General features: G+C 38.0%; 11 protein-coding genes across 11 annotated transcripts; 10 read left to right on the top strand and 1 right to left on the bottom strand.

The window, feature by feature from the left end:
- Positions 1-5555: 5555 nt before the first annotated feature.
- LOC121504479 (complement C1q-like protein 4) lies at positions 5556-9029 on the top strand. Its single transcript, XM_041779280.1, has 3 exons — positions 5556-5799; positions 7059-7190; positions 8290-9029. Exons 1-3 carry the CDS (start codon positions 5628-5630, stop codon positions 8568-8570), a joined length of 585 nt encoding a protein of 194 aa, XP_041635214.1. The 5' UTR covers positions 5556-5627; the 3' UTR covers positions 8571-9029.
- A 3725-nt stretch (positions 9030-12754) lies between these two features.
- On the top strand, positions 12755-15169 carry LOC121504307 (complement C1q-like protein 4). Its single transcript, XM_041779020.1, has 3 exons — positions 12755-12944; positions 14671-14802; positions 14889-15169. Exons 1-3 carry the CDS (start codon positions 12755-12757, stop codon positions 15167-15169), a joined length of 603 nt encoding a protein of 200 aa, XP_041634954.1.
- A 3260-nt stretch (positions 15170-18429) lies between these two features.
- Positions 18430-23902, top strand: LOC121504306 (complement C1q-like protein 2). The gene is made up of 5 exons (XM_041779019.1): positions 18430-18532; positions 21985-22134; positions 22540-22626; positions 22851-22982; positions 23567-23902. Exons 1-5 carry the CDS (start codon positions 18430-18432, stop codon positions 23845-23847), a joined length of 753 nt encoding a protein of 250 aa, XP_041634953.1. The 3' UTR covers positions 23848-23902.
- Positions 23903-37965: 14063 nt separating this feature from the next.
- On the bottom strand, positions 37966-52942 carry LOC121504305 (beta-1,4 N-acetylgalactosaminyltransferase 2-like). The gene is made up of 12 exons (XM_041779018.1): positions 52803-52942; positions 52202-52696; positions 51394-51528; positions 49119-49225; positions 47292-47329; positions 43645-43711; positions 43103-43216; positions 41137-41223; positions 40837-41018; positions 40121-40264; positions 38236-38464; positions 37966-38153 (listed from the first exon to the last, which is right to left on the bottom strand). Exons 1-12 carry the CDS (start codon positions 52940-52942, stop codon positions 37966-37968), a joined length of 1926 nt encoding a protein of 641 aa, XP_041634952.1.
- Positions 52943-74503: 21561 nt separating this feature from the next.
- Positions 74504-77586, top strand: LOC121504480 (complement C1q tumor necrosis factor-related protein 6-like). The gene is made up of 3 exons (XM_041779281.1): positions 74504-74683; positions 76835-76966; positions 77053-77586. Exons 1-3 carry the CDS (start codon positions 74521-74523, stop codon positions 77331-77333), a joined length of 576 nt encoding a protein of 191 aa, XP_041635215.1. The 5' UTR covers positions 74504-74520; the 3' UTR covers positions 77334-77586.
- Positions 77587-79237: 1651 nt separating this feature from the next.
- LOC121504304 (complement C1q-like protein 3) lies at positions 79238-80604 on the top strand. The gene is made up of 4 exons (XM_041779017.1): positions 79238-79356; positions 79420-79463; positions 80106-80237; positions 80324-80604. The coding sequence occupies exons 1-4, from the start codon at positions 79238-79240 to the stop codon at positions 80602-80604; spliced, it is 576 nt and encodes a 191-aa protein (XP_041634951.1).
- A 3446-nt stretch (positions 80605-84050) lies between these two features.
- On the top strand, positions 84051-86266 carry LOC121504303 (complement C1q-like protein 3). The gene is made up of 4 exons (XM_041779016.1): positions 84051-84084; positions 84506-84679; positions 84758-84889; positions 85986-86266. Exons 1-4 carry the CDS (start codon positions 84051-84053, stop codon positions 86264-86266), a joined length of 621 nt encoding a protein of 206 aa, XP_041634950.1.
- Positions 86267-92176: 5910 nt separating this feature from the next.
- LOC121504302 (neural cell adhesion molecule 1-like) lies at positions 92177-106261 on the top strand. The gene is made up of 12 exons (XM_041779015.1): positions 92177-92183; positions 93192-93461; positions 94038-94214; positions 96974-97234; positions 97318-97590; positions 97684-97986; positions 100153-100413; positions 101974-102213; positions 102366-102458; positions 102581-102599; positions 102684-102781; positions 106227-106261. Exons 1-12 carry the CDS (start codon positions 92177-92179, stop codon positions 106259-106261), a joined length of 2037 nt encoding a protein of 678 aa, XP_041634949.1.
- A 2724-nt stretch (positions 106262-108985) lies between these two features.
- On the top strand, positions 108986-113016 carry LOC121504477 (complement C1q-like protein 3). Its single transcript, XM_041779278.1, has 3 exons — positions 108986-109275; positions 109429-109560; positions 112028-113016. Exons 1-3 carry the CDS (start codon positions 109065-109067, stop codon positions 112306-112308), a joined length of 624 nt encoding a protein of 207 aa, XP_041635212.1. The 5' UTR covers positions 108986-109064; the 3' UTR covers positions 112309-113016.
- Positions 113017-114020: 1004 nt separating this feature from the next.
- LOC121504478 (complement C1q-like protein 4) lies at positions 114021-119341 on the top strand. Its single transcript, XM_041779279.1, has 3 exons — positions 114021-114299; positions 114447-114581; positions 116716-119341. The coding sequence occupies exons 1-3, from the start codon at positions 114092-114094 to the stop codon at positions 116994-116996; spliced, it is 624 nt and encodes a 207-aa protein (XP_041635213.1). The 5' UTR covers positions 114021-114091; the 3' UTR covers positions 116997-119341.
- An 8-nt stretch (positions 119342-119349) lies between these two features.
- On the top strand, positions 119350-121819 carry LOC121504475 (cerebellin-1-like). The gene is made up of 3 exons (XM_041779276.1): positions 119350-119685; positions 121172-121312; positions 121438-121819. Exons 1-3 carry the CDS (start codon positions 119367-119369, stop codon positions 121713-121715), a joined length of 738 nt encoding a protein of 245 aa, XP_041635210.1. The 5' UTR covers positions 119350-119366; the 3' UTR covers positions 121716-121819.
- Positions 121820-142416: the final 20597 nt, after the last annotated feature.

Genomic DNA, 142416 nt, shown 5'->3' with positions numbered 1-142416 from the left:
GTGGTCATTGATTTGAGTCCTTTTTGAGCTGGATGTGGTGTGGGTAAAAATGCTTTATTTGGGCTTGTAGCTGAGCTTCTTCTGTTTAATTTAATGTGTAACATGACTATTTTTGTGTGAAAACAGAGTGCACAAAGCAAGTTTGTTTGGATCAAGGCGAACAGGACCAAATTTGGCCCTGCTAGGGCTTAAGAGGTTAAAACAAATCACAAGCTTGGCTCAAAGATCAATTAAATAAATAATAACAGCCTGTAGCAAATTCATTGATTTTTAAATAAATAACTTTATTAAATTACGTTTTTGTACAAGATGCAAAAGTATAGATGAGGAAAAAAAAGTATTTTTTTAGTAGGAAAGACAGGTTTTGCCTGATGAAGATGTAATTTTGGCCCGCCATTGAGTTGGTCAGAAAAAATTTGGCCCGAGGCCAAAATTAGTTGCTGACCCCTGGTCTAAAGTTACATGATATAAACACAATAGAACTCGCAGACTTTGATTTTCACATGAGAAAAGGTTGAAAGTGGTTGGAAACTGCTGCGTGTGCTCTCAACAGCAAGCGCAGTACATGGTTACACCACTAGGTGTCCCCAAATGACACAGAGAATGTGGGGAAAAACAGAATGCCTTCATACATCAACAACAAAACTCCACATGCTGTCATTTTATCAGATGACTTTAGATTTTTTTAATTACTTATTTACTAATCAATACTATTGTTTTTTTTTCAACAGAAGCAACCAAGGTGATTTTCAGTGCAGCAATCGGAGAAGGAAGCATAAGCATTGGACCTTTCAACACAAATACAACACTAATCTACAAAAGGGTGATTATGAACATTGGTAACGCCTACAATGAAGCCACAGGTATAATTTCACAGTCTGTGCTCATGAATCTGATCTCTGTGTGAAACTCTGAAACCTTGAAAGTCTCTCATCTGTTGTTTCCACAGGTATCTTCACTGCACCTGTTTCAGGTGTCTACTACTTCATCATTTTCTATCATGCTGGAGGGCTACATGGAGCATATCTGTCACTCTACAAGAACTCCCAGCTGATGGTCGTGACAAGTGAACATGGATCAAGCCCTGATCGTAATGATAATGGAGGAAACTCTGTGTTTCTGCAGCTGCAACCAGGAGACCATGTGTACGTGCGTTTGGCTGCAAGTACGTGGGTTTGGGGATCAGACTACAGTACCACTTTTAGTGGATTTTTGGTCACTCAAATGTGAGAATCAGTACTCTGTTGTTCTCCCCTACATAAATGTATGTATTGCCTCTATATTTCAAAATTTCTTGAAAAAAATAACATGAATATTTGAATGGTAAGGCAAAAAATGTTTTAAAGCATGTATTGATATTTGTGTGCGTTATTCTATATTGTGTTAAAGCTACATGATCTAGCAAAGCCCATCACTGTTTGTCATTTATTTGTTTTTCTTTTTCATTTGGTGTGTTTGTGATAAAAAATACACAGTTATGTGACAGAACAGTGTTAAATAGCATGCTAAAATGCTGACTTGTTATTGTGAGATAACTGTATGAATGACGTCGTGTTACTGTCACTGATTTTCTGCTGCTTTCTGGGGAAGCCTTTAACAACCATGCCTTCTCCTTTGTGGCTGAATGAATTTCTTCTTATTTCACTTGTCTATTTACCCAGGCCCCCCTTAGCCAGCACCATTTTACCAAGATCTATGTTTCTTTTTGACAAAATTTCCCTATATCAATAAACCCATTTTTTTTTTACTATGGATGAAATAAATGTACTTTTAATGTGTTCATTAGCCTTTGTTTTGCTCTCTGTCCCCACTCTTTTCTTCTCCATCATCCTCATCTTGCTGTTTATCTACACCTTCTTCTCCACCATTCTTTTCTTGAAATTTGTGTCCCTGCTTTCTTTTCCTTGATCGTTTTCATTTTGCTCTCTATTCCCGCCTTCTTCTCCATCAGCCTCATCTTGCTCTATATCCCTGCTTTCTTCTCCTCCATCATTCTTTTCTTTAACTTTCTGTCCCGCTTTCTACTCCTTCATCATCCTCATCTTGTCTTCGTCTCCAACTGAAAGCCTTAAAGCCATTTACTAACCCATTGTGCACACTCACCACTCTTTGAAGAGATCTATGTAAGGACTTGTTTCTCCTTTATTGCTTCCTTTTTGTTACTTTTGGGTGTCTGATTTCAAGTGTTTAGGTGGGATTATTCCTCCAGCTACAGTCACAGTCTACCCTTCTCCCCTCTCTGCTTTCCCGTTGCCATGCCAGTGTTGCAGGGCCTCCATAATCTTGAAATAGAAGAAGTTTGGCACAACCAGGACTCTTCCAAGAACTGGTCACCCATCCAAACTGAGCAATCGGGGAGAAGGGCCTTAGTAAGAGAGTTGACAAAGAACCTGATGGTCACTCTGACTGAGCACCAGAGATCCTGTGGAGAGATCGGAAAAATTTCTAGGACAGCCATCACTACAGCCTTCCACCGATCAGGGCTTTACGGCAGAGCGGCTAGACAGAAGTCTCTCAGTGCGAAACACATGAAAGCCTGCTTGACTTTTTATTGGCCTTTGTTGAAAACTCCATTAACACCATTATTTGAGCTGTTTTGGGCTGGAATCCAAACTTTCTTGATAAAAACTTCCAGTAAATGTGTAAGTATTTTTTTTATTGTCCTTCCTTGAGCTTTATCTTAAAAGCTTGGTAACACTTGAGGACTTCCAGTCTGACGATCAGCATGTGAGTCCGTGTTGTCCCGAGCTCTGCAGGCATTTCTCATATTTGAAATGATGTTCTTGTGAGAGCTCATTTAATATGGGCCGAGGTAAAATGGAAAAACTGTTCTGTGGTCAGATGAATCAAAATTTTGAATTTTAGAAAACCTTTGACACCATGTCCTGAGGACTTAAAAGGAAAGGACCATCCAGTGTGCTATCAATGCTCAAAAGCCTGCATTTCTGATGGTTTGGGGTTGTATTAGTGCCTATGGTATGGGAGGGACCCTCTCTATGTATGAAAAAAGGCTGATTATCAGTACTTTTATATATTCAGGTGATTAAACACTTATTTTGATAGGCCTACATATAACTTACATGTCATTTTGACCAGCTTTATTCTGCTCAGTGCTACAAGTATAAATATTACACACTGTAGCTTTAAGCTACAGGAGGATACTCAATGACAAAGTAAAACATGAAATACTAATGCATCTTGCAAAATACTAAGTAAAACAGGAATAGCATATCCAGTTAAATTGGAAAGTAAGCATTGTATGAGCATTGAACAAAGCAACCTGTTACTGTAGCTATATCACATTTATCTGTTATGCACTATAGCTTCATAAGCTATCTGCGTAACAGCGACAGAGGAAAAAACTGATCACTGTTATTTACCTTCCTCCAGGATATCAAAGGTTAGCTGTATTTATTTTTTGTTGTATAATCATTCACAGGGGATGTTAAAAAGTTACTAGACACAAAAAAATCCCTTCAGCAGATTATTTCTTTTCCCACATCCTGGGCTTTTAATTTTATTATTTTATCATTTAACTTTTTCAAGTTTTAACAAGGATATTTCAAATCATCAAGGTTAAGTTTACATTTATATAGTGGAAGAAATCTGCAGACCTCATACCAGTGGGTCAGTTATAATAAAAATATGATCTTGCTGGCTGGCTATAATGGTACCACAGGCTTGATGTGGAGTTTGACACCCCTGATGTAGAGTCTCCAAATACAAATCTGCCTGGATATTTCTATCCATCGTTGTTAAACAGTCATTTTTGGTTGGTGTTGCATCAGATTTTAACTTGAATATGATTTGGCCATGGCTCCATTAAGTTTGTAAGTTAAAATATCACAGACAGTATTAAATAGCATTTAATGGCATTAAAGACAAATATTGAAAGCAACATCCTATATATATATATATATATATTTTTTTTTTTTTTGTTTTTTACAAATTAGCCATTTTGACTTTTTCCTCTTGAAGCTGCCAATTTTCTAGACATTTTCCACTCTGTTGACACATTTTTTTTCTCTTTAACCACTTTTTAGCCAATTTTGATCCTTATTTTGTCTTTTTGAGCCACCCACCCCTTCACTGCTTCCTCTGCCCATATCTGCCATAAACACTCTCTTTTTGATCCACTTTCACATTTTTACCTGCTTTTTTTAAACCCCTTTAATCCTATTGAAACCTTTTAACATACATTAGCAACTTTATCCTGCCATCTTGCCTCTTTTTGCCCTTTTAAACCAGTTTTTAACACCTTTCACTCCTTTTTGGTCAATCTTCATCTTTTTTTTTTATCTTTTAACTCATTTTGTGCATTTATGCATCTTTTTTTTTTTTAAACCAATTTTCCCTGCTCTTCCTGCCTGTTTTTACCTCTTTTTGGCCCATGTTCCATCTCCTTTCCCTAATTCTGTTTTGTTTATGTTTTGAAGAGGGCTTCACAGTATGAATGACAAAATCCATGTTTGTTGCTTTGATAAGAGTGGTTATTACTCAGGTAAAAGATAAAATATATGTATATCAAAGATGAACTTTACAGTCGACCATGATTTCACTGATCAGTCTGACCGAGCTCCAGAAAGCTCTTTTCTTTATCCCTCCTTGTGGGCGTCCTTGCCTCCTTGATAAATCATGAATGACCTGTCATTAACCACAGTTTTTGGAAAGCAGCATTCAGTTTAAAAAAGATCTTAGAATCATGGTGCCATCTAAATAATCAAGAACAGATGAGAAAAAGTCATTGACATCTATCAGTCTGAAAAGGTTAAACAGCCATTTTAAAGGCTTTTCTAAGGTGAGAGCCATTATCCATAAAGGGGGAACACTTGGAATAGCAGTAAACCTTCCTAAGGTTGGCCATAAAGAGCCAAGAACAACATCTAAAGACCTGCCGGCCTCACTTGGCTCAATGAAGGGCAGAGTTCATGATTCAACAATAAGTAAGAGACAGGGCAAAAATTGCCCAGGGTGGCATGGCCAGTTATTAGATTTAGGAGGCAATGACTTTTTCACATAAGGCCAGGTAGGTTTGGATGTTTTTCTCTATAATAAATGAAATCATCTCCATACTTGTACCTTTAAAGATGACGCCCATGACCCAACATGAACCACCGTGTGATGTAACACCACATTTTCTCTAAGTAAGAATATGAAAGCACATGAGGGCCAAACAGGTTGCTGATGGGATCACTTGAGGACATGACTGTTGAATTGACTGTTATGTCATTGCTGGGAACTGGATCCTGGTTTGCTCAGAGACTGGATGTTTCTATATGTTGTTGATGTTTCTTTGGTTCATTTCTGTGTAGACAAGGTCATTAGTAGCAGCTCTTATATTATTATAAGCTGTAGTGTCTTTAAGAATTATTTCATTCATGACAGGATTTACAACAAGATTTCTAGGAAGAAGATTAATGAAGCACACATGAATATTTCTCTGCTCTATCAAAGGTTAACTCAGAGCCTGTAAACAGATCTAGCATTGATTTTATCTTACATAATCTTCCTTGATTCAAAGAGGATGTTAAAAATTTACAGGTAACAAATAAATATAAGTCCAGCAGCCGAAAGAATCAAATCATCATCATCAGCAACAGCAGATAACCGAGACTCTTCATTTCATCATGATGTGGCTCGTTTTGCTCTTCTGCGGCGCCGCTTTAGCCCAGGATGTCACCATCGAGACTGTAGTGGAGGGATGTAGTCCTGACATGTGTGATCTCCTGAAACAGTTTGGTGCCATGTCAGAGAAACTCAGCACTGTGGAGGCCCAGATCCTGGAGCTCAAGAACAAAGGTAAACTCAAGTTTTATCAGTGTCTTCATCCAAAACTGTGACTTCAAATGTTTCTATAGCATGTTCCTTCAGCTGACTGGTGGACTCATGCTGTTTTAGGAGTAGGGGTGAAAATAATAAAAATGCACCAGTGCACAAACAGCTGTTAAACATTTCAAGTTAAAAACTCAGAGACTCTGGCTAAGAAAAACTTTTATTCCATTATATGAGGATGCACGCTACATACTATTTAGTTATTATGTATTTAAGATACAAAAAGAAGTCAGTGAAAAAAGTTTGATGGTATCTTTGCAAGTATTTGATACATGTCCTTGATGTAGTGGTGGGGGTATCGATACTAAACTATCAATATATCGCTACTTACAATGTACATTTTGGATATCGACCACTCTAATAAAATATCAATACCAAACAAATACTTTAAATTATGTCTTGCCACCTCTTCTCCCCCAGTCAGATGTTGGAGTCACATGGTACAGTAGGGCAGACATGTCTAATTGGTCTCCAGTCACAAGACCCAGACAAGCAGTGAAGGCAACACAGTCTGGAGGAGAGAGGCGGAAGCACTTGAGGAGAAGAGGTGGCAAGACGTATTTTAAAGCACTCATTTGGTAATGATACTTTGTTGGAGTAATCGATACCAAAAGAGTACTTTGTTAATATCGATATATCGATACTTTAGTATTGAAACTCCCACCACTAGATTCAGTAAGATCTATCTTGAAATTGTCTTTCAAATCAGCCCTTGGTCAGCACCACAGAGCGACACATTAGGCTATAAAGCCCAAGGCTATATTTGTACTACAGCATATACATATATATATATATATTTTTTTTTTTTTTTGCTTTGATAAGATTGATTATTATCTAGGTAAAAAAATATGGCTATCACAGTTCATCTTTACAGTGGACCGTGATTTTGGGGACCTCCATAGCACCCCTAATTTGGCTCGGTCCTAGAAAGCTCTCCCCTTTATCCCCCCTTATGGGCAACCTTGCACTTAACATAGCATCAATATTTATTCCTCATAAATATTAACTAAGTGTAATGGCAGCTCATTAAGAATAAGTTATTTGAACTCACAAATGTCAGGTTTTATTCCATTGTTACGTTTAAGGCAATGAGTTTTCACATTTTTCAATGAGTTCAACTGATTTTTCAGTGCAGGCTTTTTAAATTAAAAACAAACAACACTGAAATGTATTCAGGAATAGAGAAATATCTCACATTTGTTGCTGTTATGTCTTCTTTCAAACAGAACAAACCAAGGTGATTTTCAGCGCAGCAGTCGGAGGACCGAACTCTGCAGTCGGACCTGTCAACACAGCCACAACTTTAATCTACAAAACAGTGTTTACAAACATCGGCAACGCCTACAGTTCAGCCACAGGTAGAGCCTAGTAACCTACACTCTTGCTTTTGCACCACATGCAACTTAGTTTTTAAGCTATTTCAGAATGTAAATTAAACTAATTCTCCAGAGCCAGAAACATTTATGATGAAACTTTGCTGTTATCCAGTTCATGGCTCTAAAATTAAAAGAGTCACTGACTGAATGCCACGGCCTGATTGGGCCTAAAAACCACATGAACACTCTTGTCTTAAAGGTGTGACAGAAAGTAGGTCCTCGAAGCAAAAACAAATCCAGTTTTCTTCCATGTTATAGACAGAGAGTTGTTGAAAGTTATGGACTATGGTGATGTAATTCACTGGCAGTGGCTCACTCAAAACGTTTGAGGAGTGTGGGAAAATGATAAGAATGACATCTGGTGTAAGCTGTGAGGCAACAGTCCACATAGAACTGCCACACATTTATAGTGAGATAGAAACCTGGGCTTAGATTAAAGCTTTATTAGTATTTGTTTATATCTACTGCAACTCTGTAATAAAACAGGAGAAATACTTGAACTATGTAGCCATTTATGTAACAAAAAACACACAACTGACTGAAAAAAACTTTATAATCAGGAAGTAAGTGAGGTTGGTCGGGGTCCTGGAATGGGCTCTCCCTAGTTGTGATTTATTGATATTAATCAATGAATGTGTTTTGGATCAGTAGAATTTGCCGCGAGCATATTGAATACAAGTTACTACATTTTAGAGTGGAAACGTGTGTTAACTATTGTTGGTTTCTGATGTGAAAATAACTTATTTTTGCAACTTTTAAACCCCTTTTAACAACTTTTTGCCACTATGATTAGCCATTTTTCATCAGTTGTGTGCTTTTATCGCCTTTTTTAGCCTCTTTTAAGTTTTTTTTTTACTGTTTTTAATCCTATTTTACTACCTTTACTGCCCTTTTGGCCACTTTTAGGCCATTTTGCAGCTTTTTAAACCCTTTCCACCGCTTTTAGTCTCTGTTAACCTATTTTTTGCCACCACAAACCCTGCTGTAACACTTTTTCTGAGCATTTTTGCATATATATGTATAATGTGTGTATGTTATTGAGCTGAATCTCCAACCAAGGCTCTTATCTTTTATTTTACAGGTATCTTCACTGCTCCTGTAGCAGGTGTATATTACTTCACTTTCTTTTATCATGCTGGAGGGGAACATCGATCATTTCTTGCACTCTACAAGAACTCTCAAAAGATTGTCGACAGCAGCGATCATCCATCAAGTGCTGATGGGGCTGATAATGGAGGAAACGCCGTGATCTTGCAACTGCAACAAGGAGATCAGGTGTTTATGCAAATGGAACAAAATACACATGTTTGGGGAAATAGTTATGTTACAACTTTCAGTGGTTATTTAATCACTGCAATGTAAGGATCCATAAAAAGTTCTCCCCTTCACAAATGTACCTATAATTTTATTTGAAAAGTCCATTAAAAAGGACGCTGTTGATGGTTGAATACAAACTCCAATACTGGTTTGCCTCTTTTATCACCTCTTTATTCTGTTCTTAATATCACAATGTTGTTTATAGTGAAACTAAAAAGGCAGAATTTTCTGCCCCTGTACACTGATTGATTTCAGAGTTTACTCATGTTGCCAAAATAAAAGCACAATCTTAGATGGTGATCCAACATTTCATAAACTTTGTCATCATTTTTTACTGAATGCCTCTAATGCAAAACCTTGAATGAGTACAACTAATCCTCAAACATATCAGCCAGATTTTTCTGAAACGTGATAAAAGCAATCATGGTCCTATGAGATGATACCTAAATGGTTTTTTAGGGTAATTATCTTTGCCTTTCACATGACTTTTCAAATAAACTTGAAATTGAAAACACTGTTTTGGTGTCTTTATTGTTATATGGCATTGCCAATTACATCGTAGGCTTTTCCAGTAACAAGCTTCTAGTTTTAGTGGGATTTTCTGATAATGAACACACACACACACACACCCCCACCCACCCACACACACACACACACACACACACACAAATACTGATAAAAAATATGCACTATACATCATGGTGCAAATATATAGTGTTGTAGTGCTCAAGAATGGTCTTGGTCTTGAGACTGGTCTCAAGACCACATTTTGAATGTCTTGTTCTTGTCTCATGCTTTAACTGAAAACTAGCCAGATAACTCTCAAGTATCAGCCATGCCTATGTAGGGTCCCGCATGCGAGTGTTGGTTACGCCAACGTCTCATGATCAGTGGGAGAAAGATGACTGACAAACGAGTGCATGTTTCCTTGATTCTCTTCGATTTATTGCAGGATGACAAAAGCTTATAAACAGTGTGACAAACAAAAGAAAGTTCTACACGTGGCAGTGTACTCTGTCTGAGAGTTACATAAACTAGGCAATAAAAGATATTATATGATACCCGATATCATAAGTTTGAGTTACCCTTTCTGCATTACACAAGAACTTCCTGAATTATACAACTACAAATTGCAGAGTAATCATCTCAGACTCAAGAGCATTTTTACTCGGTCTTGTCTCGGGCTGGCCGGACTCTGAATTTTCCATCAAGACCGGTGAAGACCAGCACTGATCTGTTATTCTTTGACTTCATTAATGTGATAATAAGGAGCAGCATTTGCTAAAACAACAAATAGCTACACCTGCAAAAACTCAGACATCAGTCCATCAGATTTCTAGTCAGAAATACCTCTGAACACGTATTTTAGGCCTCATTCACCAGACAAATCTAAATGAACATCTCATTTTCAGATATCTAAAAAAAAAAAAAGAGAAAAAAAAAAAAACACTTTTTTTCAAGTTAGTTGAACAAATTTGTTAAGATTTGAGATTTTGGCATGTTGTGCTTTGAAAGAGTTGCAGAGACCTTGTTTTTATCTGTCAGATTTATTTAAAAGAAAACTTAAACTAAAGAGAGAATGCTCATGAACTGTTTAACTTCGTCATGGTTTTTAAAAAAAATGATTTTTTTGGTCATTTTCAGATATTAAAAAAAAACATATTTACAAGGAGTTGAACAAATTTGTTTTTTTTTTTTTTATCTGTCACATTAATAAAAAGAAAACTAAAATTTAAGAGAGAATGCTCTAAAAGCAATCATGGTCACATGACTTTTTATGGTCTTGTCTTGAGTCTAACACTACAAATGTGTCTCACACCAAAAACAACAATCCACCGGGAACAAAAGAACCTTAGCAGTGATCACTGAACAACTGGGAACACAACTAAACACTCTGCCCAAGGGCATGGTGGGAAAACCTACCCACACGTCACTTCAGATTTGAAATCACAGTGGGCAGAACTTCTGTAAATGTTAAAATCTGAACACTAATAATTCAACACTTCAGCTTTTTCTGTGTACATCAGCTGTTTTGGGATGTGATATGGAAACATTCTCTTGCTCTGTCCTACTGTGTAGTCAACAGAGGTGGAAATAGTACACGAGTATAACAGTCAAGTAAAAACACGATTACTCTGGTTAAGAAATACATTGAAGTAAAAGTACTGGTTTCAAAATGATTTTCAGTCCTGATGAATATGTCAATATCTTATTCTACTCTCTAAATTCTGATGCCTCGCTATCCTCTTCTTATTTTAATTCTTTTAATTCATTAGTGTTGTGCTATTAAAGAGGTCAATAAAGATATGGAAACATGGCGTGCCTTTTCAGATCATCCTCTCAGCCTCACACTAACTTCTGACTAATTTTTTAATTAATTTAATTAAAATATTTAATTTAATTTGATTTTGTTTCCACTGAATGTTTGATTATTTTCTTATTGCTCGTTGCTTTATCTAAAGGCTCTAGAAGCGCTTTTATCCCACAGAATGCTGATGTCCTTACAGTCCCGTCACGTTTTCCGTCGAACCGGATGTTTTCTAACCTTTATCAACGAGTGGTCGGCTGTAAAAGTAACAAGTAATGTGGGATTTAAATTCTCAGTTATTGTAACTGCGTTAGTGATTTTAAAAAGAAATGCGTTACACTACTAGTTACCATAAAAAGTAACTGAGTTACTGTAATGCTTTACTCCCAACACTGGCTATCACAGCTGGTCACTGCACCTACAAATGTATGTTAAGATTCTACCATGAAAAGTGAAAGCCAAATATCAACATCCAGACATGCTGCATCTTCTCAGGGCCCAAGACTGGTGGAAAAGAGTGCTGTAGTCTGATGAGTCACATTTCAGATTGGTTTTAGAAATAATGGCCATTGATATCTGAAGAGGAAAAGAAACATCTATATTATCAATGCAGAGGTCAAAAGGCAGCATCTGTGACAGCGTGGGGGTGTATCGTTGCCCATGGCATGAGTAACTTGAAGCACTTTTAGCACATGGAGGTTTTGGAGCAACATTTGCTTCCATCCAAGTGTCTTTTTCAGGGATATCCCTGTTTATTTGAGCACGAAAATACCAAGCCACATTCTGCACAAGTAACAACATCATGGCTTTACAATAAAAGAGTACACCAGACTGACCAACATGCAGTCCAGAACTGTTGAAAATGTATGACACATTATTAAGGCTGTACTTGCAAATTACAGCACTTCCTGCTGTGTTGATTATGCAATATAAAATCAAGAGAACTTGTGAACTAATGCTATGCTTTCACATAGGAAATTCACAGTGTTAAGTGTTGTAGCTCATGCAAATAAATGAATACATGATGAATACGTGTTTATAGTGTGTTATAAAGGATAATCCTGTGGCTAGGATGGAAAAATGTTTTTTCTAACTCTTTGTACAGTTGCAAGAAAAAGTATGTGAACCCTTTGGGATTCTTTGGATTTCTGCATAAATTGGTCATAAATTGTGTTCTGATCTTCATCTAAGTCACAACAATAGACAAAAACTGTCTGCTTAAACTAATACTGCACAAAAAATGATATGTTTTCATGTTTTTATTGAACAAAACATGTAAACATTCACAGTGCAGGGTGGAAAAAGTATGTAAACCCCTAGGCTAATGACTTCTCCATGAGAGAAGGCATGACCTCAAGAGAGCGATTCACACCAGACATCCCAAGAATACTGCTGAACTGAAACAGTTTTGTAAAGAGGAATGGTCCAAAATTCCTCCTGACCATTGTGCAGGTCTGATCTGCCTCTCTATAGAAGGCCTCACAGCTGACAGTGCACATCAGAGCAAAAACCTCAGCTCAGAGACGGGATTGTTGAAAGGCCCATATCTGGAGAAGGCCACAAAAAGTGTCTGCTGCATTTGAGGTTTTATACTGCAGGTTTTAAAGTTTCATAAAGACTTCCAGTAAATGTCCCAGTATTTTCTTACTGTGTTCCTTGAGCGTTATCTTAAAAGCTTGATAACACTCTGACCTATTAAATCATGTTACAGATGGCCTGTTTAATATTAACAGGTTGTCATAAAGTCATGAATATAACCAAGAAGAAGGGATCATTTCCATTATTGTTCAGGTGAGCTGTTCTTGAATCAACTTCAGTGATGACTTCTGTCGTTTTGTGGGGTTTCTTTTTGCTGTTTAGTGGAATGACTTCAGCCCAGGATGATACCAACGCTATTGAAACAAGATCATGCTTTCCAGATATGTGTGATCTCCTGAGAGACTTTGGTGCCATGACAGAAAAAGTAAAAGCCATGGAAAGGAGGCTGGAGGACAGTGAGGCCAGGCTACGGGACAGTGAGACCAGGCTACGGGACAGTGAGGCCAGGCTACGGGACAGTGAAAAAAGACTGACCATCAGTGAAAACCAGATTCTTGACCTAAAGAACAAAGGTACAAAGTTGCATTATATTCTGATCAATTTTGCATCAGCAAATGGGCTTACCGCTAATGTAGCAGATGATAAAGTTGCAGCTAATACATTTCACCAAAACACTCACATCTGGTCCTATGTTAAGTTATTTTCTTTTCTCCTGCCTGTGTTTTGGAGCCTCAGTGCGTGTTTGTATGCTTAGAGACGCCGATACGTGCACGCGTTACATGCACGTGCGGCGCACGCTCTGATCAAAGATGTTGCCGGCATGATCGGAGGTAGGTAAACATTCAGCAACGCTGTTATTTGTGGTTTACATGCCTTAAAACTGCTGCGTTAAGTTTTGTATAAAGTTTGGTTTATTCTGTGCCAGTTTTGAAACTTTGTGAGGTTGCTAACTGAGGTTATAACGAGTTCAGTTCTGAAAGTAAGGGCTAATGCTAGTGGGATGCAGCAGCTTTCATGCTAGGTGGGAAACTCCCGTTTATCAGGGAGATGTGTGCTGCAGACGAGAAACACTGAGGATTTTAGTATTTTTTGTCTATGAATACAGGTATAGAGACATTTTTTCTGTGTTTTAATAATGATATTAAGCTGTTAAAATGAGATAATATTTTGTGTTGAAGCAGCTGCACTTGTATAATGTTTGTATTCAGAGATGCTAAAGTAGGCTTAAATGCATATAAATGCATGTGTTATTTAAGTGTTATTTCAATGTTTAAATAGTTTTAAAAAAATATATAGGGTTTTGGCTTCAAATTATAAATAATTTGGTATCATTATTATTTATTTCATAGGTATTTTTTCCTTAAAATATCTTAAAAACTGTGATTGATGGTTCTTGTGTCAATGTTAATTTAAAAGCCTAAAATATGTACATTTTATTTCAGTTATATATTTTTGTCAAATAAGAAATACTGATAAAAAGCTGTTGCCAGCATGATCGGAGCGAGATGTTTGCTGCAGACGAGAAACACACTGAGGATTTTTCTATTTTTTTGTCTATGAATACAATAAAGAACCAGAACCATCGTGCTGTTTCCTGAGTGGTCTGTACAAGTCAGAACACAATGCAGAGGACACGCACACACACGCACGGGTTACACTAACAAAACAATTCTTTTAAAATGAATGTATTCTGCTCTTGCTTAACAGCAAACATCTGTAGAAAAAAGACCCAACAAACTGGAGCTGTGTTAAGGGCTGGATTCTTTGTATATTTTGTAATACTAAAAAAATGGGAAATAGTTTCTTCACAAAGTGCTCATGTAACATATACATTGTAAAATAACTCAATATCGTCCGTAGCTGTCACATAACAAAGTAAACAACCTTAAATAAGAGCCATCCAGGCCTAGCTAGCATCTAAGCTAATGTTTACATTGTTTTTAAATGGCAAATGCTAATCATGGTTAGCATCTTTAACAATTCTGCACAAAAGAACATAAAACGAAAAAAAGCCTTTACAAAATCGACACAGCAGTGGAAAGGTACATGACATAAACACAATAGTACTCACAGAGAAAAGGTTGAAAAGTGGTTGGAAACTGCTGCATGTGCTTTCAACAGCAAGCACAGTACATGTTTACACCACTAGGTGTCTCTAAACGACACAAAGAATGTGAGGAAAAACAGAATGCCTTCATAAGTAACAAAACTCCACATGCTGTCATTTTATCAGATGAGTTAAAATTTTTTAATTACTTATTTACAAATCAGTCCTATTGTTTTTTTTTCCTCTAACAGAAGGAACCAAGGTGATTTTCAGTGCAGGAATTGGAGAAGGAGACTTTAGCATTGGACCTTTCAACACAGATAGAACACTAATCTACAGAAGGGTGATTGTGAACATCGGTAACGCCTACAATGAAGCCACAGGTATAACTTCACAGTCTGTGCTCATGAATCTGATCTCTGTGTGAAACTCTGAAACCTTGAAAGTCTCTCATCTGTTGTTTCCACAGGTATCTTCACTGCACCTGTTTCAGGTGTCTACTACTTCAACATTTTCTATCATACTGGACCGACACATGGAGTACATCTGTCGATCTACAAGAACTCCCAGCTGATGGTTGTGACAAGTGAACATGGATCAAGCCCTGATCGTAATGATACTGGAGGAAACTCTGTGTTTCTGCAGCTGCAACCAGGAGACCATGTGTACGTGCGTTTGGCTGCAAATAAGTATGTTTGGGGATCAGACCACCATACAACTTTCAGTGGATTTTTGGTCACTCAAATGTGAGATTCAAAACTCTGTCATTCTGCCTTACATAAATGTATCTATCGCTACTATCTTTCAAAATTTCTTGAAAAAAATAACATGAATATTTGAGTGGTAAAGCAAAAGGAAAACGTTTTAAAGCATGTTGGATATTTGTGTGTGTTATTCCATGTCGTGTTAAAGCAATGTGACAGTAATGTGTTAAATAACACACTAAAATGCTAATATGTTAATGTGAGATAGTTTTGTTCTCAAGACCACACTATCCAAGACTAAAACTTGCCTGAGACCAGACTGCACAAGACCAAGACAAGGCCAAGACTTTTGGAGGTCGAGACTGAGTCAAGACCGAGACTAAGACCTAGACCATAAAAATCTATAATAAAAACATGACAAGGTGGAACAGTTAAAGAGCAGTCTCTCTTTAACTGTAGTTTTCTTTTGAATAAACTTGACAGATAAAAACAGTGTCTGCAACCCTTTCAAAGTACAACATGTAAAAATCTCAAATCTTAACTATTTGTTCAACTTCTTGTAAAAAATAAATCCTCATATGTATTTTAAAGCCACTGAAGAGTCTAGCTATTTGTTGTTTTAGCAAGTTCTTCTCCTTATTATCACATTAATGAAGTTAAAGAACAGCAGATCAGTGCTGGTCTTGACCAGTCTTGATGGATAATCAAGAGTCCGGCCAGTCTGAGATCGAGACAAGACCAAGACATTCAAAATGTGGTTTTGAGACCCGTCTGCTGTTTTCTGGGGCAGCCTTTAATGACCATGACTTCTCTCTGTGTGGCTGAATTAATTTCTTCTTATTCACTTATGTCTCCTCTCTGGCTCCTCTCTGAGCCCTGCTTACACTGGTTACAGGTCATGTACAGGTACTGCTGTAAATGCTGTAAATTCTAACGTGGACAAACATTTATCTCACACACACGCCTGCCTACAGAATTGGCCAGGCCCTAAAAAACAGTGATTGAGCCCTTCTGGCTTATTATCAATGCATGTGTGCTGGACCAGTAGCATAAGTGCTAGTGTCGGCCTAATATTTACCTCGTGTTGGGCCTTAAACGTGTGTCAAGCTATGGTTCTGGTGTTCAAATGACTTATTCGTGCCACTTTTAAAGCCCTCTTCACCACTGTCTCCACCCATTTTGCCCAATTTTTCCACATCTGAGCAAAATGAATATTTTTTTGTATGACTTTTAACCCCATTTCACATCTTTAGTCTCCTGTATTTCCCACTATTTTGCCATTTTTGCCTGTTAATTCCTCTCTAACCCATTATAGCAACTCTTCATTTTGCAACCCATTTCGCCCCTTTTTGACACCTTGAGCCCTTAAAGCCTGTTGTATCATATTTGATACATACTTTTATAATACCTCTATCTAATCGATATGATCAAAAATTGCAAACCCCCCCCCCCCAAAAAACCTTCTAAATACAATCTGATAAAAGATAAAAATACCCTCAAGTGGATTATCAGTTACCAAAAACACCTAGTGTACCAAATGAAATACAAAAATGTAAATGTTAAATTTTATGGAAATTTACATTTTTTGGATTTCAGTAGAAAGTGAAATAAACATTTCAGTTCTAAAAAGTTAAAATTTTCTAGCTATAATTTGTGTTTTCAGGCTTTAATGGGTTGAACCTGTTTGCTACATTTTAACTGCTTTTCACCCATTTTTACCCTCCTTTGCCCTTTTCGACACTGTTATCCCAATTTTTGCTTATTTGAACCAGCTTTTGACAGCATTGACAGACCCGATTTTTGCATCTTTTAGCCAATTTTAAACCTATTTTTATTACTTTTAACCCTATTTTCCAAAACTTTAATCTCCTGTGTTTGCCAAGATTTTCCACCTTTTGCCCATTATAGCCTCTGTAAACCACTGCAACTTTTTTCTATCAATTATTGCCACTTTTTGACCCTTGTAAACACCAAAAACCTGTTTGCTACTTTTCAACCGCTTTTCACCCATTTTGACCCTTACTTGCCCTCTTCAAATCCTTTTTTTCACCACTTTAATCCCACTTTTGCTTCCTTGAACCCATTTTTGACACTCTGTAACTACTTTCCACCACTTTTTTTCTGCCAGTTTTTTAATTTACAATTTACGCCTTTATTTTCCCCTTAAAATTATTTCAATCCCTTCTTCTTTATTCCATGACATCCTTACATTTCTCCACATCATGTCTAAAGTCTGGCATTACTTTCCAAATGATTTGGTTAATGTGTCCATTCACACTGTATATACTGTGTATATATATATACATATATATACACACACAGTACTTTATTATTACAAATTAAAATTAAACATTTTATAATCAAATCACATCCAACAAGCTGTTGTTTTCTTGTTACGATCTATGCTTTCTTTTTTTTTAATATGGGAGTTTTTATAGAACAATTATGGATTGCTGTATATGATTACAAACAATATGACAATGTCTAAATAATCTAGTTAAAATGACATTTTTGTGTCAATTCAGTTTTTTAAGGAGATACCCTATTGTAACAATGCATTTCTATTTCTACTGGACATCTATCATGGAACAGTTTGTAATCCAGCTGTCAGAATAGTCTGTCTTTCTAGTAGGTTTAGATTTCTGATCTTTCCAGTGTTAGAATAACTTTATAGTATGATTATATGTATACATCTGACTAATTAAACATTTAATGCGGAGAATTAAACTACACATTTTTACAGCTTTGTCTTTTCTTCTTGTTTTTTTGTTGGATATTGCTCCTCCTTGTAGAACACTTTGCCATCTGAATGCTCTCTCCTCTTTAGGTTGACTTCACTCAGTCCATTCTCCTTCAGCCTGTCTTGCAGCTGTGAAATAAAATGAAAACTAGTCATGTGCGGATCGATACTGAAATATCATTCCCCCTGATACCAGAGATTCACGTTCTAGAATCCATTCTCATATAAAAATATAGATATTTTAATAAATGTGGGAAAATGTTTAGTTTACCATCAACAGGAAAACGGTGGAAAGTAAAAATACTACGAATGAACTTGCTGTAATGATTCCCAGTTGGGAGGAACTACTTCTTCCGCCTGCCAGTCACATGTATAATATGGCTCTGTAAAACAGGTTCATAGTGCGCTACTGCTCACTCAGTCTAGTTGGCAGCTATGGCAAAACATAAACGCAGTCGTACACAGCAAGGATGCGGCACTTGATGTGTGTGGGAAGACAGTTAAGTATTGTGGCAACACCACAAACCCCACTGAACATCTGAGAATGAACCATAAAACAGAATATGATGAGGCGATCCAGAGAGCAGGAGAGGACAGAGACAGGTGCTGCTAGAGCGAGACAGACGTCACTCTCGGAGTCCTTTGGTGCTGCAGACAGACACTATCCAGGTACAGATAGAGAAAATGAGCTGTTGGCGATGTTTCAAAGTTGCAAAAACAAGTGGAAAAAAAAAAAAACAGGCATAAATGGACACACTTTAACTTTTATGTCAATGGATGTATGAGAGGAACTTTTGCTACTAGAACTTTTGGACTATGAGACATGCTTTTTGTTCCATTCATTCAATAATGGTAACTATTTTACTGTCATTTTAATGGATGTATGAGAAGCTGTCTTCCACCAATATTTTCCAGGTGTACAACATGCTTCTACCATCAGAATTTGGCGTAAGAAACTTGCTTTTACTACCGTAAGTTTCAGAGTAGTACCCATGCTTTTCCAACCATAATGCTTGGTTTATGACACATTGTTTCACAACCCTGTAATTTTCAGTTTCTACGTTTTTCTACCACAACTTTATGTTTAGTAGACATGCTTTTACTACCAAGACTTTTGGTGTATTAGACCCAAATTTAATACTAGAAGTTTCAGAGTTGTAGAAACGCTTTTATTACCATATCTTGTGGTTTGTGACACACGGTTTTACTACCCTAGGGTTTTCATTGCCAGAGACAGGTTTATTACTATAACTTTATGTTTAGTTCACATGCTTTTACAACCAGAACATTTGGTGTATGAGACATGATTTTAATACCAGACCTTTCATTGGAGTAGAAACGCTTTTACTACCATAACTCTTGGTATATGATGCACGGTTTTACTACCCTAACGTTTCAATTTCCAGAGACGGATTAACTACCAGAACTTTATGTTTAGTTCACATGCTTTTACTACCAGAATATTTGGTGAATGAGACATGCTTTTACTACCCTAACATTTCTTTTTTTTTTTTTTTTTTTACTGTCATTCTAATGGATATATGAAATGCATGTCTACTACCATAACTTTCAGTGTATGAGACCAGCTTTTTTCTACCAGAACTTTTGTACTAAGACATGCTTTTACTACCATTACATTCAGAGTAATTGTAGATATTTTACTATCATTTTAATGGATGTTTGAGAAGCTGTCTAGCACCTTAACCATTAGAGCTCACAGCTGTTTTTTTTTTTTTTTTTTTACCATCATGTCTCGTCTGGACTTTTTATCTTTAAAAGCTTATAAAACATCAACTCTGTGTGGCACAGTCAAGCTGTACATCTTTTTTTTCAGGAAAACCTGGACTTTAACAATATATCTAATGTCACTTGAATTATAAAAACTTATAGGACTCTAAAGAAAAGGGAAAGAAAAAATTGGAATTTGAAACTCAAAGATTTTTTACTGATAACACAGTTATCAGGGGACAAAACAGGGAAAAAAATAAATATTCTGTGACTAAAGGTTTTCAAAATATCTACATATATTTAAAAAAGTACATAGACTTTGTTGCAGTCACATTCATTTGTGCCATTCCTTTAAGTAGTAGAGATGGAACATCCTGCTATTGGTGGACAGCCCCTCCCACAATGCACTGCATGTAAACATTGCCCTCAACAACCGAAAAAGCCAACGTACATGATCGAAAATGGACTAGAAATGGTCAAAAAGATGCTTATTATTGGATGTGATGCAGTGGATTTAATCTTTAAAGACCCTGAAAGTCAGAATTGGCATCCTTAAGAGCTACGGAGACATCAAGAGTAGCCAACGAACGACAAAACGGTCAGCTTTCAGAGGAGAAAAAGAGTGTCTATGACGTATGGTTCAAAAGTTATCAACGTTTTTATACTGTGTCACTTCTTCTTATTTATGACAACTTTGTCTTCAGAGACCCTGGCAAATCAGCCAAGTTCTGGGCTCACTAGAAAATTTTCTGTAGGAGCTACGAATGCATCAATAACATATAGATTAGGGCCATTTTCAAAGGAGAAAATAATTTTGGACAAGTTGAGATTAAAGTCGAAATGAAGAGAATAAAGTTGAAATTTCGAGAATAAAGTCAAACTAAATTTCGAGATTAAAGTCGAAATGACGAGAAAAAAGTTGAAACTTTTTTTTTACTAACAATGGCTCACAGACGCTGTGTGTTTATGTGGCAAAAACTTTATTCTCGAAATTTCTCGAAATTTCAACTTTAATTCTCGTCATTTCGACTTTAATCTTGACTTGTCCAAAATTATTTTCCCCTTTGAGAATGGCCCTAATCCGCTTCCGTAATAACATATTTAAAAAGGCACAGCACAGAGCTTTCACAGGAAAAAACAAGTCAGGGTCTACAACTTACTGTTCAAAGTTAACAAGCAATTTAGAAAGGGATGTGCCTGTGGCACAGATCTGTGCCGCTTGAGCACTAAGGGTTAACTTTCCGTGTATACCACATGCTTTTTTTCACCGTAACTTTTTGATGCACTAGACCCGTTTTACTAGCACAACTTTTGGAGTAGTATGGAGGAGGCTCCAAGGAAGAGAAGTTTTGGAACTTCTGATGAATGATGAATAAGATTGTAATCAAAGTGAGAGTCCATGTTTTTCAGAAAACACACTTCCAGTAACAATGCTGATGAAAATGTTCATTATATAAGTTTGAGGAAAGTGCTGAAAAATTAGCTACTTTATATGTATTTTTTTTGTTGCACCATGCTACTCTTTTTAAGTAGGGCCTACCAAAGGTCCATCCCTCTCTTATAGTCTGAATTAATGTCCTAAACTTCATGCTACTAAGATTCCCTGGTTGTTTAAGTACCATATGGATTGACTGCATAAAAAAGGCTTGGAGAAGTATCCATCTGCTGACTTTGCTTTACTGATTTACCAGTGACTGGACCTTCCAGACACAGGTGTCTTTATACTACAATCACTTGACAGACATTAACTGCACTCAGGTGATCCCCATTTCACTAATTGTGAGACTACCAGCACCAGTTGGCTGGACCTCTGTTGAATGAGGCCAGTCACTTTAAAGGGGGTGAATATTTACACAATCACTTATTTTGTTTCACATTTTTTTGGTTTAATTGGCATTACTCTGCCAACATGTGTTTCACTTCGACATTAAAGAGTTTTGTTGTCCAAAAAAACAAATTATATTGACCATCATTGATTTATTAAATAAGTGGAAGGGTAAAACAACTAAGCGGGATGAAGGCACAGTCAGATTTGATGACTGATAGCTGGTTGCTGTTATCATAAACAGACAGAGCTTCACATGACACCCTGGAGGAGAGGACAAATATCATCTGTTTAATTTTCTTGGGTTAACCCTTAACAAACAAATGATAACATGTGGTTTCCGTTGAATTAATTCCTTATTGCTTAATGTTCTGTTGAAAGAGTTTGACAATGGATTCATTGCATGACATTATAATGGCTGTTAAAAATGAAAAAAAAAAAAAAAACCTCATCCTCATTAAATGATATAAAAGCAGACAGACAGAACTCATCAGAGTGACTGAATCAACTTCCATCATGAACTGCATACGTCTGTGTGCTGTCTTGCTGTTCTGTGGCGTGATTTCAGCCCAGAAAGAAGGCAACGCTCTGGAAAAACACCCATGCTATCCTGACATGTGTGAGCTCCTGAGAGAGCTTGATGCCATGGCAGCGAAACTCAAAGCCCTGAAAACTACAGTGAGGAAGAATCAAAACCAGATCACAGAACGGGACAAAGGTAAAGTGAAGTTTATTTCCTTTATGTGTGATTATTTAAGCAAACCAAAGAATTTCTCTGAAGTAAATGACAGAAATCAGTGTCTGTGTCATAGAAGCAATGATGCTGACATCCTGTTATCACGATTCCAGACTTTATTCTCAAATATGTTGTTATGTAATACAAAGCTAGTGAGAAAGCTGCTGGACTGGACTCCTTACAGGTGTACACCCCCCCCCCCCCCCCACACACACACACACTCACTGCTCTCTACTATGTAGATCAGGAGTGTCAAACTCATTTTTGGGTCTTCCACTATTCTGTTTGGTTTCTTTTTGTTCTGTTGTGGCTTGACTTCAGCCCAGGATGATTCTAACCCTATTAAAACAATATCATCCTTTTTTGACATGTGTGATCACCTGATAGAGTTGGATGCCATGACAGAAAAACTCAGAGATGTGGAAACCAGGCTGCAAGACAGTGAGAACCAGATTCTTGAACTGAAAAACAAAGGTAAAGTCATTGTGGATAATAACTTGTCACCTTTTATGAACACTTATTATAAATAAGTTAGCTGTTACTTGTATAATTGCGTTGTTATTTTCTATGGCAGTGAGTTTCCACAATTCTAATAAGCTCAATTCATGTTATTTTTCAGTGCAGGCTTTTATCAATATATGTATCCAGGAATATCGGAATATCTCACATTTGTTGCTGTCATGTCTTGTTTCAATTAGAACAAACCAAGGTGATTTTCAGCGCAGCAGTCGGAGGACCGGACTCAGCGGTCGGACCTTTCAACACAGCCACAACTTTAATCTACAGAACAGTGATTACAAACATCGGCAATGCCTACAGTTCAGCCACAGGTAGAGCCTAGTAACCTACATTCTTGCTTTTGCACCACATGCGACTTACTTTTAACTTCTTTGACTTGAACTTCTTTAAAATGTGAAACTAATTCTCCAGAGGCAGAAACATTTATAATGAAACTTTGTGTTGCTAGATCAGCTGCATTGCGATAGCATACTGACTACCACTCACCACATTCAAAAGCTGAAAAGTGTGTTCAGCTATTATTGGTTTCTGATTTGGAAATTTTCTATTTGTGCCACTTTTTAACCTCTTTTGACCACTTTTCCTGTACTTTTTGCCACAATTATTTGCCATTGTTCACCAGTTGGGTGCTCTTTTTAGTTGCTGCTTTTCCACCATTTTCTCTGTTTCTGCCACTATTTACCTATTTTTTTTTTTACCACCTTCCACCTATTGCTGTCTCTGTTAACCCATTTTTGCCACTATTAACCCCTTTTCAACCCTTTTTATTAACATTTTTGCCAATTTCCACCTCTCTTATCTCGTTTTTGCCACTTTTAACCTTGTTTTATTGTTTTAAGGGAAGGGGTTTGAGCTGTATCTCCAACCAAGGCTCTAATATTCTCTTCTTTTACAGGTATCTTCACTGCTCCTGTTGCAGGTGTATATTACTTCACCTTCTTTTATCATGCTGACGGGAGACATCGAGCATTTCTTTTACTCTTCAAGAACTCTCAAAAGATTGTTGACAGCAGCGATCATGCATCAAGTTTTGATAAGGCTGATAATGGAGGAAACGCTGTGATCTTGCAACTGCAACAAGGAGATCAGGTGTTTATGCGTATGGAACCAAATACACATGTTTGGGGAAATCCTTGCGTTACAACATTCAGTGGTTATTTAATCACTGCAATGTAAGGATCAATACAAGGCTCTATTATCTTTGCCTTTCACATGACCTTTAAAATAAACTTAAAATTTAAAACGCTACACTGTTTTGGTGATTTATTGTTATATGGCATTGCCAATTCAATTGTAGGGTTTTCCATTAATGAGCTTCTAGTTTAAGTGTGATCCCCCCCACAAAAAAAAAAACAAACAAACAAAAACACACTGCTAAAAAATACACACAATACTTCCTTTGGATTAACCTGCAGTTACAGGTGCAAACTCTAACTCAGTGGGTATTCAAAAAAACCCTTATTTTTACAAGAAGTTATATATTTAAAAGAAAATTAAAATTAAAGAAAGAATACTCATGAACTGATCAACCTTGTCATGGTTTTAAAAAATCGATTTTTATGGTCTTGGTGTTTTTCTCAGCCTCGATCCCCAAAAGTCTTGGTCTTGTCTTGGTCTCAGATTATGTGGTCTCAAGTCCAACACTACAAATGTGTCTCACATCAAAAACAACAACAATCCACCGGGAACAAAAGAACCCCAGCAGTGATCACTGAACAATAGGGAACACAACCAAACACTCTGCCCACGGGCATGGTGGGAAAACCCACCCACACGTCACCTTGGATTTGAAATCACAGTGGGCAGAACTTCGATGAATGTTAAAATCTGAATACTGATAATTTAACACTTCAGCTTTTTTTCTGTGTACATCAGCTGTTTTGGGATGTGATGTGGAAACATTCTCTTGCTCTGTCCTATGGTGTAGTCAACAGAGGTGGAAATAGTACACGAGTATTACACTGAAGTAAAAGCACAGTTACTCTGGTTTAGAAATATGTACGTTGAAGTAAAAAGTACTGGTTTCAAAATGATTTTCAGTCCGGATGAATATGTCAATATCTTATTCTACTCTCTGATTCTGATGCATCGCTATCCTCTTCTTATTTTAATTCTTTTTAATTCATTGGTAAACATGCCATTGTCCAAACTTTTTGGAACGTGTTTCAGGCATCAAAATATTTCCAAATAGAAAAAAGTTTATGAGTTAGAGCGTTACATGTCGCTGGTGTTGAGTACTAGCATCAGTTGGCTGGACCTTTGTTGAGTTAGGTCAGTCACTTTCAGTCATCCAAAGCTGACTGACAGCTGGTTGCTGTTATCATAAACAGACAGAGCTTCACATGGAACCATGGAGGAGAGGACAAACACCCTCTACTTGATTTCCTTGAGTTAACCCTGAACCAACTGACAACATTTGGTTTCCAGTGAATAAATTCCTTATTGCTTATCGTTCTGTTGAAAGAGTTTGAAAATGGATTCTCTAGAATCTAATAGAAACTATTAGGTCACATTTAAAATGGCTGTTAAAAATGAACTCATCCTCATAAAACCAGCTTCAAAGAAGTCAAGACAGTCTTACTGCAGCCCATTCATTTCTGATGGCCACTCTCACCTTTTATCTGAGACGCTGCATTTATCAGAATAGAAATACACGCTAAAACTTTCAGTTGGTTTTAAAAAAGAGTAAGATAAAACACCTGACCTGCAAAACCTAAATAAAAACATTAAATAAAGCCGAGTAAACAGTCTGATTACAGAAGAAAAGTTTGTCCTCCATAAAAACTTTTGAACGCAGCAAGCATAGTTTACATAGCTCTGTTAACTGTAACCTACATACGACGGTAACTGCGCTAAACAGCTAGCAGGCTAAAGCTAAGCTCACAAAGCAGCTACATAAACTACATATCTACATTATCTATGTAGCTAAGTTAGCTTTCAATGTTTGCTTGACACATAGATATTAATACGTGTGAAAGCTTAATTTGCCAAAGCTCACATTGCTAAAGCTAACTTTGCTACATTGGCTTATGTAGAATTGTTAATTAAATAGCTACCCTAGCTATGTTGGCTTTACCTAAAGCTAATGAAAGTAAAGCGAGCTAACTTCTGTGTACATCAGAAATGGGTCTATACAAAATCCCAGATTAAACCGCTGACCTCATTCTATATTTTGTTTTCAAAATTTTACTCAGTCTGTAATGTTTGCAACATGGTTATGTCATGAATATAGATGACAAACTTTGTAAGTGTATTTGAATAAAAAAAATACAGAACTGGAAATAGGCTGTACTTCTTGCTGTGTTGATTATGCAATAAAAACAAAATCAAGTGAACTAGTGAACTAATGCAATGCTTTCACATAGGAAATTCACAGTGTTAAGTGTTAAATTGCATGCAAATGAATGAATACATGATGAAAACATGTTTATGGTGTGTTATAAAGGATAATCCTGTGGCTAGGATGGAAAGATGTTTTTTTTTACTCTTTGTACAATGATCAGTGAATGACAGTGATTTAATTTTAGCTTAGTTTTGAGGACTAATTAGGACTGACAATCATGGAAATGTCACAACTTTTATCTTATATCTCTAAAATGACTTTTTCTTTTTTTTAGAAGAGCCAGCTCTTTATATAGGTTATCCTTGCTCAAGCCTATTAATGTTTCACTCTAAAATGTAAACAGTAGAATTATCAAAATATATCATTTTTCTTGTAAGAGCTTAGACAGACTGTAGAATAAAAATACTTTTATCAATTATTAAATATGAGCATTTCCTGCATTTTCTCAAATAAATCTTTTCTGAAATCACCTATGTTGCCTTTTCAAGTTCTTTTTTAATCAATAATTCCACATCTCACATTTTACACTAAATTCCTGCTGACTATGTACAGTCCATTCAAAAAGTATTCAGACCCCTTTCCCTTTTTTCAGTTTTGTTGTTTCCTGATGCTAAAGTCGACAAAAAGATATTCACATTATTCACACTGTACTCCATGATGACACAGTGGCTTTTAGAATTTTTTTTTTGCAAATTAATTAAGAATAAAAAACTGAAATATCACATTGACATAAATATTCAGACCCTTGAAATTTTGCACAGTTTCCTACCATTTCTCTGGATCTCTGCTGAGATGTTTCTGCACCTTGACTGGAGTCCCCCTGTGGTGAATTAAATTCATTTGGAAAGACATTCACCTCTCTATAGGAGGCCTCACAGCTGACAGTGTACATCAGAGCAAAAACCTCAGCTCAGAGACAGGATTGTTGCAAGGCACAGATCTGGGGAAGGCCACAAAAAGTGTCTGCTTTGCTGAAGGTTCCCAAGAGCACAGCGGCCTCCATAATGCTCAAATGGAAGAAGTTTGGCACAACCAGGACTCTTCCAAGAACTGGTCACCCACCTAAACTGAGCAATCAGGGAGAAGGCCTTAGTAAGAGAGTTGACAAAGAACCCAATGGTCACTCTGACTGAGCTCCAGAGATCCTGTGTGGAGATGAGACAAAGTTTAGAATGCAACCATCACAACAGCCCTCCACTGATTGGTCTAGAGCGGCTAGACAGAAGTCTCTCAGTGCGAAACACATAAACGCCTGCTTGGCTTTTTATTTGGCCTTTGTTGAAAACTCCATTAACACCATTATTTGAGCTGTTTTGGGCTGAAATCCAAAACTGCTGACTGCCAAAGTTTCATAAAGACTTCCAGTAAATGTGCCAGTATTTTCCAACTGTGCGTCCTTGAGCTTTATCTGAAAAACTTGATAACACTCTGACCTATTAAAGTCACGTTTCAGATGGCCTACTTAATATTAACAGGGTGTCATAAAGTCATGAATATAACCAAGAAAAAGAGATCATTTCCAAAAGCCTTTACAAAATCTACTCAGCAGTGTAAAGTTACATGATATAAACACAATAGTACTCACAGACTTTGATCGTCACGTGAGAAAAGGTTGAAAAGTGGTTGGAAACTGCTGCATGTGCTGCAGTACATTGTGTCTCTAAATCAGTGGTTCTCAAATGGTGTGTCGCTGCACACTGGTGTGCCTTGAGACAAGTCTAGGTATGCCTTGAAAATTCATCTGACTTTACATAAGTACTACAACTATGCAACAACTAAAGAGACTATAACCTATGTCCTTACTGCATGCAAGCGTTACATGTTGCATTGCATAATATAGCATTGCATGCTCACTGTCCATCTGTTATCTGTGAAATATGCAAATGTAAATTTATATGTAAAAATATGACATCTCATGCTTTTACTTAGAAAATTGGAGGTATGGTGCCTCTAACAGCAGTGAGCCACATAGTTTTGTCTCCATTTTAGCACAAGTCAGACCATAAAAATTCATAAATGGTATGGAGAATATCTGTGCAACACACTCCTCTTTGTAAAACAAGCTAACAAGTTTCGGGAGTGAGAAAAGTGAAAGAAAATTAAGAATATCCTCCGGTGGGACACTCCAGGTGTCTTGTCATCCTTTGTGCAACCTCTTCCCTTGTTACTTGTCCACCTTAATAGGAGCGACAGAGAGAAAATAGGAACAGGGTGACTGGGAATAAACCTGGGGAGCTGCAGTGCATCACTTGCAGAGTGTCAGGATGCTATAAAAGGAAACTGTGTAATCAAACTGATGTAGCTGGCACTTGCTCACATTGTATGCAGTTGGGACATGATGCTACACATGCTAAAGAGGTTATTTTGCAAGGACATTGATGTGGTGTGCCTTGAGATGTCAGCTTCCTTTTTGGTGTGCCTTGGGCAAAAAAAGTTTGAAAACCATTGCTCTAAATAACACACAGAGAATGTGGGGAAAAAACAGAATGCCTTCACAGATAAACAACAAAACTCCACATGCTTTCATTTTATCAGATGACTTAAGATTTTTTTAATTACTTATTTATAAATCAATACTTTTGGTTTATTTTTTAAACAGAAGGAACCAAGGTGATTTTCAGTGCAGCAATCGGAGAAGGACGCATTCAAGTTGGACCTTTCAACACAGATACAACACTCATCTACAGAAGGGTGATTGTGAACATCGGTAACGCCTACAATGAAGCCACAGATATAACTTCACAGTCTGTGCTCATGAATCTGATCTCTGTGTGAAACTCTGAAACCTTCAAAGTCTCTCATCTGTTATTTCCACAGGTATCTTCACTGCACCTGTTTCAGGTGTCTACTGCTTCAACATTTTCTATCATGCTGGAGGGTTACATGGAGCATTTGTGTCACTCTACAAGAGCTCCCAGCTGATGGTCATGACTCATGATCATGGATCAAGCCATGATCGTAATGATAATGGAGGAGACTCTGTGTTTCTGCAACTGCAACCAGGAGACCATGTGTACGTGCATTTGGCTGCAAGTTCGTGGGTTTGGGGATCAGACTATCATACGACTTTTAGTGGATTTTTGGTCACTCAAATGTGAGAATCAGCACTCTGTCATTCTCCCTTACATAAATGTGTCTATTGCTACTATCTTTTAAAATTTCTTGAAAAGAATAATGAATATTTGAATGGTAAGGCAAAAATAAAAATGTTTTAAAGCATGTGATGATATTTGTGTGTGTTAGTCTATGTAGTGTTAAAGCTACATGATCTAGCAAATCCCATCACTGTTTGTCATTTATTTGTTTTTCTTTTTTCTTTGGTGTGTTTCTGATAAGAAAATTATGTTATTTAAAAATAGACAGTTATGTGACAGAACAGTGTTAAATAGCATGCTAAAATGCTGACTTGTTAATGAGAGATAACTGTATGAATGCCGTCGTATTACTGTCACTGATTTTCTGCTGTTTTCTGGGGAGGCCTTTAACAACCATGCCTCCCCTCTTTGTGGCTGAATTAATTTCTTCTTATTTCACTTATGTCTCTTTACCTAGGGCCCCCTTAGCCAATGCCATTTTACCAAGATCTATGTGTTTTTAAAATAAATACACACTCACCACTCTTTGAAGAGACCTGTGTAAAGACTTGTTCCTCCTTTATTGCTTACTTTTTTTTGCTTTTTGGTGTCTGATTTCAAGTGTGTAGGGGGTGTTATTTCTCCAGTTACAGTCACAGTCTCCCCTTCTCCCCTCTCTGCTTTCCTGTTGCCATGCCAGCGTTGCAGGGCCTCCATAATTCTCAAATGGAGGAAGTTTGGCACAACCGGGACTCTTGTAAGAGCTGGTCACCCATCCAAACTGAGCAATCGAGGTAGAAGGGCCTAAGCCCTCCGCTAATGAGTGGAGCTCATCCGTCATGGCCCTGGAAGATCGTTTGGATCGTGGACATCGTTCACTGGCACCAAAGCCAGGAGAGGGAGAGCCACCCAAACGGTTCATAATACGAGTGAATCACGGAGATTTTAAGGATCGTATCGTCCGCATATCGAGCCAAAAGAAGCAGCTATACTACAATAGAAAACGTGAGTATATCTTCCCTGATTATGCTCTCGATGTGGCCAAGAAACTAGCTGCCTTTTCCCAAGTGAAGAGGACTTTGAAGGACATACCTAATGTAAAGTTTGGCCTCCGCTTTCCAGCTAAACTCTGGATTTGCCCTGACTGTACCCCTGAGTTTCCGTTAGCCGGTAATTGTCGGTCATTGGCCGGTAAAAAGGGCGGAAGTCCGGCAGATAAAAATATAACAATGTCCGGCAGAAAACATGCAAATGACCAGATAAGTAAATACTGAATACTTGCATATTATATTTTGTGTAACCTAGAAGATATGTTGCGAGGATGCGTTAATATAAACTAAGAGCTGCCTAATCTTACTACATCTGCTGTCCTGCGGTGCTGGGGTTGTGTATCTCCTCAGACGGCAAGCACATGGCTAATTATGTATGCACAATGACGTCAAAGCGAATCTATCTCTCTACTGCGCCTGCGCATTACTGCTGGAGACTCTGCAACAGTCTATGCTCTGCAGGGAAAGTTTGACCAGAGCTTTCGCATAAATCTGGTTAACCAAAGGCTTAATATCATCGGCGGTATGGAGGGATTTTGAGTAGTGTCATCGCTGTGAGTAATGAAGAGGCTGAATCAAAGGGAACGGTACAACTGAGCGTCTGAAACACCGATGCAGCAGCAGAGAGAGAGAGAGAGGCCTACGCCGGCTAATTAGCAGAAGTGGTCTTGGATACGCCGTTAATGAGAGGAGGACTGGACCGGATCTGCTGTGGAGCTTTTATCTTCTCGGGACTAGTCCAAATAAACCAGGATGGTTGGATTTACTGCTTTATTGGAGGTTACAGTGATATCATCATGGGGACTGATATTAGCAACTGACGGTAAGACTCATTTTTCATTTGAAATACAGAGTTCTAACGCAGTGTCCAGTTAAGAGAGCACTTTTATTATGTGTTTGGATGCTTCGTTGTCGTCGGTGGAGGATGGTATTTTGCTGATGTATGGTACAAAGAACTTAGCGGCCAAAGTGCTAACAGGCTAACGGTGCTAATGTGACGTTAAAAATACTTTAAACCACTTACACAAAGAAAAAGAAGAGAAAGTCTTTGTGTAGTCGTTTCTAGTGTCTAATCACGTGTCTACTAGTTTTTAATAATGGGGTAATAATTAGTCACGTTTACTGTTGGTTTGGTTTCTACTGTCTCGGTTTTGGGTCAGGTCTGGAAATAAAAACCTGTCCTCTCTCCCGTTTAGCGCAGACTTGTATAAATTAATGTATCACAGGATACTAGATTTATGCGTTTTGCTGCTGTTAATGCAGCAAAATAATGTTAAAGGTGCAGTGTTTAAAACTGAATATCAACATCTAGAAGTGGGTTCTAGATTGCATTTCTCTGCTGGAAACTGTGGCAACCAGTTGAATTTAATGTGTATATGTAATGTCAGTACAATACAATACAATAACTTTATTTATCCTTTTTTTCCTCTATGTTACCATGGAAACAAGTAAAAATCCAAAATGGCGGCATCCATGGAGGGGACCCTCCCTATGTATGAGTTAAAGGTTTATTCTGAGTTGTTTTTTTTCAAAATAGCTATTTTTGAATTTAGATGACTAAACACTTATGTAGATCGACCGTCTTAGAAATGTTTTGCTTTATTTTACCAAGTTTGTTCAGCTAAATGCAACTAGGCTAAATATTACACACTGCACCTTTAAAGCAAATGTCCGGTAGTTGCTCTAAATGGACGGAATTCTTGAGGACTGACGGTTATTTTGACCGGGGACAAAAAAGTCTAGCAGAAACGCTGGTTCAAAGTGAAGCTTCTAGTTTTAACACATTCCTTCAGTCACTTCCTGTCCATGCTCTCCCATACTCGTATTTGATGATGATTTTTGTGATGCGCCTCATCATCAACGATGCAAACATACATGGATCACATTTTCAAATATTGTAAAATTGAGTAAAACTTGTCCAAATGTAGTTTTTTTTATTTGATCTTAAAAATAATAAACATTGTCAAAAGGGTAGAAACAGAAAAATTAAGGCAACAAACTGGCAGAATGATTTGTGAGGGGGAGCTGCAGGTGTGAAGCAGGGACGATTTTAGCCATTTGGCAAATATGGGGACCCTCCCCCTTTAGCTAAAAGCAATAATAATGAGAGGAAAAAAATAGAAAGCATCCCTTTAAGTTAAAAGAGTCATAGAACTATAGTCAATGTTTAAATATGAAATATTAATACTCAAACAGACACCCATAATTCATCAGCTCTTTGAAAAACTTCTCATAGCTCTAAGTCGGCACATTCTGATATTTTAAAAAGACTTTGGTCCACGTGGAACATACATAAATAAAAACACATGCTTATCATCTATGAAATATCCTTTCTTCTGACACTACAGACATTTTTATGTAGCCTGTTTCATCCTATTTAACAACACGATAATCCACCAGTTCACTGTTTCATTTCAGCTATGGATAGATTTATTATCACATCCCTTGAAGGTGGCTCTCGCAGAAGTATTTTTAAGACATGTGGCTCTTGGGTAGAATAAGGTTGAGTACCACTGGTTTATAGTGTTAGAGGATATATTTTTATTTATGCAAGTTCTACCTGTTCTAATGACATGTTAAAATATTAGTTTGAGCTCTGAGATGTTTTTTGAAGAGCTGATGAATGATGGTTGGTTATTTGGGAATTTATATCTCACAGAGGGGCATTTACTGTAGTTCTGTGGCTTTATTAACATAAAAGAGATACATTCTAATTTTTTTTCCCCACTCATTATTCATTTTTTAATTAAAGAGGGAGGGGCCTCATATTGGTCTTTTCCCTGGGCCTCAAAATGACTAAAACCAGCCCTGCCTCACACCTGCAGCTTTAGACACATCACCTCATTCAGCTTTGGTTTCCTGTTTCTGCTCTTTTGACAGTATTTATTATCAGCAGTGCATTAAAGATTAAATAAAACACTCACTGACTAGATATTACGTCATCTTAACGTGATCTGTGTGTGTGAGGGTCACTGATGATGACACGTATCGCAACGATCACCATAAAATATGAGTGTGGGAGAGCATGGACAGGAAGTGACTGAAGAAACTTGTTAAAACGAGGACAGAAGAAGCTTCAGTTTGAACAGCAGACAGCACACCTGAATGGATGATCTTACTAAAGAGACACAACATCAGAGGACTTCCTCTACTCTCTCTTACACACATTCCTCTGTCGCCCAACGATAATACAACACGATTAAAAGGAAATAAAAGTTTTCATGTAGACTTGACACTAAAGAGCTACAGGTGACTAGAGAGCCATAGGCTGAGTATGTCTACTATATAAGCAGAGAGTAACATAATGCTGTGTTCCTTCATTAATTTCTTTTTTTTTTTTTTTTGTCAATTTTATTAATTTTCAGAAACATTAACAGCAGCAGAAGACAACCAAAAAACACAGAACAAATACAAAACATGAATAATATATATATAAAAAAATGGCTAATACACAACCTGACAAATACAAAACCTGACAATCACAAAACATAACAGATACAGACCAGAACAAGTGTAAAACTTAATAACGTTATGACAAGACAGCACTAACGTCAAGACTCAGCCATGGAACATCACATAACGTGTAGTTATCAGAAGGAGTTTAACACACCCATGAAAAAAAAAAGAAATCAGCAGTATTGTAATATACCATATTAATAAATGAAAATGGGAAATAGGAACGAGAAACAGTCATTTCAGGCAGTTTGCCTCATTCTTTCTCTGTTACATGATAACTTTTAGGAGCTGGGATTCCAACCAGAAGTTAATCTGCCACTCCTCAGTAAATCTGTAATTTCAAACAGTAAATGAACTAAAACCGGTTGTCAGATTTTGAAAAAATGTGTCGCCCCCCTTTAATTTAGCAGAGAGGCTTTCCATTGGTATAACTTTGTATAGTTCTCTGTACCACTGTGTTATTGTCGGAGGTTTCTCTTTGATCCACTGAAAAAGAATATGTCTAGCTAGTAGCAACAGTTTCATAAGAAGAGTGTGTTGTGAGGAGTCGATAATAAAGCCTTGTGGTGGGAATCCCAGCAGGAACAATGCCGTTTCAGCTTGATGTTTATATGTAAAATTGTGCTGAGTTCTTTTTAAAAATTTTTTCCAAAGACGTTCAAGCATAGGACATTGCCACATTAAGTGAAAATTTTTTTTTACATAGGGGAGATATGCTGGAGCTGCATTTATTAAGAAACTGAGGTGTACATTGTATCCTATGAAATATTCGATACTGACTTTCCTTAAACTGGTTACATGTAAAGATTTTATTAGATGAAAATAAATTTGACCACTCTTCCTGACTAGGTTGAATTCCAAGCTCTGTCTCCCATGCACTGGTGATTTTATTGATGCTATGTGGTTCAAGGGACTGCAGCTTCTGATAAAATAAAGAAATGAACTTTAGTTTAATATTTGGAATCAACAGGAAGTTGTCAAGGGGACTCCTGGTATATTTATCATCAGGAAACCTGTAAGAGCTGAATACAAAATTTCTAATCTGCAAATCTGTGGAGGATAATCCAAATGTGAGCTGGAGCTGCTGGAAGGACATACAGTGGTGTGTAAAATATTTGCCCCCTTTCTGATTCCTGAGTATTTTTGCATATTTATCACACTTAAATGTTTCAGATCGTCAGACCAATTTTTATATTTCACAAAGACAACCCAAGTAAACCCAAGTAATTGCCCCCCTTGTTAAATCATGAGTTAACTGTGATTAACCACAGTTTCTGGAAAGCCGAGTTCAATTTCACTTGCCACACCCAAGCCTGATTACCGCCAGATTCATTGAAAAGATCACTTAAATAGAAGCTGTCAGACAAAATGAAGTAGGCTACAATATCTCAAAAAGAAACGCATCATGCCACGAGCCAAAGAAATTCAAGAGCAAATGAAAAAACAAAGTGATTGGAATCTTTCAGTCTGGAAAAGGTTACAAAGCCATTTCCAAGGCTTTGGGACTCCAGCAAACCACAGTCAGAGCCATTATCCACAAACGGAGAAAACAAGGAACAGTGGTGAACCTTCCCAGGAGTGGTCGGCCAACCAAAATCACTCTGAGTGCAACCACGACTCATCCAAGAGGTCACAAAAGAACCTAGAACGACATCCAAAGACCTGTAGGCCTCACTGGCTTCAGTTAAGGTCAGAGTTCATGACTCAACCATAAGAAAGACACTGGGCAAAAATGGCACCCATGGGAGAGTTCCAAGGCCAAAACCACTGCTGACCAAAAAGAGCACAAAGGCTCGTCTCACATTTTCCAAGAAACATCTTGATGATCCCCAAGACTTATGGAGAAATAATCTGTGGACTGATGAGACAAAAATTGGACTTTTTGGAAGGTCTGAGTCCCGTTACATCGGGTGTAAAAATAACAGCATTTGATAAAAAGAACATCATGCCAGCAGTCAAATATGGTGGTGGCAGTGTGATGGTCTGGGGCTGCTTTGCTGCTTCAGGACCTGGACCACTTGCTGTGATTGATGGAACAATGAATTCTGCTATCTACCAGAAAATCCTGAAGGCGAACGTCCGGCCATCAGTTCATGACCTCAAGCTCAAGCGCTCTCGGGTTATGCAGCAGGACAACGACCCGAAATACACCTACAAGTCCACCTCTCAATGGCTCAAGAAAAACTAAATTAAGGTTTTGGAGTGGCCCAGTCAGGGTCTGGACTTCAATCCAACTGAGATGCTGTGGTGTGACCTTAAACGGCAGTTCATGCTGGAAAACCCTCCAATATGGCTGAGTTACAGCAATTCTGTGAAGAAGAGTGGGTCCAAATTCCTCCACAGTGATGAGAAACACTCATTGATGGATTGATTGATCTTTATTCATCTCAAACATAAAACGTCAACAGAAATACAACAATTTATTGCTCAATGAAAATCATATCGCTTGTCATACCAAACAAAAGGACAAAAAAAGAGCTCCAGCAATGTTTGAGAAGGGACAGGTGGAAGCACAAATGCTTATCTGAACCTGCACCTACCTACCATATTAGTTTAATATAAAAGATTTTTGCAATGCGAGTGAGTACAAAAATAACTAAACATAGTATATACATATATACATATGCATAAATACCCACCATTTTTTACCTTTCATTAGATTTTAATAATACCTGAGTAAATGTGTATAAACCTCCACACAACAGCGTAGGCCTATACATACCTATCCTATTCATTTTAAGAGATTCTAATCCTTAAGTAGTTATATGTGTATACACAACAATTTCTACACATCTAAACAAACACACCTACATTCCTATGAACATAAACATTTCCATAAAAATTTTCATCCACACAATTCTACCTACCTATGCTATTCTTGAACTCTGTATTGATCTATTAATATCTGCTTATAACAGGACTTGAATTTTTTTGTGTTATTGCACATTTTAAGTTTTATATCAAGGCTGTTTCAAAGCGTTACTCAACAAACCGAAATGCACATGCTTTTTTGAGTTGTCTGGACTGCAGTTTGTTAAAAATTCAATTCCCCCCGCAAATTATACTCCTCTTGTCTGCTTGAGAAAAATCTCAGTGAGTTCTTCGGCAGTACTCTGTTTTTTTGCTTTGTGCATAATCTGAGCAGTTTTAAACTTAACTAAATCCACAAATTTGAGTTCTTTAGATTTTAAGAAAAGAGGGTTAGTATGATCACCTGTTATCGCAAACGCCTGATTTCAGTTATTGCTGCCAAGGGTGGCACAACAAGTTATTACGTTCAGGGGGCAATTACTTTTTCACACAGGGCCAGATAGGTTTGGATTTTTTCCCCCCTTGAAAAATTAGATAATCATTCAAACACTGCATTTTGTATTCGTTTGGGTTGTCTTTGTGAAATATATAAATTGGTTTGATGATCTGAAACATTTAAGTGTGATAAATATGCAAAAAACTCAGGAATCAGAAAGGGGGCAAATACTTTTTCACACCTCTGCAGCAAACAAGTCTCCTATTGTTTTAATGCCTTTGTCAAACCATTTTTCAAACATACATTTGCCCTGTCTTGGTAGAAAGAAATTGTTATTAGTTACTGGTTGGAGGGAAGATGCAGATTTATTGTGTCCAGTTGATTTAGAAATATCACACCAAGTATTAAGTGAATTTAACACGATTAAGTAATTTCTAATTTCTAATGGTAGCTCGGCATTACTCAACAGGAAACTTAATAAAGAATGTGGGTGGCAGCACCAGGCGTCAATATGAGTGGTTTTGGCTTCCAAGAAATTATGTATCCAGTTGTAAATTGTTTGAGCATGACAAGCCCAGTTATAATAAAGAAGATTTGTAAAGCTAACCCTAAGATAAAATAGATTTGTCAATATCATGAATTGTAGTTTTTGTTATGTAAAGAGGTAGCATTTGCTTTGGATAAAGAAGCCTTGGTAGAACATTCATTTTTATCAGGCTTGCTCTACCCATCAAAGATAGAGGTAAATCCATCCATCGATTCAAATCTGTTTAACGATGTTTGTAAAATTTTGTTTATAAAGATGGTTAAGATTGGCAGATATCCTAATGCCAAGGTACGTAAATCCAGATGGAGACCACTTAAATGGGAGATCGGCTGGCTGATTGAATTTTCCTAAGGGAATGCCTTCCGATTCCTCAAAATTCATTGATTTCATCACAGTTTTTACCGTAATTATTGTTAGGGGGGCTGAGGAATATTTTGGGGTGGCTTCAGCCCCCCACAAACGGCCTAACAACGTCCCTGCTTCTGAAGATGTGTACTTATGAGCAAAAACAAACATAACTGGACTGTAATCCTGATTATAATGTGCCATATGGCCTTGGCCTAACCCCTAGATATCCTCTATCCATAGCGGATACACCTCAGGTTGTTTTTAAAGAAGTGAAGTCTTTCTTTCATCATCTCATCCTTTTTTCCAGGATGACGGAAACGACCGTAGCTCGCTGTATTTCCTCCTCTAGGCTGATGACTAATCGTGACATGGGTACAGCTGGCAACCATCAGTGAGCCAAAACCATCGATGAAGAACTCTACAGTCAGAGACAGATATCTGTTTTAGAGCAAAAATCTGCTGGTATCATTTGCAACAGACATGTAGGGATTCAAACATACCTGAATGGGCTACTCTTTGGAGCTTGGGGTCAAATCTCACTTTCTCTACGGCATCAGTACGAGCAAGGAAAAAGTTTAGCACTCCACTGACATGAAAGCATCCTGGGTGACCAGGAAGTGGCTGGAACCTTCCTGCAGATTTTCTGTAAAGGCAACCCCCCTCAATTTCATTTCCCTCTTCATACAAGACAGTGAAGGAGAGCCGACTTCCTTTCATGGCTCCACCCAGCTGTTAAAGACAGATATGAAAGAGCTGATCAGTTACTAATCTGTGACTATCAGCATACACCTCCCAACATCTGTTTCAAACAAGAAACAGTAATCCATGCACCAAAAGGGTAGACAAATGGAAAAAAGAGGTTAGACGTGGCAAAACGTGGCAAAATTGGCTTATAGTGTCAAATATTGGCAAAAAAAAAAAAAATGGCTGAAAGTTGAAAAAAAGTGGCAAACTGGGTTATCGGTGGCGAAAAGTGGTGGAAATAGGATAAAAATTGCAAAGGAAGTGCAAAAAGGTCAAATGTGGCAAAAAGTGACTTAATTTGCTAAAAATGGCAGAAAGTGGCACAAAATGGTTAAAAGTGGGGTAATAGATTCTAAGTTGAGATAAGTGGCAAAAAGAGGTTTTAAAAGACAAAATGTGTCAAAAATGTTGTGAAACTGGGTTATCAGTGGCAAAATGTGGAAGAAATGTGCTAAAGGTTCCACAGAAAAAAGGGCAACAAACTGGCAAAAATTGGTTTAAAGTGGTAGAAAGGTATTACAACTGGCAAAACAGTGGTAAAATGGGATAAATGTGACAAATGTTGGTAAAAAATGACAAAAAAAAAAAAAAAATGCCAAAAATAGAAGTTAAAAGTGGCAAAAAACAAACAAACAGGCAAGACAGTGGGCTAAAAGTGGCTAAAATAATTTTGAAGTGGTAAAAATTGGTGAAAAAAAAATGGCAAAAGTGGGCAGAAAGTGGAAGAAAGGTGTTTAACTTGCAGGACAGTGTTAAAAATAGGTTAAGGGTGGCAAATATTGTTGAAAATTGGATAAAAGTGGCAAAAAAATGTGGTGACAATGGGTTAAGGCAAAAACTGGCTTGGATGGGCCAAAGGCTGCAAAAATAGTAGCTAGAAGTTTAAAGTGGCAAGAAGTTGCAAAATGGGCCAAAACTGGCATTGAAGTGGCTAAATGGATTTCAAATGGCAAAAAGAGCTTAAAGTGGCAATATGGAATTTAAAAAAGGGCAACAAACAGGCTGAAATTGGTTTAAAGTGGTAAAAAGGTGTTAAAACTGGGAAGACAGTGGTAAAAATGTGTCAGAGGTGGCAAATTTTGAAAAAAAAAAAGGTGAAAAATGGCAAAAAAAGAGGTTAAACGTGGCCAAAATTGGCAAAATGAAAGGAGATAAATATCTAAAGGAGATATTTTTATTAAACGTGCCAAAAAAAAAAAAAAGAAGTGTAAATGAGTAAGGGCAGAAACTGGCTTATGGTAGAAAAGTTGCAAAAAAAGTAGCAAGAAGGAGTTAGAAGTGGCAAAATGGGCTAAAACTGGCATCAAAGTGGCTAAATGCATTTTACATTGCAAAAAGTGGCAGTATGTGGCAAATGGAGTTTAAAAAAGGATAACAAAGTGGCAAAATATGGTGAAAATGTGTTAAAAGTGGCACAAAACATGGTGAAATTAGGTTAAAAGTGGCACAGTTAAACAACATCAGACCCAGTGATAACTTGAGGTAACTGTTAGCCAGGACGCCAGCACCAATACCACTGGTCCGACACTCATGCATCTGACATCCTAAATAAATCACATCTGGGAAGCGCCCATTCACTGGGCTTTTCAGGGGCCTTGCCACTTCCATGGGCTGGCCTGACTAAACGTGTTTCATTCTTACCACATCTAAGTCTGGAACTGCCTCCATCACTTCCACCATCTTCTCTATCTTCGTATTCTCTGTGAACTCGAAATCATCATCCACCCACAGGAAGTACTTGGTTGTTACCTGGGAGACTGCAAGGTTCCTGCCTGCGAACCAGCCCTGAAAAATAAAATCAAAGAACACGTTCTGTAGCCTTCATTTGAGTTGATAATTGAAACCTGTGCAAATGGGCCTGATGGTGAAGGGCAGTCATAGCAGGCCTCATTTTAGCTCTATGAGAATGGAGATTAGTTGCGTCTGTTCTGGACTGTCTGGGCTGTGAGCCATCAGCTGTATCATCCTGCCAACCGTCACTGCAAATCTGTAGAAGACAGCCTGTGATTCCTAATTGTTAACAGGGTGAGGAAATGGTCTTCTAGGGGTGTCATCTTCTCAGGACCCTCACTTTGCAGCCTGTCTCTGACATCCCCCATTACATGGAACTTGGCCTTTAGTTTGAAGATGGTATTAGGGCTCACTTCAAACTATGCATTTGCAGAAAAGATTTGGCAGAATTTTCATGGGTGCAACCCACATACTCAGCTTTGCTGCTCATACCCCATGTTCCCTATAAATGTGACACCATTTAAAAGGGAAAAAAACAGGCTTTCCAATGGTAAATGATATAATGCCAAGTAGCTTGTCACAAAAAATAAATAATCTTCATTTGTTCAGCATTCATGTTTGTTTACCTGCGCAGGAGGCATGATGTAGTGTTGGATGTTCTCTCCAGTCACCTTCTGTGGCTCCAAGCTGTCATCTGCAATGATGATGGTGATTTTGCTGTAGAACTTACGGATGCTGCTCAACAACACCCTGAGTTTTGAGTACCGAAGAAACGTCTTGGTGATGATGGTGACTTGAGAATTGATATCTGAGAAAAAGGAGGAAAAAGTGCAAAACAACAGAATGAACAATAAGACAGTCTAAAGATCAAGACTAATGCTAGAAAAAGTAAAAAAAAAAAAAGTATCCCTATAATTGACTATTACCATGCCCCATGTCATACAGCACTGGAACTGGCGGCTCTCTGATGGTAATGGGAAACACGGCTTCATGGTTCTCGAATGTGAATAACACTGGAAAAGAGAAAACAAAAGCTGGGTTTTATTGGCACATAACGACATCAAGGAAAATAATTTTATCCCACACAAAGAAAAAATAATACTTCTTTAGTTAGTAATTTTATTCATTGTAGTTGGACATTGTTACTCCTTCTTACATTTAAACTGAAAAAAAAAAAAAAAACCACAAGAAACATATAGGGCACCAAAACAACTTAGCGGTTAACATGAAAATATCAAGCTTCATTATAAAAAGTGTGAGATCTAAAATGCAGTTAATCATAAATATACCAATATTTATAAATAGAACCAAGACAGCTTTAGGTGCCAGCCCAATTGGACATGAAAAAGGAAGATAAAAAAGGCCAACCCATCTTTACATTTTTTCATCAGTTCATCCAGAGGAATGTGTGCTCTTTTGTTATCATTTCAATAGATGAATGAGATGTAGTGTACCACCATAACTTTCAGTGTATGACACAGGGTTTTACGAACAGACCCTTTGGTGTATGAGACCTGCTTTACTTCTATAACTTTCGGAGTATGACACGGCTTTACTACCCTGTAATGCACGTTTACTACTGCAACTTTTAGTGTATGAGACAATGAGACACACTTTTACGACAATAACTTTAAGAGTAGTATTCAGAAGTTTACTAGAATAACTGTCAGAGCATAACTAGAAGGGAAGTATACACTGTTTTACTACCTTAGATTTTGGTGAATGAGACACTGTTTTACTACCTTAGTTTTTGGAGAATTAGATACTTTTTACTTCCTTTGTTTTGGTGTATGAGACACTGTTAAACTAACTTTGATTTTGGTGGATGAGAGACTGTTTTATTACCTTAGATTTGGTTAAAGAGACACTCTTTTACTATCTTAGATTTTGGTGAATGAGACACTGTTTGACTACCTAAGATTTTGGTGAATAAGACACTGTTAGTATCTAACATATGGTGAATGAGACACTGTTTTACTACCATGGAGTTAGGTCAATGAGACACTGTTTTACAATCATAGCTTTTGGTGAATTGCACACTGTTTTACTACCATAGAGTTTGCTGAATGAGACACTGTTTTCCTTCTATAAATGTTGGTAAATGAGACACTGTTTACCTACTGTAACTTTTGGTGAATGACACTGTTTTACTACCATAGATTTTGGTCGATGAGACACTGTTTTACTACCATAACTTTTGGTAATTGAGACACTGTTTCACTACCTTAGATTTTGGTGAATTGAGACACTGTTTTACTAACTTACATTTTGGTGAATGAGACACTGTTTACCTTAGCTATTGGTGAATAAGACACTGTTTTACTACCATAGATTTTGGTGAATTGAGACACTGTTTTACTACCATATCGCATACTAAGAGTAAGAGATATGGTTTTACCACCATAACTTCTGGTGTTTGAGACAACGTTTACCATCATAGCTTGCGGTTTACGGGACTTGCTTTTGGTATCAGAGCTTTAAGTATGACACAGTTTTATCAGAATAACCATAACAAACTACAGAAAATGACTGTGGAAAAGTTCTAGAGCCATCATTTAAAATCAGCTGGCTGTGGCTCTGTAGGTAGATTTGGTTGTCTCTGAGCTGTAAAGTTATTGGTTCATTCGCCAGCTCTTACAGTCACATATTGATGTATCTTTGAGCAAGACACTTAACCCCAATTTTCTCCCACTGCTCAAGTTCCTTTACTATTTTACATTTACATAAAGGTACAAACCTCTGAAACTTTTTAACCTATCAAATGCATTTAATGTCAGATAGTCCAGTTTCAACCTTAGACCTGGGTGTCTGGTCCACATTTCTTTTTAATCAAGACTTCTTGCATTGCACGTTTACCCATAAAGATAATTTTCCTTCTTGTTGCATACTCACCAAGGTCTCCGGTGTTTACATGGTAGATGGTGCTCGTATATGTCACTGTTGTCAGCAGGTAGCTGAAGTTATGTTTGTTGTTAGACTCAATAATCAGCTCATTCGTACCAGTACCTGTGGGTAAAATATAACACATCTTTTTAGCTAGTGTATCCATGAAATTCCTCAGTATTAGCCTCAGTGAATGTGATATTATGTCAAACCTTTGATTGTCCTTGATTAAAGATTTGAAAAAAGGGTGCAGTGGCCAACCATTTTATATCATATACACCTTGTTGGGAATCTACAAGGTTGAATCAACAAGTGTTACACCCCCCCTGCACAATAGAGGTTAAGTCACCATCAGTGGAAATGGATCATACGTTCACCATTTTTCATGGAACTATCATGGTTTTGACTGACTCATATGGAGTACAGAGATGTGACAAATGATTTGCTTTCATATATTCAGTCTCTATCATGATAACTGTGGGGTTTTCCATGTAACAGAAAAAAATCATAGTCTTATACTGTTAGTGTTTCAGTGACAAACAATACCTTACCAACAACGTTAACATGTTCCGGTGGAGCTTTAGTGGTCAGCACTCCTTTGGTCACCTTTAAGGTTACCTGGAGTTGACAAACACATGGCACAGTTTTCTTTGATCAATTATCACAATGAATATAAATATCTTAAAAACTTAGTTTCAAGACAGCAGGGCATAAGTGAGAACCTGCAAACCTACAAAAATGCAGGTGGATTTCAGCAGTGTCTTGCACCACAGTGTCTTTTCTATACCTACTGGAATAACCTACAATGAGAAATGTCCAAAAAAAAAACAGACTTTAAGTGGATGCCTTGCCTTCCTGCAAAGAAACAGCAAACCAAGCTGGAGCAAAAAAAAAAAAAAAAAAAAAAAAAAAAAAAAAAAAGACAATATTTTATGAGAGGTGCCTCCAAGATGTGCCACCTGAAGCTGAAGCTGAAACTTTACACGTTTTTGAAGTAGCAGTAAACCTTTAAACAAAGAAGTTTGCATGTGGGTGAGTGAGTGTGAGCAGGCCGTCATGCAGATTTGGCTGGACCCTGACAGCCCTAGAGAATGAGCCCTCTCCAGTTGTGATTTATTGATGGTATCAGTGCATGCATGTAGGATCAGAAGCACTGGTGCTAGTGTCTGGGCTATTAGCTGATGTTGGAACTGGAAACTGTGTCAAGTGATTACAAGGTTCTGGTACTGAAATTATCTATTTGTGACACTTTTTAACCACTTTTCCCACCAATTTTCCCACCAATTTTGCCACAATTATTTGCCCCTTTTCATCAATTTTCACCCATTTCTGCCTTTTTTTTTTGCCAAATTTTAACCCCTTTTCATCACGTTTTCTGCCAATTCTTACCATTTTTAACTCATTTATGCAAATGGGTAACGGGTGATTTCTGAAAAAGATTTACAGATAAGCACATTGTATAATTATAATGTGAAGATGAGAGCTTTAAAATTGCTTAATTAAAGCTGCATGTATGATATAGTTAAGGACAGGGTCCAAAACTAACACTCGCCACTCACCAGTTATGGGTAGATTTTGTCTCTGGCTGGTAAATTTTTAAGACCACTCGCCACTCTAGTGAGTTATTATTGTTCACGTAGTTGCGTCAGTCATGATGTCATTCACAGCGCGCAGAGGTGGATAGCTGGTTGTTACTGTAGCCGTACCTCTTCGCAGTGTTGTCAACATAGGGACTTTGTCGCTATATTAGCAGGTTTTCAGACCCCTCTAGCGACTCTTTCAAAAAAGCGATTAGCAACAAATCTAGCAACTTTTTCTGGTGTTACTGGAGACTTTGGGAGACTCTGACATGAACGCACGTATCGTTGTAGCGCCTCTAGAGCAGTGGGGTGCTGCCGTGGGCCCCTTCCTGCCCCAAAGCACTGAAAGGCAGCCCACTCCTCGCGCAGCAGTCCCTCTCAGCTGCGGTTAGAGCAGGAGATGCTCACGCCCCCATGTCCAGACTACAGATTAACCGCACTGTGAAGGCGCCTTGATAGTTTTTCTCATTGTCTCTTTTTAGTCCATTTAGATTGTTAATGAAGACTGTATACAAAAAAAAAAAAATTGATTTGTTGTAGGCTCCTAAGTGGACCATAAGGTTAAAACTAAACCAAACGTAAGAAAACTAAACTTCTAAGAAAACTAGAACAATACATAAATAATAAACCAAAAATAAAATTTAAAGTAACTCTGTTAGAGTATCTCTTGAGTCATTTTGCCTAGCCCAGATAAAGGATGGTTGGAATTGTGATGTTATAAAAACAAGAATCAACAGAAGCAAGTTCATTTGTTGTTCTACACATAATAAGTGTCTTTTAACTCACTTTTTGTCTCTTTTAGCATACATTATTGCTAGTATTAGTGCATACTATTAAAATATTGACTGAGAATCGCATACAAGACTCAAATGACATGTTAAATAATACTGATAGCAAATTACAACACTTAATAGCAATTTTTATTTGGTTGGCTGGTAAAATATCTGCCTGGCTGGTAAAAAAATTCACTTAACAGCCAGCCTGGCTGGTAAGTGAAAAAGTTAGTTTTGGACTCTGGTTAAAGACAATGTTAAAGCCTGACTTTGTGTTTGTATGTGTGTGTGTAGTACTCCCAAGTTGCTATGGTAACGAATGCCTGTATGACATCACAGCTGAGATCACAGCTAATTAGTCGCGCCTGTTGGGTTCAGTTAAAGTGAGCTCAGAAAAACAGGGTTGAAAGGTCAGAACATGCACTCAAACAACGTCAATTTAAGCTTTAGTTGTGAAGGCTAGCAGAAAACCAAAGATATTATGAGAATCAGCAGAAGTTGCTGAACGCGGTGATATGTTTTTTTATGTCTGGAAAGTGAAAAATCATGCTTCAAGAGTTAGTTAAAAAAGTGGTTTAGAAAGCTTGCACTGAGGAATCTTTGTTCAACAATAGTATTGCTGCAGATGGACAGCTGAAGGGGTGTCGGCTATGCTTTGAAGATTACTGTGTCAAAATCATTGATCAAATCTTTTTTGTGTGCAAGAGGAGATGTGTGGCTACGTTTTGCTGTTCATCATATAACTGTGGACCAAATATTTTTTCAGGAGAGCAGTTTGTTTAGGAAGTTCTCCCTCTATTTCACACAACTTCTGTGCTCTGAAGTGTGACATCATCACTCTAAGGCTCTTCATTTACTCCCACTGTAAACGTCTGAGAGAGCTCAAATATTCATGAAGTTTGATCAGTGATTATAAGAAATCTGTAAAAGATATCAAAATTGTGAATCATTCCTAAATAGCTGAAGAGTTTGTCTATGTTTTAAAGCAAAAATTAAGTCGGTATGTGGAAGTGAGCTGAAGTAATAAGCCTTAGAAGTTGAAACAGTTTTAGAGAATTTAAAGAGGTGGCCCATCTGAAATAATGTAATTTTAGTTTTAGAGAATGCAAAATAGTTGAAAAATTTTAAATAGCATCAAAAAGTATTGAGATGAACTGAAAAGAGCACAAGAAGCTGAAGAGTATGATAGAATAGTGAAAATAGCCCAAAGATTGCCAAAGTTATGAGGAGTTGAAAAAAGCGCAAATGTTCAGAAAAGCCCCATTCATTTGAACAGGAAAAAATTGGAAGAAAAAGTTAAATATATCAAAAATCATAAAAGTTAGAAATGAGAAAAGTCATAGCCATCATGTCCCTAAAAGAGCTGAATAGAATGGTATTTGAATGATGAGTATAGCTCAAAGAGCAAGAGAGGAGATAGGCGTCAAAAAACGTACGGAAAAAACGAAATGGCCGACGCAAATATCAGCAGTGTGGATGCTCAGCATCCCCACAAATTAGCTTAACTTTAGAATATACCATGATTTCGCCAACTCCTTAATCCCCCCTTATGGGCTGCCTTGTGTGAGAGCTCAATAGAAGCCAAGAGAGAGGAGGTGAAGAGAGAGAGTCTTATTAATCAGTCCTGGATGGTGCTCATCTTTCTGAATTACTTAAAAGGCCACAAAATGTGTTTTCTTCATTAAGTGTACAATGCTACAGTGGATGCTTGTAGAAATCTATGGAATATGACGATAGTGTGATTAATTTGCATTAAAATGTTAAATACAAAACTTTTCAAGAATTGAATTAATTAAAATAAATGCATTCTTTTGACAGACATATGTAAAATATATTGATACAAACCCTGTAGCTCTTTCTTTCTTCTGCATGAAGCTGCAAACCTGAAAAAAAAAAAAAAAAAATACAATCAGCACTTCAGTCAGAAAGATTAAAAAAAAAAGAAAACACAGATATACAAATGCATATTGGTCTGCTTTATGATTGTAATTTTCACTCTTTTTTTTCTGTAAACTTTCATTGAAAATGTTTGTGAACAATAACCAGATAGCAACATAGTGTTTCTGTTAGCCGGTCTTTACTGGTCTTTGTCGTTTCACAAGCAATCGGTGGCAGATAAAGATATCAACAGCCAAAATGTCAGGCTGAAAAAATATGCCAACAGGGACCAACAAGTAAAATTTACCCAATATTAGATTAAACTGATTTTCATGAATAGCACAGATCAAGAGTATTATTCAACCACGCACAATGAACAAGTCATTGACCACAGAAAGAGAACTAGACCACAGTCGGATGATGATCCATCACATCCAAAACTGTTTTAGGATTGAGTACTCATTTATTAACTTCTCCAATATCAAATTATTCTTCACTCCAAGCACTGAGCATATCTATTGACATTTCACACTCTTGAAACTCTTTTTGTGCCTGTAGTATTTATCTTGAAGGTTGATATGATTTGTGATTAAGCAGTGCAGCAGAAGAGAGAAGGTGGGAAGGGAAAATCAATGACAACATTTGGGGTAAATTTTACCCGCGTGGTGGTTCTAAGTATAAATGGCCATTTATACAATTTGGTTTTATGAGAATAATCTTTTTTGACTCCTTCACTTGGGTAATTCTACCCACACTGGCCCAGATGCTGACCCTGGGTGGGGAAGGTGTCTTTGGCCCAGGTGAAGGGGTATGTGTAGGTGAGTGGACTGGAAGATCGACAGGCTGCTTGGTGCAGCATCTGCAGTAGTGCAGACGTTGTACTGTACCGTTGTGGTGAAGAGGAAGCTGAGTTGTAAGGCAAAACTCAATTTACCGGTCGATCTTCATACCAACTCTCACCTATGAACATGAACTGTGGGTAATGACTGAAAGAATAAGACCATGGGTTAAAGCTGTTGAAATGAGATACCTCAGGAGGGTGTCTGGCCTCAGCCTTAGAGATAAGGTTGAGGAGCTTTAACATCCAGAGAGATGTCGAAGTAGGGCCCCTGCTCCTTCACATTGGAAAGAGCCAGTTAAGATTCTGGCATCTGATCAGGATGCCTCCTGGTTGCCTCCCTGTGGAGGTCTTCCAGGCACAAACAACTGGAAGGAGACCCTGTAAAGCCACATTATGTAATAACGCGGCATTATGTAATAACTCTAACCATAGGACGTAGTGTGGGCTCCAAGGTATGCCCTACCCAACTACCTTGCCCTAACTCTAACCGCTTAGTGGCTTAGAAAATGCGGTGTTATTACATGATGGATGGAAAATCTATTACATTATTACATAATGTGGTGTTACAGACCCTGAGGTAGACTCAGGACTCACTGGAGGGATTATATATCTCTTCTGACCTGGGAAGCCTCAGAATCCCTGAGGGAAACCTGGAAAATGTTGCTGGAGAGAGATGTCTGGGTTGCAGAAGAAAATGGATGGATTGATGGATCATTTATGACACCAGGTGCCGCAAAATCAACTTTTAGGAAAAGAAAGTGACTGAGACTTTTTTTTAATCAATTCAAAGTTAGACACACCAGTCTGTTTTATGGTTAAATGTAAGCTACTGGTCACAGATGGCTATCTACAGCAAATGTCTGGTAGTTGTTCTAGATGGCTATAATTCTTGAGGACTTCTAGGCATTTTTGCCGGAGACAAAAAGTCTAGTAGAAACTCTGGACCAACATACCTGGTATAACGGTGGGGGTCAGAGGTCGTACAGTGAAGCCCTGGATGGGGTAATGTAGAGGAGAGTTGGGAGCAGCAAACAGCAGTTTAGACAAAACAGATTGTGTCCTGTGTGAGGAGAGCGGTAATAAATGTGGGTACTTTATGGTTATCTTTGTAAAGTTATCTATCACTTTATTTGGCACATCTGTTCAACTTTATTTAATACTAATATCTAATCAGCCAACAACATGCCAGCAGTAGAGCTGAGTACTGTTTGGGATTTTTCTCATACTAAATCAATACTTTCTAAACAGAGTTAACTAAATGGTGCCTGAATTGCTACTTTTTAGAGAAGAAAGGGTTTGTGGGAGAATGAAAGCTGTCTGGGTATTGTAAATTATCCCCTGAAATATTGAGAGGCATCTGGGTGCAGACCTCTATAGTGGGGTGTTTTGGGCTCATCTGTTGCAGACCTCTACAATGGGGCGGCCTCGACTGTGGGTTGGGAAGTGACATATTAACCTGTGTTGAGTATTTCCTTAGTTTGTGGTGTGTTATTTTGATTTTAACCCCTCCCTTCAACCCTAACCTTTAGGCCTTGGGTGCCTAAACCTAACCCTCTTTGGGTTTTCCTTAGTTTGTGGTGTTGACTGTCAAGGACTGCAGTCAGATCCTCTTGGAAGTATCTTTTAAAGATGCCAGTAGGACGTAAGATAAGGAAAGGAAACCAGTCTAACTTTGTTAAGAGGCTCAAAAAAAAAAAAAAATTCATACACCGGTGTTCTGTATGAGATGGTCAATAAAGTAAATGATGAATGATTATTTCCTTGGTAGGAAAATGCAAGCAGAGCAGAGACATTACTCCAGACAGCAAAATGAAGACATTCATGCTGAGCTGAAAAAAAGTGAGTGCAGAGAAATCACACAAATTCTATTTTGTGCCTTTCATTTGGGTTAACAGGTGTTAATGTATTAATATCTGTGTTGTTATTCGGTCTGGTAGGTATCTGATGCATTGGCACCAGTACCTGTTGGTATCATAATTCAATACTGATGAAGACGATGGGGATCAAAGCAAGCATCAAAGGTGATTTATTGGATGTGCTAATTCAAATGATGTTGCAGAAATTGTGACTCATAAGACCAGCTGACCTGTTTCCATCTGGACCTTCACAAACAAGAACATTTAGTTGATTTGTTGTATTGTTTAAAATGTGATTTATAACACTTATTCTGTTTTGTCGAGTTGGCTTGATTTGAGTTTGAGTTTGAGGATCTTTTTTCCTGATCTAAATGCAGCCTATTCTGAATTCATGAGTCCACTAGGTGGCACTGTAACTCACAACTTCCTGTAAGTTACTACATGGGCATGTTAGACTTGCTAGTGATAAAACATGTAATTTATTGGGAAAACGTCTTCATAGAGGATTGTTATGAACTGACCTTCCAACATGCACACGCTTCTCGTGACAAACATCAGGACCCTGCTTGATATGACTTTAGTTGCCAGTAAAGAAAAAAATCTATCTGCCATGTCAAAACCATTCTCTGCATTTCCACATATGTTTCAACAAAGTTTTGGAAACATTCCTCAGAGATTTTGGTCCATAGTGACATGACAGAGTTGCAGCAGATTTGTCAGCTGCACATCCATGATGTGAATCTCCAGTTTCACCACATCCCAAAGGTGCTCTATACTGGATTGAGATCTAGTGACTGTGGAGGCCACTAGAGTACAGAAAACTCATTGTCATGTTCAAAAAAACTATCTGAGACAATGTGAGCTTTGTGACATGGTGCATTATCCTGCCCATCTGCTTCAATGTCTGATGTGTTGTGTGTTCAGAGATGGTATTATGAATACCTTGGTTGTAATGAGTGGTTGTTTGAGTTACTGTTACCTTTATATCATGTTGAACCAGTCTGCCCATTCTCAACAATGCATTTCCATCCACATAACTGCGACTCACAATGAATTTTTCCTTTTTTCAGACCATTTTCTGTAAAACCCAGAGATGGTTGTGCTTGAAAATCCCAGTCGATCAGCAGCTTCTTAAATACTCAGACCAGCCCGTCTGGCACCAACAACCACATCACATTCAAAGTCACTTAAATCCCCTTTCTTCATAGCTGATTAGCTATGTGTGTTGACAAGCAATTAAACAAGTGTACCTAATAAAGTGGCCTGTGCAAGCTATCCTGAAGGAACGCTTACACGAACAGTGAGTGGAGAAATAAGGAGACATCCAATCATTTGTTGTCCCATTTCAGAAAATTCTAGATCAACCCACTACCTGGCTTTGTGCTTTTGAAACTCCTTGGCTCGGCGGCTTTTCAGCTCCTTGTACTCATCTGTGGGGAAGCGGTGCTCGAAGAATGTAGAGTGATCGACACAAGTGCACGAATTGTAAGGTCTAGGTGGCATTGCCCTGTGAGAAAGAAGGTTATAAACATGTCAAGATTGTCTCAGTTCTGTGCTCCCCTTTTTCATTTAAAAAAAAAAATCAAAACAGAGGTAGTTTTTTTTAACGAGCTGAATCCAGCCAACCATCCTCTACCTCTGCTGGATTCCCAGACCTAGCTAAGGTGATGGAGTGTTAGTACTTGCGCATGTATTTCTATTGGCACTTGCCCACTGCCATCAAAAACTATAAAAGATGGATGTAGTGTCAGTGATGTCCCTAACTGGTTTCTGAAGCGCCCTTCTGAAGCCCTTCCGGTGGGGTGGGGGGAAGGGGGGGGGGTGAACCTCCTGGGCATGCTTGTCAGACCAGTCTTGCAATTAATTATGCATGACTCAATCCCCTTGTTTTCATGTACGAATGTTTACAGAGCCATGACGTTAATCAGTAATTTCTTGATGATATCTTACATGCCTGTGAGACTCCCCCTCAATAATGTTTCATAAAATGCTTGAGAAAAACGAATGACTTTTGTGGTCAGTTCTGGAGGGACTGTATAACAGCATCCTATCCAAGCTAACAGTCTGCTAAGTGGCTAACAGGTTGTTTTCTAGTTTTCATTAGCCTACGCTGTTGCTGGGTGGACTGAAATTACTCCTTTAGTCAAGAACAAGTGACCAGCAAGGCTGGACAGATCTACATAAACCACATATCCAAATCTTCAGTGAGGGGGCAACTTGAAGATGAAAAGAGCAGAGGCTGTGAGGAAGCTGAAGAGGCTGTTGAGGCTCTCAGTGTTGTGCTGCTCCAGGTCTCTGCCCTTTCATCATCAGTCTGGTTGTTTCTCCAGGTCTCTGCCCTTTCATCATCAGTCTGGTTGTTTCTCCAGGTCTCTGCCCTTTCATCATCAGTCTGGTTGTTTCTCCAGGTCTCTGCCCTGTCATCATCAGTCTGGTTGTTTCTCCAGGTCTCTGCCCTGCCATCATCAGTCTGGTTGTTTCTCCAGGTCTCTGCCCTGCCATCATCAGTCTGGTTGTTTCTCCAGGTCTCTGCCCTGTCATCATCAGTCTGGTTCTGCTCCAGAGATTGGTTGATTGATTGATGCTGCAAGTTTGCCGTTGAATTAGCTGCACTTAAATATGTTTTGCTAATATCTTCTTTTAACATGGAGATCTGTTGAGTGGACTTCAGAAGACTTAGAAATGATGAAGAAATCAAGGGAGACACTCTGTGACACTATTAAATATCAGTTGAGGTGATAGAGCTAAAGTAGTTTACACAAACATACACAGCAGTCTTACCTTAGACGTGGTGATTCGTCTGTCTTGTAAATATTAGTCATCACCTTGACAGGGTCGGTGTAGGATATGAACATATAAAACACCAGCAGGATGATGACAGCAGAAAGCACCAGCTTCCTATGGCCGAGGCTAAAAGCCATCTGTAGAAAGGTGGGGTGACCAGTTAATGACCTTGTCCCAAAGCTCTTTGACCACAAGTGCGAGGAAATTTCTGTAAAATTTCAGTCAGCCTACCCCTGAAATCTTCCTGGGCTGCTTGTTCAAAGACAAGTGTACGAGGAGAGTGGGGGGGTCTAGGGTGGTCTTTGAATATGTGATATGAAGGATGTGTGCAAGTAAAGTTGATTTGATGTAGCTCCTTTCACAGGAGGTCACAGGTTTATAGCATGTCTCAGGCTATACAAAATCAAACAGGGCCTTTACATATTGCAAAAACAGACATTGCAGTAGTTTTTCTCTCTGTGATACATATTGCAATGTTTTACTTAAAAAGCAATGAAACCAGATTAATGGTTTCATAGTTGAAAGACAAAAGCAAAAGTTTTCACTGGTTTTCACTCATTTTTAAATTCTGACAAAACAGTGTTATGAAACACTGAATATATATGGTGTACTGTCCATTTAAAAATCAGAGATAAATCCTGAATTTGATCCATTACAGGTGCCTAAAGACAGGGCCCAGGTATGAATGATGCCCACAATGGCCTCACCCACCTAACTCTTCAAAACCTTAAGGGCACAAAGGCCAGAGCCAGCCCCAGGTAAAGACAGCATAGGCTAATGCTAGGGGCACCCAATGCTATAGGGGAAGTAAATTCTGGGTTTCTGCCTGTCCAAAATATCCATGGAAATGCTACAAATTTCCCCAATCTTCCAAATAAATTTCCAAGTTTCCATGAAAGTACCAATGGAAAAATTTCTTCCTCAACATCCAATGAAACTCTCCAAAATATACAAACGTATCTGCAAAATTTCCTTAAATACTTGCAAATGTCCAAGCAAATGACCCAAAATGGCATCCAGACAATTTTCTCAAAGGTTTTATAACAAATCTTTTGAATTTCAAAGGACCCCAAAATATTCCTAGAAAATTGCAAATACATGTATACCTTCCAACATGAATACCTAAAATTTTCAAATCAAATTGCACGCCCTGAATTTAGATGAAATTTCAAAATATGACAAACACATTTCCCAAAGTTCCATGGAGAAATTCCAGAAAATTTCTAAATAGAAATCCAAGTTTTCTTGAAAATACCAAAAGCAAACTTCCTTCATAACCTCCAATGAAATTCTCCAAAGTAAACAAAAATATCTCCAAAATATCCATGAAAACACTTGAAATTTCAAAGTAATTTTCCTCAAATGACAGAATCCCCCCCCCCCCAAAAAAAATCCAAACAAATTAATTGGAATTTCAATGAGCATTTTTATAAAGTTCAAAGGACCTTCTCCCGAATATTCACAATCAAATTCCTTAAAATTTGCTAACTAATTTCCACAAAATACCTAAAAATTTCAATGCAAATCAAATTCCCAAAAATTGCCAAAATGTCCATAAAAGTGCTTGAAATTGTCAAGCAAATTGCCTCAAATGAAAGAAAACATCCAAACCTGTTTCTTGAAATTTAAATGAAAATTTGTATGAAGTTCAAAGGACCCTCACCCCAATATTCACAAATTCCCCAAAACTTGCTAATTAATTTCCACAAGGATACCTACAAATTTCAAAGTGATTCCCCAAAATTACACATTTCCTAAACTTCTTTGAAGAAATTCCAGAAAATTTTTCAAATTGAAGAAATTTAAATAATGAATGAATGAATTTTCCCAATAAATTTCCAAGTGTCCATGAAGATATCAAAGGGAGATTTTCTTCAATACCTTCCAGTTAAACTCTCCAAAATATACAAAAATATCTCAGAAGTATCCATTAAAATACTGATCATAGTAAAGTTAGTCCTTGAAAACTATAATGAAGTTTTAACCTGAGTCATAATCATTTTTAGGGCGCACTCACACCAGGCCACCCGCACCGTGCCTGGGCCCATTTGAGCCTAAAATCCAGTATGTTTGACCAGTATGAGCATATTCGTTCCCTGCTTGGGCGCAGCACGCTTCGCAGCCCTGGCATGGAAGGACGGATGCAGGAGCCCTAGCACTGGAATATGACGTAACATGAAGTAACATCAAAAGGACCCACTTCAGAGCAGAGGCAGCAGCTGCACACTAGAGACAGCAGGATTTTTCTTGTGAGATAGATGGAGAACTAATTTATACATTTTGTCTCACTGTATTTCAACAAGTTACAGAGATTTTATCAGAATGATAGAATGATAGACAGAATGATAATGCTATACTATCATCCACTGAGTTAATTTACCTTTAACCCTTTACCTACTGAGCCGGCGTGGGCACTGTGTTTTATATGTCTGGAGTATTATTACAGTAACTGTCAAAGTTTGTCCGATCAGAAAAATTCCAACGATGTAAGAAAGCTGAGAATTGTGGGCATGCACACATATATGGTTCATTACAGTACTTGCAACCATATGACTTGGGCATTCATAGCAAAACACCAGAAGTACTGCGGGACCGCTACACGGATTCTCAACACTGTAACTCCTCGAAAGTTTGCTCAATCTAAAAAAAAATTCCAACACTGACAGAGAGCTGAGAATCTGTGCTTTCCGGCAGTATATGATGTGTGGTATATATATTACGGTAATGTCGAACAGCACCGCGAAAACGGCAACTTTGGCAGAAGACAAGTGAGAAAGGGAGTGAAGGAAGAAAGTAAAAGGAGAGCGAGCGAGAGTGGTGTTTTGTTTTCAAAAAATAGCATTTGATAGTGGCATTTGTGCGTGTCTGTCATGAGCAATAACAATATGTTACTTGAGAATGTTGAGAATGCATTTTTCCACCTTTATTTGCACTAATTGTGGCCTATGTATATAGTTATCTTTTGCACTGTTATTTGCACACCCAGAGTCTTAGACTCATAAAGTGACTGGTGATTGTTTTAAACATAGGTTCACATTTCAAATGTCACATCAAAACTTCATGAGCAATAACAAAATTTCTTCTCTTAAAAGCCATGAAAAACAAATCCGTTTTTGTGTTTTTCTTCTTTAAAAATGCTGACAATTCCATATAATGTGCAATAATCATTAACCAGATATTGAAAAATCAATTTCAAGTACTCCTGGGAAAAGGGACCAAAGCTCTCAGACTGAAGGCATTTCCTGACTATTTAACAGCCATAATAAAATATGTCCAAATCACCATTTTTAGACTCAGTAGATAAAAGGTTCATTCTATTTCATTTAATCAATAAGTGAAATTGTGATCTTGATTGCTAATGTCTGAACCGAACATTGTTTATTAATCCAGTGGCGTTTTCACTTCCTGCCTCTTGTCGCAGTTAAAAAAATCTTTTAACTGAACATTTCATCCTGCTCTGGACACAGGTTGTCCTGTGGCACGAGAGCTTGTTTGGTGCAGCAGGCATCCAAAGTACGCAGAGAGATGGCACGGTTCATGGTGCATAAAGGAATACCAGGGAGATTCAGATGGTACACTAACACACAGGGGCTCATACCAATCCAAAAGTCAGGGTTTTGTTCAGCAGAAGTGCTTGGAACTCTGATCAGGCTCAAGATTATATGCTGTGAGCGATAACTCTCCGCTATGAACCTCTCTCTCTCTCTCTCACTGGGCTCTGTATAATTAACGTAGCTACTGATTCCCAGTCTGTTGAAATAACCCCTGTGTCAGATTAGATAAAGTTTTTCATTTCATTTCATTTATTTGGCACATTCTAAAACACAATGAAACACAACAATAACAATATTGGACGGACCTTAACAATAAGCGATTACATTTTGAAAGGCATGCTGGGGAAATCCCAAAAATCCCCAAGGGGCTTGAAGAGGAGGGCTCCCCAATTTAACAGTTAAACTTTAACTAAAAAAAGACAAGACAGAAAAAGGACGACAAGACACTAAAAAACAGAGGCGGAGCAGAAACAGGAACAAAAAACAACAACGAACAACAAAAGTATAAATCGATTGCTATTTTACAGCCTAAAAACAATACTTATGTATATTGAGTCATCAACACGTGTAAGGACATTAACAGTGACCTCAGCGTATGACGTAGCCGTGCTGCAGGCCTGGATGAGCAGTGTGAGTACAGGCCAGAGAGGGGACGGGGGGGGGGGGGGGGGGGGGGGTTAGAATATGGCATGGTACGGATGGCCTAGTGTGAGTGTGCCCTTATTAGAGCAACAAAAATGAATTTTATTTATTTATGCTATAGTGTAATACAGCTATTTTCAAGCGGTGAACGTCTCCTTTAAACAGAATAACCTATTTATAAATTAAACAAAACCAATAGGAAAGAAATTTCAGAAATCAGGATACCTGAAATCAGAGTAGAAGACCTGTGACAGCTTTAGTAATACAATAATAATAAGAATAATAAAAATAGCTACATGAGACAAAAACTGGCGACAAGTAGCAAAAATAGATGGAGTGGTCATAAAAGGCAAAACTTGGTTCAAAGTGACAATAAGTTGCAAAAATGGGCTAATGGTGGCAAAAAGATAGCAAAAGGATCTATAAAATATAACAGCTTCAATGCTTTGCTATTTGCATTTTTGCACAGTTAAGTCACGTTTCCCTTAATGTGTAAAAGCCTTCAGACTAAAGTCCACCTTCACACAGAAAATAAACATGATTGGTAAATGTTGAAAAAGTTAAATATAGTCCCTATAAAGTGGCCAACGTAATGCTGTCCAACACTGCTCTTTGATTCATCTTTGTGAAACCACAAACACTTTCTGAATAATGTACATGAATCTGAAAACCAAATATTTACATTGAATTTCTCTTTCTGTGAAACAAAATATAATTCATAAATACTAGAGTCTCATATTGTGGTTGTGAAAGAATTTTGGGGGTCCCAGGAGGATTTTCAGGTCTCAGACTGGACCACACTGTACTGAAGTTTGTGAAAGACTGCCACAGACAAATAAAAATGATTGTCATTCACTCTGTTTTCACTGACTTTATCATTGTCAGAGCTGCACATTAAATTGGACACAATATCCTTACTCAAATACAAGTATAGATATTTAGTAATGATGTTTTAAAAAGAATAATAATGAAAGATAAAATCGTGGGTACATGCAATATATTTGGATTTCATTTGTCACTGATCAACTCAGTGAACATGAGAATTGATTTTGCTGTTGTTCCAATTTATTCCTTATATTTCATTATCTGGCAGCAAAAACTGTTATTTAACTTAGAGTCAAAGAAAAATTTCTCCAAGGGAACAAGAAAGTTAATCATATTGTATCATAATATTTATTAAAAATGTCTTACCTTTAGCTCTGGCACGGGCTAATCTCCTCTCCCTCTAGGTGACAGAATAAATGCTCTGGCTTTCTTTGACGAATAACCTGTTGGACAAGTCGGACTAAAACAATTTATTCCAGTCATTCTCTCACACACACTGTTATTCACTCTTACAGACACAACTACTGTATTCTCTCTTACATATTATCAACCTCTCACAAAGACTATCAAACTCTCTCACATAAACTACTATTCTTTTATAAGATTTATTTTTGGGCCTTTTCATGCCTTTATTAGATAGAGGAAGGACAGTGGATAGACTTGGAAACAGGGAAGAGAGTGGGGAGAGACAAGCGGTAAATGGCCACAGGCCGGATTCGAACCCGGACCTCCCCATACAGTGCTTAACAAATTTATTAGACCACCTGTCATATTTGTCTCAAAGACCATCCAGCATCATGAAGTGCTTTAATGTGGACACTTTCATTTTCAGTGAGCTCTCCATGTTTTACCATTTTGAACAGGAATGAGGAATTTCAAACTGAATTCACCCAAACTTGAGCCGGCTCACTGGGCTTCTCTGAGAAGTCAAAAATGAATCAAGCATAATATTCAACCACTAAAACTCATTTTTCTCTTCAGGAATGCAAGTAAATAACTATAATTTGACATATTAATTGAGAAATAATAATGTGCTTTACTATTTTTTCAGTTTTTTGTAAATCAGTAAATTTGAAAATTCATGGATAACAATAATAATTATATTTTAGCATTAAAAATATTATTTCAGTTAAAGAGCTTCTACATAATGGTGTATTAACCATTGCAGAAACATCAAAAATGATTTTGGTTTTACCAATGCTGTTAATTTAGGGCAGCTGTGACATAAACCTTACTTTGGGTGGTGGTCTAATAAGTTTGTTAAACACTATACATGGGTAGTGCTTTAAGCCACTTGACCATCTGCACGCCCATAAACTGCTTTTCTGTTTAAAATTTACTGTTGTGTTTCTAAGCGAGTATGACAGTATTTATGAGAGACTTTGATAGTATATGTGAGAGAGTTTGATAGTGTTTATTATTATCATCATCATCATCATCTTTATTAGCAGACATAGATGTCCATATAAAAACCACAAAAACAGTGCTTAACAAATTTATTAGGCCACCATAAAAGACAAGAGAAACTCGGAAACTTTACATCAGTTCACTGAGGCAGTGAGAAACAGAGGAAGATGGATTAAAGCCTGTAACTTATCACTTAGGAGTCCAAGAGAATTCAACTAAACGGTGAGTTTTTCTTTGCTTCTTTTATTATACATCAGACAGTCCAGTTGTTTAATTTTCTCCAAATGTGAGTTTTGACTCTTAATGACTGTTTCTAACAGTGAAATATGACACATTGTGACTAGTGGAAATAGTAAATAGTGGCTAGTAAGTTTGCAGAACCACAAGCCACCGTGGCTGGTGAGCAAAAAAGTTAATGTCAAGCCCTGGTTGTTACACTCTCTCACACATCACCCTGTCACTTCCAGATAGGAATATCATCATCATCCTTACCCAGTTGGTAGGGATGATGCCTGTTCTCCATACAGCAGATGAGAGCATGCAACTGCTGTAACTGAACTAAACTTCACCAGTAAAAGAATCCACAGAAAACCCAACCAAATGATAATGCACTAAAACATTTCCACATCATTTTCTAACGTGGCCCTGGGATTACTAGATATGGCACTCAGGTGGTTTGAAGATGAAAGATAATGGTGTTTGTTTTGTGGGCAACGAGAACAATGCTTTATTCTTTCTCTCATATTTCCTGCCTGCATGATACCGTTACTATCAGCATGTCACATCTAGTGCTTTGTCTTCTAGCATGCCACAACCTGAAAACTTGATAATCAACATATCAGACTGGTGAGAGCAGACGCAACGTTGACTCCAAGTCACACGAGTAACAACAGTGGAAGTGTAAAGAATCATGCACTTGCTGTTAGGGTTTATCCAAAACAAAAAGATACATTTGTTTAATTTTATGCAGTATTTTTAGTGATAGGGAGGGAACAGAGGTTCGGTAGGTGTAGTAGCTTTTCTTTTCTTTTTTGTTTTTTACATATGTAAAAATGCATATATTTATTTTTTATTCTATCTCCCATGTGTTCCCAAACATCGCCATGACAAGGACCCCTGAAAATCTGAAGACTCACGATGCCCACCCTTTAAACTTGTGTCGCCCCAATTCATAACCAAAGTGATCAAGAGGCACTTTCAAAAAAGTGCAAGTCTAAACTGTAATCTTTGAAACATTGATATGAAGATTAAATAATAACCATGAGCTTAACACTACAACAAAGGTAGCAAAGTAACAGTTAAGAAAAAAAAAAAAAACAACTTCATTTGACAGGTAGAAGGAAGCCTGGAACAGAACCAGACTAATGGTAAACTAGAAGAACTCTGGGGAGAACCAGACTGATGAACAGGAAGAACCCTGGAGCAGAAAATGACTTATGATAAAGTGAGAAAACCTTCATCAGACATGTTGTCTAAAGAAGGGCTAGGGTCCGAAACATCACCTGTGGTGATAACCTTCATTAAATAAGCTTCAGAGCAGCTTCTGGTGTACGAATAACTTATTTTTCTTGGTTTTCTTGGTTCTTGGTTTCTTGATTTTTCTGCAGAGAACAATCCTACTACAATTGGAATGGCAGCATACTTTGCGAGTGTCCCTATCTATGTACCTATACATCACATCTGGTTGCCTTGCCGGTATTGCGTGTTGACAAAAAAATAAATATAAAATAGAAATCTAGTCCTGTCTCATGCTTTTTACATTTTACGATATTAGTTCATATACGACTATATTTATATCTTTTTGTATGGATGTGTCAGCGTACTTACTCTCCAAGTAGGTGGACAGCCTCTTCGCTAATATGCTGAAAAAGATTTTTCCCTCAACGTTGAGAAGGCAAACGTGACCAAAGCTGGTAAAAACTACTGCTAGTCGTCCAAGGTCATTTTTGAGTTTTTTTTTTACACATTATGGAAGCGTAGATTCCAAGCTTTCAAATGGTGTATCATACACCTTAATCTGAGCAAAAATGAGAAAAAACGGAAAATGATCATTTTGAAGAAAACTATTTTCTATCCATTTTTCTCAACAACCTTACTGTATTCTCGACTTCCCTCCATTTTGGAGGACCAGTCTCAAGGTCGACTTCAGGAGGTTGAATAGGTGGGATGTCATGTGGAATAACTATCTGCTGTGCCTTTGTGTGTCCTGGTGGACCTTTTCCAGATGTTCTTCCAGTTCCTGCTTTGGAGTTTTCAGGATTCCACTTTTTTCCTTTGCGAAGAGGTCTTTGACAAACTTGAAGGGGTTTTGATAGAACCGTGTTCTTGTGTGTTCCTTCTCCCTGCGCAGTTTCCTCAAGTTCTCTGCTCTTCTCAAGGTTGCCAGCCGAGATTTGATGTCCCCCTGGAGTAGCATGAGACCTCCTCTCTCTGCATCAGAGGCCTTCTTCCACTGCTTTCTCAGCTGCCTTCTCTCTTTGACCAGTCTTTCAATCTCTTGCTGCCTTCTGGATTTGGCTAGCGGTGGTGTTGCCTTGTCACTTTTACTTATTTTCAATCCAAATCGCTCTTTTCCATAGTGGTAGATAATGTCACCCATCCTTTCAAGCTTTTTCTCTGCCGTGCCTGCTTGTTGCTCCAGGAGTGTCGTCAGGTTGTCGTTAACCATTTCCCACTGTCTCTTTTCAACAGCTTTGGGCCACATCACACTCGGTCTGTGCCCTTTGATATTTTCCTCCTTAGGAGGTCTCTGTGGTTGGGTAGGCTCCTCCACCGGCATTTCGGTGCTTGTGTTACCCTCCTCAGTGACAGGGGTGCTGATGCTCTGCAAACTTTGGTTTGGGTCCCGTTGCTATGCTTCAATCAATTGATTTAACTGGTTACTTCATAAGAAGTACTGGTCAATGTGAGGCCCTTGTCTCTGCTCTCTCAAGTACTTCCTCTTTCCTTGGTGGATCTTCAACCCCAATGCTGATTTCATTTTCGCCCAGCCACGGGAGCACACCTGAAGTGAGTGACTATGGCAAGCCGTTTTAACATTTAAAAGTTAAGTTTGACTATCTGGAATTAAAATTGTAGATATCTGTAATTCAATTTCGCCTAGTCAAAAAGAACATTTCAGATATCCGAAAATACGTTCTGCCTATCCAAAATTGTCATTTCAGATAGCTACAACGTCATTTTGACTAGGCAAAATGACGTCACTTTTGCCATTCATGTGTATGGGGTTTGTCATTCCAGATATCTACAACGTCATTCTGGATATCCACAATGTGAATAACAGATATCTGCAAATGAATTGTAGATATCTGTAATTCGAATTCAAGATTACTCTAATTACATTTTGACTAGGCAGAATTACAATTACAGATATCTTTAATTCGTCTTAAGTCTATACAATTCAAGATATCTACATGTCCCTTTTCGGATATCTTAAATTTTGACTAGGTGAAATTGAATTGTAGATATCTGTAAATGGAATTTTGACTAGTCAAAATGGAATTGTACGGTCAAGCCTACAGGGCGTTAAGTAAGTTCTGTGCACAAATTGAAAATAAATAATTTGGTGATCAGGGTTTCTGGAAGATGACAGTATATTAGACCATACATCATTCCAGTCGAATCTGGAATCCCAATCCGGTATATCTTTCCTCCATATTGCATCTAAGGCCAAAGGTTTATATGATTTTCTTAATATATATTGATATAAAGTAGTGACCACACCCCTTGTTTTTAAATTATCTATAAGTTCACATAAGGGATGTTCAGAAAGCTGACCATCATGAGGGACACCTTTCACCTTTAACGCAGCCCTAATCTGCAGGTAAAAAAAGAAAGTAGTGTTCTGTAAATTAAAACATGACTTAATATCTTGAAATGTATGCAGGCCATTTTCATCATAGATATCTCTAAGCAGATGGTTACCTTGATCACTCCATTTCTGGAATTGAATAGGTCGGTCTCCAATTCTTAAACTAAAATTATTAAAAATAGGGGTGTTCAAGTGCCACTGGGTTCCAATCTTGCATAGTTTTTCCACACAATGCCAGGTTGAAATCAGATGTGCTATAATTGCACCAAATTGTAATTTACAAGATTTAGTTGGTAAATTCGATAATAGTACCTCTCTGAGAGACCAAGGATGCACTATGTTTTCTTCTAATACATGCCATGAAACATTTGCATTGGGATTAAACCATGTTATGAGTGGGCGAAGAGTAAAAGCCCAGGAATATAATTTAAAGTTTGGCAATGAGAGCCCTCCATCCCTTCTATTCTGATGGAGGGTTGAGCTTTTCAATCTCGGCCTCTTGCCCCTCCAGATGAATTTGCTGATAGCTTTATATAATTTTTCCCAACTTCCTGCTGGGGGTGCAAGCGGTATCATGGAACTAATATAAATAACTCTAGGAAGCACATTCATCTTTATAATCGCTATGAGGGCTTGTAATGAGTTTGATAGAGTCATCCATCTATCCAAATCATATATGACTTTATTTAGAACATCTGTAAAGTTGTTCTTAACAATAGCCTCCAGAGAAGCATATATTTCAATTCCAAGATATTTGAAGTGCTGTACTACAGGTAATAAAAGGGATAAGTTAGACACAACATCAATATTATCTAGTGGTAGTGGTAGCAGTGCCGACTTTTCCCAATTAATCCTAAAACTGGAGAAATTGCCAAATTGAAAATAGTGAGCAAAGGAGCGATGGAGTTAGCTATATCCTCCACAAACAATAAAATATCATCGGCATATAGAGATATAGAATGTTGAGTATTGTTAACTGTGATTGGGTGAATGTTATCTGCTTGGCGGATTGCTTGAGCCAGGGGTTTGAGTGATAAAGCAAATAAGAGTGGACTCAAAGGGCAACCTTGTCTTGAAGATCTGGAAATATTGAATAAAGAAGAACAATGTTTGCCTGTCAAAACTATTGCTGTCGGATTAGTATATAACACTTTAATCATTGAGATAAACCCATCTCCTAGACCCATTCTCTCTAATGCAGACCACAATTAGGACCACTCTAAGCGGTCGAATGCTTTCATTGCGTCCAATGATAACACTGCAGCTGGGTTACTATTCCCTACTGAATCCACAATATGTAACAGTCGTCTAACATTGTCGCTGACCAGGTGGGACTTAATAAAACCTGTTTGATCATTGTGAACAAGTGTAGACATGTGAGACTGTAGTCTGCAGGCAAGGACCTTAGCGTATATCTTAATGTCACAATTAAATATCTCTATCCTCTGCAGTGGCTGACTTAACCCTATGTTTTTTTCCTCCACAAACCTTCGTCACTTGTTCTGACACTCTCTTGCCTCTGCCTCAATTGCCCTATCATACTTTACTTTAGCGATTTCACAAAGCTCCTCTAAAGAGAGAGTCATACCCATCCTGAAAAAGAAAACACAGCGCATTTATCAGACACACGACGTTGACGAATAACGTTACATCTCGGTCAGAAATCTAATGTACAAGTAAATAACACTGTCGTGATCCAAACACAGACGGCGATGCTAGGATGGCAAAGCTAACTTAGCTAGGCTACTTAGCCTAGCGTTGGCTACTGTAATGTCTGACTGACGTGTGTTTAACTTTACAGACATGGCACATCGTTTGACACATAGGCAACGTTAGTGGAGGTCGACAGCAGCAAAAGAATATAATACAATTGTCAAACATTAGGTTTATGGTCATACTTTACCTTAACAGCGAACGATGCCGGCTTCCCTTCCACGGACGAACAACAGTAGGTGGAGCTGTAAGACCAGACGCGGCAGACACTTCTGACATCCAATGGAGATACGTTTTATTTCGATTGACACTTCTGACATCCAATGGAGATACGTTTTATTTCGATTGACACTTCTGACATCCAATGGGGATACATTTTAAATAGATGACGTTATGAAGCATTTTTCTATTGGCCATGTAGATACCAAACCCATCAGTTGCTAGGGTGGAATGCAGACATGCCGTACATTGTAAAATGTCAAAAACGTCAAAAGTGGAGATACGTTTTTTCATCGGACAGCGATGATATGTAAGTTCCACCTGGACTAAATTTTTTTTCTTTTTTTTTTTTTTTTTAAATATCAGAATGTGCCGACTTAGAGCTATGAGAAACTTTTCAAAGAGCTGGTGAATCATGGGTGTCTGTTTGGGTATTAATATTTCATATTTGGACATTTACTGTAGTTCTGTGACTCTGTTAACTTAAAGTTATGCATGCTATTTTTTTCTTCTCATTATTATTGCTATTAGCTAAAGGGGAGGGTCCTCATATTGGTCTTTGCCCTGGGCCTCCAAATGGCTAAAACTGGCCCTGCCTCACACCTCAGCTCCCCCTCACAGATCTTCCTGTCCTGTCAGTTTGCTGCTTTAATTTTTCTGTTTTTGCCCTTTTTACAGTATTTATTATTAGTACATTTAAGATCAAATAAAACACCCATGTTTGGAAAAGTTTTACTCAATTTTACATTATTTAAGAATGCGATCCGTGTGTGTTTGGCTCGTTGATGATGCGGATCACAAAAGTCATCATCAAACATGAGTATGGGAGAACATCAGCAGGAAATGACTGAAGAAATTTGTTAAAACGAGGGCATTAGAAGCTTCAGGTTGAACACAAGACAGCACACCTCTATGATTGAACTTAATGAAGACACGCTACCAGCGGACTTCCTCTGCGCTCTTTTACGCACGTTCCTCCATCCTGGGTGCACCTGACGGTAATAATACACAAGTTTTCATTTGAATTTGGCTGTTAAAGTCTGTCCTATTTGTGCTGACTTAGATTTATTGATATGACTTATTGCAATGAGTCTTTACTGCTGACAGTTTTCCCCTTTATAGAGGATTTCGGGAGGATTTTTTGAAAGTTAGCCTTAAAAGAGCTGCAAATGGTCACTAAAGAGCCACATGCGGCTCGAGAGCCGCGGTTTGAGTCAGCTATCACTGGCCTACAGTGTCAAACTCTGAGCTTCACTGTACACCCAGGAGGAGAGAGGGAAGGAGGCGGGGTAACGGTGCAGCAACAGCGCATTGAACAGGCTGTGTATCCATGGGACAGTACAAGTTATGCTGGATGGGAATGCTGCTGTGAAAACAGGGGGGCTAATTAAACAGTGGCGATCCGCTGCAGTTTAATACATAAATGGGAAACCCTGTAAAGGATTAATGAGTCAGGCAGAACATACTCAACTAAGCATCCCTGCTCTGCCCTGACAGAGAGGGGATGGCAGGTTAACAAAGGGGGTGCATTTTGGTCATTTTGCTAACAAGGGGGATGCCATCCCCCCTCATCCACCCTCAAATCGCCTACTGACTTTGAGCATTACATGTTGCTGACGTTGAGTCAAACCTCACAGCTCCATTTTTCATGATTTTAATGTTTTTAATGAATCAGTGTTATTGGTTACCCTTTACATCTGTTGATGGATTTAACTGAACTCTGGGGGATGTTCAATGCTCTGATTATTTTTTTTTTGTATCCATCCTCAAACTTTGCTTTTAATAACCGTTTCTCTGAGTTGCTTGGAGTGTTCTTTTGTCTCCATGGTGCAATGGTAGCCAGGAATACTGATTAATCAGTGAGTGGACCTTCCAGACACAGGTGTCTTTATACTACAATCACTTGAGAGACATTCACTGCACTCAGGTGATCCCCATTTTACTAACTGTAAGACTACTAGCATCAGTTGGCTGGACCTTTGTTGAGTTAGGTCAGTCACTGTCAGTCATCCAAAGCTGACTGACAGCTGGTTGCTGTTATCATAAACAGACAGAGCTTCACATGGAACCATAGAGGAGAGGACAAACACCCTCTGCTTGATTTCCTTGAGTTAACCCTGAACCAACTGACAACATTTGGTTTCCAGTGAATAAATTCCTTGTTGCTTATCGTTCTGTTGAAAGAGTTTGATAATGGATTCTGTAGAATCTATTAGAAACTATCAGATCACGTTTAAAATGGCTGTTAAAAATTAACTCATCCTCATGAAACGATATAAAGCACACACAACTCATCAGTCAGAGTGAAGCGGACTTGTTCTTGAATCAGTTTCCATTATGAACTTGTGCGCTGTCTTGCTGATCTGTGGCATGATTTCAGCCCAGAAAGATGGCAATGCTCTGGAAAATGGCGCATGCTATCCTGACGTGTGAGCTCCTGAGAGAGCTTGATGCCACAACAGTGAGACTCAAAGCTCTGGAAACTACAGTGAGGGAGAGTCAAAACAAGATCACAGAACTGCAGAGCAAAGGTAGAGTGAAGTTTATTTCACAATTCTCTGAAGTTAGTGACAGAAACTAATGTCTGTGTCATAGAAACGGTGGATGCTGACATCCTTTTATCACGATTCCAGACTTTATTCTCAAATATGTTGTTGTAATATTTTATTGGTGCAGAAAGAACCAAGGTGATCTTCAGTGCAGCATTAGGAGGGACCGGAGCCTTTGGACCTTTTAACACGGGCACCACTTTGAAATACACAGTAGTAATTACAAACATTGGCAACGCCTACAATTCAGTCACAGGTACTCTCATATCAGTCATGACCCTGTTTAGTTTTGATGATCATTACAGCTAATGAAACCTGAATTCATTATCTCTGAACATTAGTATATAGAATAAAGTTTGTCTGTGTGTTTTATATGTTTGAGCTTCATTTGCTAACATGTGTATCATTTTCTGTTATTCTTATGTATTTTCACTGCACCTGTTGCTGATGTTTATTACTTTACCTTCTCTGTTCACACTGGAGGAGGACGTCAGATGGGTCTGGTTCTGTTCAAGAACTCCCAAATATGGTCATGACCCATGATCAGGTTACTGGTGCAGACGGTGCTGATAATGGAGGAAATGCAGCGCTCCTGCAGCTGCAGCAGGGAGACCAGGTGTTTGTGCAAATGGTAGCAAATTCACATGTTTGGAGGAACGACCTTTGTACAACTTTTAGTGGGTCTCTAGTCACTCAAATGTGAGCATTATTTTACTATTTTCCTGAAAATAAACTAAAAATGCTACCATAAAACCAGCTTCAAAGAAGTCAAGACAATCTGTCTGCAGCCCATTCATTTCTGATGGCCACTCTCACCTTTTATCTGAGACGCTGCATTTATCAGAATAGAAATACATGCTAAAACTTTCAGGTACTTTTAAAAAAGGGTAAAGGTAAAAAACCTGACCTGCAAAACCTAAATAAAAACATTAAATAAAGCCAAGTAAACAGTCTGCTAACAGAAGAAAAGTTTGTTCTCCATGAAAACTTTTGAACACAGCAAGCATAGCTTACATAGCTCGGTTAAATGTGTAACCTACATAGATAGGGGCGCTATGGAGCTAGCAGGCTAAAGCTAAGCTCACAAAGCAGCTACATAAACTACATATCTACATTATCTATGTAGCTTAGTCCTGGACTATGCCCTCAGGAAGGCCAGCAGTGGACAAGAGCAGGATCTTGGCCTCACCCTAACACCAGGGAGGTCGAGCCGATACTCCACAGTAGTCCTGACAGACCTGGAATACGCGGACGACATCTGCTTGCTCTCTGACCACGTGGAACAAGCACAGGAGCTCCTGACCAGAGTGGAGTCAGAGTGTACCAAGGTTGGCCTTGGGCTAAATGCCAAGAAAACCGAGGTTATCACATATAACATCCCATCGGAGCATCCACCGCTGACAACTACAACAGAAAGTGCTCCTCTGAAGGAAGTAAAGGACTTCAAATACCTGGGCTCATGGGTCAACTCGACTGAGCAAGATCTTAAAGTGAGGAAGGCGCTTGCATGGAGGGCCCTGAATGGCATTGCCAGTGTATGGAGCTCCAGCCTCTCTGAACAGATCAAGCTCAGCTTCTTCTATGCAACGGTGGAATCTGTTCTCCTGTGTGGCAGTGAGTGCTGGACCCTGAAAGCCACCCTGCAAAAGTCTCTAGCTGGGTGCTACACCAGGATGTTGCGTGCAGTACTTAACATCAGCAAGAGAGAACATGTTACCAACGAGAATCTGTACAAAGTGACACCAAGGGTGAGTGAGAAAATAGCTGCCAGGAGGATGAGTAGCAGGACACTGCCAAAGACATCAGGAACTGCCAGCTAGCAAATTGGTACTATGGGAACCAACACATGGTCAACGGTCACGAGGTCGTCCCACGATAACATACGTGGATGTACTCAAGAAAGACATAGGAGTGCAAAGTACCGAGGAGCTGGCTAGATGTATGGAGAACCGGGATGACTGGAAGCTGAGATGGCCGGCTCCTCTGAGGACGACCTAGTAGTAGTAAGTCAGCTTTCCATGTTTGCTTAACACATAGATATTAGATAGCTACATTAGATTTATCTGTTGTTAAAGCTTTAGATATCAATGTGTGCTAAAGCTTAAGTTGCTTAAGCAAAATTAGCTACAGATAACAAAACAATGTAGCGAACTATATTACATCGTTAATGGAGCTAAAGCTAAGGTAACAAAAAAACTACATAAACTGTTATCTATGAAGCTACATTAACCTAAGCTGCATTCACAAAAGCCAAAAAATCAGTATGTGCTTAAACTCAAGTTGCAAAAGCTAACTTAGCTATAGACAACACAGCTATGTAGCTAACTGCACTACGTAGCTAATGGTGCTAAAGCTTAGCTAACAACACACTACATAAGCTATTTATGTACATAGCTACATTAGCTTTAGCTATGATTGTTAAAGCTATAGAAATCAATGTGTGGTAAAGCTCAAGTTGCTAAAATTAATGTAGCTATTTATAACAGAACAATGTAGCCAAATGTGCTATGTTGCTAATGGAGCTAAAGCTATGTCAACAAAAAAATTGGAAAGCTGATAATGCAGCTATGTAGCTAACTGCACTTAATAGCTATAGGAGCTAAAGCTTAGCTCACAAAGCAGCTATGAAGCTATGTTTTTGATGTAGCTACATTTGTTAAAACTATACCTATCAGTATGTACTAAAGCTCACATTGCTATAGGTAACTTAGGTATGGATTACGACACAACATAGCTAACATAGCAAAAGGTAAGATCACATGTCAACTATGTAGGATATGTAGGTACATTATCCACATAGCAACGTTAACTTTAGCTATGTTTGTTGAAGCTCACATTGCAAAAGCTAACTTGGCTACATTGGCTTATGTAGTATTGTTAATTAAATAGCTACCCTAGCTATGTTAGCTTTACCTAAAGCTAATGAAAGTAAAGCGAGCTAACTTCTGTGTACTTCGAAAATGGGTCTTTACAAAATTTAATCCCAGATTAGACCTCTGACCTCATTCTCTATTTTGTTTTCAAAACTTTACTCAGTCTGTAATGTTTGCAACGTGGCTATTTCATGAATATAGATGCCAGACTTTGTTTGTAAGTGTATCTGAATAAAAAAAAAAAAAAAAAAAAAATTACAGAATTGAAAATAAGCTGTACTTGCAAATTACAGCACTTCCTGCCGTGTTGATTATGCAATAAAAACAAAATCAAGTGAACTAATGAATTAATGCAATGCTTTCACAAAGTAAATTGCAAGTGTTAAGTGTTAAATCTCATGCAAATGAATGAATACATGATGAATACATGTTTATGGTGTGTGATGAAGGATAATCCTTTGGCTAGGATGGAAAAATGTTTTTCTTACTCTTTGTACAACGATCAGTGAATGACAGTGATTTAATTTTAGCTTAGTTTTGAGGACTGATTAGGACTGACAATCATGGAAATGTCACAATGTTTATCTTATATCTCTGAAAGGACTTTTTTTTAGAAGACCCAGCTCTTTATATTTCCTTGCTCGGGTGTATTTATGCTTCACTCTATAATATAAACAGTAGAATTATCAAAATATACAATTTTTTCTTGTAAGAGCTTAGACAGACTTCAGGATAATAAAACTTTTAGCAATGTAATAGAAGTGAGCATTTCCTGGCTTTTCTCTCTCTCAGTCTCTTACTGCAAAACACATGAAAGCCTGCTTGGCTTTTTATTTGGCCTTTGTTGAAAACTCCATTATCACCATTATTTGAGCTGTTTTGGCCTAAAATCCACACTTCCTGACTGCCAAAGTTTTATAAAGACTTACAGTAAATGTGTCGTATTTTCTTACCGTGCTTCCTTGAGCTTTATCTAAAAAGCTTGATAACACTCTGACCTATTAAAGTCACGTATCAAATGGCCTATTTAACATTAACAGGTTGTCTGTTTGGGGATCAGACTATCATACGGCTTTTATTTGGTTTTTAGGTCACTCCAATGTAAGAATCAGCACTCTGTTGTTCTCCCCTATATAAATGTATCTATTGCAACTATGTTTTAAATTTTATTGAAAAAAATAACATGAAATTTTGAATGGTAAGGCGAAAAAAAAGTTTTAAAGCATGTATTGATATTTGTGTGTGTTATTCCATGTCATGTTAAAGCTACATGATCTAGCAAAGCCCATCACTATTTGTCATTTTTTTTCTGTTTTCTTTGGTGTGTTTGTGATGAAAGACATTTAAAAGACATTGTTATTAAAAAAAATAGTTATACTCTGAGATGTTGAACTTAAACCAAGCTAAGCTTGTAGGGTTGAAGACATCTTGGTGTAGCTTGCTTAAATGTGTAATGGTGATGTTCATGTGTTATATTTACTACGCATGCGCCGGATGTGTGAGGACGCTGGCGTGTTTGTCGCCGCTTCACAATCCTAAGAAAACTGTCTGCTTTCGCTTAACATCGATATTTTCTTGTAGTTCTGCTGTTGCTAAACCATCCAGTCGAGCGCTGATTTATATCAGTTAGCTCTAACTTTGTTACAACGAACCTTGTGTTGTCGTCAGCTGAAGTACTCACCGCCCCACAGCTGTTGGCGTCCTCCGGCTAACCTCTAGCCCCCTGTCTTAGCTAGTGTCCCACCGGAGCTCCGACTGTGCTTTTCCCCTTCGAATCTTGAGCATTCTCTCCTGACCACCTGTGGATCTTCCATCAGGTTTTCCCAGCCAGACGCCTGTGAACCGTAATTCCTCTAGGATTAGCTGTTAGCTCGTAGCCGCCAATCAGCTGTTAGCGTCCTCCGGCTAACATCTAGCCTCCTGGCTTAGCTAGTGACCCCAGTCTTCACTAAACCACCCCTGACACTCATCCTACCCCTCACATAGTTTGTCCATGTCTATGTGTTCCTGTAAAGCGTCCTTGGGTTTCTTGAAAGGCGCTATATAAATTTAAGATATTATTATTATTATTATTATTATTATTACTGTCGATATATGGAGATCAAGGGACCAGATCAATTGGCCAGCAGGTGTCAGTAAATCCACTTCCTTGTCTACTTGGAAATATTCCTGTCTCTCTTAAGAAAAGTGAAGATGTAGTCCTGTCTCTTCTGATGATGGCGAGGAAAGCAATAATGGTGAAACGGATCATGGATGACCCTCCAACTGTTACTATGTGGAAGTCTCTGATCTCAGACGTTACTTTGGTAAAGCTTGGACACTATGTTGATGGAAGGTTTCATTTTTTTCTGCAGAAATGGAAGAAGCCACTGGAACGGTTGGGACTTGACTATAATTTGTACCTTAATAAATGATTTAGCAGACAATTAGAGCATTTTTGGATCTTGAGTAATGGACATGAGAGCGTCTGAACCCCACAATTTTGGTTACTTTGCAAGTACAGTGTTTTGTTTGATTTTCTCGTCTTTGTCACAAAACATTTTAGTTTATGGATTATCCAGTCTTGTAGCTGTATTATTATTTGTTTGTGTGTTTTAATTTGTTCTGTGAAAAACTTAATAAACAGAATTTACAAAAAAAAAAAGAAAATAGACAGTTATGTGACAGTACAGTGTTAAAAACATGCTAAAATGCTGATTTGCTAATGTGAGATAACTGTATGAATGCCATCATGTTACTGCCACTGATTTTCTGCTGTTTTCTTGGGAAGCCTTTAACAAGCCTGCCATCTTCTTTGTGACTGCATTAATTTCTTCTTATTTCCCTTATGAGTCTTTACCAAGGCCCCCCTTAGCCAGCGCCATTTTACAGAGATCTATGAGTTTTTAAAAAAATTTTTTTCCTATATTAATACACCGATTTTTAAACTATGGATGAATAAAATTTACTTTTAATAAAATTTTCTTCACATTGGTTTATGTGTTTATTAGCCTTTTTTTTGCTCTCTGTCACGACTCTTTTCCTCCATCATCCTCATCTTGCTCTCTATCCCTGCTTTCTTGTACTCCATCTGCTTATCTTGCTCTCTATCCCCGCCTTCTTCTCCACCATCCCCTCATATTGCTCTCTGATCCTGATTTCTCTTCCTCCATCATCCTTATCTTGCTCTCTATCCTGCTTCCTCAAACTTCATCTGCTCATCTTGCTCTCTGTCCCCACTCTCTTCTTCTCCATCATTCTTTTCTTGAACTTTCTGTCCCTGCTTTCTTCTTCATCATCATCCTCATCTTGCCTTCGTCTCCTACTGAAAGCCTTGAAGCCATTTACTAACCCATTGGGCATACTTACCACTCTCTGAAGAGATCTATGTAAGGACTTGTTTCTCCTTTATTGCTTCTGTTTTTTGCTTGTTGATGTCTGATTTCAAGTGTTTAGGTGGTGTTATTCCTCCAGTTACAGTCACAGTCTCCCCTTCTCCCCTCTCTGCTTTCCTGTTGCCATGCCAGTGTTGCAGGGCCTCCATAATTCTCCAATGGAAGAAGTTTGGCACAGCCAGGACTCTTGCAAGAGCGGGTCACCCATCCAAACTGAACAATGGGGGAGAAGGGCCTTAGTAAGAAAGTTGACAAAGAACCTGATGGTCACTCTGACTGAGCTCCAGAGATCCTGTGTGGAGAAGGGACAAATTTCTAGAAGGACAGCCATCACTACAGCCCTCAAGTGATCTCTCTAGAGCGGCAAGTCTCTCATTATGAAACACATTAAAGCTTGCTTGGCTTTTTATCTGGCCTTTGTTGTAAACTCCATTAACACCATTATTTGAGCTTTTTTGGCCTGAAATCCAAACTTCCAGGCTGCCAAAGTTTTATTCAGACTCCCAGTAAATGTGTCAGTATTTTCTTACTGTGCTTCCTTGAGCTTTATCTAAAAAGCTTGATAACACTCTGACCTCATAAAGTCACGTTTCAGATGGCCTGTTTAATATTAACAGGTTGTCATAAAGTCATGAATATAACCAAGAATAAGAGATCATTTCCATTATTGTTCAGGTGAGCTGTTCTTGAATCAACTTCAATGATGACTTCTGTCATTTTGTGGGGTTTCTTTTTGCTGTTTAGTGGAATGACTTCAGCCCAGGATGATACCAACGCTGTTGAAACAAGATCATGCTTTCCAGATATGTGTGACCTCCTGAGAGACTTTGGTGCCATGACAGAAAAAGTGAAAGCCATGGAAAGGAGGCTGGAGGAAAGTGAAAATGAGATTCTTGAACTAAAAAACAAAGGTAGGAAGCTGATTTGTATTCAAAACAGCTAAGCAGATAGCTAACATCTTATCTGTAGAATGAGGACCAAAGAAACTGGAGCTGCGTAAAGGGCTTTAGGCTTCCTCCCATTTTTTGTAAAACACGAAATAATTTAATCACAAAATGCTCATACACATACACATTTTAATATAACTCAATGTAGCACATAGCAATCACACAAGAATGTTATCAGCTATAAATAAGAGGCATACAGGCCTAGCTAGCATCTAAGCTAATGTTTACATTGTTTTCAAATGGCAAATGCTAATCGCAGTTAGCATCTTTGACAACTCTGCACAAAAGACCACAAAACTAAAAAAAGCCTTTAGAAAGTCTACACAGCAGCGCACCTACATTATATAGACACAAGAGTACTCACAGACTTTGATCGTCACGTGAGAAAAGGTTGAAAAGTGGCTGGAAACCAGGGTTGCCAGGTCTGTGTGACAAAAACAGCCCAATGGCCGATAAAAACTAGCCCAAAAACAAGCCCAATGCTGAAATTCAAAATAATACAGTTAAAACCTCTGCCATACTGCAAATATTGCTTGAGTGCCTGCAGAAATTCTGCTTTTCTGTGGGTGGCGTGTATGTCTGTGTGCCATGTTCCATGTTTTCCTGCCTCTGCTGGTTGTTGTAGTTGTACTTGAGTGTAAATAGAGTAGTTTTTCTTCTACAGATTTTAAATACTCATACACAAGACACAGGGGCGCAACTACCTACTTAGAGGTATGAGAAGCTTTTCAAAGAGCTGATGAATTATGGGTCTCTGGGTATTTATATTTCATATTTGGACATTAACTGTAGTTATGTGACTCTGTTCACTTAAAGTAATGCTTGCTATTTTTTTCCTCTAATTTTGATACTTTTAGCTAAAGGGGGAGGGTCCCCATGTTTTTTCTTTGCCCTGGGCCTCCAAATGGCTTAAGCCGGCCCTGCCTCACACCTGCAGCTCTCCCTCACAGATCATTCTGTCCTGCCAGTTTGTTGCTTTCATTTTCTGTTTCTACCCTTTTGACAGTATTTATCATTTGCATGTTTAAGATCAAATAAAACACCCACGTTTGGACGAGTTTTACTCAATTTCACATTATTTTAAGATGTGATCCGTGTGTGTTTGGCTCGTTGATGATGATGTGCATCACAAAAGTCATCATCAAATACGAGTATGGGAGAGCATCGGCAGGAAATGACAGAAGAAATGTGTTAAAACGAGGGCATTAGAAGCTTCAACACAAGACAGCACACCTTTATGAAGGTGTTATGGACTTACTGAAGAGACGCGCCGTCAGCGGACGTCCTTTGCGCTCTTTTATGCACGTTTGTCCATCCTGGGTGCACCCGACAGTATTAATACAGAAGTTTTCATTTGAATTTGGCAGTTAAAGTCTGTCTTCTTTGTGTGGACTTAGATTTATTGATATGACTTGTTGCAGTCTTTAGGCTGCTGCTGACAGTTTTCACCTTTGTAGAGGATTTCGGGAGGATTTTTTTTTTTTTTAAAGTAAGCCTTATAAGAGCCACGATTCAAATGAAAGCACCCACGTGCTCAAGGGGGCACGCACTGGAGTGCCTATAGTGTGTGTGTGTGTGTATGTGTGTGTGGGTGGGGTGGGGTGGGGGGGAAACAGCGAAGGGGCGCCTAATCAGAGATGTGCCTCTGTTTTTGATCATATCATTTACACAGACACAAACAGCTGTTAAATACAGAAAATGGCGACTCAAAATAATTTTACCCCCATCGCTTTGGCGCCCCTATAGCATGGCACCCCTCTGCGCCGCATATAGTGCATACCCACTTTATGCGCCACTGACAAGACATAGAAAATGGGTCTGCTCAACCCGCGGACAACAAAATCCACCCGCGGCAGTACGTTAAAAGTAGCCCAATTCTGCGGGAAAACCACAGACCTGGCAACCCTGTTGGAAAATGCTGCATGTGCTCTCAACAGCAAGCGCAGTACATGTTTACACCCCTAGGTGTCTCTAAAAGACACAAAGAATGCAGGGAAAAACAGAATGCCTTCATAGATCAACAACAAAACTCCACATGCTGTCATTTTATCAGATGAGTTTAGATTTTTTAAATTTATTTACTAATCAATAGGATTGATTTACTTTTTCAAACAGAAGAAACCAAAGTGATTTTCAGTGCAGCAATCGGAGAAGGACGCATTTATGTTGGACCTTTCAACACAGATAGAACACTAATCTACAGAAGGGTGATTGTGAACATCGGTAACGCCTACAATAAAGCCACAGGTACTATTTCACAGTCTGTGCTCATGAATCTGATCTCTGTGTGAAACTCTGAAACGTTGAAAGTCTCTCATCTGTTGTTTCCACAGGTATCTTCACTGCACCTGTTTCAGGTGTCTACTACTTCAACATTTTCTATCATACTGGAGGGTTACATGGAGCATATCTTTGGATCTTCAAGAACTCACAGCCCATGGTCCAGACAGGTGATCATAAATCAAGCACTGATCCAAATGATAATGGTGGAAACTCTGTGTTTCTGCAGCTGCAACCAGGAGACCATGTGTACGTGCGCCTATTTGCAAGAACGTGGGTTTGGGGATCAGACTACACTACCACTTTTAGTGGATTTTTGGTGACTCCAATGTGAGAATCAGCACTCTGTCATTCTCCCCTACATAAATGTATCTATTGCTACTATCTTTAAAAAAAATTCTTAAAAAAAATAAAATGAAAATTTGAATGGTAAGGCAAAAATAAAAAATAAAATGTTTTAAAGCATATAATGATGTTTGTGTGTGTTAGTCCATGTCGTGTTAAACATAATATAACAGAGCCCATCACTGTTTGATCGTCTTGGTTTTTTTTTCTGGTGTTTTTGTGTGTGTGTGTGTGTGTGTGGGGGGGGGTTGATAAAAAAAGACTGTTGTGTGACAGTACAGTGTGAAATAAAATGTTAAAACGTTGACTTGTTAATGTGAGGTAACTGTATGAATCCCGTTGTGTTATGGTCACTGATTTTCTGCTGTTTTCTTGGGCAGTCTTGAACAACCATGACTCCCCTTTTTGTGGCTGAATTAATTTTTTCTTATTTCACTTGTCTCTTTACCCAGGGCCCCTTTAGCCACCACCATTTTACAGAGATCTATGTGTTTTTTAAATAAAATTTCCCTATATCAATACACCCATTTTTTTAAACTATGGATGAATTAAATTTACTTTTAATAAAATTTCCTTCACATTGGTTTATGTGTTTATTAGCCTTTTTTTGCTCTCTGTCACGACTCTCTTCTCCTCCATCATCCTTATTTTGCTCATTATACCTGCTTTCTTGTAATCCAACTGCTCATCTTGCTCTTGTCCTCACTTTCTTTTCCTCCATCATCCTCATCTTGCTCTCTATCCCTGCTTTCTTGTACTCCATCTGCTTATCTTGCTCTCTATCCCCAACTTCTTCTCCATCATCTTCGTCTTGCTCTATATCCCCAACTTCTTCTTCGTCATCCTCATCTTGCTCTCTATCCCCGCCTTCTTTTCCACCATCCCCTCATATTGCTCTCTGATCCTGATTTCTCTTCCTCCATCATCCTTATCTTGCTCTCTATCCTGCTTCCTCAAACTTCATCTGCTCATCTTGCTCTCTGTCCCCACTCTCTTCTTCTCCATCATTCTTTTCTTGAACTTTCTGTCCCTGCTTTCTTCTTCATCATCATCCTCAATTTGCCTTTGTCTCCAACTGAAAGCCTTGAAGCCATTTACTAACCCATTGGGCATACTTACCACTCTCTGAAGAGATCTATGTAAGGACTTGTTTCTCCTTTATTGCTTCCGTTTTTTGCTTGTTGGTGTCTGATTTCAAGTGTTTAGGTGGTATTATTTCCCCAGTTACAGTCACAGTCTCCCCTTCTCCCCTCTCTGCTTTCCTGTTGCCATGCCAGTGTTGCAGGGCCTCCATAATTCTCCAATGGAAGAAGTTTGGCACAACCAGGACTCTTGCAAGAGCGGGTCACCCATCCAAACTGAACAATGGGGGAGAAGGGCCTTAGTAAGAGAGTTGACAAAGAACCTGATAGTCACTCTGACTGAGCTCCAGAGATCCTGTGTGGAGAAGGGACAAATTTCTAGAAGGACAGCCATCACTACAGCCCTCAAGTGATCTCTCTAGAGCGGCAAGTCTCTCATTACGAAACACATTAAAGCTTGCTTGGCTTTTTATCTGGCCTTTGTTGTAAACTCCATTAACACCATTATTTGAGCTGTTTTGGCCTGAAATCCAAACTTCCAGGCTGGCAAATTTTTATTAAGACTCCCAGTAAATGTGTCAGTATTTTCTTACTGTGCTTCGTTGAGCTTTATCTAAAAAGCTTGATAACACTCTGACCTATTAAAGTCACGTTTCAGATGGCCTGTTTAATATTAACAGGTTGTCATAAAGTCATGAATATAACCAAGAATAAGAGATCATTTCCATTATTGTTCAGGTGAGCTGTTCTTGAATCAACTTCAATGATGACTTCTGTCTTTTTGTGGGGTTTCTTTTTGCTGTTTAGTGGAATGACTTCAGCCCAGGATGATACCAACGCTGTTGAAACAAGATCATGCTTTCCAGATATGTGTGACCTCCTGAGAGACTTTGGTGCCATGACAGAAAAAGTGAAAGCCATGGAAAGGAGGCTGGACGAAAGTGAGGCCAGGCTACGGGACAGTGAGGCCAGGCTACGGGACAGTGAGGCCAGGCTACGGGACAGTGAAAATGAGATTCTTGAACTAAAAAACAAAGGTAGGAAGTTGAATTGTATTCAAAACAGCTAAGCAGATAGCTAACATCTCATCCGGAGAATAAAGACCAAAGAAACTGGAGCTGTGTGAAGGGCTTTAGTATGGATTCTTCTCATTTTTTGTAAAACATTAAATAATAATTTCATCACAAAGTGCTCATGCACATCGTAAAACAACTCACTGTAGCACATAGCAGTCACACAAGAAAGTAAACGGCTATAGATAAGAAGCATATTGGCCATCCAAGCTAATGTTTGCATTGTTTTTAAATGGCAAAATCTAACTGCAGTTAGCGTCTTTAACAATTCTGCACAAAAGAACAGAAAACGAAGAAAAGCCTTTACAAAATCTACGCAGCAGTGTAAAGTTACATGATATATACACAAAAGTACTCACAGACTTTGATCTTCATGTGAGAAAAGGTTGAAAAGTGGTTGAAAACTGCTGCATGTACTCTCAACAGCAAGCACAGTACATGTTTACACCGCTAGGTGTCTCTAAATTACACAGAGAATGTGGAGAAAAACAGAATGCCTTCATAGATCAACAACAAAACTCCATATGCTGTCATTTTATCAGATGAGTTTAGATTTTTTAAAAATTTATTTACTAATCAATACGATTGGTTTACTTTTTCAAACAGAAGAAACCAAAGTGATTTTCAGTGCAGCAATCGGAGAAGGACTCATTCATGTTGGACCTTTCAACACAGATAGAACACTAATCTACAGAAGGGTGATTATGAACATCAGTAACGCCTACAATGAAGCCACAGGTATAATTTCACAGTCTGTGCTCATGAATCTGATCTCTGTGTGAAACTCTGAAACCTTGAAAGTCTCTCATCTGTTATTTCCACAGGTATCTTCACTGCACCTGTTTCAGGTGTCTACTACTTCAACATTTTTTATCATGCTGGAGGGTTACATGGAGCATATCTGTCACTCTACAAGAACTCCCAGCTGATGGTCCAGACAACTGAACTTAGATCAAACCCTGATCCAAATGATGATGGGGGAAACTCTGTGTTTCTGCAGCTGCAACCAGGAGACCAGGTGTACGTGCGTTTGGGTGCAAGTACGTGGGTTTGGGGATCAGACTACCATACGACTTTTAGTGGATTTTTGGTCACTCAAATGTAAAATCAGCACTCTGTCGTTCTTCCCTACATAAATGTATTTATTGCCACTATATTTCAAAATTTCTTGAAAAAAAATAACATTAATATTTGAATGGTAAGGCAAAAAGAAAATGTTTTAAGGCATGTGATGATATTTATGTGTGTTGTGCACCAAGACCAAGACGAGGCCAAGACTTTTGGGGGTCGAGACTGAGTCAAGACTGAGACCGAGACTAAGACCTAGACCATAAAAATCTATAATAAAAACATGACAAGGTGGAACAGTTAGAGAGCAGTCTCTCTTTAATTTTAGTTTTCTTTTGAATAAACTTGACAGATAAAAACAAACTGTCTGCATCTCTTTCAAAGCACAACATGTAAAAATCTCAAATCTTAACAATTTTGTTCAACTTCTTGTAAAAAATAAATCCTCATATGTATTTTAAAGCCACTGAAGAGTCTAGCTATTTGTTGTTTTAGCAAGTTCTTCTCCTTATTATCACATTAATGAAGTTAAAGAACAGCAGATCAGTGCTGGTCTTGACCGGTCTTGATGAATAATCCAGAGTCTGGCCAGTCTGAGATTGAGACAAGACCAAGACATTCAAAATGTGGTTTTGAGACCCGTCTCAAGACCAAGACCGTTCTCAAGTACTACAACACTTGTGTGATAACTGTATGAATACCATCACACTGCTGGCACTGATTTTCTGCTGTTTTCTGGGGCAGCCTTTAACAACCATGACTCCTCTCTGTGTGGCTGAATTAATTTCTTCTTATTCACTTATGTCTCTTTACCACTGGAAGCTCCTCTCCAAGCCCTGCTTACACTGGTTACAGGTTATGTACAGGTACTGCCCACAGAATTAGCCAGGCCCTAAAAAACAGTGATTGAGCCCTCCTGGCTTATTATCAATGCATGTGTGCTGGACCAGTAGCATAAGTGCTAGTGTCATCCTAATATTTACCTCATGTTGGGCCTGAAACATGTCAAGCTCCGGTTCTGGTGTTCAAATGACTTATTCGTGCCATTTTTAAAGCCCTTTTCACCACTGTCTCCACCCATTTTTGCCCAATTTTTCCACATTTGAGCAATTTGAATATTTTTTGTATTACTTTTAACCCCATTTCACAACTTTAGTCTCCTGTATTTCTCACTATTTTGCTATTTTTGCCCGTTAATTCCTCTCTAACCTAACCTTGCAAAGCAGATAGATATGCCCGTTTCCTTGTTTTTCACTGGCGAATCCATCTTGTTAAGCACCCGTGTGAACCGTTTGGGCCCGGTTAGCCAGCGACAGGACCAATCAGCGACGAGGGGCAGTACTTTCAGCAGTGTAGTTACGCAAACAAGCAGCAGCAAGAGCTGGTGCAGTTATGGAGGAAGAGATTAGTGTGGATGCTGCTAAAGCACCAGTTTTATCAGAACTTGATGACATGTCTTCATGAAAAGAAGAACAAAGATCAGCAGAGAGTTGTTTTCTTTTCAAAAACGACAAAAGTCAAGTACTAACATGTCTATAGTCGCCATGTTTCGCGTTAAACCTTGGTAGCAGCGCAAGCCGCTAGATAGCTACTACTTCACGTGTTTTGTTGCTCTGTATGGCCTGTGGAGATGTGACAGACAGAACGTTCATCCAATCACACTCCAAGTTTTTTTCAAATCCTCTGCCTTTTCTCAAACCTTTCATATTGAAGCTTTACCAGATGGATGTGTGAAACACATCCATCTGGCATGTCAGGTTATCTCTAACCCATTACAGCAACTCTTTGCCCATTTTGCCCCTTTTTGACACCTTAACCCCTTAAAGCCTATTTTATCATATTTGATATATACTTTTATGACACCTCTATCTAATCAATATGATCATAAATTACTTAAAAAAAAATCCTGAATACAATCTGATAAAAGATAAAAATGCCCTTAAGTGGAATATAAAATCCTTTTATTAACATTTAAAGCACAACACCATCTGGCCCCTCCATATATCACTGAGCTCTTAACTCCCTATACGCAAAATCGCAATCTGAGATCCCTAAGAGCCCCTTCATTCGCCGTTCCCAGGTCCAGACTGGCTACCAAAGGTGACTGGGCATTTGCCATTAAAACCCCTAAACTCTGGAACTCCCTACCAGGCTGATATAAGGCTGACCGACTCGCTCCCAGTTTTCTGGGATCTAAGCTTAAAACTTATTTATTTAGGAAGGCTTTTTCTTAAAAGTGAAAATCCTTGTTTATCTTGGGTGCTATTTAAACTACTTATCTCACCCCCTCCATAATATATTTATTGCATTTTTATTATGTGTATTCATCATCCCCTTTTTACTGTTGTTCGTTCTTGTTTTTAATCTGTCCCTGTTTATCTGGTTTTATTCTATGCATTTTGTAAAGCACTTTGAAACTGTGTTTTGATAAGTGCTATATAAATAAAGTTTATTATTATATCAGTTACCAAAAACACCTTAAGTATCAAATGAGATACAAAAATATATATGTTAAATTTTATGGAAATTTACATTTTTTGGATTTCAGTAGAAAGTGAAATAAACATTTAAGTTCTAAAACGTTAGAATTTTCTGGCTATAATTTGTGTTTTCAGGCTTTAATGGGTTAAACCTGTTTGCTACATTTTAACTGCTTTTCACCCATTTTTACCCTCCTCTGCCCTTCTTTGACCTTTTTGACACTGTTATCCCAATTTTTGCTTCTTTAACCCAATTTTTGACAGCATTGACGGATCAAATACTTGGGTGGTGGTCTAAAAAATTTGTTAAGCACTGTATATACAGTGCTTAAAGAAAATATATATAATAAAAAAACACTTTGATTATTCAGATGACTAGAAAAGTGCTTTTCAAGCTAGAGTTATTTATTTACCCAGCCAGCATGTCCATGTGGGCCCCATATGGATTATATGCCGGCTCCCATGTGGGTCCCATGTGGGTTTGTCCATGGGTTCCATGTTGGCCCCACCTGTGATTGCCCATGTGAACTGCAAGTCTGGATCAGCCCATATGAGACCCATATAAGCCCCATCTAGAGATCCAAGATAGATCCTACTTGTAGTAAACATGGGCAATTGCAAGAATCCGCATATAACCCATATGGGGCCCACATGGACATGCTGGCTGGGGTATTAGTTAGGGGTGGATGTGGTTAGTAAGCACAGCCTAGGGTACCCAGTGGGTGGATAGTAGGGTTGCTGTGGATGTCCCAAGGGCCAGAAACTTGGAAACACTGAGAATAAAAGAAGAAACAATTTCCATCTGAGATAGGACTGTTGTTTCCACTTAAAACTCCAAAACTGAATATTTCACCTTTTACAGTGAAGCACAGGACTGGTACAGTTGTACTTGCAACATGTACAGCTGATGCCTTGTAAATATCAACAAAAATGGTTATTTTTGCTTATACAACTACCAGGCAAATAACATCAGTGAATGTTATTTTTCTCTTCTTATTTGAGGATGATCCAGTATGACATGGATGTTGCACTGGATTGTAATTTTATGATCACACTGCCATCTGGTGGCTGTTAACACATGAAGAATCACTAAAACACTGTTGCTTTCATGAAATCTGTTTGCAGTTCATTTATTGCTGTGTTTTTCTCTTAATCTTAAGTCCTAACTGCCATGTGAGTAAAAGTGCTGTTAAAACATTTGTATTGCCTGTTGTTAACAGCTAATAAAATGCATTAATATTTCCTTATTGCTGTTTTCTGAGCTTCACTAAAGATTGAGGCCATGTTTCTGATAATAATGTGATAAAGAGACATGTGAAACAGGATGTTAAACATTAACATGACACAACATATAACCAAGAAGAAGGATCCCAGCGCTCACAGTTTAAGTTTTTCTTGAATCAACTATGATGAACTCCTTGATACTCTGTTTTCTGCTGTTATGTGCCTCGACTTCAGCCCAGGATGATGGTGATGCTGTTGAAACACGGTTATGTTTTCCTAATATGTGTAAACTGCTGAAAGAGTTTGGTGCCATGACAGAAAAAGTCAAAGCTTTGGAAACGAGGCTGCAGGAAAGTGAAACCAGGCTACAGGACAGCGAGGATCAGATTCTTGAACTGAAAAACAAAGGTAAAGTGAGGTTTCTGTATATGAATATGCAAAACTAATTGAACACATTTTTAACCTGACTGATTCTGTTTGACTCAGAAAGAACCAAGGTGATCTTCAGTGCAGCAGCAGGAGGAGGGGACATACCAATCGGACCTTTTGAGACGGACACAATCCTAATCTACAAAACGGTGATCACAAACATCGGCAACGCCTACGACCCAGTCACAGGTAAAACTCAAGTTACCTTCATTTTTTACACTTCTAACATACACAGGTTTGAAGAGGCTGCAGAAAGTGTTTGATCGTGTTCAACTAAGGGGCTAAACTCAAGAAAATACTCAGTTTTTTGTCCCAGTGCAGCTTTCTTTGATAGGGATGATGCAGTTTAACAAAGTTTTGGAGCAAAGCATGCATTGGGCTTGTAGCTAATTTCAAACTTTTGTCCCCAGTTGGCCCACAGACTAACCCTAATCCTATCTTGAATCCTGGATGCCTAAAGATCAGGTGGATGGTGGTGGACATACCCCCTGGCCCTTAACCTAAACCTAACCATTAGAACGGACTTAACCAGCTGGATTTTAGCTTTCTTCATTCAGTAACTCATTGGATCAAAATTCTTTAATCAGTGCAAACAAAAATAGCCTTGAATTAAACACTCATTGACTCTAAAGGTCCTATAGGTACAGCCCCAATTCCAAAAAAGATTGAAAATCTCATAAACCTATGTATTTTGTTTACAAGTGAACCAAAAAGATATCAGATCTGAAAGTGAGACATTTTGCCATTGAAAAATGAAAAATAATAACTCATGAATTTAATGGCAGCAAAATGTCTTAAAAAATGTAGGGACAGGGCAAAAAAGGCTGCAAAAGTCAGTGGTGCTAATGAAAGATAGCCAAGGGGCATTTGCAATTAAATAGATTAATTGGCAACGATTCAGTATGACTGGGTATACAAAGAGCATATTAGAGAGGCAGAGTCTCTTAGAGGTGAAGATGGGAAGAGGTTCTCCAATCTTCAAGAAACTGCATGTAAATATTGTGGGACTATTGCCCTTCAGTTCCTACTCCAAGCCATCCGTGAGCCACTGCTGATAGGGCAGTTGAATGTATCCTTCATCCCTTCCCTAACCCACAAAGTATGAAAATTCAGCAGGATAAAACAGCCCAGTGTTATACAATAAAAAGATAAAATAAATTCATGTAGCAGAATAACAGTACAAATTCTGTAAACCAGCAAAAATCTGAAGAGTACAGCTCTGGTTTCCTTTTACTTGATGAATATGTAACCTAAAAAGTCTTTAATATTCTGTTTTTTTCTACAGGTATCTTCACAGCACCTGTTGCAGGTGTTTATTACTTTACCTTCTTTTTTCTCACTGGAGGGGAACTAACCACACATGTAGTGCTCATGAAAAACTCCCAGGTGACATTCCTGAGCTTGGATTTCCATACAGAACACGACATGGCTGACAACGGAGGAAACGCCATTTTTCTTCAGCTTCAGCCAGGAGACCAGGTTTATATGCGCCTCACTGCAAGCACTCACGTCTTTGGAGGCGACTACGTTACAACTTTCAGCGGTTCTTTGGTCACTCACATGTGAGAATCAGTACCCCTGCATGAATGTGTCAATTACAACTTCACTAAACAGCCGATTTATTAGGTACACCTGTTCAAAAGCTCATTAACACAAAAATCTGACCAGCTAATCAAATCAGCCAATGCATTTAAGCATGCAGACACGGTCAGGACAATCTGCTGAGTTCCAACAGCATCAGAATGTGGAAGAAGGGGATTTAAGTGACTTTGAATTTACCACGGTTGTTGCAGGTCTGGCAGGCTTGTATAATGTGACCAATTTGAAAGCAGAAACTGAGACTCATCAGATCAGACATCAGTTTAATAGTCTTCTGTCAATTTTGGTGATCCTGTAGGAATTTTAATCTTAGTTTCCTGTTCTGTATTTAATCATCATGCCATAATCCCAAAACAGTACTGTATGACTTTCTCTTCTGTATTAATATAAATTATTGTATAAACATTTTGTTATTGCTTTTGATGGATTCAGTGCCCACCATTGTTAAAGAAGCTTTTTTTTGTCATTTTATGTTGCATGGTTAAATGCAAAGCAGGGTTTTATTAGATAGCGTCCCTTGGAATTGAGCTTTCTACCATGTGCAAACGAACATATCCTTTCAGTGCACAGCCCAGAACTCAGAAGTTATTCATAATTACTTTCCCATTTTTTTTTACTTATAAAAATCTCTATTTTTGAAGCTATTCTATGCACTTTGAAGACTTTATTTACAATAAAAAGTCACAGAAATTTGACCTATGTGTCTCATTTTACTTCACAGCTGTCTGTATTTCTTATCGCTCTTTATCACTGCCCTCCCTCCTCTTTATGACACACTGCCGCCACATTAATACAGTTCAACATAACTGTATTTGAAGTGTTAACTATATTAGTTAAAAATTTAATCACTTACTTGCACAAATGAAACCTAATTTATTGATCTGGTATTTCAAAATGAATCTACCTTCATGAATACCCCAGTCCCAAAATAGTTGGGATGCCATGTGCAACAGTAGTAAAACCAGAAAACAATGATCTACAAGTTCACAGCACACACAGGAGTATTTAACGGTCAACAACATTTATTCAGAAAATATACACACATTCTAAGTTTGATGCCTACAATATGTTCCAAAAAAGTTAAGACACATGTCAGAAAAGCCTTGGGAAGTTATGAAATGCTCGAAATATACCTGGAATATTCCGCAGCTAAGTAGGTAAACCGGTAATGTGTGATGATACTACACCCCCAGTTATGATTTATTGATCATATCAATGTTTGTGTGTAGGATCAGTAGCATTGTTGCCAGCATCCTGGCTAATATTTACTTAAATTTGGAGCTGAATAGTGTGTCAAACCATTATTGAGTTCTGATGTTGAAAGTATTTATTCGGCCATTTTTTAACCACGTTTCCCGCCCTACTTTTGCAAGTATTATTTGACACTTTTCATCAGTTTTGTGCATTTTGCATGCATTTTTGCCTCTTTTTACCTGTTTTTGCTACTTTACACAAATTGTGCCAACTTTAAACCAAGTTTTCATCACTTTACCTACCATTTTCCCCTACTTTTTAAACATTTGTGCCATTTTAAACCAATTTCTTTTACTTTCAATCCCATTTCATCATCTTTTCTGCCCATTTCTTTCACTTTTAAGCTCTTTGTCGAATTTAAACCATTTTCACAACCAATTTGCCAGTTTTGCAACTTCTAAAACTTTTTTGTCACTTTACACCTATTGGTGCTTCTCTTGACCCATTATTGCCACTGTTTACCCTTTTTCATGGATTTTTAAACCCATTCTTGCCCATTCTAACCAAATTATGCAATTTGTTTGGCATTTTTTTTCCAGTTTAATTGATTTCTGCCACTTTAATTTGCTACTGATAACCCCTTTACCAATGTTTATGCCTGTTTTTGCCACTATTTTCCTCCTTTAATTTTTTTTTTTTTTTTTTTTTGCCAGTTTAATTCAATTTCTGCTACTTTTAAAATCCAATTTCACCACTGTCTGGTCAATTTTTTTTTTTGCCATTTTAACCCATTCAACTCTGTTTTTAAGAAAACTGATTATTTTTAAGAAGGCTATGTACTATGGCATACCTGAATAAAAACGATGTTTGTTTATTTGATAAGATTGGTTATTATTCAGGTAAAAATATAAAATATAGATATCATAGCTTAATCGTACAGTGGACCATGATTTTGCTGACTTCCATGGGCCCCAAGAAGCTCTCCTCTTTATCCCCCTTATGGACGGCCTTGTCTACACATGACTATGCTTCATTGTGCACGGCTGTTCAACCACCTTCAGGAACAGTGGGGGTCCCCACTTTCTGGCACCTTTATTTTGGGGGTCTGTGGCTGAAAAGATTGAGAACCCCGGATCTACAGTACATAAAACTGGCATCATTCTGTGATGGATACTACAACTTGGGTTTGGGAACTCTTTGAAAAACCATTGTCAGTTAACCCAGCGTGTCACTGCATCTATAAATGTGAGTTAAGACTCCACCATGCAAAGTGAAAACCAAATACCAACATCATCCAGAAGCACCGCTGACTTCTGTGTACCCCAGCTCGTCTGACATCAACTGGCCTAAAATAAAAAAAGTGTCCTGTTGACTGGTAAGTCTGCATTTCAGATTGTTTTTCATATATATTTTATAGGTAACATTAAATGTGGAGAAAGTTATGAAGATAATGTCTCTACGCCTCATTTTTACATTGCAAAAATCTGCTTTTGAACAGGCTTTTAGAGCCAATCTAACATGGGTATTATGGGCCTGGAGGGTCGTGTATGAACAGGTGAAATAGGATGATATTCTCCTGTATAAGAGTATAAGGCTTACTATACCTCCCCACCCCCAGTCACCTCCTCCTGGCGTACGAAGCTTTAAAGGTTTCAGAGAGGATGAGTGACACAGTGTCAAAGCTGGATGTGGAGATGGGACACACTTTGCTCTGTGTGTTGTGTTTTTACTGTGAGTATATCAGAAACTTTATTTCTGACTGATACAGATTAATGAAACTGAGCAGTCCTTTTATAAGTGTGCCTGTTAAAGCTTTATTATAACTTCGCTTATTCGGTGAGTTTCTGTGTTTAAATGATGAAACCTGAACAGTCAAAAACTTAAACTGTAGATTGTAAATGTAATATTTCCTTGGTGTGGGTGTCCTTTGAGAAACTGTAATGAAAGTTTTCATAGTGGTAATTTTTGATGATAGACTAATATCTAACGGTATCAATCTTTATTTTTAGTGATGAATTCTCTCCTCAAGTGTGGGCATGCTGAAGGTGATTACACAATTTCTTTTTCTGTGTTTCCACTGTATTTACTCACCAATGATGTTTTCATATACTGTCACTCTTACTCATTTCCTCTTTGGCTTAAGTGTTAAAACTTCCATGTAAGGTGATAGGTAAGGCAAGCATTAGTTTCCTCTTGTTTTTTATGGGTTTGTACTAGTGCTTCTAAAAAGACACTCACTTTAAAAAACACTGTGCTTTTGTGAATAAAATATGGGTTTTTGAGATTTGCAAATAACACCATTCTGTTTCATTCACATTTTAAACAGTGGCCCAATATTTTTGGAATTCGGGTTGTAGATTCATCATGCACAAACGGAAATAGACTTTTTGTTTTAACATTGAAGATTATGACTTACTGCTTAAAACAAAAATCCACTATCTCATAGAAATGAGAATAAATATATATTTGATATGTGTATATATATTTATAATAAAGACATGTCAATTATTTAATTTGCAGGTGCAATGCTTCCAGTTGTAGATTTTGTTTTTTTAATTTGACTTTATTCATAAACAAAGTCTGGCGGTTACATTTATAAAATAACCACATTGCAAACATTACAGACTAAGAAATATTTCACAAAAAATAGATAAGGTCAGAGGACTAATCCAGGACGAAATGTGTATAGACCTGGCTTAGAAGTACTAAAATAAAGGGTGACTAACTTTAGCTTAAGCTAACAAACCTATGCTAGCTACATAATTAATGTTACCAAAATAAGCCAGTTCAGCTAAGATAGCTTTAGCAGTGTGAGCTTTAGTAAATGTAGCTAAAGCTGGTGTAGCTATGTAGGTAGGTATCTATGTAGCTTACATTGCTGCTTTGTGGACTTAACTCTAGCTACTTTAGCTACATCACCATGTTAGCAATGTAGTTCCATTACGTATATAGCTAACTTAGCATTAGCAACATGAGCTTTAGTAAATGTAGCTAAAGCTGATGTAGCTATGTAGATAAGGTATTTGTGTAGCTTACATAGCTGCTTTGTGGACTTAGCTCTGCCTACATTAGCTACATCACCACGTTAGCAATGTAGCTCCATTACATATATAGCTAACTCAGCATTGGGAATTTGAACTTTGGCAACATGAGCTTTAGTAAGTGGGCTAAAGCTGATGTCACTATGTAGATATGGTATCTATGTAGCTTACATTGCTTAATTGTGAGCTTAGTTCTAGCTATGTTGGCTACATCACCATGTTAGCAATGTAGCTCCATTATATATTGCTAACTTAGCATTAGCATTTTGAGCTTAAGTAAGTGTAGCTAAAGCTGATGTAGCTATAAAGATATGGTGTCTATGTAGCTTACATAGCTGCCTTGTAAGCTTAGCTATAGCTACATTTGCTACATCGCCATGTTAGCAGTGTAGCTCCATTACATATATAGTTAACTCAGCTTTAGTAATTTGAGCTTTAGCAACATGAGTTTAAGTAAATGTAGCCAAAGCTGATGTAGCTATGTAGATAAGGCATCAATGTAGCTTTCATTGCTTGATTTTGAGCTTAGCTCTAGCTATGTTGGCTACATCACTTTGATTGCAATGTAGCTCCATTATATAGCTAAATTAGCTCTAGCAACTTGTGCTTTAAAAACATAGCTAAGGCTAACTTAGCTATGTAGATAACTTAGATACGTAGTTTATGCAGCTCCTTTGTGAGCTTAGCCCTAGCTATGTAGCTATGTTACCTCGGTTAGCTATGTAGCTAACAGAGATATGTGAGCTACAATCGCAATGTTATATTTTCATGGAAGACAAACCTTTTCCCTGAAAGCAGACTTTTCCCACAATGCTCTGAAATTTGAAGATATTGAATTTTTGATTTTCATGAGCAGTAAACCGTAATCATCAAGATAATAAAAAATGTACACTGCTGAATTTAGATACAGAAACACATGGCCAAATTGCTGCTAAGACATCTAAGTAGCTGCAGTAGTTTATAAAGAGGCAAGAAAATTTCTTAAGGTGCTTAAATTCCAGTAACTTTGGATTGTATTGAATTAAAAATCTATCTTTTATATATACACACATGGATAAAATTGTTGGTACCCCGCTGTTAATGAAAGAAAAACCCACAATGGTCACAGAAATAACATGAATCTGCCAAAAGTGATAATAAATAAAAATTCAATGAAAATTAACCAATGAAAATCAGACATTGCTTTTGAACTGTGGTTCAACAGAGTTATTTAAAAAACAAACTCATGAAACAGGCCTGGACAAAAATGATGGTACCCCTAGAAAAGATTGAAAATAATGTGACCATAGGGACATGTTCAACCAAGGTGTGTCCTCTAATTAGCATCACAGGTGTTTACAATCTTGTAATCAGTCAGTCGGCCTATTTAAAGGGTGACAAGTAGTCACTGTGCTGTTTGGTGACATGGTGTGTACCACACTAAACATGGACCAGAGGAAGCGAAGGAGAGAGTTGTCTCAGGAGATTAGAAAGAAAATTATAGACAAGCATGTTAAAGCTAAAGGCTATAAGACCATCTCCAAGCAGCTTGATGTTTCTGTGACTACAGTTGCACATATTATTCAGAAATTTAAGATCCATGGGACCTCCCTGGACGTGGCCGCAGGAGGAAAATTGATGACAAATCGAAGCGACGGAAAATATGAATGGTAACAAAAGAGCCCAGAACAACCTCCAAAAAACATTAAAGGTGAACTCCAAGGTCAAGGTACATCAGTGTCAGATCGCACCATCCGTCGTTGTTTGAGCCAAAGTGGACTTCATAAGAGACGACCAAGGAGGACACCACGGTTGAAAACCAATCATAAAAAAGCCAGACTGGAATTTGCCAAACTGCATGTTGACAAGCCACAAAGCTTCTGGGAGAATGTCCTTTGGACAGACGAGACAAAACTGGAACTTTTTGGCAAGGCACATCAGCTCTATGTTCACAGAAGCAAAAATGAAGCATACCAAGAAAAGAACACTGTCCCTACTGTGAAACATGGAGGAGGCTCTGTTATGTTATGTTATGTTTGCTGCATCTGGCACAGGGTGTCTTGAATCTGTGCAGGGTACAATGAAATCTCAAGACTATTAAGGTATTCTAGAGAGAAATGTGCTGCCCAGTGTCAGAAAGCTTGGTCTCAGTCGCAGGTCATGGGTCTTGCAACAGGATAATGACCCAAAACACACAGCTAAAAACACCCAAGAATGGCTAAGAGCAAAACATTGGACTATTCTGAAGTGGCCTTCTATGAGCCCTGATCTAAATCCTATTGAACATCTGTGGAAGGAGCTGAAATGTGGCATTTGGACAAGGCACCCAAAGGGGCCAAAATACCTGCTGAGAGGTGCAGAAGTCCAACTGAAAATTACAGAAATCATTTGATTGCAGTGATTGCCCCAAAAGGTTGTGCAACAAAATATTAAGTTAAGGGTACCATCCTTTTTGTCCAGGCCTGTTTCATGAGTTTTTATTTTTTTTAAATAACTGTTGAACCACAATTCGAAAGCAATGTCTGATTTTCATTGGTTAATTTTCAATGAATTTTTATTTATCATCACTTTTGTCAGATTCAAGTTATTTCTGTGAAGACTGTGGGTTTTTCTTTCATTAACAGAGGGTTACCAACAATTTTGTCCACGTGTGTATAATGACTGGATCTACATTACAGCACGGGGGGTTGACATCACCTTGAGAGCTGAAAAGACTGAGATCCCGGTGGGAGGACAGGTGGAGCTGACCTGCTACGTGGATTCTGGTGACCCCTGTGACTGGAAGTACGAGTGGTCCATAAAAAACAGGGACACCTCTAAAATCATAGTCCTGAGAGATGCCACAAACACAACAATCAGGGTCACAAAAGGAGGTGACTATGGTTGTAGAGCAGAAAAGAAGGACACAAGGACAGAGGAGAGCACTTTTGTCACCATCTCCAACCTGGGTGAGTAGAAGTTTATTCCAACTTTGGGTTTAAACAGCTCCAGCTGTGGGCAAATGTTTACGTCTGTCGTCATCTTTTTCTCGGTTATTATCTAGGTAGAGGTTGTTGCTCCTCTTTAACACCTGCATGAACAGTTCAGGCAACATCAAGCATTTTGATTGGTCAAATGTGTGGTCCTAGGAAGTGAAACTATGATTCCATAAAATGAAGAGCACAGATTTGCAGAGTGAAATTGCATTGCTTCCACTCAGTGGTGTAGTGCTGGTATATAGTGTCTATAAAAAGTATTCACCCCCTTGAATGTGTTACTCTTTTATTGACTTTATAAATCAATCATGGTCGATGTAATTTGGTCCTAGTAGTCTTAAAATTAGTGAAACGGGGAACACCTGAGTGCAGTGACTGTTTCTCAAGTGATGTAGTTTTAAGACATCATTGGCAATGGCAGCAATACCAATCATAATACAGTCACTGCACAGTTTCATCAGAAATTGCATTTTTTATTTGATTTCTATTCTTTTTTGACTGGATTTTTTATGTTGTGATTAGTTCCCCACAGGCCTGTTGTGACTCCAGAACCAAGCTGGACTGAGGTATTCAGGGGTGAGATGAGAACTCTCAGATGTGAAATCCAGGGAGGTGAAGGTACCGAGTGGGAGTATGAGTGGATGATTCCCACCTCAAAAGCATCAACAAGCCCTAACAGGTACAGGATTGCAAAGATTAGTGCTTCCAACAGTGGAGACTACCGATGTAAAGGCAGATACAAAAGCGACTTTTACTCTTCAACAGAGTGGAGTAGGCCCACCAAACTGACGTCTTGTAAGTAAAACATGCATGTAAGAAATGGATTAGTATAATTTAAGCTATACAAGTGTGTTTCTAGGCTTTAAGGGTGACAGTGTCAACCTACATACACTCCCCTCCAAAAGTGTTGGAACTGCCTCTGTTGTGATGCTTTTCTAGGCCTTTACCGCAGCCTCTCTCAGTTGTTGTTTGTTTTTGGGGGGTTACTCCCTTCAGTCTTCTCTTTAGTAGGTAAAATGCATACTCTGTAGGGTTTAAGTCTGGAGATCATCTCCAGCATGGGTGTCAAACTCAAGGCCAAAATCTGGCCGGTGGAACGATTATATCTGGCCCTCAAGATCATATCATATTTATATTATAACTGGCCCACAACTATGAGGTCTGCAGATTTCCTCCAGTATAATATTTTAACTTCAACTTGATTATTTAAAATATCCTTGTTAAACCATAAAATCCTGAAAAATAAAAGAGATTTCATAAAAACTCAAAAGGTTGGGAGAGAAATTAATGTTTTATTTAATTTTTTTCAATTTTGCATCTCAAGATTACAACTCAAACTTATGATTTTGACTTTTCATTTCATACTTTGACCTTTTCAACTCAGAATTTTGCCTTTATCTGTCACATATTGCTATCTTTTAGATTCCCAATTTTACATTTTAAGTCATATTTTGACCTTTTCAACTCCTTACTTTGGCTTTTTAATCCCATATTCTGACTTTTAAAAACATGATTTCAAATTTGTTCTCATATTTTGATTGAATGATTTGTACTTTTTATATCATATTTTGACCTTTTACACTCACTATTTTGAATTTGTCAAATTTTTAACTTCATCATTTTGAATTCTAGCTCATATTTTGACATTTTTAATTCCAATTTTTTGGCTTTTTAATGCTATATTTTGACCTATCAGACTCACAATTTGAAATTTCAAGTCATATTTTGACTCTTATACTCATGATTTCAAAATTGATCTCATATTTTGACCTTTCAAACTAATTATTTCAACTTTCTCCTCATATATTTGCTCTTTAAAAACATTATTTTTCTATTTTCAATATCGTTTTCTGATCTTTTGAACTACAAAATTGGAATTTTCTGTCAGATTTAAGCCTTTCAACTTATCATTTTTACTTTTTTGAATTTCCAAATGATTTATCATCAGTGCTGTTTTTTTTTCATATTTTAGTACTGGTGAAAATGAGATTGATAGTCTATGGTTAAATGTTGACCCTGTCAGGCCCTCAGGTTAGACCTATATCCAAAATCCGGTCCCTGCTGTGATTGAGTTTGAAACCCCTGATCTAGAGCCTCCAGCTTTTTGCCCCTGATGAACTCCTTTGTTGTTTCGTAGTGTGTTTTGGGTCATTATCTTGCTGCATGATAAAGGTTTCTGTAGACTTCTGAGTCTATGTTGCGATCATGTGTCACATCATCAATGAGGATTAATGAGTCTGTCCCAGAAGAAGCCGTGACATTACCTCCACTGTGTTTCACAGATCAGCTTGTTTGTTTGGGATCATGAGCAGATCCTTTCTTTCTCCAGACTTTAGCCTTTCCATCACGTTGGTAAAGGTCCATCTTTGTCTCATCAGTCTGTTAAACTTTGCCACAGAATTATTGAGGCTCATCTCAGTACTTTTGGCAAATTACAGCCTGGCCTTCATGTTCTTCTTGCTTATGAGTGGTTTGCATCTTCTGGTGTAGCCTCTGTACTTTTGTTCATGAAGTCTTCTGTGAACAGTAGATAGTGATACCTTCACTGCATACAGTGCTTAACAAATTTATTAGACCACCACCCAAAGTAAGGTTTATGCCACAGCTGCCCTAAATTAACAGCATTGGTAATTACTAAAATCATTTTTGTGTTTCTGCAATGGTTGATACACCAATATGTAGAAGCTCTTTTACCCAGATGATATTTTTAATGCTAAAATATAATTATTATTGTTATCCATGAATTTTCAAATTTACTGATTTACAAAAAAACAAAAACAAAAAAACAAAAATGTAAAAATAGTAAAGCAAATTAATATTTCTTGATTAATATATCAAATTGTAGTTATTTGTTTGCATTCCTGAACAGAAATATTAGTTTTAGTGGTTGAATGTTATGCTTGATTCATTTCGGATTTCTCAGAGAAGCCCAGTGAGCCAGCTCAAATTTGGGTGAATTCAGAAATCCCTCATTCCTGTTCAAAATGGTAAAATGTTTTTAGTTTTAAACAAGTTTTTAAAAGATTTCTAAAATAATTATGTTTTCTCATTTTTATGACAGGTGGTCTAATAAATTTGTTAAGCACTGTATATATTCATGTATAATTTTTTAAAATGGGTCAAATACACCCTTTAAAATCTTTTGAATTTATTTTTTTAGAAGGCATCTCTCAGTATCTTGTGACCCCCTCCCCAAAGGGGTCCTGACTTTCAGGTTGAGAACCACTGGTGTATCAGTTCCTGATGTTAATACCTGGAAATAAAAGCTGACATGTTGATCCCTTGTCAAACCCAAATGTTTTCAGTCTACAGCAAAATAAAAATAAAGGAATTACCCTCAATGTTCCAATACCTTTGGAGGAGAGTGTATTGGTGAAATTTTACTAACTAATTATTTCTCAAAAAAATGTAAAGGTTGCATATACCAAAATCTGTAACCGTTTTTTTCATTGACTTTGTTGTGTTCTTTTTAAAAATCCAAACAGATCCAGTAGCAAGGGCCAAAATAAGTGCCGATAAAACTGTCATTACTGCTGGAGACTCTGTGACTCTGACCTGCTCTGTGAGCCCACGCTCATCTGGCTGGAAATACTCCTGGTTCAGAGATGCTAAACCCTTGAGCCCACAAGATGTTGGAAGTTCTCAAATCAGAGTCTCACAAGGAGGAACCTACAGGTGCAAAGCAGAAAGAGGAAACCCAGTTTACTACTCAGAGACCACCAATGATATTAAACTGAACAACTTTGGTGAGTTTTTTAGTATTCTCTGTTATTCAGGATGCAAAAAACGTACTTTGAAAATAATTCATGATTCCTTTTTTAAAATTTAGTCACAGTCAAGCCTGTTCTGACAATACAACCCAATTGGCCTAAACTATATGAAGACGAACAAATCACCCTCAAGTGTGAGACTGAAGATGGAAATGACTGGGCGTATGAATGGAGGACAAGCTCTTCAAGGCTTAAAATCATTAGAAAGACCAGAAAAATGCTTGAAGTCATGCTTGATCAGTTTGACAGTGGAGACTACTCCTGTGTTGGAAGAAACAGTGAACAAACAACCATGACAAAGTGGAGTGATCCCACCTACTTGACAGTTGGCAGTAAGTGATATTTCCGAAAGATGTACATGCATTTTATTTATCATTGGTCTGTGTCTTAAAAAAAATAACATTCTGACTTAATTCTCCCAACAGGCAAGCCCAAGCCCAAACTCACCGTGTCCACATCTTGGCTGAGTCCTGGAGATTCAGTAACTCTCAGCTGTGAAGTGGAAGATCCATCCTCAGGATGGAGGTTCTACTGGTACAAAGCTGTCCCAAATCTATCAGGCGGTTCCTACAGCTATGAGCTTCTCCCTGGTAGCGGCAGCGGGACTATGCAGAACTCCTACACTCATCATGGGCACGCATATACAACAGGATATGTGTGCCAAGCTGGAAGAGGAGACCCAGTGTATTACACTTCATACAGTGATCTAAAGTTTGTCTGGTCTGGAGGTCAGTAGCGATTTATAATTTTATCACTACTTGTACAATCCCTGATTTAAAAAAAAGTGGAGACATGGAGTTAAATGGAAATACAAGCAGACTGCAGTGATGTGCAAATCCATCACAATCTAGAGTGCCATGAAAAAGTATGATGGCTTTCTGGGTGTAAAAATAATCAAACGCTACAAAAATGCTTGATATAGTGTAGTGAGCCAGCATTTTTTTCTTAAATTAAATTATGCTATAATTTAGCTATTGAACTATATTGCCTAGCTTCTTAAAGCGATTTCTTTTTGAAGGTGAAACAGAAACTAAAACCTTTGGAGGTTAATGGCACTTCTACCGCCAAGTACCTCGTGCAGTTGGTGCCAACAGTCTCACAATTAGTGAAACATGGATCACCTGAGAGCAGTGAATGTGTCTCAAGTGATGGTAGTATAAGGATGCCTGTATCTGGAAGGGCCAACCACTGGTTCATCAGAATTCCTGGCTACCATTACACCATGAAAACAAAAGAACACTCCAAGCAACTCAGAGAAAAGGTTATTAAAAATTATAAGTCAAGGGATGGTTACAATAAAATTCAAAGGCCCTAAATTTTCCCTGAATTAGTTAAATCTATCATCAAGAAAATGGAAGGAATATGAAGTGTAAAACTGCCTCGATCAGGCCGTCCTCACAAACTGAGTGACTGTGCAAGAAAGAGACTGGTGAGCAGGGCCCCTGACAAACCCAGAGAATGGGATGTCCCAAATCATGATTTTTAAAAAAATTTTTTTTTGATAGTATCAGTGCGTGTATGTTGGATTAGTAGCATTGGTGCTAGCATCCTGGCTAATAGTTATCTCATTTTGAACCTGACAAGTGTGTCAGATTCACTGGGCTATAATGTTGGGATTGTTATTTTTGGCACTTTATAACCACTTTTGGACAGGTTCCCTGCCATTTTTTGCTACTTCTTTGGCACTTTTTTAACCATTTTTTAACAATTTCTTTTCTTTCTTTCTTTCTTTTTATTAACAGATTTTTGCTACTCTACATCCATTTTGGACTCTTATTTACTCACTTTTGCTGTTTTATGCTCTTTTTGGCCATTTTTGCCTTTTGTTCCATTTTTGTTTTTTGCCTATTTTGCCAGTCTTTACAACTCTTACCTTATTTTTGCCACTTTCTACCTATTTTACCCCTTTTTACATTTAAACCCAATTTGGGGCTTTTTTATCCCATTGTACCTTTGACATGTTTTTTTTGCCACTTTTTGCTTGTTTGCCGCTTTTTAGGCCATTTGTTCCATTTTTCTGCCAGGTTTAGCACAAGATTTTGCATATATGTAATTATTTTCCATCAAAGTCTTGTTTTCTTCTACTTTAGTATATGGCATCCTGACATTTGTGCATATATGTAATTAGCTATGATGCTAACATTACTTTCCAAGTGGTTCAGACAGCTTGCCCATCCACGTTGTTAATATTTAAAAAAGGTAATTCTGTTTTAAGAGAGGGGGGTTTAGATTTTGATAAATGTTTTATTGTACCACAGCGTAAATAAATAAAATTAATTTCTTGTTGCTATGAGTTCTTTTCTGAAGTGGCTGAGTTAAAGTCAAGATCTCAATTCACTAAAAAATCAGTGGCTGGGCTTGAAAAGCATGGTTAAGGCCTGATCCCCATGCAACCTAAGGATAAATGATTTAGTTCATCAGCTTGAACGTTAGATATCTTGTCTTGTGCTGTTTTCATTTAAGTACATTTTGAAATGGATTTGCAAATTATTCTATACTGTTTGAATGCACATTTTGTACATATTTTCAAGTGTCCTCGCTTTTTTGGAATTAGAGATTGTACAGCTTGAATCCAGTCTTGATGCTTTTTTATCAGCTTTACAATTGCGTTTGGCTCTGCTTAGTATTCGGAAATTCTTAAAGATTTAGAGTACATCACAAAAGATATTTGTCCTTTCCTGGTGCAAATGTCTGTCATATTTTCCACCCAGCACTATTTCCATTTACGCTGATAGCTTTGCACCTGCCTACAGCTGTTGTTCACTTATTGCTATGAATTGAGTCTGCAAGGCATATTTGATGAACAGTGACCAATATTTCTATTTATGGCTAATTTTCACATACTATAATAGTATTTCTATTTCCTGACTTCCCTATCACATTTTATTATCCAGATTTTCAGTCGGCATTTCTCTCAGTGAGTCCAGACAGAGTGCAACACTCCACCACTGACACCATCACGCTGAGCTGTAAGGGGAACTCTGCTGAGTGGAGAGTGGGGAGTTTCAGTGTTAAGGACTTCTTGTACGACAATTCTGACTGTAGGACGATGACTGGAGCAACATGCACAACCAGCAGAAATGAAGGTGAAAGAGTGTACTGGTGTGAGTCTGGATCAGGGGAGTTCAGCAATGCAGTCAACATCTCTGTGCATGGTAAGTATCATGCAGATTTAAATACGCAAACAAGTGTTGATTTTCCTCCCTGACTCTTGTCCAATCAGGCACTTGAAAAATACAATTGCAGTGGCTGGGTTTCATTCTTTGGAGAGAGTCCCAGTGCTAATTTCTAATGCCAAATGTAAAACTGAAATACTTTCCACTGAAAATTTTGGAAAGCTATGTTCAGTTTTACTAGCCACACCCAGGCCTGACTACTGCCAAACCTGTTCAATCAGGAAATCCCTTAAATAGAACCTGGGCAAAAATGGCATCTGTGAGAGAGGTCCAAGGCTAAAACCACTGCTACACTACCAAAAAGAACACAAAGACTTTTGGGAAAATATTCTGTGGACTGATGTGACAGCAGTCAAACTTTATGAAGGTTTGAGTCCTGTTGCATCTGGCATAAAACTAAAACAGCATCTCATAAAAAGAACATCATACCTACAGTCAAACATGGTGCTGGTAGTGTGATGGTCTGGGGCTGCTTTGCTGCTTTAGGACTTGGATGACTTGCCATAATGATGGACCCATGAATCCTGCTCTCCTCCAGAAAATCCTGAAGGAAATATCTGGGCATCAATTTGTGACCTCAAGTCTGAGCACGCGTTGGTTATGCAACCGCACAATGATCCAAAAACCCCCAACAAGTCCACCTTTGAAGGTCTTATGAAAGCAAAAATTAAGGTCTTGGAGTGGTCTAATGAAAGACTCCGTTTGCACGGATTCCAAAAATCCATGTTGAATATTCAGAATTAGAGACATTTTGGATAATCTTTTTGTTTGGCCACAGAACAGTTTTCCATTTTGCCTCAGTCCATTTTAACCCATTTAGACCTAAACCTGCATAAAAGACATGTTCTAAAACCAAAATATTTTTTGAAAAACAACCTCCATAAACCTTTAGGTTTTTTGAGAAACTGCAAAGGATTTCAACGTTTATGAAAATCTTCATTTCTCAGCCTCAATTGCAGATCAAGATGTGGAATCAAAACATTTTGAAGCTCAGCTACCCTTGATTTTAACTGGTAATTGAAACTGAGGCTAAAGGCGCAACAAATTTGAATTTTATTGAAAACTGGTACATATTTATTATTTTTTTTCATGGCACCAGTTTCAAACCAGTACACCCAAGAAGTCTTGTGAGAGGTATCAAGGACAATTTGAGCAACGATGTGGATTGCAAATCAACACGGACACACTGCCAATTATACTAGTAAGATCTTGCAGAGAAAAATTGGCTGAAACTCCTCCAAAATGATGTGAAAGACTTAATGCTAACCACTGCAAATGCTTGCAGTTGTTACCATCAATGGTGGCACAACCTTTTATTAGGTTAAGGGGGAAATACCTTGGTTCTACTGGGCTAGGTAGGTGAAAGCATTTTTTAAAGCCACATTTTGTATTTACCTGGGCTACCTTTGTCTTGATTTTTTTTAATGATCTGGAACTTTAAAGTGTGACAAATACACAAAAAACTTAAACTTCATACATCATGATGACATTAGTAGGACATTTGACTTATTTGATATTACACATCTTTAATATTTATAGGAGGAAGTGTGATCCTGGTGAGCCCTGTTCATCCTGTCACTGAGGGAGATCCTTTGACTTTTGGCTGCAAGGTTACTGGTTTGTTAGATTGCCCTGTGCTTTTCTATCGAAATGACAAAACCATTGGGAGAGACACCGAAGGGGAGTTTCGTATCCCTTCGGTGTCAAAGTCAGATGAAGGACTGTACAAGTGTAAATGTGGGGAAACACAGTCACCAGGGAGCTGGGTAGCAATAAAACGTGAGTATGACAACAGTTCTTCTATTTTTTTAGCGTTTTTGTCCCATTTAAAATTAGGTTTCTTTTCAGATTAAGTTCATCAGATGAAATACAGTTGAACTATGGAAGGCCTGAATGTGACTTAATGAAATTCTATTGCATTCATTTGGCAGGATCAGGACCTTCATCTCGTGGATTTGGTCTTACTGGGCTCCTTTTTGGACTTATAATGTATGCTCTGCTGTGTCTGTACAAAAGGTCCCAAGGTAGTTCAATGCAACTTATTTTTTCAATGCAAAACACTTTTTTATATTTATTTCAATCCAAGATAACAGAATTAAAGTATATAAGTTATTGAGCTATCTAATGACAGTTATCTTTTCCACAGATCCACAGGACCATTACTGGTAAGTCCCACTCTTTTCTCTCTCATATTCATAGTTTAACAGTTTGGTGAATACCTCCTTTTGTTTTTTCATTCCTGATTTAAGGCTGGTCCCGTGTCTGAACTGCAATCAGCGCTCTGATGAAGACACAACAGTCACCCAAGATGAAACTCAAGCACACCCGTACTGCTCTATTGCTCCTGGTCAGCCCTGCAAACACAAATGCTTTCATGTCTCACCTATTATTTTACTTGACCCATTGATAGTGTTCACTTATCAGAGAAAATAGGCCTGTTGCACCAGAAATGCGTAAGTTCACACTAAACTCTGTGCAGAAATGAGTTAGGTACTGAAAGGGTGTCATTTTCTGATTGCACCAGAGAGACGTAAAAAGATTTGATGACAAAAACTACGACTAAAAACTGTCGTTAACTATCTCTTTATTCCACAGAGAAAACAAGACTTACACTACCTAAAGATACATCTTTAGTGTCAAAAATGCAGTCACAAAGACTCAAATGAGATCATATTGTTAGTGCTACTGTTGGACATTCAAAATCCACTGTTCAAATATATGTAAAGTCACAAGCAGAGAGTGGTTAGCATTAATATGAATGTATTACAATTACAATAGTTTTACAACACGAAAATCTTGCAGACCACCTTGCAAGATTGTTCTCTAGGATGTTCCTATGTTTTGCCCCGTACCTTTACGAGTCTTCCAGGACTGGCTGCTGAGAAGCATCCCCCTGGCATGATGCTGCCACCACCATGTGTAGGTTTGTGGTGCAGTGTATCATAAGACCAAAGAACTTTCTTCCACTTAACTATGGAGTCTCCCCATATGCCGTTTGGTGAACACCTGGCTTTCTCTTTGCACTTTTCCCTTAAAGCTTTGACTGGTGAAGAACCTGGTGAATAGTTGCTGTATGCAGAGTCTCTCCCATCTCAGCTGCTGAGGCTTGTAACTCCTTCAGAGTAGTCAGAGGTGTCTTAGTGGCCTCTCTCACTAGTCTCCTTCTTGCACGCTCACTCAGTTTGTGAGGACATCTTGATATAGGCAGATTTACACATTTTCAATTTCCTTCTATTTCTTGATGATGGATTTAACTGAACTCTGGGAATGTTCGGGGCCTTCTGACTTGTGTATCCATTCCCTGACTTATACTTTCCAATATCCTTGTCTCTGAGTTACTCGGACACAGGTGTCTTTATTCTGTAATAACTTGAGACACATTCACTGCTCTCAGGTGATCTCTATTTCACTAAATATGAGAGTACTAGCACCGATTGGCTGGACATCTGTTGAATTGGGTCAGTCACTTTAAAGGGATATTTCTGATTTTCTGAAGCTGGGTTGTTTGAGGTACTTGGCGATAGCAGTGCCATTATCTTCCAGAGATGCCAGTGTGTGTTTCTCTCTTGATAAGAAATTGCTTTGAGAGGCTAGGCTATTTAGCACTATTGACATGTATAATTTCTCTGCATAATTCGTTAAGTTGAGGGTAAAAATGGGTCAGAAACCAATTCTGGCTCAACTGCATGTTATGGAGTAAACCAGACTACAATGATTTAAGTTTCATCAGCTTAAACTCAAATAAAAGGGTAGACATGACTAAAATATGACTAAAAATAATGAATGTTTTATCCTTAAGACTAAAACTGAGACTAAAGTTTTACACCAAACAGCTGGTAAAACCGTTTACTTCATGTGAGTTATCCCACCTTTCTAAACCATCACTATTTCCACAGTAAATAAAGAGGCCAGGTTTGAGATTGAATGTTAGGCCTACAGTGGAACTATCTCAGTTTAAAGTTAGTAGAGCACAAACCCCGCCGCAAGTTAGAACTTTCACTCAAAGTAGACTATGCTAGAACTTAAACAGAGGTGGTGCAACCCATGCCAGCTTCTTGTAGATCAATCACTTTGATCAATAACCTTGACAGTTTTTCAGGTACAAAGTTAGCTTATTTTTATCCAATAGTTACCTCAAGTGTTCTCAATTATCTCTGTTACAAGTACAATGTTTTCTGACGTCTGGTTATTTAAATTTAGCATTAAGATTTTCCTTTAAAGACCCAAGGTTCATAACTCATATATGGAAAATGACTTGTTCTGCAGGCAACACCTCCATGTATGAATCCATTGACCCGATAAACACAAGAGAGGGTGAAGTATCAACTTCTTTTATTTGCCTTTTCGAAATAATCGAATCACTAATATTGATGTGATGAAAACAAAATGATGTTATTGCCCTTTCTGCTTTTTTTATCATAGATTTCTCCACGCATGATTACAATAATGTTCCACATCCTTCAGTACAGCTAAACCTCAACCAAACCACCAGGTACACCAAATGGAAATCATTTGATATAGACATTGACTTGATGTGATTTTTAAAAAAAAAAAGAGTACTCAAACTGATCTTTTTTCACAGGCAACACAGGGTTCGAGTTCATCACTTTGAAAATATATGCCTCCAAAGTTGACTAAAGGTACAAAGACTGATACTCTGTATCATCCTACTGACTTGCATATCTTTGGGGTTTCCAGTCACCAGGTTTTCTGCACATTCTCAATTTGTGAAAAGAGTAAGAGTAGAACAAAACCTGTTGGGAAACACTGCAAATCCAGTTGAAAAACCCAACATGTCTAAATTCATATCTAACACTCAAATAACAGTAGTGGAAGGAAAAGTATAAATTGTATTTTTATGGCCCAGAAGAACAAACAAAGTTGACCAAATTGCTTTTAGGAATCATACAAATTGCCACCATTTAAAGTGACACATCTATGACCGATGTTGTTGCCATTGTTAGCCATGAAATGGGGACTTAAAACACCTTTACTGCCACAAATATTGGTCAATTAGATTGAACATATATGGCCATATGAAATGAGGTGAGCCAAGCTAACTGGCTCAGTAGCGCCCCCAACTAAAGTTTTAAATATCTGCCTCTGTAGCATATTTAACTGAGGTTTATGAAATTCGGCATTTACAGGTACATAGTCAGGACCTACAAAAACGGAAGTCTGCCATTTTTAATTTTTGATGAAAGAGAATGGCTACAATTAGGCATTTCCAGGCCTCATTCTTGGGTGAGCTGCTCCTACAAAAAGAATCCAAACCATGCAAAATTTTGTGTGGCGCTAGAAAAGAAACTTTCAAATTAGTTAATATGATATAAACATACTGGAGCTCAAACTGCACTGTGTGATAGCAACATACCTTTATGCCAACATTAAATATCTGTTATAGTGCCACCTGTTGGTAAGACCCATTGAGACTTGCATTGCATGATTCAGGTGGCTGCTCCAACAAGAAAGCTGTACTCTCAGTCCATGTTTCCTGTTAAAAGCTGGTTAACTTTTCTATGTTTGACAATCATGACTACACTAGGCCATTCTGTGACGGTAGCACAGTACAATATAGTTTTTTTGTGGAATGGAATTTTGTAGGTTTTTCTATTTTACCGAAGGCCGAGGCCCAACAGGGAATACTGCTGTATGCTAAGTTCAGCTTTTTCAGAGTGAAATTATTAAATCGGGACAATGATTGAAAATTATCACATTTTACTTTTATGTTTTTTAGTATCTCAGTTTTTCAGTGTTAACACAATTTTTTTTCTTTTTTTTTTTTGTTTCAGGTCAAGGACAGAGTTTTTCAAAGCCCATGAAGTGAGGTGAATCATCTACATCACAGCAAAGATAAAAAAAAAAACAAAAGTTTCTACAACAAAAACAACAAATGCATACCTATACTTATATTCTCATTTTGTCATGAAGGCTTTCTGAAGATAAAGAATGTTCCTGTTATTAAAATGGCATAAAATAGTGTTGCTTCAAACAAAGCAAGATAGGCAGGATAAACCTATGGCTGAATTTAGAATATGCCAGAAATACAGCTGTTGTAATACTTGTATATATAATAGAAATCAACGTCTCTTTTGTATGTGTGGCTGAATTGGGATGGTTGTTAGCTTTGACTCTTTACAATTTTGATGTAGTCGGCTTATTTTTAACCTATCAACATTTAGCAGGATTGTCTATTGTGTTTAATTTGTGTGATTTTTGAAGTGGAAATGCTGAGTTTTTTAGGTTTGAAAACATTTCTTTCAAGATAAAAAAATGTTTGACACATTTTTATCTGTTAAGTTTAAAGTATGATTATATAAGATATTGGCTGTAGTTTTATCATAAAGCAACATGCTGGCGTGAGTAGAGAAACAATTTCCTGTCTCTCAGATGTGTAACTATTTATATAGCAACATAGTTAGTAAGTGTTAAAGGAAGTGGAGTTTCTTTATCTAACACCTACAAATGACACCCTATTTTTTAATGCTGATATTGCAACAAGTTTCAGGAAAAAAAAACAACTTTTTACAACCTTGCACTGTTATGTTTATGGTTGATTTAAATGAGATAAAACAGTATAAACATGTCTGAGTATTTATTCATTTCCTTTGCAGGGACAATTTATATATGGCAAGTTTATTTCTCCTGACCTGGTAGGGAGGTAGAGAGAGAAATGGAGGTTTATTAGAGATTAATCCATTAGTGATGTGCAACTCAGAGGCCTGATCAGCTCTTAGAGTCCAAAACCCTTCTCCTGCATTGAGACTAAACTGTTTCATATCCCTCGTCCCAACAAGCAGACATCTCTTGTCATAGAACAGCCTGTGGTCAGAATGGGATGAAATGTTTAGTTATAAACAAATAGAAATGTTTACCATCTGATGAGAGCAGGATGTAAATGTGCCCAGTATTTCTAAATAATGCCTACTTTGCAAGAAATTGGTCAAAAATATGGATAGAGCTGGACACCATTAGGATGAGAGAGTGTAGCGTAGTGGTGTCCAGTGATTAAACCCTCCAGCGCTGATTGTTATAATCAAATAAAACAAACTATATGCAACCCTGATTCCAAAAAAGTTGGGGCGCTGTGTAAAATGTAATTAAATACAGAATGATATGATTGGCAAATCTCATAAATCTGTATTTTATTCATAAGAGAACATAAACGTATCAGACATTTTAGCATTTCAGAGAAAATGTTAACTCATTTTTAATTTGATGGCAGTAACACATATCAAAAAAGTAGGGACAGGACAACAAAAGGCTAGAAAAGTAAGTGGTACTACTGAAACCTACCACTCTACCATCTCTCCATGACCTGTATGCCTCCAGGACTCTGAGGCATGCTGGTATAAATGCAGCGGACCCCTCTCAAACCGGACACTGAGTTTCTGAGGTCCTCCCCTCTGGCAGGAGGCTGCAGTCCATCAGAACTAAAACCTCCCACCATAAAGACAGTTTCTTTCCCTCTGCTGTCATTATTGTGATCAGTACTCCGGCCCTCTCCCCCCACAGAATCTAACTGAACCCCAGAACCAGCAGACAATAAACACACATTTATACAAACTTATGTGTTTCATTAATGCACACTGGACTCAATCTTTTCTGTTTTCAACTGCACACTGTATGTTATGCTCTTTTAAAAAGAGCTTACTTTTTGTAAAGTTTATATTGTATTTTGTATTTATATTTTACCACTATATTTTTTCCTGTTACAATCTATGCATGTATATCCCCTTTATATTCTTGCTAACCTCTTATTTTTTCTTTTTATTTCGATGCTATCTGTTTTGCACGAAACACCAAGTCAAATTACTTGCATGTGAAAACGTACTTTGCACTAAAATCCAATTTTGATTCTGATTCTGAGAAACAACTGGAGGAGCATTTTGCAACTATTTAGGGTAATTGGCAACAGGTCAGTCACACGACTGGGTATAAAAGGAACATTTTGGAGAGGCAGAGCCTCTTAGAAATAACGACGAGCAGAGGCAATCTGCAAAAAATTATGGCTAAAAATTGTGGAACAATTCAGAAAAATATTCCTCAACATAAAATTGCTGAGAGACTTTGAATATCTTACCATCAACAGTACATAATTTTTTACTAAGTTTGTTCTACTCAATGCTACAAGTTTAAATTTAACACACTGTAGCTTTAAGCTACATGAGGCTCAATGACAAAGTAATACAGGAAATACGAATACAGCACGCAAAATATAAACCAAAACAAGAATAGTCATATGTAGATAAATTTGAAAAGTAAGCATTGTATGAGGGAACATTTTACACAGCAACCCATTTCATTACATTTACTGTATCTGTGATGCACTATTGCTTCAATAATTGTATTACTGTTGTAAATTCAACTATATACATGCTTCTGTAGTTTAAGTTCTTTAGCTTTCTGCCTAACAGGGAAAGAAGAAAAAAACAGATCACTGTTATTTACATTCCTCCAGGATATCAAAGGTTAGCTGATAAATAGAGGCTGTATTTATTTTTTGTTGTATAATCATCCGTGATTCACAGAGGATGTTAAAAATTTACTAGACATAAGTAAAAAACACTCCAGCAGCTAGAGGAATCAAACCAGCCTGGAAGAGAGAACTGAGAGGCTCAGTTTTCAACATGCTGTGGCTTCTTTTACTCTTCTGTGGCCTGACTTTAGCCCAGGATGACTCCAGCCCTGCTGAAACATCATCATGTTCTCCTGCATGTGAGCTCATGAAAGAGTTTGGTGCCATCAAGGAAAAAGTGAATGCTTTGGAAACAAGGCTGAGTGACGCTGAAACCAGGCTAGATGACAGTGAGAAGAAGACTCGTGAACTGGAGAACAGAGGTAAACTGATTTTTGTTTGTCTTCTGTTTAATAAGACATGGCTAATTCAGTGTCTTTCAGCCACTTTGACATCACAGAATGCATGTTTTGATATTTATCAGCGTATTTGAATGTCTTTAACAGATCAGTATTCTTTCATTTATTCCTTAACAGAACATTACCAGGTGATATTCACTACAGCAACAGGAGGAGGAGGGGCACGCATTGGACCTTTTGAGACAGCCACACCTTTAATTTACAGAACAGTGATTACAAACATCGGCAACGGCTACAATGAGACTACAGGTAGCTTCATTTTTTTTTTTTTTTTTATTTAAATGCCCCCTTAACAGGCTACAGAAAGTATGTACTTCTGAATCATATTCAACTAGTTCTGAGCTGCCACTCTCAGCAGAAAGAAATTTATATGACCCTCAGATTACACATACTCCATTTATACTCACTCAGGAGCATATCACTCTTTCTAGTCAGTCTTTCTAATTCCAAAGTACACACCACAGTCAAGAGATGGATTATGGCTGTGGGCCCTTTTGCAAACCATTACTGTGAGATGCTGCATCTGTCACAATAGGAATACATGCTAAAACTTTCAAAATAAAATTGGATTAAACTTTTGGCTAGCTAAGGTTATGGTAAAATATAGATAGTTGAATGTTAAAAACCTGACCTGCAAATCCTGTCGTCTGACAGGAAAAACTCATCCTCCATATAAACACTCTTAAACAGCTCATGTAGCTAAGCCTAAAGCTAACAAAGCTATATTAGCTACATAAGCTACGTAGGCAACGTAACTATGTAGATAACATCACTAAAACTTAAGTTAAAGAAGCTTTGTCAGCTCATGTTTTGTTTGCTAAAGCTAGCATAGCTAACATTAGCTATGTCAGTTTCAAAGCTACATAAGCTTTAGCTACATTATGTACGCCGTTACATTGCCTACATAATTGACGTAGAAACATGAGTCCATTTACCATATTACATAAACCCAATTTAAAACACAAGGGAGATTCTATGAGCTATGTTGACTTAAATTCTCAGTCCCATCTCTCAGTTTCTGATCATATCTTCATTTTTTTTATATTCATCGCATTAGAGATATTTCTTCTTTTTATGAGGGAATTGCTTAACCCTCTGAGACCAATATTATTGTATTTGACAGGGGGCATGTTATTCAAGGTTAAATAACTTTTGAACCATAAATCATAGACCCTTGTTTTTTCTTTTCTCTGAAAACCTTTTGTTATGTCATTCTAATGAATGCAGCTATGCCTTTGTGGCTCTTACAGAATGTTTTCTACTGAACTTGGGGGACTTTCTGGGATCTTTAAAGACAAAATCCACACCAGGAAGTCCAATATTGAACGTCTTTCTTCCATTTATGATCCTTTTTTTAATCGTTTTGGCAGCTAGCGGGTTAGCATGCTGCAATCTTGTCTGCTTGTGTCCCAGAATACATTGTGACTTGAATGTGACAACTACTGGCAGGCTGTTTGATCACTATGTCATGCTTTGCTGAACAGCACATGTGCACAGACTTAGAAACTGTAGAAGAGAGCCTGAATGACTCATAAAAGAGAGAAAGAGACACAGAGAGGCCGTGACGTGTCCCTTAGTGTCACTGCAGACAAGAACTGCTTTATATAATGACTCTAATTTTTTTCTTTTTGGTCTCAAAAAGATTGGGAGAAGAATTGGGAGGAAAAAAAACAGTCATTCATATTTGGTGTTTTTTTTTTTAATTTTCCGTCTTTATAGTCCCATGACTTCTTTAAACTCAAGTGAAATTACTGCGGCACACATATTCCTAAAGCTGGTAAAAAAAAGGATGTTTAGAGCTTAGCTGTGCACTACAGGGTTGATGTTTTATAAGTGTTTTAAGACAAAAAGTCCTGGTGAGACACAATGGTTACAAAAAATAGCTCAGGGCTCAGGGGGCTAACTCAGTTTAATGGAAATTTGTCATACATTGCAGTTGAAACATAAAAATGGCAAAAGTGGACAGATTTTTTTTACTTTGTGGGTAAGGTAGCTCAATGGAAGACATGGTTGCCCATTTTCTTCACCTAAATGATGAGGTATTACTGAGGTGGATGACTGTTGCTGTTGTTCTTGTTAGTAGCAAACATGATTCCTCTCATGGCTGAAGCTTGGGCTGCATTAACCTGAATGAATGACTCCAGTCTTCTACTTCACTGTTTACACTCTCTGTGTTCCCTGCTCACACTGCCATCTTGTGGAGATCCATGTAAGACTTCCCAACCTGTTTAATACCTCACCAGTCACTTAAATCAGAGCCATAATTTGTAAAAGAGTGGAACCAAATGCCAGGAAATTTTGGGTACCGTACTATTTGGAATAGAGTACGGAAAAAAAAGTGAAAATTTGGTGTACTGTGCAACAGCTGGAGCAAAATTGCTGCATACTCTGAACACTGCAAACTATATGTAGGCTATGCAGAATTAAATGGCATCATGTGTCCCACTTCAAACAACTAATCAATCTTTGTGTAAACAGTGCTAATTTATAACTGAAGATCGGGTCTCAAAGAAGGATGATAGTTCAGGTAAAGAGATAACTGATCTGAGCTCTTGAAGGCTGATTTAGGAGAAACAATCTTGGTGGGTATCTGGTTATAAAGCTGAGTTCACGGTACTAGACAAACTCTGGATCAGATAAGAAGCTGTGTTTCCTTTTCTGGATCTGAGCCATATACTTTACCATGAATCTCTCTACTTTTCATTTATTTCCACAGGTGTCTTCACCGCTCCTGTTGCAGGTGTTTATTACTTCAGCTTCTCTTACCACGCTGGAGGGGCACATGGAACACGTCTGGCTCTCCTCAAGAACTCTGAGACAATTGTCATGAGCGGTGATCAAAAATCAACGGCTGACAAAACTGATAATGGAGGAAACACTGCGTTTCTGCTGCTGCAGCCAGGTGACCGCGTGTTTGTGCGCCTGGCTGAAAATACACAGGTTTGGGGATCAGACTATCACACTACATTCAGCGGGTGTTTGGTCACTCAAATGTAGCACTGTTGTTCTCCCCTTCATAAATAGTTCTTTTACCAGTGTATTTCAAAAAAATAATAAAGATAAATGAAAGAATGTTGCCATTTATTTCTTCTTATTCAGTTCTGTCTGACAGAAAAAATGTAAACATTTATGTTAAAAATTGGTATCCATTCACATCCATTGTTCTCCCCTTCTTTATCAAATAAAGAGCTACTTTAACTTTTTTTTTAATCAGTCTCAACAAAACTATGGGACTGGGCTTTTAAACAGTCAAACAAATACACTCATGAAAGAAGGTCTCTTTTGCAGTCTTCCGATGCTTTCAATATTTGTTTTTAATGCCATTAAATGCTATTTAATACTGTCCGTGATATTTTAACTTACAAACTTAATGGAGCCATAGCCACATCATATTCGTTAAGATTTGATGCAACACCAACCAAAAATGACTGTTTAGCAATGTTGGATAGAAATATCCAGGCAGATTTACATTTGGAGACTCTACATCAGGGGTGTCAAACTCCACATCTGGCCTGTGGAACCGTTATACCCAGCCTGCAAGATCATATCTTATTTTTATTATAACTGGCCCACTGGTATGAGGTCTGCAGATTTCCTCTGCTATGAAAATGTAAATTAACCTTAATCATTTGAAATATCCCTGTTAAAACTTGAAAAAGTTAAATGACAAAATGATCAAATAAAAATCCCAGGATGTGGGACAAGAAATAATCTGTGTTAAGGTCTCTGTGTTGGCTACAGTTTCTTTAGAATTAATTTTAAGATTCTTTTGTTGGTTTTTAAAGTTCTTAATGGACTTGCCCCTTCATATTTATCTGATTTGCTTTTACCCAGTAAGCCCACCAGAGCCCTTGGGTCTTAAGGAAGTGCTCTGTTTAAAGTCCCCACAGTTAGACCTCAGACATATGCCAGTTAAAGCTGTATCATGCAAAGAAGAAGCCATCTTCTCTGGGCCAAAGCTCATTTAAAAGGGACTGAGGCAATATGGAAAAATGCTCTGTGGTCAGATGAGTCAAAAATAGAAATTCTCATTGAAAACAGTGGATTTTTTTTGGCAGGAATGCAAATTTGTACAAAAATGGAAAACTGTTCTGTGGTCAGATGAATCAAAAATTGAAATCACATTAAAGAAAATGGATTCTTTTTTGTTACACCTATAGTTTAGTAAGAGTGCAAACTTGTGTCACCTATGACCAAATAATGATTGGTGTATGATTGGCCTGCAGGGCAAAGTCTGACTGGAAAACTAATGGATTTTTTTGGGCTCTCAGTCTGATAATCTTGGTGCTGATCGGCTCTCTGATTTGGTATCCATGGTGTTGTGAGCAACTGGACTATGCTACTATAATATTGGTTGAAAATGGGAGAAAACATTTGTGCAATATCTGGTTTACATTTAATCATTCAAAAGCAAAGTTACTGATAGAAGGAGAAAAAAAACAGTGTTTTAAAGCAAAATAACTCTGGATTATAATATGGATAACTTGATTATTACCTTTAATACTTATTTCTTAAAATGTGTGCATGGAACTGCTCTGTAGTCTTAGTTTAGACACTTATGATGGCTCTCAAATCAGTGACAGTGTTCTGAACATTTTTTAGGGATTTCATAGGTGAACTGCTTGCCAGTAAATAGAGCCTGTATTTATCTTTTTGTTGTATAATCATCCGTGATTCAGAGGGGATGTTAAAAATTTACAGGACACAAATAGAGATCCCTCCAGCAGCTAGAGGAACCAAACCAGCCTGGAAGAGATAACTGAGAGGCTCATTTTCCAACATGCTGTGGCTCTTTTTACTCTTCTGTGGCCTGACTTTAGCCCAGGACGTCTCCAACCACCCCGACACTTCATGCTCCCCTACATGTGATCTCCTGAAAGAGTTTGACGCCATCAAGAAAAAACTCATCTCTTTGGAAACCAGGCTGAACGACACGGAAACAAAGTTAGAGAATAATGAGAGGAAGAATCTTGAACTGGAGAGACAAGGTAAAACATTACATGTTTTCATACGTGACCGGCATATTCTGTCACTTTACAGATGCATATGTCATAACTTTTAATCACACTGATGATATTTACCAGAGAAAATGGGCTATTTTTACAAATAAGTAATTTTGACTTTTTCTCTTGAAGCTGAAAATGCAAAGGTGATCTTCAGTGCTGCAACAGGAGGAGGAGGCTCACGCATCGGACCTTTCAGGGAAGCGTCCATCTTAGTCTACAGAACCGTCTTCGCAAACATCGGCGGCGCCTACAACGAAACCTCAGGTACCTACAGGTTTTCTACTTTAGTGACATACAGTGCCGTGAAAAAGTATTTGCTCCCTTTCTGATTTCTGAGGTTTTTTTTGCATATTTAACGCTTAAATGTTTCAGATGGTCAAACTAATTTTTATATTTCACAAAGTCAACCCAAATGAATACAAAATGCAGAGTCTGAATGATTATTTAATTTTTCTAACCTATCTGACCTAACTGGCCCTGTGGGAAAAAGTAATTGCCTGAACCTAGTAACTGGTTGTTCCTCCATTGGCAGCAATAGCTGAAATCAAGCGTTTGTGATAACTGGTGATGATTCTTTCTCATCCCTGTGGAGGAATTTTAACCCACTCTTCTTAGCAGAATTGTTTAACTCAGCCATATTGGAGGGTTTTCCAGCATGAACTGCACATTTAAGGTCACACCACAGCATATCAACTGGATTTAAGTCTGGACTTTGACTTGGCCGCTCGCAAACCTTTATTTTGTTTATTTTGAGCCATTCAGCGGTGGACTTGCTGGTGTGTTTCAAGGAGCGCTTGAGCTTGAGGTCATGAACTGATGGCCGTACGCTGGCCTTTACGATTTTCTGGTAGACAGCAGAATTAATTGTTCCATCAATCACAGCAAGTGGTCCAGGTCCTGAAGCAGCAAAGCAGCCCCAGACCATCACACTGCCACCACCATGTTTGACTGCTGGCATGATGTTCTTTTATCAAATGCTGTGTTATTTTTACACCAGATGTAATGGGCTGCACAGAATCTTAGTCCACAGAATTTTTTTCCAAAAGTCTTGGGGGTCATCAAGATGTTTCTTGGCAAATGTGAGACGAGCCTTTGTGTTCTTTTTTTGTCAGCAGTGGTTTGGCCTTGGAACTCTCCCATGATGCCATTGTTGCCCATTGTCTTTCTTATGATTGAGTCATGAACTCTGACCTTAACTGAGGACAGTGAGGCCTGCAGATCTTTTGATGTGGTTCTGGGTTCTTTTGTGACCTCTTGGATGAGTCGTGGTTGCACTCTTGAAATTATTTTGGTTGGTCGACCACTCCTGGGAAGGTTCACCACTGTTCCCAGTTTTCTCCATTTGTGGATAATGGCTCTGAACGTGGTTTACTGGAGTCCCAAAGCCTTGGAAATGGCTTTGTAACCTTTTCCAGATCGATAGATTTCAATCACTTTGTTTCTCATTTGTTCTTGAATTTCTCTGAATGGTGGCATGATGCGTTGCTTTCTGAGATCTTGTAGCCTACTTCACTTTGTCTGACAGCTTCTATTTAAGTGATTTCTTCATTTAACAAATCTGTCCTTAAGAGAGAAAGGAGATGTAGAAGGAAGAGGGAGATGCGGATAAAAAAATAGGCAGGGAAAAGAAAAAGATGTAGAAAAAAAGGAGAGTGAGGTGCAGAAAAAGAGGGAGAAACAAAAGAGCAGAGATATAGAAAGAAAGAGTGAAGATAGGATGGAAACAAGTAGATGATGATGCAGAAAATGAAGAGGAAGAAGCAATAAGAGGAAGATTCAGATAAGATGTAGAAGTAAGTAGAAGAGGGAGATTCAGATAAAGGAGAGGAAGGAGATGTAGAAGAAAGAGGGAGATGCAGATTTAGAAAAAAGGGAGAGGCAGACAAAGAAAAGAAGATGCAGAAAGAAAGAAGAGGGATATGCAGAATGAGGGAGAAGCACAAAGAGAGGAGATAGAAAAAGGGAGATGCAGAAAAAGTGAAGATGGGATGGAGAAAAAAGAAGAGGATGATGCAGAAAATGAAGAGGGAGAAGCAGAATAAGAATAGAATAACATGTAGAAGGAAGTATGAGATGCAAATTGTGAGAAGGGGGAGAGACAGCCAGAGAAAAGATGTAGAGAGAAAGAAGAGGGAGATGCAGAAACAGATAAAAGACAGAGGGAGAAAAGGAGAAGATGCAGTAAGAAAGAAGAGGGAGGATAAGAGAAAGATAAGAGGGAGATGCAGAAAAACAAAATCACCCAACGATCAGAGGATGACAGATTTAACAAGACATTTTGGGGAGGAAGAGCTAATTTTGGAGGTGGAAAACCACAGGATTTGATCTGTTTTTCTGCTCCTGAATCTGAACTGTCTGTTCAACCAGGAGTTAATAAATTATTCTGGTATCTCTACAGGTGTCTTCACCGCTCCTGTCACAGGTGTTTATTACTTCAGCTTCTCTTACCATGCTGGAGGAGCACATGGAACACGTCTGGCTCTCCTCAAGAACTCCAGGACGATCGTCATGAGTGGTGATCAACAATCACGAGGTGACAGAACTGATAATGGAGGGAACACGGTGTTTCTGCAGCTGCAGCAGGGAGACCAGGTCCACATGCAGATGGCTGCAGAAACTCAAGTTTGGGGATCTGACTACCACACCACTTTTAGTGGGTTTTTGGTCTCTCAAATGTAAGACTGGATAATGGATTATCTTTCACTACGATGTTTTAAAATAAATGAAAATCAGTGCCATTACTTACACCTTGCTACAAAGAGTTAGTTTTTTTTAATTATTCAGCTCCACGCTGAGAATCTGTTTGATAACAAATGAAAGCAGAAATAACTGTTGTAGTTACACGCCATGATTGGTCGCAGGGTCACTCAGAACTTTGATGTTCTAATCAGAAAGCTCAACCTTCATGACTGTCCAACAGTCCAGTAGACTTTACTAAGAGAATGTATCTGTAACCATACAGTACATGCTGGAATAAAGTTTCTGTAAATATGAAAAAAACTAAGATTTTTATTTCAATGGATTTAAATCATCAAATACATTTGTTGATTTAAAAATTATTCCCCTCCTTGCAGGCCTGCCCAAAGCCTGCCTAAAAGCTCAGTAAATGGCCCACAGTTGTGCTCTCATGTTTAAAACATTCATTTAATTGTGTGAATTATTTTTAATCTCTTTTCACCACTTTTTAGCCAATTAACCGCCACTTTTAACTAATTTTCTTGAGTTTCTTTTTTTTGCATCTTTTTGACCTGTTTTCGCCAATTTGTCCTGCTCTTTTTTCTCCCTCTCCTTTTAACAACATTTCCCCGACAACTTTTGCCTCTTTTTGACCCGCATTACCACCCCTTCTCCGGATGATTTTTGCCTCTTTTTGAGGCATTTTCACCACTTTTTCCTGTGTATCTTTCCTCTTTTATCCCATTGACAGTTTTTAACATACATTCCAGACTTTATCCCACCCTCTTACCTCTTTTTGCCCATTTTTGCCCCTTTTAACCCCTTTTTGACATGTTTTATTGAACCAATTTTCATCACTTTTTCCTGCTTATTTTAATCCTTACCTCTTTTTGCCCATTTTTGGACTCTTCAACCCACTTTTGACACTTTTTTTAACCAATTTTCACCACCTTTTGGCAGATTTTCATCCCTTTATGCCTCTTTGAACATATTTTTAAACCTTTTAACACCTTTCCACCTCTTATTGGTCAATTGTCATCCATTTTTTTCATTTTTGACACTACTTTGACCCTTCTTCACTGCTTCTTTTGCCAGTATCTACCATTAACAATCCCTCTATGCTGATTTTTGACTCATTTTCAATGCTCTTTTACCTCTTTTTGGCCCATGTTCCATCTCCTTTCCCTAATTCTGTTTTGTTTATGTTTTGAAGGGGGCAACACACTATAGTGAACAATGAAAAATCCATGTTTGTTGCTTTGATAAAAGTGTTTATTATTTGGGTAAAAAAATAGAATATATGTTTATAAGAGATCAATATTGACCAGTCTGATCGAGCTCCAGGAAGCTCTTTCCTTTATCCCTTCTTGTGGGCGTCCTTGCCTCCTTGAAAAATCATGCATTAACTGTTATTAACCACAGTTTTTGGAAAGCAGCATTCAGTTTAAAAAAGATCTTAGAATCATGGTGCCAGCTAAATAAATCAAGAACAGATGAGAAAAAGTCATTGACATCTATCAGTCTGAAAAGGTTAAACAGCCATTTTAAAGGCTTTTCTAAGGTGAGAGCCGTTATCCACAAAGGGGGAAAACATGGAATAGCAGTAAACCTTCCTAAGGTTGGCCATAAAGAGCCAAGAGCATCATCTAAAGACCTGCCGGCCTCACTTGGCTCAATGAAGGGCAGAGTTCATGATTCAACAATAAGAAAGACACTGGGCAAAAATTGCCCAGGGTGGCACAGCCAGTTATTAGGTTTAGGAGGCAATGACTTTTTCACATAAGGCCAGGTAGCTTTGGATGTTTTTTCCCTTTAATAACTGAAATCATCTCCATACTTGTACCTTTAAAAATGACGCCCATGACCCAACATCAACCACCACGTGACGTAAATTCACATTTTCTCCAAGTAAGAACATGAAAGCACATGAGGGCCAAACAGGTTGTTGATGGGATCATTTGAGGACATGATTGTTTATTGGCTGTTATGTAATTGCTGGAAACTGGATCCTGGTTTGCTCAGATGGGGTATTTCCCTTGTGAGGTCTTTGGTTCATTTCTGTGTAGACAAGGTTATTAATAGAGGCTATTATATGATTATAAGCTGTAGTATCTTTAAGAATCATTTCATTCATAACAGGATTTAATACAAGATTTCTAGGAAGAAGATTAATGAAGCATACATGAACATTTCTCTGCTCTATCAAAGGTTAACTGAGAGCCTGTAAACAGACCTAATATTGATTTCTTCTTACATAATCATCCTTGACTCAAAGAGAATGTTAAAAATTTACAGGTGACAAATAAATATAAGTCCAGCAGCTGAAAGAATAAAATCATCCCAAAGCAGATAACTGAGACTCTTCATTTCATCATGCTGTGGCTCGTTTTGCTCTTCTGTGGCGCCGCTTTAGCCCAAGATGTCACCAACACTACTGTGGTGGAAAGATGTAGTCCTGACATGTGTGATCTCCTGAAACAGTTCGGTGCCATGTCAGAGAAACTCAGCGCAGTGGAGACAAAGCTACAGGACAGCGTGACCAGGCTACAGGCCAGTGAGGCTAAGCTGAGGAAGGCTGAGAGCAGTATAAGTAACCTGAGAGTAAAGCTCCGGGACAGTGACACCAGGCTGAGCAACAGTGAGATCAGACTACAGGCCAGCGAGGCCCAGGTCCTGGAGCTCAAGAACAAAGGTACACCAAAATGATATATGTGTAGGGGTTTTATTGACATGTTGGCTACAATTATTTCTACAGCATGCTCCTTCAGCTCAGTGGAGGACTCATGCTGTTTGAGGAGTAGGGGTGAACGTACTATAAAGGCACCATTGCACAAACACTTGTTAAACATTTCAAGTTAAGAACTCAGAGACTCTGGCTAGATAAACTTTATGAGGAAACATGCTACATATGGGTGATGAAACTACCCTTGGTCAGCACCACAGAGCGACACATTTATAGTAATAATAACAGCTAAAACCTCCTCAGCCTGATCATGTTAAACTACTAAACATCCAAAACTGGCAGCTTCCTCTGTGAGAAACAATGGGTGCTGTCAAACAACCAAGATACAGCTGCCACTACAAGAAAATAATCAGTTAAGTGCATCACAATCTATGAGGTCAAAATGACTAGACAGGATCAATATTTCTTTGTCAGCAACATTTAATTTAAAATACAGGCTCTTTTAGGCAAAGCTGGGGGCCAGCAGCATTGGAACTCTTAGTTCAGTATATGAAGTTATACATATATTAAAACACAAAAAAACAGAAAAAAGTTGTGAAAAGAAGTTAAAATGTGTCTAAAAATGGTAAAGGAGGAAAAAAAAGGCAAAAGGTATCAAAAATTGGTTACAAATGACAAAAAATAGTGCAAGAAAGTAAAGAAAAGGGGTTAAAAAGTGGCAAAAATTGAAAGAAGTGGCAAAAAATGATAATAGAGTGGCATAAAGGTGATAAAACATGCAAAAAAGTGGTTTAAAGGGGGTTAAAATATTTCAAAAATTGGTTTAATGAGGCAAACAGGGGCAAGAAGTATCAACAATTAGTTAAAAAGTGGGAAAAATGGTTTTGAAGTTGCAAAAATTGTTGAAAAATGTCATAAAAGTGGTTAAAAGTGGCAAAAATGGATAAAAAAAAAAGTGGCACAAAGGGGATAAAACATGCAGGAAAAGTGGTTTAAAAGGCGTTAAAATCATGGAAAATTTGGGTTAAAGAAGCAAAAAGTATCAAAAAAGGGTTAAAAGTGTCAAAATGGGTTAATATTGGTGCCAAATGACAATTAGGGAGGGCCCATTCTCTTGGATTTTAAGGGGTCCGGCCTATCATGTTGTCAGGCAGCTGCATTTTAGATTACAGGGATAGATCTCACTGGTAATGACAAAAAATGTCCTGTAGGTTAAAGGAAAATACAAATACTACTGCAATAATATTTCAATCAGACCAAGAAGTTAATTTAATTTTTGTGTATTTGAAAATCCGGCACCCAGAGTTTCTATTGAGACTAAATCTGGCCCTTGTGCAAATGTACTTGATGACCCCTGCTCTAGAAAGACCAAGTTCCATCTCTACGTATATGAGCTTTATCTCATATTGTTTCTGTAGAATTTTATGATTTAAAAATGATGGATGCTGCAACTTTTATAGGATATTTTACTGATTAATATTCTCTTTTTTGACAGGGAAGGTCAAGGTGATCTTCAGTGCAGCAGCAGCAGCAGCAACAAGAGGAAACACACATGTTGGACCTTTTCTGGTTGAAACAACTCTAATCTACAGGACAGTGATCACAAACATCGGCAACGCCTACAATTCAGCCACAGGTCACTCTCACTTACCTTCAGATTGATTTAAATAGGCTGCAAAACTGTGGGTGTGAGGGGCCAGACTAAAAGAAGAGATTTCTTGTGAATGTTTGTGAATCTCTCCATCTCTATTTTTCCCACAGGTGTCTTCACTGCCCCTGTTGCGGGCGTTTATTACTTCACTTTCTTTTATGCTGCTGAAGGGGCACACAGAGTTCATCTGATGCTCTACAAGAACAATTTGATGGTGGTCACTGCCAACGATCCTCTGTCGTCTGACAACGGTGATAACGGAGGAAACGCGGTGTATCTTCCGCTGGCGAGAGGAGACCGTGTTTATGTGCGCATGGGAGCAAATTCATATGTTTATGGGAATGGCTACCTGACGACCTTCAGTGGTTCTCTGATCACTCAGCTGTAAGGATCAATACACCGATCCATCATGTATTTATTACAACTGTATGTAAAGTTTGATGAAAAAGTAAAGCGTTGATTGTCCAATAAAAAATCTGATAAAAATCTTTATCTCACGACTCCAAGGATCTGTCTTATGATTATTGATAACTGCCCTGAACCGGGGTCTGAAATGAACCGTCTGACTTACCAAGCCAAGTTGGTGGGTACACACATCCTGTTGAATACAGCACAGCAAGTGCAAAGATATTTTATGTTCAAACTCTAAGTTTGATGCCTGCAATGTATTCCAAAAAAGTTGGGACAGAGGTGGAATTACACTGGGAAAGATGCAGACTGCTCAAAAACACCTGGAACATTTCACAGGTAAGTAGGTTAATTGGTAATGTGATAGTATCATGACTGGGCATAAAATGATTTTTCCTGAAAGGCTCAGTCATTTACAATCAATAATAGTGAATACATGATAAAATAGTCCCACAGTTAAGGAACAACAGTCCACAATGTGCAGTTGTCAGACAATTTCATTGGAAATAATAGTCCTAAAGAGGAAAAGGACCTTTGAGGACAAAAATCAGCATCTCTGAGAGTCTGGGGTGTAATAGTGCCCAGAGTTGGGTAACTTCTCTATCTGTGATGGCAACATTAACACTAAGAGGTACTCACAGAAGAAACACACCGTTTACTTCTATCCCAATAATGCCATTTTCTGGGACGTCCAGGGTTGATTGAGCAAGACAATGTCAAACAACATTCTATATGAGTTACAACTGCATGGTTTCACGATAAAAGAGGGCAGGGTCTAAACTGGTCTGCATGCAATCAAGATCTGTCTCCCATTAAAAAACATAGAGTGCATCATGCTCAAGACAACAGCCTTATTCAAAGGTTTCACATCTACAGATGAATAAGACACAAGAGGTGACTAAAATTCCAGCTTTTATTTCCAGGTATTTACATCTGAATCTGATACACAACTTACAAGCACATTTTGTTTGAACCCACACATTTTTCATGAGAGCAAAAGTATTAGAGCATGTGACTGACAGGTGTGTTTTTTTGCCCAGGTGTGCCCTATTACTGGTTATTCAGACAATAAACAGCACTGATGTCTACACTCAGTTTAAGATTTGGGTTTTGCCTGTGCAGACTGCAATTATAGTTCGAGGTGTTACCAACATGAAAACCAGAGAGCTGTCTATGGGTGAGAAACAAGTGATCGGGATGCTAAACCAATCAGAGCCACTGCAAAAACATTGACCATAGCCAGCACAACCATTTAGAATGTCCTAAAGAAGAAAGACACCACTGGTATACTCAGTAATAGATGTTGAACGGTTAGATCAAGGGAAATATCAGCCTGCTGATGGCAGAAACGTTGTGAGAGCTGTAAAGAAAGACCCTAAAACAACTGTTAGTGACATCAGCAACAACCTCCAGAGGACAGGAGTGAAGGTATCACCATCTACTATTCACAGAAGACTTCATGAACAAAAGCACAGATGCTACACAAGAAGATGCTAACCACTCATTAGCAATAAAGAACAGGCCAAAAACTACAACGATGAACCTCAATGGTTCTTCTGGGACGGGCTCATTACTCTTCATTGATGCTGTAACACATGATGGCAGCAGAAAAATGAACCCAGAAGTCTACAGAAACATTCTGTCAGCCACAACAACAACAAAGGAGTTCATCAGGGGCAAGGAGTGGAAGGTTTTAGACTGGCCATGTCAATATCCAGATTTAAACTCTTTAAAGCAGGAGTGTCAAACTCAGTCACTGCAGGGGTCGGATTCTGGATTCAGATCTAACCTGAGGGCCTGACAGGGTCACCTTTTTAACCATAAACTGTTATAAATTTGTTTCTGAGTCAGCACTTTATCTGCAAATACCTATGCACTTTCAAAAGCACTGTTTGTGTTTAACTTACTGTTGTAATCTGGCACTTAAATGTATTATTTACTATGATGTGTGTCACTGACTGATTAAAACAAGACGTGTTGGTACGTAGAAGGGGATGCTGGCAAAGTCTGCTGCTGTTCCAATAGTAGTAGGATCGTTCTGCGGACTCTCGTACCTCTGAAGTCTGAACTCTGGAATGAACTTGCCAAATCCAAACTTCCAGAGAATGCAAGTTTGAACTTGTGAACTTTGAACTGATAAACAGCTCAAGATTGGCGTTTTCAGCGACCTGGAATTATGTGGGATGGACTCCGGTTGCGAGTCTCTACGACTTACCGTTCTCAAGTTATTCACGAAAATGTCATTCCATTTAAAATTAATTGACTTTTGGATGGGGTGGGCCATAAATTTAAAATTTTTCTTATTCGTATGCAATTTCACTAAGCCAGGAGTGCCAGGGCTTTTTTTTTAGCCAGCGTTCACTGTGTTCGCTGCTAAATAAAACTACCCTGTTATCCTGCCTTTTTACAACAATTTTTACAACAATTCATTCATTGTTTACAACATTCAAGACTTGCGTTATTCAACGTGTTGACGTCAGATGCCCCCCGGCCAAATGACCAATCGATATAAACTACAGAGACACGCAAACCACGTAGTTGATGAAGATATCGCGTAGGTTCGTCATGTACAGTCTGTTAGTCCGTTTGCAATAATGACAGTGCGAAACCCAAACAGACAGAACTGATATTTATACAATGTAACAAAAACATGAACCTTTGCTCAACTTGCAGGTGTGAAAACACCCAAAGACTACAGCCAAGGGCGTCAGTTTGTTTTAAAAAGTGGGGGGACAATAACTATTAGCAAAAGTGACTTTTGATAAGTGCTGGGGATGATGACTATAATTGGTTTTACTTAAGGTAAGGCTACTATAAAATGCATCTATAAAATGCGTAGGCTTATTTCACGTTTTAAGTGAAATATCACTTTTTTTTACTAAAACAGCTAAAATTTGTAGAATGTGGCAAATTGCTTTGTACTGTGAGCCTGTGTCTCCGTCACTCCTTTAAAATCCCGCTGGATCCATCCTGACACAGAGCTTCATACAGCACACGCTCATGCATCACAGCGCAGAGACAAGTTGGAGAGATGGAGAACAACTTTTTAATTCTGTCTCTGTTATGACCTGTGAGTAGGCTACAAATGTATGCCTTTATCTGTTATATTTCCATGGTTGATATCCACATAATACACGGGCAAACTACGGTGTTTAAAGTGAAGTTTCAGAGAGAGAGAGAGAGAGAGAGGGTCGGGCGGTGGTGAGCGAGCGAGAGAGAATAAAGCAACAGGCGCTGATCTGAATCATCATTCACCCATCTCTCTGTAATATTTCCATGGTTGATATCCACATTCTGGGTCCACTACAACCATCACACATTTTTAACCTTTATTTAACCAGGTAATTCCCATTGAGATCGAGATCTCTTTTACAAGGGCGACCTGGCCAAGAGGTCAGCACATAACATGTCTACCATTAACAGTCTCTTTTTGATCCCTTTTCACCACTTTTTCCTTCTTATTTTACCCCTTTCACGTAATTTATCCACACTTTATCCCATCATCTTACCTCTTTTTGCCTGTTTTTGCCCCTTAAAACCAATTTTTGACACTTTTTAACCCATTTTCACCACCTTTTGGCCAAGTTCCTCCCCTTTATGCCTCTTTGAATGTATTTGTGCAATTTTTAACACCTTTTCACCCCTTTATGGTTAATTGTCATCCATTTTTCATTTTTAACTCATTTTTGTGCCTTTATGCCTCTTTTTTTTTTACCCATTTTAACTACTCTTCCTGTCTGGTTTTTTTGATCCATGTTCCATCTCCTTTCCCTAATTCTGTTTCGTTTATGTTTTGAAGAGGGCACCACAGTATCAATAATAAAAAAAATCCATATTATGTTTGTTGCTTTGATAAAAGTGGTTATCATTCAGGTTAAAAAAAAAAAATATGTGTATTTCAAAGATGAACTTTACAGTAGACAATGATTTCACTGACCAGTCTGACCGAACTCCAGAAAGCTCTTTTCTTTATCCCTTCTTGTGAGCGTCCTTGCCTCCTTCATAAATCATGAATGACCTGTTATTAACCACAGTTTTTGGAAAGCAGCATTCAGTTTAAAAAAGATCTTAGAATCATGGTGCCATCTAAAGAAATCAAGAACAGATGAGAAAAAGTCATTGATATCTATCAGTCTGTAGAGGTTAAACAGCCATTTTTATGGCTTTTCTCTTTGAGAGCCATTATCCACAAAGGGAGAAAACATGGAATAGCAGTAAACCTTCCTAAGATTGGCCATAAAGAGCCAAGAGCAACATCTAAAGACCTGCCGGCCTCACTTGGCTCAATGAAGGTCAGAGTTCATGCTTCAACAATAAGAACTGGGCAAAAATCGCCCAGGGTGGCACGGCCAGTTATCAGGTTTAGGAGGCAATGACTTTTTCACATAAGGCCACTTAGGTTTGGATGTTATTCCCTTTGATAAATAAAATCATCTCCATACTTGTACCTTTAAAGATGACACCCATGACCCAACATGAACCACCACGTGACGTAACTTTCTCCAAGTAAGAATTTGAAAGCATATAAGATAAGATATTCCTTTATTAGTCCCACAAAGGGAAATTCCACATGAGGGCCAAACACGTGGTTGATGGGAACATTTGTGGACATGATTGTTTATTGACTGTTGCTGGGAAATTCCTGGGTCATTGCTGGGAACTGGATCCTGGTTTGCACAGAGACTGGATGTTTCTTTAAGAGGTCTTTGGTTCATTTCTGTGTAGACAAGGTCACTAGTAGAGGCTATTATATTATTATAAGCTGTAGTATCTTTAAGAATCATTTCATTCATGACAGGATTTACTACAAGATTTCTGGGGAGAAGATTAATGAAGCACACATGAACATTTCTCTGCTCTATCAAAGGTTAACTGAGAGCCGGTAAATAGATCTAATATTGATTTCTTCTTACAAAATCATCCTTGATTCAAAGAGGATGTAAAACATTTACAGGTGACAAATAAATATAAGTCCAGCAGCTGAAAGAATCAAATCATCCTGAGGCAGATGACTGAGACTCTTCATTTCATCATGCTGTGGCTCGTTTTGCTCTTCTGTGGCACCGCTGTAGCCCAAGATGTCACCAACACCACTGTGGCGGAGAGATGTAGTCCTGACATGTGTGATCTGAAACAGTGCGATGCCATGTCAGAGAAACTCAGCGCTGTGGAGACAATGCTACAGGACAGCGTGACCAGGCTACAGACCAGCGAGGCCAAGCTGAGGATGGCTGAGAGCAGTATAAGTAACCTGAGAGTGATGCTACAGGACAGAGAGAACAGACTACAGACCAGCGAGGCCAAGCTGAGGATGGCTGAGAGCAATCTAACTAACCTGAGAGTGATGCTACAGGACAGAGAGAACAGACTACAGGCCAGCGAGGCCAAGCTGAGGATGGCTGAGAGCAATCTAACTAACCTGAGAGTGATGCTACAAGCCAGCGTGAACAGACTAAAGGCCAGTGAGGCCAACCTGAGGAACAGTGAGATCAGACGACAGGCCCAGATCCAGGAGCTCATCAGGTAAACTCAGATTTTATTAGTGTCTTCATCCAATACTGTGGCTTCAAATGTTTCTGTAGTATCTTCCTTCAGCTCAGGGGTGGACTCATGCTGTTTGAGGAGTAGGGGTGAAAATAATAAAAAAGACACCAGTGCACAAACAACTGTTTAACATTTGAAGTTAAAAGCTCAGAGACTAAGGTAAATTTTTATTCCATTAAAAGAGGATGCATGCTACCAATCATCCACAAGTAACAAATCTCAGCAGCTACACTCATGTGTGCATGAACTTGGCCATCCTTTTCACTCAAAGTGGCCTCCAAGTCAATTTGAAAATTTTAAGAAAATAAAAGCAAAGTATAAAGAGAAAACAGGCGTTTTTTTTACGTTGCAGAAAATTGTATTTTATTTTCAACTTTGTGCTATAATTATTCATTTTCATCTATTTTACTTGTACCTCATCTGAATTTAATTAAAGTTTTTAAATTGAAGTTAATCAAAAATGAAGTTATTAAAGGGGAAATATTCAACCCTTTTAAAACAAGTTTATAAAGTCACATGGTACGGTAGGGCAGCACCACAGAGCAACACATTTATTGTAACAATAACAGTAATTGAAAATACAGGCTCTTTTAGAAGAAGTTGGGGGCCAGCAGCATTGGAACTCTTAATTCAGCAAAGTTATGCATATATTAAAAAGTTCCTCTAGAACAGGGATATCAAACTCAATCACGGCAGGGGCTGAATCCTGAGTTTGGGCCTAAACTGAGGGCCTAACTGGGTCCAAATTTCCCGTAAACTATCAACCTCATCTTCACCACTAAAGGACTATAGGAGAAAAAATGTAAGATTGATGATAAATGATTTTAAGATTAAAAAAAAAAAAAAGTTAAAAGTTAAAATCACGATCAGTTAAGTACTAAATAAATCGAAATCACGAGTTTCATAGGTCAAAATAAGAGCTAAAATTCACAATTATGAGTTTTAAATGTCAAAATATGATTAAAAAATTAAACAGTGAATCTAATTGTTAAAATATGAGATTAAAGTCAAAACCATAACTTTAAGTCATAATTGTGAGATGCAAATTCCAAATACAAAATGAAAACACAAATTTCTTTTCCCACATTTCTGACTTTTTATCAAATCATTCTAAATCTTTACTCTTTCTAATTCTTTTGATGTAGCAAGGATATTTTCAATCATTATGGTTAAGTTTACATTGTTACACTGGAAGAAATCTGCAGACCTCATACTGGTGGGCCAGTTATAATAAAAATATGATATGATTTGGTGGGCTGGGTATAACTGAACCATGGGCCGGATTTGGCCCCCGGGCCTTGAGTTTGTCACCCCTGCTCTAGAAAGACCAAATTCCATCTCTACATATATGAGCTTTATCTCATATTGATTCTGTAGAATTTTATGATTTAAAAATGATGGATGCTGCAACATTTATAGGATATTTTACTGATTCATATTCTTTTTTTTTTTTGGCAAGGTGCAAAGGTGATCTTCTGCGCATCTACAACCTCAATAGACAACAGACATATGGGACCTTCTTTGGTTGAAACAACTCTAATCTACAGGACAGTGATCAAAAACATCGGCAACACCCACAATGCCTCACTTAACTTCAGATTGCCTTAAATAGGCTAAAAAACTGTGGGTTCATCATGTGTAGAAATGAAGATTCTGCTCTGAACATCATGTATTTATTACAACTGTATGCAAAGTTTGATGAGCAAGTAAAGTGTTGATTGTCAAATAAAAAGTCTAATGAAAATCTTTATCCAAGAGTCTGTCTTATGATTATTGATAACTGCCCTGAACCGGGGTCTGAAATGAACCGTCTGACTTACCAAGCCAAGTTGGTAGGTACACACATCCTGTTGAATACAGCACAGCAAAGACAAAGATATTTAATGTTCAAACTCTAAGTTTGATGCCTGCAATGTATTCCAAAAAAGTTGGGACAGAGGCAGAATTGGACTGGGAAAGACGCAGACTGCTCATAAACACCTGGAACATTCCACAGTAAAGTAGGTTAATTGGTAACATGATAGTATCATGACTGGGCATAAGATGATTTTTCCTGAATGGCTCAGTCATTTACCATCAATAATAGTTAGGGGTGTGACGAGACTATCCTATACTATTTCTCATCCTCTTTAAGGACATCCATATTTAAAACAATCAAAAGAAATATTTCTGTCAATAACACATTTGCTGTTATTTAGAGAAATAGATTATTTTACCTCATTGTGGTCTTTTTTTCTCATACGGGCTTTGACAGTGTTGGACATGATGCACGGATAAGCGTGTGTGTCATGATCCAGGTTCTGATTTGTTATGTTTTTGAGATTCTCTAGTGTATTTCCTGTGTTTAGTTTTGATCCCTCGTGTTTTCCTTGTTCTGTGATTTCCATGTTTTTAGTTTTACATTGTACTTAGGTTTTCTAGTTTGTATATTTCTGGTGTTTAGTTCTTAGATGTTATCTGTAGCCCTTGTGTTTCCTTTGTTCAGCTTTTAGTGTTTAGTTCAGTTCATTAAGTGTTTTATATAGTCTTTGTGTTTCTGTGTATTTTGGGCTTTTGTTATTTTCCATGTTTCTAGTTTTTTATTGTATTAAGTAATTCCCGGTGTTCCATGTTTAGGTTTTCCCCTGTGTTTCATGTGTAGTACTCCTTGTATTTCATGTCTAGTTTAATTCCCTGTTTCATGTTAAGTTTCCCTGTGCTTCTTGTTTTGTTGTTTCATGTTTAAGTTTTACTCCCTGTGTCTGAGTTTCCCTTCTTGGTTCTTTGTATCCTCCTGTGTTTTCAGTGTTTCTGTAGTTTAGATTCTTGTGTCCAGTTTTCAGTCCTTGTGCAGTCTGTGCTTCTTGTGTTAGGTTCCATGTTTCCTGTTTTATTTTGTAGTTGCCTTCCCTTGTGTGTGATTCCAGTTTTGCTTCCTGCCTGAGTTTCCCTCCACTTTGATTATCCTTCACCAGTTTCACCTGTGTCTGATTGTCCACACCTGTCCGCCATTGTTAATCACTCCCTGTGTATATAAGCTCTGTGTCTCTCTGTGTCTGTGTCGGTTCATTTGATGTCTTCCTCGTGTCAGTTACTCCTCGTGCTTCTTCCCGTGAGCTTCCCTCGTGCTTCTTTTTAGATTTAGTTTGTTTCATGGACTTTGATTTTGTAGTAAGTTATTTTGTTTGTTAATTAAATCAGTCTTTTGTTTTATTTGCATTTGGGTCCTCCGTTTTGAGTTTTTCCCTGAACCTGTGACAGTGTGTGTGTTATGTGTGTGCGTTGTGAAGCGCCCTGCTTGCTGTCTGACAGCAAGCAGGGCACATTTAACTGGGGCTAAAACTTCGTTTTTGGGAGCTCACAGTGGGCTCTATGGCACTCAGAGTTTGTTTTGCTAAGTTTACCGTTGCAGTAAATGGCCCGTCACGCTACCCATGTTAAGAGGTACTCGCAGGAGAAACATACTGTGCACTTCCATCCCGATAATGCCATTTTCTGGGACGTCCAGGGTTGATTAAGCAAGACAATGCCAGACAACATTCTATATGAGTTACAACTGCATGGCTTCATGATAAAAGAGGGCAGGGTCTAAACTGGTCTGCATGCAATCAAGATCTGTCTCCCATTAAAAACCATAGAGTGCATCATGCTCAAGACAACAGCCTTATTCAAAGGTTTCACATCTACAGATGAATAAGACACAAGAGACGACTAAAATTCCAGCTTTTATTTCCAGGTATTTACATCTGAATCTGATACACAACTTAACACACATTTTGTTTGAACCCACCCATTTTTCATGTGAGCAAAAGTCTTGGGACATGTGACTAACAGGTGTGGTTTTTTTGCCCAGTTGTGCCCTATTTTTCAAACAATAAACAGCGCTGATGTCTACACTCAGTTTCAGATTTGGGTTTTGCCTGTGCAGACTGCAATTATAGTCAGAGGTGTTACCAACATGAAAACCAGAGAGCTGTCTATGGGTGAAAAACAAGTAGTTGTGATGCTAAACAATCAGCGCCATTTCACAAACATTGGCCATAGCCAGCACAACCATTTAGAATGTCCTAAAGAAGAAAGACACCACTGGTATACTCAGTAATAGATGTCATATGGTTATACCAAGGAAAATATCAGCCTGTTGACAGCAGAAACATTGTGAGAGCTGTAAAAAAAAAAAAGACTAAGTTAGTGACATCAGCAACAACCTCCTGAGGGCAGGAATGAAGGTATCAGAAGACTTCATGAAGAAAAGCACAGATGCTACACAAGAAGATACTAACCACTCATTAGCAATAAAGAACAGGCCAAATAGTACAAAGATGAACCTCAATGGTTCTCCTGGGACGGGCTCATTAGTCTTCATTGATGCTGTAACACATGATGGCAGCAGAAAAATGAACCCAGAAGTCTACAGAAACATTCTGTTAGCCAAAACAACAAAGGAGTTCACAGGGGCAAGGAGTGGAAGGTTTTAGACTGGCCACGTCAATATCCAGATTTAAACTCTTTAAAGCAGGAGTGTCAAACTCAGTCACTGCAGGAGTCGAATTCTGGATTCAGATCTAACCTGAGGGCCTGACAGGGTCACCTTTTTAACCATAAATTGTTATAAATTTGTTTCTGAGTCAGCACTTTATCTGCAAATACCTATGCGCTTCCAAAAGTACTGTTTGTGTTTAACTTACTGTTGTAATCTGGCACTTAAATGTATTATTTACTATAAAAGAGATCTTGATCTCAATGGGTTTTATCTGGTTAAATAAAGGTTAAAAAACTAATTTTACTGGTAATTAGGTGTAAAACATAAAATGTTGCACTGATGAAAAATGACTTTGACATTTAAAAAGTTCAAAAGATAAGTTTAAAGGCTCACAATCTGAGAAAAGTAAATGTATAAGTGCAAAAAAGTTCAAAACATGAATTTAAAAAATAAAGTTTTTAAAGGCAAATATATTAGAAAGAAAGTCAAAATCATGAGTTGAAAAGGTCAAAATATAAAATAAAATTTGTAATCATAAAATTGTTATGATTAAAAATGTTAATGTCAAACTATTATGAAGTCAAAGTCTGGAGTTGAAAATATGAGATAAAATACAAAGTAATTGGTTCAAAAGGTCCAAATATGAATTAAATATTAAAAATATGAATCTTAAAGCTCAAAATATTAAATGAGATGTCAAAATTATGAGTTGAAATGTTCAAAGTATGAAATGAAAAGTCAAAATCCTTAGTTTGAGACCTAATTGTGAGATACAAAATTGAAGATATGAAATTAAAACACAAATTAATTCATTTTCCTACATTCCTGACATCTTATCTAAATATACTTTAAGTAAAATTGCTTTTTTAGATTTAATGACTTAACAAAGATATCTTAAATCATCAGGGATAAGTTTACATTTTATGGAAACCTGCAGATCTCAGACTTATGGGCCAGTTATAACAGAAGTATGAGATTGACACCCCTGCTATAGAGCACACATTTTATCCCTTAAAGAGGAGACTGAAGGTGGTAACCCCCAAAACAAACAACAACTGATAAAGGCTGCAATGAAAGCCTGGAAAAAAAAAAAAAAAAGTTTTGGGGTCCCAGCAGTTTTAATGGGCATGATGCCTCAGAGTCCCTCCTTTCACTTGGGCCAAAATAGGCTTTGGTTTGATTTGCATGACACAGTCTGCCACCTCCCATTTGGAGTCCAATGTTGCGTATCTCATGATAACCTCGGTCTAAACACCAGGCCTGCAGGGTTCAGCTTTTTCATCTGGTTTTTGTTCCTGTTGTTTGTCCCTCAAAATGCACAGGAAGACAGTAGTTCTCAACTTTATCACAAGCAACGATCACAGAACTTTGAAGTGTTTTTCTTTCTCCAATTTTGCAGGATGTTGTATTGACACTGACATTATATTGCAGTATGGGGAAGTCACTGATGCACAAGTTGCCAGGTTTGTTGTTAGCCAGAGTTTTGCCATAACCATTACAGATCAGCAGCACGTTGGTCTCATTCTCTTTCTCAAAGAAGGTTTGTAAGGCTCTTTTGCAGAGTCCCTGGCTCTCTAAGTACCTGTAAAATGAGATACATGTTTCAGTAAAAAGTTCAGACAGACTAAAGTTGCATTTGCATGAAAATGATCCACTGACTTTGCTTTCAAAACACACCAAGATACAAAAAATGACTAAAAACACCTGGCCGTTGAATGGAAACATGATGCAAAAGTGCAAAAAGCATCTGAAGGTGTGTTTTTGGTTGAGTTTTGCTCAAATGTGGGGTAAGTATTATGACACTTTGGGTCTTCACAACTGCAGGTATGCAGCAGGAGTTAGCAAACCTTACAGTAAGCAGCAGCACAGCAGAGTTTCCCAGGACTCAGGTCTGACCCCAGATGGCTGGATCCCTGAAAACCCAGTAAATAGAACCTCCCCAGTTGTGATTTATTGATGATCTCAAATCATGTTTGTTGGATCAGTAAAATTGGTGCTAGCGTCCTGGTTACTTTATTTTAGAGCTGAAAAGAGTATTAAGGTATTATTGGATTCCGATGTTCATATTATTTTTTAAAAACACTTTTACATCTCTTTTCATCACTATTTCTATCCATTTTTGCCAAACATCTTTCCCTATTAAACCCACTTTTGCCTCTTTTAAACATTTTTTTCTACATTTCAACTGTTTATCATTACTTCAGCCAACCGTTTCTTGCCACTTTAAATCAACGTTTGCCACTGATAACCCATTTTGGCCATTTTTAAACCACTTTTCACTATTATCCACCCTTTTTTCTCTGTCTTACTTATGTCAACCATATTTGCTGCTTTTATCCCATTTTTTTTTCTTTATTAACCTATTTTGGCTAATTATTTACCCATTTTTGCCACTTTTTAACCACTTGTCACCATTATCCATGCTGTTTTCCTTTTCTATTTTTGTCAGCCATGTTCGCAGCTTTTCTCCCTTTTTTTTTCTGTGGGAACCAAGTTTGGCCTGTTATCCATTTTTTGCTAACCTTGCAAAGCAGATGGATTCGCCCTTTTCTTTGTTTTTCCTGGCGAATCCATCATCTCCCGTCTGGACCGGTTAGAAAGTGACAGGACCAATCATCGTTGAGGGGCAGTACTTTCGGCATGGCGGAGTCGTGACGTAAACAAGCAGCAGCAAGAGGCCAGGGCAATTATGGTGGAAGAGCTTAGCATGGACGCTGCTAAAGCGTCAGTTTTATCAGAACTTGACGACATTTCTTCGTTAAAAGAAGAACAAAGAACAGCAGTGAGTTTCTTTTGAAAAAACGACAAAAGCCGTGTACTGACATGTCTACAGTCACCATATTTCACGTTATGCAGTTTTCTATGGAGTTTACTCCTTCGGTAGGGATGCAGCTCCGAAGAGGCTACGTCACGTGTTTTGTTGCTCTGACTGACCCGCAAAGATGTGACAAACAAAATGTTCATCCAATCACACTCCGAGTTTTTTTCAAAGGGTCTGCCCTTTCCCAAACCTTGTCTATGACTGGTTTTCCATATCGATGTTGAAACAAATCCATCTGGCGTGCCAGGTTACATTTCTTGTCACTTTTTAGCCACATTTTTCTGCCAGTTTTGGTCACTTTTAAAACACCATATTGCCATTTATTTAATAATTTCTGCTTAAAATTGCTCCAAGTCTTCTAGTTTATTCTCTGGTATCCAGATGTTTGTGCACACTGTGGCTTCAATATGAAGTCTAGCATTACTTCCTAGATAGGGCCCATCCATTAACAAATAAAAAGGTAATTTTGTTTAAATGGGTTTATGTTTTAAAAACGCCATATTGTGCTATGGCATAAACAAATAAATAAAATCCATTTAATGTTGATCGGATGAATTTGGTTATCATTAAATATAAAATATTGTTGTCACAGCTCAACTTTATAATGGACCATGATTTTCCTGACCTCCACTGCTGCGGTCAGGAAAATCATGGTGGCTTTGCTGGGCCCCATACATACATATACATGGCTTGACATTAAGTTTTTTGTTCACCAGCCACGGTGGCTAGTGGTTTTGAAAACGTATTTCCACTAGCCACAATTTTGGTGTTTGGAAACTATGAGCTATCTGCCAAATTTGGTACAGAGGGTATGATATGACACACATGCTTTACCTTCCCTCATCAATATGATCAATATCAGCCCTCCTCTTAATAAAGCACCTCTCCCTGTACACAGCACACTACAGAGATATGTCATACTTCACTGTTAGAGACAGTCATCTCTAATATTAAAACACTGTTAATTGGCTGTTTATTAGGAAAAAACTACAGCAGATTACAAGAACATCTCTATTTTTCACTCTGACAAATCTCCACCAGAGAATGTTGACTGTCAGACTTCTCCTGTCCTCTGCTCTATTCCCCTTTAAAATGTATGGTTGGAAATGTCTTCATATGTGTGTCTAAATTAATTGAAATATCTGTTTAAAAGATAACTGACTCACATTTGGTGCATGAAGCTCACATTTGGAGAACATTAAACAACTGGAAAAAAACACTGTTTGAATTCTCTTTATCTCTTTTTAACTCAAACACAGCTTTAGCTGATGGGTGTTCAGCATGAATCTGGTTTCGCTCAGGGCTTCTGAGTTCTTTTTTCATCACTTCACAAAATGCTTCTTAATGCTGATATAATGGATTAATGTTGGGTCTTTGTAAGCATTATAATAGAGTATGGTCTAGACCTGCCCTGTCCTTTTAATAAAGTTCCTTGACAAAAAATTAATTTCACATAGACTGACTGATTCATTGATATTCCTCAGTGAGTTGGATGCTATTTGACGGCATATATTGACTTAACCTTATAACTTACATTCTTCATGCAAGGTCAGAGTTTCTGCTGAACTTTTCCTGAAGGATGTGTTTGCTGACAAATTTGTTGTACACATTGTTGTCTTTGTTTCTCTCACAAGGTTGTTTGTTGTGGTTAGGTGGACCCGAGAGTCCATCTTTGCTGGAAACAGTTTCCTCAGAGACATGAAGAAGGACCAGAGCGAACGTGATGAGCAGAATCTTCATTTCTACAACAACAGAAAGAGAAGAAGTTGTCCGTATAAAGCTATTTTAGAGGCTAAAATTTAGACTTAAGTGGGCATTTTTTTTGCATAAGCCTTCTGCCTACTTTATAAGACAGCAGTCTGAATGTCTGAGTCAGCCCATTAGGGTCTACAAGATGCATTATCAATTCAATCATTTCAAGTGCTTCATAATTCAGTGTAAGGACTCCTGACTGCATTAAAAATGATTTTAACGGAGGAGACGAGGATGATCTCTTACCCCTTCTGTTCAGCAGGTCTCTGCTCTTTATGTTGGTCTGCAGGAGATAATACCAGCTGACAAAAGTCTCTGCTTAAAATTAAAGGGGTTTTTGTACCCTCCTTTTGTGCAGGGTGCAACCTAACCAGCCAATCAAAGTCATAGCCACTTCTTTTTTGAATTTATATGTCCATGACAATGCAAGAAGTTACACTTATGGTTTATTTTTTCAGATGCAAGCCACTGCTGGACTCTGTGGAGGAAATGCTGATTAAGGGAGAAACTGAGGGTGTGAACTTTAACGATGTTGTCTCTGGAGGTGAGACCTGACTCTAAAATCAACTAATGCAGAAACACCAGCAGAGGACGTCTTATGAAGTCATGCACAAACATGGCACATATATGACAGTGTTTTAAATCCTGCAGAAAAATACTGAATTCTAACAGCAGGAGCATAAATGTACTTTAAAATGTAAACTGAAGTCATATTTCACATTAGAATTTTTAACAAGGGCTGTAAGCAGCACTGAATGGACCCCCACACCTCTGTGTACGTTGGCTCTTGGTGCATTCTGGGTTGTGGCCTCGTCAGAAACAATAGCCAGTTGCAGTGATGTCTGTCTGAAACTGAACTGTGAAACAGCCAGCAGTTCTTGTCTGTTAGAGACAGAATTAAGTGAAAACACAGAGTGAAATATTGATGTGAAGTGACTGAGAAAATCATGCATGGAGGATGTTTACTACCAACTGTTGGCACCATAACAAATATGCTTTGGCATAAAGATATAGTCAAAGAAGGACTCTGGTCAAATTTGTGAGATTTAGTTAGGACTGTTGCTCATGGGTCCAAGAAGTGTTCAACTTGTTAGTGTCTTTACAGTTATGCTTTAACCCTGAAACACTTCCACCTGGGGCCTAACTCAGCCACAAATTTGTTTTTGTTTACAGTCACCATCAAGTAACATACATCATTAACCTGCTGACACCTGCACCTTTGTTTGGAGTGCATTTTTGTTTTCTCCCATTTATTTGGGATAAATATGGTCTGATAAGTTAAACATATCCGTCTTGTCATTGAACAGGAATTTCTTAGAAATTTTCCTTTCTAATGTCTTGGAAAAATCTTAAACATGTTTCTAAAGTATCTCATGAAAAGTACTCAAATATTTTTTTAAATGGTCCTTAAATCTTTTCGAGAAAATTACTAATAATGCCTGAAAATTAAAAAAAAAAATTCCTGAAAAATTTCAAGCAAATTGCGCAAATATTAAAGTGAATTCCCCCTTTAAATTTTTTGAAATTTTCAAAAACATTCTCCACAACTCCATGAAAATAATGGAGACATCCCAACCCCCCCTAAAGTTTTCTCAGACAAACCCTGAAAAATTCAATGGACAATCCTGAACCTCAAATTCCCAATCCAATTTCCCAAAAATTTGGTAATAATTTCCCCATATTCACATATTCAAGGTCCCAGAGTCTGGAGGAAGAGTGGAGAGGCACAGAATCCACGTTGCTTGAAGTCCAGTGTGAAGTTTCTACAGTCAGTGATGATTTGGGCTGCCATGGCATCTGCTGGTGTTGGTCCACTGTGTTTTCTGAAGTCCACAGTCAGCCATCTACCAGGACATTTTAGAGCACTTCATGCTTCCTTCTGCTGACAAGCTTTATGGAGATGCTGATTTGGTTTTCTAACAGCACTTGGCACCTGCCCACACTGCCAAAGGTACCAAAAGCTGGTTCATTGACCATGGTGTTACTGTGCTTGATTGGCCAGCAACCTGACCTGACCTGAATCCCATAGAGAATCTATGGGGGATGGTCAAGAAGAAGATGAGAGACACCAGACCCAACAATGCAGATGACCTAAAGGCTGCTATCAAAGCAACCTGGGCTTCAATTACACCTGAGCAGTGCCACAGGCTGATCGCCTCCATGCCACGCCGCATTGATGACACTGAATTTTGGGTTTTCATATCTGTAAGCCATAATCATGAACATTTCAAGAAATAAAGGCTTGAAATACTTCACTCTATGAGTAATGAGTCTATATAATTGTTACGCCCCGTCTAGGGGTGGCCAGGACACAACACGAAAAGGATCCATTTCACTCATCTCTCAAGCAGCCACAGGACTAAGTTTACAGGTTTGAACAAGGATGCAATTTATTTACATAGGAGTGAATGGAATGGGGTTCCCCCTGCGCCGCGATGACGTCACCTCCCCTCCTTATATTAAGGCTGAGCTCCGCAGCAGCCTACCACCTGTCTGCACAGGACCCAGATCCACCAATCACCCGCATGCGATGGCTGCTAATTAAACAGATGGACAGGTAGCAAGCTTGCCACACTCATCATGCACACACACAGCAGGCACAACCAACTCGAAGGAAACAAAGAGATACAATGTATACAACAACAACAACAACAAAACCACATTACGACCACAGTCGTAACAATAATATTTGGGTTTTACTTTCAGAAAAGAGTGACAAAAAATCTTGAACTCTTTCATGATATTCTAATTTTTTGAGACATACCTGTATGTAGATGCTAAGTCTTATGAGCTTAATGTATTCAGAAAACCTTAGAGTTTCAGCCAATCTTTTTTGGGGCTCCTCGCACTGAATAATAGAAATTCATCATAAAAGAAAAAAAAAAAAAAAAAAAAAAGAAATGACAAAAGTAAATAATAATTATTTTAAAAACTTAAATAACAAAATAACAAACAAAAATATAAATTTTGAGTTTTTAGCTCTGGACTGGGATCTAACTCAAGAAAATTAACTTTTTAAAATTCAGATTATTACAATTTGTTTCAAACTTCCACCCACATTTCTGCTCCAATATGACTGTCCAATTAAGAATGCACAACAATTTATTATAATATTCGTGACAAACTAGGTTTTTTTTTTTCCACAAAAAGAGATGTCTTTTTTGTAGACCCTGGGATGATACATATGCATATCAAATTTCACAATCCTACCTTAAAAGGTGTGCAGGGGCTGGAAATTTCTAGGAGGCGCCACTGAGCCAACAGTCCACACCACTCAGCTTGAGCCATATTTTTCTTTTCAGGATTTCACTGGGAATTTTTCCACCAAGTTTCATGGCTGTGAAAGAATGTTAAAAACATATTCAAACAGGCTACTCTTAACTTACCATTTATTTGAATCACAAATTAGATTAAATCGCAATATGGCATGCCGCAATATTCAAATCACAGAAAGTGCAATATTTCTTTAACTTGAAAAGTGTCAAAATACCAGTTTGATACAATCCTTTTTTTTCTTTTTTTATCCTTTACACCAGTGTTTTTCAACCCTGCTCAACAAAAGAGCCAAACAGTTAAAAAATACCTTTGCAAGAACCATGATCTAAGAGGTGAAAAGTGGCAAAAACAGCTTGAAGTAGCAATAGAAATAAGTTAAAGGTGGCAAGAATGGTCAAAAACAAACCAACTGGTAAAAAGGGGCGAGAATGGGGAGGAAAAGTGGAAAAAGGGTCAGAAAGTAGCAAAAATGGGTGAGAAATGACAAAAAAAATGAGTTACAGTTGGCATTAAAGGGTCTAAAAGTGGCAAAACCGTGAAGAATATGAGTGAAAAGTGACTAAAATGGGCAAAAAGCAGTCAAGATTGGCTAAAAAGGGCAAAAATTTTGGAAAAAGTGGTATTTAATGACAAAAGGGAGCTCAAATGGGTGAAAATGCAGAGATAAAAGGGCGAAAAAGGGCAAAAATTGGATAAAAGTGTCAAAAGGGGCAAAAAGTAAGGAAAAAGTGGTTTTCAAAGGCAAAAGGTTGCTTAAATGGGTGAAAAATGGGTAAAAATGGTGAAAAAGGGCTAAAAAGTTTACCTTATTTAATGTTTTCTGGAGGAATAATATTTAAAATGAAGACATAAAAGAGCCACATGTGGCTCTCGAGGCACGCGTTAAGTATCACTACATTATACGTTATTCAAACCTTTAAGTGTCTTTTTTGTTTTTTTATTTTATTTTATTTTTTTTCCAAAAATCTTACTTTTCTTGCTCATGCACTTATTTTTCTTCATCAAAATGAGATTATGACAAATGATCATCCCCTTCAATAAAGCAATTGATATTAGGGCTGGGCAATTAATTGCAAATTAGGTTAAATCGCAATATTGCCTGCTGCAATTTTCAAATCACAGAAGTTGCAATATCTTTTTAACCTAAAATTTGTGTCAAAATTCCAGTTTAAAATGCTTTTTGCAGCAGAGCGTTTTCTTATAAGAATGATATAATATTATCATTCACTGTAATACAACAGTTCATATCCAATTTGCAAAATGAGTCAAAATCATCATAACTAGATATTTTTTCAAAATTGTTCAGCCCTAGTTTAGTCTAATATTGTGTTTGCTATAGTTTAGAATGAATTATTGTTTATTTGTGTTGGAAAATACATGAGATGAGGAACTTCAGAAATAACCGGGTATTAAATCGTAATCACAATATTGGGTAAAAAAATCGCAATTAGATTATTTTTTCCAAATCGTTCAGCCCTAATTGATCTCAAAATTTCTCTATGAGCCAAAATGACAGTAAGATATTTTTATTCTAAATTTAGCCCTAGTTTAACTTATCTAATATTGTACTTATAATATAGAATGATTTCTTGCTCATGTTTGTTGAACAACAGAAAAATGAGGAACCTAAATAATCGCATTTCAAATCGCAATATTGCAGGAAAAAATTGCAGTTAGACTATTTTTGCATATCGTTCAGCCCTAATCAAATGTAGTAAAAATTTTATTATAATCAGTGGTATGTTCTATGGTGCTTATGTTTAGGTTATCAGTATTAGTTGAATTTATCATTGGTTCGTTTTTGTTGCGTGCTGGTGCTTTGTTTTATTTGTTTCTTTGCTTATTATCAAAGTAAAACTGTTTTTTGAAGTGCTGTACAAATAAGGTTATTATAATATATATAAGAAGTTAAACAGACAGGTAAAGGAAGCCAAAGCTCTGAAGCCTAATCTGACTGCAGCTGTTTCTCACAAATACCAACCATAAAAACGGACAAGAACAACAACAGGTGGGAAAATAAGGAGCGGTTACCTGCAGAACAGCAAACTCCAGACGTGGACCGTCGTCTTCTTCTTCTGTGGTGTTTTAGTGTAGCTTGCATCCATGACGATGCGTTTCTCATCGTCTCACCACTCCATCTTTCATACTCTGTCATCCAGCATTCACAGAACAGCTCCTTCCTCCTCTCCTCTACGTTTTTATTGCAAGCTACGCGCACGTGGGCTGATACCTCCGGCTCCAGACAGTTTTCACCTCAGCAGGCCACCGCGGCGCTCTTTTATATCCTGTTGCTCCTCCCACCGGAAGTTTTAAATCATATTTTTCGTCAAAAACGGATTTTCTCATGATAACACAGTTTAAACTTTTAAATTCCTGAGATTCCTGCAGCGTCATTTTACACCTTTTATTTATCCTTCTAGTCAACAACAAAGTCAGACTTGAGGAGAAAAACGCATCAAACAAACAAACCAGCATTTGTTTTTCAAACCGGAAGCCATCATTTGGCGCCTTCCTGCCTATTTACAATGCGGAAATGCGTTGCCTCGGGTTTCCCAGATTCACCTGTGGAAGGCTGATGGATGGAAATGCAGCACCTCCAGGTAGGAACGCTGAGATAAACCTGTGTGAAAGAACCAAAACACAGCTACACGTGTGAAACTTTGTTCTTGTCTTCTAAAACGGAGAAGGAGAGGAAGATGATGGTGACTCTTCCCGGATGTAAAATGATAATAGAGAGCAGGGAAAAGTTTGGTGTCATTCTGTGCCGAGGTGTGCACATTTCCCACCAGCTGAACGCCACACAGGTGAGCAACAAAGGTAGTTTTA

This window comes from Cheilinus undulatus, linkage group 22, assembly GCF_018320785.1.
Source record: "Cheilinus undulatus linkage group 22, ASM1832078v1, whole genome shotgun sequence".
NCBI lineage: Eukaryota > Metazoa > Chordata > Actinopteri > Labriformes > Labridae > Cheilinus > Cheilinus undulatus.
The sequence above is the reverse complement of the archived record's forward strand: the minus strand, read 5'-3'. Positions and strand labels throughout refer to the sequence as shown.

What these genes read in the sequence shown, in the direction of transcription:
- LOC121504479 (XM_041779280.1), top strand. Translation starts at nt 5,628, where the DNA reads ATGATGTGGCTCGTTTTGCTCTTCTGCGGCGCCGCTTTAGCCCAGGAT. An exon ending in CCTGGAGCTCAAGAACAAAG is followed by an intron (nt 5,800 to 7,058) that starts GTAAACTCAAGT and finishes TCTTTCAAACAG; the next exon opens with AACAAACCAAGGTGATTTTC. An exon ending in CGCCTACAGTTCAGCCACAG is followed by an intron (nt 7,191 to 8,289) that starts GTAGAGCCTAGT and finishes TTTATTTTACAG; the next exon opens with GTATCTTCACTGCTCCTGTA.
- LOC121504307 (XM_041779020.1), top strand. Translation starts at nt 12,755, where the DNA reads ATGTGTGATCTCCTGAGAGACTTTGGTGCCATGACAGAAAAAGTAAAA. An exon ending in TCTTGACCTAAAGAACAAAG is followed by an intron (nt 12,945 to 14,670) that starts GTACAAAGTTGC and finishes TTCCTCTAACAG; the next exon opens with AAGGAACCAAGGTGATTTTC. An exon ending in CGCCTACAATGAAGCCACAG is followed by an intron (nt 14,803 to 14,888) that starts GTATAACTTCAC and finishes TTGTTTCCACAG; the next exon opens with GTATCTTCACTGCACCTGTT.
- LOC121504306 (XM_041779019.1), top strand. Translation starts at nt 18,430, where the DNA reads ATGAGGCGATCCAGAGAGCAGGAGAGGACAGAGACAGGTGCTGCTAGA. An exon ending in GATCACAGAACGGGACAAAG is followed by an intron (nt 22,135 to 22,539) that starts GTAAAGTGAAGT and finishes ATCACCTGATAG; the next exon opens with AGTTGGATGCCATGACAGAA. An exon ending in TCTTGAACTGAAAAACAAAG is followed by an intron (nt 22,627 to 22,850) that starts GTAAAGTCATTG and finishes TGTTTCAATTAG; the next exon opens with AACAAACCAAGGTGATTTTC.
- LOC121504305 (XM_041779018.1), bottom strand. Translation starts at nt 52,942, where the DNA reads ATGGCTTTTAGCCTCGGCCATAGGAAGCTGGTGCTTTCTGCTGTCATC. An exon ending in TTTCAAAAGCACAAAGCCAG is followed by an intron (nt 49,226 to 51,393) that starts GTAGTGGGTTGA and finishes CTCCTCACACAG; the next exon opens with GACACAATCTGTTTTGTCTA. An exon ending in TGTAAACACCGGAGACCTTG is followed by an intron (nt 41,224 to 43,102) that starts GTGAGTATGCAA and finishes TCTCTTTTCCAG; the next exon opens with TGTTATTCACATTCGAGAAC.
- LOC121504480 (XM_041779281.1), top strand. Translation starts at nt 74,521, where the DNA reads ATGACTTCAGCCCAGGATGATACCAACGCTGTTGAAACAAGATCATGC. An exon ending in TCTTGAACTAAAAAACAAAG is followed by an intron (nt 74,684 to 76,834) that starts GTAGGAAGCTGA and finishes TTTTTCAAACAG; the next exon opens with AAGAAACCAAAGTGATTTTC. An exon ending in CGCCTACAATAAAGCCACAG is followed by an intron (nt 76,967 to 77,052) that starts GTACTATTTCAC and finishes TTGTTTCCACAG; the next exon opens with GTATCTTCACTGCACCTGTT.
- LOC121504304 (XM_041779017.1), top strand. Translation starts at nt 79,238, where the DNA reads ATGACTTCAGCCCAGGATGATACCAACGCTGTTGAAACAAGATCATGC. An exon ending in GTGAAAGCCATGGAAAGGAG is followed by an intron (nt 79,357 to 79,419) that starts GCTGGACGAAAG and finishes CAGTGAGGCCAG; the next exon opens with GCTACGGGACAGTGAAAATG. An exon ending in TCTTGAACTAAAAAACAAAG is followed by an intron (nt 79,464 to 80,105) that starts GTAGGAAGTTGA and finishes TTTTTCAAACAG; the next exon opens with AAGAAACCAAAGTGATTTTC.
- LOC121504303 (XM_041779016.1), top strand. Translation starts at nt 84,051, where the DNA reads ATGATCCAGTATGACATGGATGTTGCACTGGATT. An exon ending in TCTTGAACTGAAAAACAAAG is followed by an intron (nt 84,680 to 84,757) that starts GTAAAGTGAGGT and finishes TGTTTGACTCAG; the next exon opens with AAAGAACCAAGGTGATCTTC. An exon ending in CGCCTACGACCCAGTCACAG is followed by an intron (nt 84,890 to 85,985) that starts GTAAAACTCAAG and finishes TTTTTTCTACAG; the next exon opens with GTATCTTCACAGCACCTGTT.
- LOC121504302 (XM_041779015.1), top strand. An exon ending in CAACAGTGGAGACTACCGAT is followed by an intron (nt 94,215 to 96,973) that starts GTAAAGGCAGAT and finishes AAATCCAAACAG; the next exon opens with ATCCAGTAGCAAGGGCCAAA. An exon ending in GAGCTGGGTAGCAATAAAAC is followed by an intron (nt 102,214 to 102,365) that starts GTGAGTATGACA and finishes TTCATTTGGCAG; the next exon opens with GATCAGGACCTTCATCTCGT.
- LOC121504477 (XM_041779278.1), top strand. Translation starts at nt 109,065, where the DNA reads ATGCTGTGGCTTCTTTTACTCTTCTGTGGCCTGACTTTAGCCCAGGAT. An exon ending in TCGTGAACTGGAGAACAGAG is followed by an intron (nt 109,276 to 109,428) that starts GTAAACTGATTT and finishes ATTCCTTAACAG; the next exon opens with AACATTACCAGGTGATATTC. An exon ending in CGGCTACAATGAGACTACAG is followed by an intron (nt 109,561 to 112,027) that starts GTAGCTTCATTT and finishes TTATTTCCACAG; the next exon opens with GTGTCTTCACCGCTCCTGTT.
- LOC121504478 (XM_041779279.1), top strand. Translation starts at nt 114,092, where the DNA reads ATGCTGTGGCTCTTTTTACTCTTCTGTGGCCTGACTTTAGCCCAGGAC. An exon ending in TCTTGAACTGGAGAGACAAG is followed by an intron (nt 114,300 to 114,446) that starts GTAAAACATTAC and finishes TTTCTCTTGAAG; the next exon opens with CTGAAAATGCAAAGGTGATC. An exon ending in CGCCTACAACGAAACCTCAG is followed by an intron (nt 114,582 to 116,715) that starts GTACCTACAGGT and finishes GTATCTCTACAG; the next exon opens with GTGTCTTCACCGCTCCTGTC.
- LOC121504475 (XM_041779276.1), top strand. Translation starts at nt 119,367, where the DNA reads ATGCTGTGGCTCGTTTTGCTCTTCTGTGGCGCCGCTTTAGCCCAAGAT. An exon ending in CCTGGAGCTCAAGAACAAAG is followed by an intron (nt 119,686 to 121,171) that starts GTACACCAAAAT and finishes CTTTTTTGACAG; the next exon opens with GGAAGGTCAAGGTGATCTTC. An exon ending in CGCCTACAATTCAGCCACAG is followed by an intron (nt 121,313 to 121,437) that starts GTCACTCTCACT and finishes TTTTTCCCACAG; the next exon opens with GTGTCTTCACTGCCCCTGTT.